The sequence below is a fragment of the Dendronephthya gigantea genome, unplaced genomic scaffold, assembly GCF_004324835.1.
Source record: "Dendronephthya gigantea isolate DGI-Jeju-01 unplaced genomic scaffold, DenGig_1.0 000000F, whole genome shotgun sequence".
Taxonomy (NCBI): domain Eukaryota; kingdom Metazoa; phylum Cnidaria; class Anthozoa; order Malacalcyonacea; family Nephtheidae; genus Dendronephthya; species Dendronephthya gigantea.
Window position 1 is genome coordinate 7,657,478 of NW_021163010.1, and position 141,522 is coordinate 7,798,999.

At 37.2% G+C, this 141,522-nt stretch overlaps 14 protein-coding genes and 1 non-coding gene across 15 annotated transcripts; 5 read left to right on the plus strand and 10 right to left on the minus strand.

Moving 5' to 3' along the window:
- Positions 1 to 7,023: 7,023 nt before the first annotated feature.
- Positions 7,024 to 15,334, minus strand: LOC114521721 (tetratricopeptide repeat protein 28-like). The gene is made up of 8 exons (XM_028542247.1): positions 15,035 to 15,334; positions 13,863 to 14,396; positions 12,810 to 12,875; positions 12,182 to 12,716; positions 11,886 to 11,951; positions 9,985 to 10,614; positions 9,361 to 9,426; positions 7,024 to 7,925 (listed from the first exon to the last, which is right to left on the minus strand). Exons 1-8 carry the CDS (start codon positions 15,332 to 15,334, stop codon positions 7,024 to 7,026), a joined length of 3,099 nt encoding a protein of 1,032 aa, XP_028398048.1.
- Positions 15,335 to 23,138: 7,804 nt separating this feature from the next.
- LOC114522043 lies at positions 23,139 to 23,892 on the plus strand. The gene is made up of 2 exons (XM_028542653.1): positions 23,139 to 23,162; positions 23,224 to 23,892. The coding sequence occupies exons 1-2, from the start codon at positions 23,139 to 23,141 to the stop codon at positions 23,770 to 23,772; spliced, it is 573 nt and encodes a 190-aa protein (XP_028398454.1). The 3' UTR covers positions 23,773 to 23,892.
- A 3,143-nt stretch (positions 23,893 to 27,035) lies between these two features.
- On the minus strand, positions 27,036 to 28,812 carry LOC114521737 (uncharacterized protein F54H12.2-like). The gene is made up of 2 exons (XM_028542270.1): positions 28,473 to 28,812; positions 27,036 to 28,351 (listed from the first exon to the last, which is right to left on the minus strand). Exons 1-2 carry the CDS (start codon positions 28,810 to 28,812, stop codon positions 27,036 to 27,038), a joined length of 1,656 nt encoding a protein of 551 aa, XP_028398071.1.
- A 10,511-nt stretch (positions 28,813 to 39,323) lies between these two features.
- LOC114522034 (protein FAM111A-like) lies at positions 39,324 to 41,025 on the minus strand. The gene is made up of 3 exons (XM_028542640.1): positions 40,987 to 41,025; positions 40,724 to 40,783; positions 39,324 to 40,643 (listed from the first exon to the last, which is right to left on the minus strand). The coding sequence occupies exon 3, from the start codon at positions 40,471 to 40,473 to the stop codon at positions 39,505 to 39,507; it is 969 nt and encodes a 322-aa protein (XP_028398441.1). The 5' UTR covers positions 40,474 to 40,643; positions 40,724 to 40,783; positions 40,987 to 41,025; the 3' UTR covers positions 39,324 to 39,504.
- A 1,059-nt stretch (positions 41,026 to 42,084) lies between these two features.
- On the minus strand, positions 42,085 to 49,176 carry LOC114522025 (tetratricopeptide repeat protein 28-like). The gene is made up of 4 exons (XM_028542631.1): positions 49,031 to 49,176; positions 43,619 to 47,188; positions 43,111 to 43,176; positions 42,085 to 42,313 (listed from the first exon to the last, which is right to left on the minus strand). Exons 2-4 carry the CDS (start codon positions 47,013 to 47,015, stop codon positions 42,168 to 42,170), a joined length of 3,609 nt encoding a protein of 1,202 aa, XP_028398432.1. The 5' UTR covers positions 47,016 to 47,188; positions 49,031 to 49,176; the 3' UTR covers positions 42,085 to 42,167.
- A 1,348-nt stretch (positions 49,177 to 50,524) lies between these two features.
- On the minus strand, positions 50,525 to 58,648 carry LOC114521746 (tetratricopeptide repeat protein 28-like). Its single transcript, XM_028542282.1, has 7 exons — positions 55,324 to 58,648; positions 54,718 to 54,798; positions 53,878 to 54,504; positions 53,698 to 53,769; positions 52,909 to 52,962; positions 52,385 to 52,429; positions 50,525 to 52,224 (listed from the first exon to the last, which is right to left on the minus strand). Exons 1-7 carry the CDS (start codon positions 58,325 to 58,327, stop codon positions 51,089 to 51,091), a joined length of 5,019 nt encoding a protein of 1,672 aa, XP_028398083.1. The 5' UTR covers positions 58,328 to 58,648; the 3' UTR covers positions 50,525 to 51,088.
- LOC114523357 lies at positions 53,733 to 53,804 on the minus strand. Its single transcript, XR_003687017.1, has one exon. It is a non-coding gene; the product is annotated as a small nucleolar RNA SNORD56 (small nucleolar RNA).
- A 47-nt stretch (positions 58,649 to 58,695) lies between the features above and the next one.
- On the minus strand, positions 58,696 to 62,413 carry LOC114521764 (tetratricopeptide repeat protein 28-like). Its single transcript, XM_028542306.1, has 2 exons — positions 58,827 to 62,413; positions 58,696 to 58,747 (listed from the first exon to the last, which is right to left on the minus strand). Exons 1-2 carry the CDS (start codon positions 62,411 to 62,413, stop codon positions 58,696 to 58,698), a joined length of 3,639 nt encoding a protein of 1,212 aa, XP_028398107.1.
- A 9,688-nt stretch (positions 62,414 to 72,101) lies between these two features.
- LOC114521784 lies at positions 72,102 to 84,635 on the minus strand. The gene is made up of 9 exons (XM_028542327.1): positions 84,498 to 84,635; positions 81,282 to 82,753; positions 80,300 to 80,687; positions 76,918 to 78,966; positions 76,622 to 76,687; positions 74,735 to 75,364; positions 74,073 to 74,138; positions 73,677 to 73,736; positions 72,102 to 73,544 (listed from the first exon to the last, which is right to left on the minus strand). Exons 2-9 carry the CDS (start codon positions 82,584 to 82,586, stop codon positions 72,325 to 72,327), a joined length of 5,784 nt encoding a protein of 1,927 aa, XP_028398128.1. The 5' UTR covers positions 82,587 to 82,753; positions 84,498 to 84,635; the 3' UTR covers positions 72,102 to 72,324.
- A 1,637-nt stretch (positions 84,636 to 86,272) lies between these two features.
- On the plus strand, positions 86,273 to 95,931 carry LOC114515605 (26S proteasome non-ATPase regulatory subunit 11A-like). The gene is made up of 17 exons (XM_028534897.1): positions 86,273 to 86,357; positions 87,242 to 87,343; positions 88,115 to 88,239; positions 88,804 to 88,875; positions 89,004 to 89,061; positions 89,200 to 89,311; positions 89,769 to 89,829; positions 90,533 to 90,554; positions 90,771 to 90,835; positions 91,391 to 91,467; positions 91,950 to 92,010; positions 92,301 to 92,363; positions 94,050 to 94,097; positions 94,453 to 94,530; positions 95,263 to 95,298; positions 95,388 to 95,439; positions 95,670 to 95,931. The coding sequence occupies exons 1-17, from the start codon at positions 86,279 to 86,281 to the stop codon at positions 95,810 to 95,812; spliced, it is 1,254 nt and encodes a 417-aa protein (XP_028390698.1). The 5' UTR covers positions 86,273 to 86,278; the 3' UTR covers positions 95,813 to 95,931.
- Positions 95,932 to 100,254: 4,323 nt separating this feature from the next.
- On the minus strand, positions 100,255 to 102,008 carry LOC114520064 (glutathione hydrolase 1 proenzyme-like). The gene is made up of 5 exons (XM_028540271.1): positions 101,931 to 102,008; positions 101,644 to 101,780; positions 101,359 to 101,546; positions 100,795 to 101,038; positions 100,255 to 100,695 (listed from the first exon to the last, which is right to left on the minus strand). Exons 1-5 carry the CDS (start codon positions 101,947 to 101,949, stop codon positions 100,426 to 100,428), a joined length of 858 nt encoding a protein of 285 aa, XP_028396072.1. The 5' UTR covers positions 101,950 to 102,008; the 3' UTR covers positions 100,255 to 100,425.
- Positions 102,009 to 109,176: 7,168 nt separating this feature from the next.
- Positions 109,177 to 113,163, plus strand: LOC114516304 (zinc finger protein 124-like). Its single transcript, XM_028535739.1, has 5 exons — positions 109,177 to 109,426; positions 109,541 to 109,816; positions 110,543 to 110,727; positions 111,336 to 111,582; positions 112,088 to 113,163. Exons 1-5 carry the CDS (start codon positions 109,357 to 109,359, stop codon positions 113,053 to 113,055), a joined length of 1,746 nt encoding a protein of 581 aa, XP_028391540.1. The 5' UTR covers positions 109,177 to 109,356; the 3' UTR covers positions 113,056 to 113,163.
- An 11,186-nt stretch (positions 113,164 to 124,349) lies between these two features.
- On the plus strand, positions 124,350 to 129,407 carry LOC114532015 (glycerol-3-phosphate dehydrogenase [NAD(+)], cytoplasmic-like). Its single transcript, XM_028553639.1, has 10 exons — positions 124,350 to 124,580; positions 125,094 to 125,274; positions 125,376 to 125,444; positions 125,837 to 125,908; positions 126,095 to 126,233; positions 126,444 to 126,556; positions 127,237 to 127,277; positions 127,832 to 128,021; positions 128,271 to 128,377; positions 128,849 to 129,407. Exons 1-10 carry the CDS (start codon positions 124,411 to 124,413, stop codon positions 128,934 to 128,936), a joined length of 1,170 nt encoding a protein of 389 aa, XP_028409440.1. The 5' UTR covers positions 124,350 to 124,410; the 3' UTR covers positions 128,937 to 129,407.
- Positions 129,408 to 129,698: 291 nt separating this feature from the next.
- On the minus strand, positions 129,699 to 131,334 carry LOC114532122 (acyl-CoA-binding protein-like). The gene is made up of 4 exons (XM_028553733.1): positions 131,140 to 131,334; positions 130,512 to 130,626; positions 130,268 to 130,330; positions 129,699 to 129,894 (listed from the first exon to the last, which is right to left on the minus strand). The coding sequence occupies exons 1-4, from the start codon at positions 131,155 to 131,157 to the stop codon at positions 129,818 to 129,820; spliced, it is 273 nt and encodes a 90-aa protein (XP_028409534.1). The 5' UTR covers positions 131,158 to 131,334; the 3' UTR covers positions 129,699 to 129,817.
- Positions 131,335 to 131,776: 442 nt separating this feature from the next.
- Positions 131,777 to 141,470, plus strand: LOC114531917 (cullin-2-like). Its single transcript, XM_028553547.1, has 17 exons — positions 131,777 to 132,541; positions 133,121 to 133,223; positions 134,022 to 134,113; positions 134,564 to 134,666; positions 136,549 to 136,631; positions 136,721 to 136,779; positions 136,985 to 137,022; positions 137,178 to 137,288; positions 137,525 to 137,687; positions 137,894 to 137,983; positions 138,527 to 138,561; positions 138,824 to 138,931; positions 139,163 to 139,225; positions 139,305 to 139,388; positions 139,880 to 139,924; positions 140,613 to 140,699; positions 141,154 to 141,470. The coding sequence occupies exons 1-17, from the start codon at positions 132,423 to 132,425 to the stop codon at positions 141,310 to 141,312; spliced, it is 1,542 nt and encodes a 513-aa protein (XP_028409348.1). The 5' UTR covers positions 131,777 to 132,422; the 3' UTR covers positions 141,313 to 141,470.
- The last annotated feature ends 52 nt before the right edge of the window (positions 141,471 to 141,522 follow it).

A 141,522-nucleotide genomic window follows, 5' to 3' on the forward strand; every position in this document is an offset into this window, starting at 1 on the left:
GTCAAAAACGTCACATGCTTAAGCTCACTATTGTGTGGTTATGCCCAACCTCGTTCCCAGGGCCGATTTCTGTGAGGTTGGGTTTCCCGAAGGCCCAGAAGTTACGCTTCTATTTTTTGAGTTTACACACGCTTTTTGCCGGGTTTTTTTGTACTGTTGCCTAAAATTCCAACATTTTAGTATTTGTTTTGATTCGATTTTACTAAATAAATCGCATTACAAATTGAAAAAAGCAAATTCGTATGTATAAAGGTCATCCTCAAAAAAAGGTTGGCACGTTCAGAATTATGTCGCCAATCTTTGGCAACCAGCTCGTAGACCAAACGCCTGTAACAAACGCTACTCTTCCATTTTTATCTCTAAGGCCAAATCTTTAAACTTAAACAATGACAACCCTGTGATACTCATTTTTCGTTGTCAAATTTCTTCACTCCATTTTGGAACGAGCCTGTTATATTGCCAACTAGTATAAAGCTCATTATCCAACATATTGAACCAAATTATATATGTCAGAAATGTCAACTACTGTTGTAAATAGCAGTGACACAAAAGATGGCCTGCAGCTGTTGATCTTTGTCGATCAAAATCAAACAACTCTTTGCAAACAATCATAAAATACGTACGTATAAGCAGGTTGAAGGACGCCGAGACGATACAAGGGCATGCATATCGGGAGGGGGGGGGCAGATTTTTGTCAAGGGCATAAAGAATCAAAAACATCGTTTTCTCAAAGTATTGTTCACGGTCAAGGGGTTGAAAGAAAATTGAGAATATCTTTTGCACAGACATGCCTCTTTGAAATTATGGCTTTGCTAATCCATGCAATGCAGAAGTAAGTGAATTCAAATAATATTTATATATATAGTAACTAGCTATAAGCTTGTTTACTGATGATGTGCTATTGTAAACTTGATTGTTAACTTCTGAGCTCTCGCGTGTTCAAATTGATCGATTATGGATATTCTCGGTTTTACTTCTTTTAAAGAATTCGTTGTATGATTTGTGCCGATTACTTTAAGTTATTTAACTCGCGCTATTTCATCTGTTTAGTAATAGCCATGCATGGAGGCACGCACGCTTTCGTAAGCAAAACCACCGTTAATGGCAAAACTGCAAACGATCTATTCACAGTGGCGTAGCCAGAATGATAATTGGGGGGGCCAATATTCATATATTCGTGATACGCAGGTTTAATTTCTTTTCAAATCAATTGTCTTTACAGACTGTTAACATGAATATATGAATATGGGCCCCCCCAATTATCGATGCTGGCTACGCCACTGTCTATTCATTATGGTTCAATGCGGTCTCATGGCTGGTTTTCATATGACATAATTCGTCGTAATTCACATCTCGGTATAATTCGTTGTAATTCGTTGTCATGCGAAATCCGACGCATGAAAACTGACTACAGCAAATTGCAACGAACTGATTTATACGACTTATGAATTATGACCAATTATATTGTAAACCATGTCTTATGAGGGCCACACACGAGAGCCATATGCTGAGCTAAAAATCATGCACTTGTGAACATTAGCGTAAGCAAGTTCCGCCAGTGTTCGGTGACTTTTCATATAAATTTTCGATAACCATCATACATATTTAAATTTACAACTCAATCACCATGCATGACCTTCAACATGTGCTTCTTTTCTAGAAAAGTTTAAATTTTGTAGGTCGACTTAGCATTTTATTAGTTGCGTTAATCCCCATGCAGGCCAATGGCATACAGTGGCGTAGCCAGGCTGACGATCTTGTCCCGCTATGTAAATTTCGAGTTAATATAATTATTCATGTCTTTAGAAATATTAGCACACACTTTAGAACACTAAAATATTAGCATAGCAGGACAAATCGACAGACTGGCTACGCTACTGATGGCATAAATTCGCAAACAGGTCATTCAAATTTTAACAAGAGGGTTGTTGGGACACCTTTATACAGGGTGAGTCAAAAAAAACTGACACCTTTGAAATTCAAATTAACACATAGCGGCTGTAATGTGACAGAAGTTGCCTAAAATATCTCATTGGTATACGAAGCATATCACATTAATTAACCTAAAACATAAAGTTTGTTCCCTTTGGGAGTTAAAATGCATTCTAAGCCCTGTAAATACAAAAGAACAGTTTTATCAAATCGTTTTTGTTAATTGTACATGGGAATTGTCATATTTCAGCCATAAGTTCGCAGCTAATTTGAATTTCAAAGGTGTCAGTTTTTTTTTACTCACCCTGTACAGCGTGCATGTCCCCAAAAAAGTGACACAAAAGAAATGATCCTATTGTAATAATTTGAATGCCTGAGCGCTATGCTAAACCCACTGCAGTTGCACGCGTAGACATCAGCTTCTTGAGCTTTAAACAATTTCTATTACCATAAAATTCGACTGACAAGGAAATCATGGATACGATTCAACTGAGTACAGAACAAAGAGTATTTGCTGTAACTCAATGTACCCTAATACCAAATGTAACCGCAGTGCAAAACGCATTTTCATAAAGACGAATTTTCATTCCGACTATTGCTCACCGGTAAAAATGACATATTCACGACAATTACGACTAAATGGAAACCAGGCTTAGAAGGTCCTCGTCTTAAAAGGGTCTGTAGAAATTTGGGTGACCGTTGGGACTTAAGCAAGACTAGGGTACGTCATCATAATCTCACTCCTTTCCAGTCCTCGAATACCCTTGAAACTATGCGATTGTCGCCGATTAACTCGAAATAAATCACACTGCATTTAATGGATCATGAAGTTGTACTGCACCCCGATGCACTTATTCCCACGATCTACTTATTTATTTTTCTGGCTGTTAAGCTCACCTCCCCATATAGCTTGGTCCCACATATTTGTCATACAATTATTAGTCGTACTGTTCGAAACGTACTAACATAGCCGCATTCTCGTAGTCAATTAAAATAGCAAAATGTATTTTGATAGCTTATGTATGAATGTATAATATTACTTTAATTATCGTGGGATATTTGCGCACAAATGCGACCTGACAATTAACATCACAAAATTGAACACCGCATGATTATTTGTTACGTGTCGTGGCATCATAATTATATGCCAGCGGTGGAATATGTTTGCTTGAAACTATATCCCAACTTTTGCTTTAAAGTTGATTGCATGCATATATACGCTATAACTTCGCGATTTCATAATGTACAACGTTTCCTTCTATAAACATTAAAATATCTGTTAGACATCCTTATAATGTTATACTCCTTATTTCTGTTAATTCCACACGTTACACAACCCCCTTTGAAAATCCGTATAATAACAAGAACCAATATTCATCGTGCTCCAATATTATATCCTCCATCAGTGAAGTTTTCGAAAGGCTACCCTAGCTTCGTTGCGTAAGATTGGATTTCTCCAAAAGAACACAATCGAATTTACCGAAAGAGAAGCGAGAGTGAAAGTCTTACTCCACTGTTCGATAAACATAGTTACAAAGATACTGGTTTCTAGGGAGCGTATTACACCGTAAGGGAGATAACATATTACCATACAGGCAACTACTATTACACAAGACTTAACCATCCGTATGTTTTGTGTTCTCTCCAAACGGCCTGCATTAGCAAGCACAGGATCATTTGCCGCCTTTCATATTGTCCGAAATATTGAGGTATAGATAAACACCGTAGTAACAATTCGGAAAGAAATTGCATAACTCGTTAGCGGCCGCGCAACTTGACCAAAAATCGGGTAGGCGATTGCTAATGCGAAAATTTCCAACGACATAATCGCTGCCAGACTAAATAGTCGGAGCTTTGTTATCTTTGTGCGATGAAACATGGGATAAACGATGCTCAAATATCGCTCGATGTTTAGACAATGTAAAGTTTCAAAAGACATACCACCTGCACAGAATGTTAATATTTCATGCAGAACATATATCGTGCAATTTGGTTTCCCCATTATTGCTAAAGCCATGCCTAGCACAAAGACGGAATAACCGAAGACTGCAGCAGAAAGGTCGATCCCAGATAACACCGTTATCAGAAAGTATGAGATCTTGTTTCTAAGTCGAGCTGATTTCCAGTAGGTGAGAATTGTCAGCGAATTGAGGGCAACTGCCACTATAATGAGGACGATATTACACGTTATGCACGCAATATAGTTGATCTGATAACTTCGGGATGGCAGACTCGTAACCATGATATATTCAGCGTTGTAAAGTAAGCAACTTTGCCATAACATCTCGTATGAATTGGTTTCATTCATATCTGTGGAACTTTTTAGAACAAATTGTTTCGCAAACACTCGCAAATTGTTTTGGTCAACTGTTTGACTGACGTTTTAGGGATTATGAACATAAAATTGATTTTCGACGAAATAATGAATAAATAAATACTAAAAAATAATATATTAAAAGTAATTTCCGAAGTATTGACAGCGAGCAAAAATTAAATCGTAAAAACTCTGTGTTGGCGGAATATTGATTTATCTAATAACTTCTTATTAACCGAACCGAGATCTTTTTTGCACAGACCGAGCCCGCAAAGAGGGAGGTTGGCAATGACTATAAGCAAGCGAGGCTAATAAATAGTTATATATAATAATTATAAAATAATTATAATAATCATATTGTAGAGGGCATAAGATAGTTGTCTACGAATCATGATGCCATCTAAGTTTAAAAAGTGTGTCAATTAAACAACTGATAAAGCAGTGTCACATGCAAGGGCCTTTTTCTAGACAATCGTTTTGTAAATACTCGCGGGCGGGTTTTTGCTCACTTCAGCTGACCGTCGTAAACAATTCGAAGTTGTCCGTGAGAAAACCTCTTGTCTGCTGTCACTGATAATTTAATCATATCAGTCCTGCAATAAATCAGGCTGATGATTGGGCAGGTGATTTAACGAACTAAAATCAACTGCTGGCTATCTATAATATATTCCAGATGAGCGGAGCTTCTGTAAGCTAGGGAATTGATTAAGTTTTCTTCGAAATGTCTATTTAACATTTACTGACGGGACCTACTAAAAAACACATTATTGTGATGTAGCTGGGGCTTCCTGATTAAAAATTGCTTCCCTGATTGATTGATTAAATATTATACAGTCTTTTCTTAACATAATCCAAAAAAACGTGTATTTATAAAGGTTTATTTAGAGTAAATTAGCAGCATGCATATTGCACAATACCACATTCTAATCTTTTCAGGAGTGCATGTACATTAGTTATATTAATCAAACTTCCTGAATTATTCGTCATGCATGCTATGGTTGGTTCAGATATACAGGGCGTCCCAAAAAAGTCCCCTCTATTGAGATCAAGCCTTTGTTAGAATCTGATTGCCTTAATATTATGATTATTGTGATATTGTACAATTGAAAGCAAGAAGCTTTATTTGAATACCTCAACCTAATATAACTGCACTTTACACCCAACTGCATGCTTCGATCATGCATGCATTCAAATTCCAACAAAAGCTTTATTTCAATATAGGGGGGGGAGGGTTTGGGACACCCTGTATAGTCTATAGGTATGCATCATAAAGATATTGAATGTCTCAATAATTAATAATTAACAATTCCAAGCAACACAAAACTCCCCACGTGCTAGGTTCAGGCATTATAACAGTCAAAATACTAATCACGCAATAATCGCTCTGCCTATTACTAATCCCTAACATGACCCCCAATAATCGCTCTGCGTTTTGTTGTCTTTATCTTCCCAACCGCTTTCGTACCATTAGTCTACGTCAATTGGATGGTCGCATATTGCCTGACTACCAGTGTCTGAATTGCAATTTGGAAATAGTTTTCCGACAATATTTCCACCATACTTTCGCTTAACGTCTTCACAAATCGCATTAAACTGCAAACCAAACTTCACCAGTGAACACCGTCTGCCCTCCATAGGTGGACGAACGTTTCCTTCAGATCAAAGACAGGAGAGTCACTGGCACCACAAAATAGAGTTGTATCAAAGGGATGCCACTCGTTAATTGTATCTCTCAGTTGCATCAAGAAGTTCATGTGTACGCCATGCAGTGTGAATTTTTTAAATCTTGCTTGGTTTCAAGTAACAAAATAGCCTTTACTGAGGTCAGAGAAGCTACAATACGCATTATTGTATTCTTTGTATGCGCATTATTGTATTCTTTTGTATTCTATTCTATTGTATTCTTTCTGAGTAAACCAGATTCGCTACAAAGCGAAATTATTATATTCTACGAGTACGAGATTAAAGAAATACATGTATTTGAGTATATTTGTCCAATCTAATGTAGGTCAGGGGTAAAATATTTCATGAAAATGCACAAAACGCATGCATATTTGTAATTTGACTTTCTCACGACGACGTTTTTGCGGTAATTTAAATTTTCAAAAAAAGTTAGAACCACATGAAAAGCAATTTTTTTAGAATGAACAGACCATTTGAAGAGTAAGTTCAGCCGAAAAATAAAGATAGTCGCCGTTACGAAGTCTTATCTTGGTTTCGAAAAAAAGTGCCCCAAAATTGGCGGCATATTCGTCATCGTGAGAAAGGCTAATTGCAAAGTATTTCCTTGTTCAATCCTAAAAATATTAGTACTATTTCAAACGTCGACTGTTTCTACATGATAATTTTAAATTATACGCAACTGGCGCTGCGAAAACCTTACTTAATTTTATGATAAGCGTTCGATTGAACCAAAAATTCCAGTCCTAATATATAGTACAGTTATTCTACATCCATTGGCTGATTCATGTTATAATTGGGGAAAAGCTCGTGGACATTAATATTGCTTTCATTTGCTTCATATTTTTGCTTTATATCTTTACATACCGCACTAAATTGCACACCAAACTCCATCAGCGAACAGCGCGTTTGTTCTGCCGTCCTCAGTGTGTATCCCTGCGTGTGCATCGCGACGATCTTTCCATCAAAATCGAAAACTGGGGAACCACTGGAACCCGAAAATAGGCTTGTGTCGTAAGGAAGACAATCCTCATATCGTTGAGTTGCTTCAAGCAGTTCTGTATTGGTCATGTGTACACCAGTTTGAACACCATGCCTTACATTAAGTTTTTCACGCCAAGAATGATTGCTAACAACGACGCATGCTTCTTCCTGCATTTCCTTACCGCCCGGATGACCAATGATGATAACTCGCCCTCTTGTAATGGGTAACTTCGGACAATGGGACCAAGAAAAAGACGATCACTGAGAACTTGGTTTTCTTTCAAACGAAAGAATTTATAATCTAAGTGCGGACTCTCAAGCATAGGATCTTGTTCTTCATCAACTTCCACCATAACACTCTGTTCTACTTGGTTAGGATAGAGGAAATCAAACAAAACGTTTATTGGTAATTTGCAATTCTGACAATCATCTATTTCCATGTCTTCCGTATCTTCTGTTTCCTTATTTTGCGTGTCTTCTGTTGCCATGCCTTGAGTGTTTTCTGTTTGTTTATTTTGAGCATCTTTTTGTTTCTTACTCAATTGAGAAATCACTCTTTGTGTATTGAATTGCATATAAACATGAAAGTTGGTAATAACAAGCCTGTTCGAAACAAGCCAACACGTTCCCACAGCATTTTCACAAGAAATGCGAGCGATGGATTTTATATAAGTTGCTAAAGAAGCGAGAAGTCTTGCGGGCATTTTAGTTGAAACATTTTTGTAGACATCATCTCTCGCAAAGTTTACAATTACTTGATTCTCATAGAAAAAGTTTCCGTCATTAGTGTGATTATCATGATTTAACAAATCATTGTAAGCTGCCGACTTGACATTCTCTGTCATTGATTTACGAATTTTCTCTGTTAGAGGTTCTTTTCTTGACGCCCGATGAGTATACACGTATTTAGCAGGAAATTCTTTGATGTATTTCTCCAGACAAACCAGGTCGTCACTCCGTAGTCTTTCTGTCCTGCTTGGGTTGCATATTTCCTCCGTTACCAAGTTCACCCATTCTAAAAATATTTTTGGAAAAAAACCAAAAACCTAGATATATTAATTTCATGTAATGTATCTAGATATATTAATTTCAAGAAAATAATTGATTCACCGCAATTACACCGAAAAAAATTTAATTAATTCAATTTCATACAGTTCCCAAACGTTCACCATCACGAATTGACAATTGTTGAGTAGCCAATCAGAATGTAAGATTTGTAATAGACAATAGTCTGGGGGTATACTAATTAACAATTGGACAACGAGTCCGATATGAGCGAATAGTCAACGAAGGCGGCGAAGTCTGAGTTGACTATTCACTTATAGACAACGAAGGCGAGTTGTCTAATTGTTTTAGTATACACCCTGTACTTAGATATATTAATTTCGAGAAAATAATCGATACACCGCAATTACACCGAAAAATAATTCAATTTTATAGGGTCGCGCGAGCGAAATTTTCCCAAGCGTGCACCATCACGAATAGACAATGGTTGAGTAGCCAATCAGAATATAGGATGTGTAATAGACAATAGTCGGGTGTATACTTAAACTGTATAGAAAGACAGGAAAAAATGTTTTCCATTTCTTCTATAATATAACTCAATAAAAAGATTTGGTACAAATATTATAATTCGATTCAATTACAAATTCTCATTACATTACTTCGCTTGTCAAGTTCGGCGAGAAAATTCCGTGTTTCTATACAGTTTTAGTATACACCCGACTATTGTCTATTATACAAATCCTACGTTCTGATTGGCTACTCAACCATTGTCTATTCGTGATGGTGAACGTTTGGAAAAAATTCGCTCGCGCGACCGTATAAAATTGAATTAATTAAATTATTTTTCGGTGTAATTGCGGTGTATCGATTATTTCTCGATTAATATATCTAGGTACAGGGTGTATACTAAAACAATTAGACAACTCGCCTTCGTTGTCTAATTGTTAAATAAAAACGCGCTTTTCGACCAATCGGCACGCGCGTACTAAAAATGTTAAAATATAAAAAAATAGAATACATCTAATGGTTCAAATTACCTGTAACTGGTTGTGCTTCCTACGGTGGCCCACAGCTGCCACGGCAAAAAAATGAGGAAACAAGGCGCAGAATTTTTTTATGGCGGCCCAGAAGGGCCACGGTAAAACTTTCAGGAAACATCACGCCATGTATTTTGGGAGAACACAAAAAAGTTTTTTAGTTAAAAGTTCGTCACAAACTTTTGTTTGAAAAACATTTTCCATGCGCATTGTTCCCAATCCATGGAACTTGAAAAAAGGCGGAAAGCAAGTGCATTATCCTTTTCATAGTTAATGTAAGCAAATATATTCATTTCAACGCATCGCTTCTTGCTTGACGCATAATCGGAACGCTAAATTACGTTGGATCAGTTTGCCTGCATGGCGGGCATTAAACTGAGAATGTATGGCTATATATATGTAAATTACCTGCAATAGGATTTGTTGCTTGCGATGGTTCGGCTTCCTTTGAAATCTCTTCTTTTGCGGGCGAGTCTATTTTAGAGAACGGCGAAAAAAATATGCATAAATAATTATGTTGAAATTTTATTATGAATTTAATATTCCTCCGTCATCATTATCCAATGTCTCCTACAGTTCTTTAAAGGACCACGACAGAAAAAACTTATGCATGCATCTATTGAATTCTCAAGAGAGTCTTTCATAATTCACTTTGCAAATATAGTTTTTTAGAAAAACCAAACAAACAAATTTAACTCCTGCAAATACTATGCGATTTCTGACCGGTCATGTAATTACTGTAAGCTGATACGTAAATCCAGCCAATCAGATTGCGATTCCGCCTGAAATGCAAAAGTGCGGGAAATTTTGTACTGAAAATTTATTTGGATATGGCTTCTGCTCGTTTAATTTAATATATTGAAAACATAACCCAACATTACATAATGTAATCCGAATATTTAAAACAATATTCAGCTATAGATTGTGCAAATATAGCCTATATTTGTCCTTCTGTTCCGCCGATTTTTTCCTCGATTTTGCTCAGTATAGTTTAGCTATTCACGGAAAAACAAAACATCGTAAAGTAATTACCTGCTTCCTCCTCTACGTGGTTTGCAAGTTCTCGAGCTTTTTCAATTAATTCCATCGCTTTTCTAGTGTTTCCAAGACTGAACCAAGAAACAGCTAAACCAGCAAGGGCTTTTTCTTGCAGGATGTGATCTTTATGTTCTGAATAAAAAATATGTCGTGCCCTTTCATAGAATTGAACTGCCTTCTCATCCTCACCAGCTTTACAACATGCACCCGCAAAGTTTAGACAAGATAGTCCTTCGCGATGTTTATCGTCAAGTTCTATAGCAACCTTGATCGCTTCGTTGTAATATTCCTTCGCATGATTATAATTCCCAGTTTTACATAAAATATGTCCAATGGCTTCGTTTGAACGATATTCTTGATTCTTTTCTCCGGCGCTTTTTGCGATTTCTTTTACCCGCTCGTAAAATATTTTTGCCTCTTTTTCAGAGCCTTCCACGAAACGGCAGCAATATCCACACCATTCATTTAAAATTCCCTCTAAAGCTTCCTCACCACGACCAGAAAAAACTTTTAGAGCCTTCCGAAAATACTCCAGGGCCTTTTCCAATCTTCCAAGATTAACATAACATTTTCCCAATCTTTTCAGACGTAAAGCTTGCTCGTATCCCTGGTCGTCAGAGTCATCTGTCAATTTCACAGAATAATTCGAGTCAAATTTAAAGTAGGAGTTAAAAGCCGTGAGAAGATCTGAGACAGAATTGTGGTATTCTTCGCGGAGATTTTTCAAGTAAATTTTTCTTAAAAGAGTGCATGCACTTATTAGAAAGGATATTCGATAATCCCGATTGGCACACATGCATGCAGGGAGTCCCGTGGCTAGAACCTTAATTGAAGAGAGAAAATATTTATGTATTTTTCGTATGCCTGACTGATTTCTTTATATACGAATATATATCCTTATATATGAAAGGCCGTAGCTAGAAGCTTAAATGGGGTGGGGGCGTTCAACCCTGAAAGGTTGAACGGAATACCGCTGTGCGCACAGCAGATATAAATGTGAAAAATGTTCATTCGTGAAAAAAATTGAGTTCTGATGGGCGTCAATCTCAGGATTTAATCATCCTCAATCTCGTTCCCCGAACCTGCCATTTCCATGGCGAGGAAACAAAGGCTCTGGGATAATCCAAATCGGAAGCCAGAATTCCTCATTTCCAGTTTTATTGGGTTTGAATTGTATTACAATATTCAAACGGTGTGAACGACCAAACAGAATCATCCCTGATTTCGATTATCCCCAGAGTCTTTGTTTTTCGCCCGAGGAAATCGCAAACTCAGGGAACAAAATTGATCATCCAAAGAAACGACCATATATGCACGGGACGAAGAGGTACATATTGAAAAATTGCGATCATATGTGGAGACACACACACATAATATTTCAGGAATGCCTGCATGTCATATATATACGATGGAAAATATGAAAAAAGGGAAAGCTGTAGGAAAAATAAAAAATTCAGGACAAATCATTTTTTTGCAGAGCTTATAGAATTGGGTCAATCTATAAGCCTAGAGATAAATCTGTAGCTATCTCCTGTAAACCATGCAGACATGTTCCATGCTATTAAATGTTATGGCCTAGTATACAGTACTTTTGTCCCTTTGAACTCTCATTTCAGCGTCAACTGATCAATTGCACTTTCACTTCTAGCCCCAGGATATGCGCGGGTTTTTACTCCCTCTATCTTCGTGGCAATTGCAATTTTTTAAAACATTTCATCCCTGACCCTGTTTAATAGTTTCATGAATAAACATCCTCAACTTATTTTGATTCAATGTCCTGTAAATAGCATAACTCAATTGACCTTTTCCATAATATAACTACCAACGTTTCATTTTGGCTTGAAAAAGTGAAAAAAATGTGGCCAACTCTGTCTCAGTGTGTTCTGCGAACATACCTGACGAAAGCTCAGTTTCCTGAGATGTTACAGCTCTCTTCAAATTCGATTCCTCTGTAAACGAATCTGTAAAGCAAAGAATTTAACGGACTTATCAATTTTAATTTTGCTATTTTAATATGATATTACACAAAATTCGATTCGATGACGGTCCCATCAATCTGATAAAAAAGTACTTTACTAAAAAAGTAAAGGTCCAGGCAAAATGAATTTTTTTCAGCACCCTTCATTGCAAAATATAGCTACTTTACTGAATTAAAGTCTGCAATTACCAAAATTTTGCATGCAAAAAGTACCTGCAAATGACAATTCTTGAGCTACGTTTTCCGCCAACTTATCACGATAGGCGCATCCTTTTTCAGTTGCAATTTTCTCATAACATTCAATCGCACGTTCAATCTGATTGTTTACAACATAAATATCCCCTAAACGAAAATAGGCACGTATAGCATAATCTCTATTTTCACGCTGCTTTGAAATTTCCAGTGATTTTTTATAGTACTCAATTGCCGTTGAAAACTGATTGCTCAATCTATAAACATCCCCCAGCCGAAGATATGCATATATCTCACTGTCTCTATCTTTTCGTCCCCGTGAAATTCCTAATAATTTCACATAGTGTTCAATTGCCGTTTTACACTGATTGTTCAAACTATACCCATCTCCAAACCCAAGATATGCTCCTGCTTCATTCTCTCTATCTTCTCGTTCCTGTGAAATTTTCAATGATTTTTCGTGGTACTCAATTGCCGTTTGAATCTGATTGTTCAATCCATAAGCATGTCCTAACCCAAGATATGCAACTGTTTCGCTCTCTCTATCTTCTCGTTCCTGTGCAATTTTCAATGATTTTTCAAAGTACTCAATTGCCGTTTGTATCTGATTGTTCAATCTATAAGCATGTCCTAACTCAAGATATGCAACTGTTTCGCTCTCTCTATCTTCTCGTTCCCGTGCAATTTTCAATGATTTTCCAAAGTACTCAATTGCCGTTTGAATCTGATTGTTCAATCTATAAGCATATCCTAACCTAAGATATGCACGTGTTTCATTCTCTCTATTTTCTCGCTCTTGTGCAATTTTCAATGATTTTTCAAAGTACTCAATTGCTGTTTGAATCTGATTGCTCAATCTATAAGCATGTCCCAACCCAAGATATGCAAGTGTTTCGCCCTCTGTATCTTCTCGTTCCTGTGCAATTTTCAATGATTTTTCGTAGTACTCAAATGCCGTTTGAATCTGATTGTTCAATCTATAAGCATGTCCTAACCCAAGATATGCACGTGTTTCATTCTCTCTATCTTCTCGTTCCTGTGCAATTTTCAATGATTCTTCGTAGTACTCAATTGCCGTTTGAATCTGATTGTTCAATCTATAAGCATGTCCTAACCCAAGATATGCACGTGTTTCATTCTCTCTATCTTCTCGTTCCTGTGCAATTTTCAATGCTTTTACGTAGTACTCAATTGCCGTTTGAATCTGATTCTTCATTCTATAAGCATCTCCTAACCCAAGATATGCAACTGTTTCATCCTTTCTGTCTCCTCGTTCCTGTGCAATTTTCAATGATTTTTCGTAGTACTCAATTGCCGTTTGAATCTGATTGTTCAATCTATAAGCTTGTCCTAACTCAAGATATGCACGTGTTTCATTCTCTTTATCTTCTCGTTCCTGTGCAATTTTCAATGATTTTCCAAAGTACTTAATTGCCGTTTGAATCTGATTGTTCAATCTATAAGCATATCCTAACCTAAGATATGCACGTGTTTCATTCTCTCTATTTTCTCGCTCCTCTGCAATTTTCAATGATTTTTCAAAGTACTCAATTGCTGTTTGAATCTGATTGCTCAATCTATAAGCATGTCCCAACCCAAGATATGCAAGTGTTTCGCCCTCTGTATCTTCTCGTTCCTGTGCAATTTTCAATGATTTTTCGTAGTACTCAAATGCCGTTTGAATCTGATTGTTCAATCTATAAGCATGTCCTAACCCAAGATATGCACGTGTTTCATTCTCTCTATCTTCTCGTTCCTGTGCAATTTTCAATGATTCTTCGTAGTACTCAATTGCCGTTTGAATCTGATTGTTCAATCTATAAGCATGTCCTAACCCAAGATATGCACGTGTTTCATTCTCTCTATCTTCTCGTTCCTGTGCAATTTTCAATGCTTTTACGTAGTACTCAATTGCCGTTTGAATCTGATTCTTCATTCTATAAGCATCTCCTAACCCAAGATATGCAACTGTTTCATCCTTTCTGTCTCCTCGTTCCTGTGCAATTTTCAATGATTTTTCGTAGTACTCAATTGCCGTTTGAATCTGATTGTTCAATCTATAAGCTTGTCCTAACTCAATATATGCACGTGTTTCATTCTCTTTATCTTCTCGTTCCTGTGCAATTTTCAATGATTTTTCGTAGTACTCAATTGCCGTTTGAATCTGATTGTTAAATATATTAGCATGTCCTAACTCAAGATATGCACCTGTTTCATTCTCTTTATCTTCTCGCTTCTGTGCAATTTTCAATGATTTTTCAAAGTACTCAATTGCCGTTTGAATCTGATTGTTCAATCTATAAGCATGTCCCAACCCAAGATATGCAATTGTTTCGCTTTCTCTATCTTCTCGTTCCTGTGAAATTTTCAATGATTTTTCAAAGTAATCAATTGCCGTTTGAATCTGATTTTTCAATCTATAAGCATCTCCTAACCCAAGATATGAAACTGTTTCGCCCACTGATCTTCTCGTTCCTGTGCAATTTTCAATGAATTTTCAAAGTACTCAATTGCCGTCTGAATCTGATTGTTCAATCTATAAGCATGTCCTAACCCAAGATATGCACGTGTTTCATTCTCTCTATCTTCTCGTTCCTGTGCAATTTTCAATGATTTTTCGTAGAACTCAATTGCCGTTTGAATCTGATTGTTCAATCTATAAGCATGTCCTAACCCAAGAAATGCACGTGTTTCATTCTCTCTATCTTCTCGTTTCTGCGCGATTCTCAATGATTTTTCGTAGTACTCAATTGCCGTTTGAATCTGATTGTTCAATCTATAAGCATTTCCTAAGTTAAGATATGCAAGTGTTTCATTCTCTCTATCTTCTCTTTTCTGTGCAATTTCCATTGATTTTTCGTAGTAATCAATTGCCGTTTGAATCTGATTGTTCAATCTATAAGCATGTCCTAACCCAAGATATGCAATTGTTTCATTCTCTCTATCTCCTCTTTTCTGTACAATTTTCAATGATTTTTCATAGTACTCAATTGCCTTTTGAAACTGATTGTTTAATCTATAAGCATCTCCTAACCCAAGATATGCAATTGTTTTGTTCCCTTTTTTCCCTATTTGTATTGGAAATTTTAATGATTTTTCATAGCATTTAATTGCCTTTCTAATCTGCATTTTTGACAAATAATCATCCCCTGATCTAATGTATGCCATAGCCATTTTGTATTTGGCATGAAGTATTTTTTAAATTTTCAATCGTTGCTGAAGAATATCGTCGTTGAACTAGCTAGCAGCTAGGTGTCTGGAAGGTGCTTCTGTGCATCGCTTTCCTCCGTTCACATTAGTTCAGAACTCTTTTGTAGTGCTGAATACTTTTAATTGCTGAATGGAAGGAAAATAAGACTTACGTCACGGGGAGGGCAGGCTGTGGCGAAGAAGTCAGGTGGAGGGAAGGGTACATGTTTTATTGATCAAGCTTTATTATGAGAATGTGCAACCTTTCCATGGGCGACTAGGACAACCTTTTAACAAAAATTTCAAAGCAACTTAATTTCTCCGCTCCATCTGCGGGTATTTTCGATTTTAATATATACACTGGTCAATAAACACTTTCCGAATTTGTTCTAGGGCAATGAAAATGACTCCACTCAACTCGTTTTCAAGCTACTGTTTTGTGTGCAGTCGAGCAACTTCGGAAAATGCGAAGTGCTCGCTTCTGCAATTTTTCAAAATCGTCAGATAAATACGAATAAGCGGGAATTATGGGATACTGGGCAAGCGTATTGTGTCAAAAGACGGACACAGGTTGAATAAAATAGTCGTAGCTCGTGAACTCAAAGACCTGCATACGTTCTAATTCTTTTAGCACGTATAGTCTAGATGACATAGTATAGTATTATTAGTACTCTAGTATTACTATGGAAAACAAACTTTCAAATTGTAATTTGGAAGCCGCTAGATTTATTTGGAAACAAATTAATTTTAGTAGCTGACTATATACCCCGCGGTTTTATCGGATTAGAAAATAAATTTATTTATGATATTTCTTTATAATATTCTGCTCTCAATTGTGATTGATTTTCGGTTGTTGTGTCTCTAAGTTTTCTCTCAAAGCAAGAAGGCCTCGACGGGATCGTATACAATATAGGGTTGGGTGTGTTCGGTACTAGTAATCAAACCACAAAGGTGGGATGAGCAAATATCGAAGCAATTTTAAGGTCTTGATATAAGCTGTTGTTTGTTTTGGTGATTGGGAACGTGATTAATGGAACTTTATGGACCGATTATGTTTAGGAACTACAAGCATTCGTTCCTTTACGTAAAAAAACTTCCATAAAAAAACAATAAGTTCCTAATGTATTAAGGAACGTTTACAATGAGAACATATAGATCGCTTTTGTAAAGGAACTGCAAAAATTTGTTCCTTATTTTTAGGAACTTCATTTTAGGAAGAATTTGTTCCCTTATATAATAAGGAACCATATAAATGAGAACTTATAGTTCGCTTTTAAGTGAAGAAACAACAGCAACCGTTACGTTTGTTCATTAATTTTCTTTACTCTATGATCGGAACTAATGCATGAATGGTTCCTTATGCATTAATTAAGGAACGTTTGAATACATCATTTACTTTATGGTCGCCTTTCTATGCAAACGTCTGAAAAGGATTAAATATTGCAATAAGGGACGCTATTCATGTCAGTGGCTCATGATGGTCCTGCATGGCAGTTCCTTCTTTACTCTTATATTGAACGCCCGAATAAGAAAGCATAAATGATAGGGGAAGCAAATTTAATCGTTGCAAAATGTTTGGGATCGGTTGAAAGAAAACAATATACACTTGTAGCTTAATCATTTATAATTATAATATAGCAGTTTATTTTAATAATAATAATATGAAGTCAATATTTTAAAGTAATTTTAGCCTTATTGCTCTCATTCTTAATGTATTTGGTATTGTGCATTCTTGAAATTTGTAGGGAGGGCACTTCAAAATGCAAGTCCAGCGCATGCCAAACTTTTCCAGTCCAACTTTTCTCAGATAAGAATTATCTTCCTCTTGCGTAAATCGAATTGCTCCCCTCGTATCTGTACTTGTTTTTTCTTTCGCACGAATTGGCGTTGCACTCGCAGGGTTCGGCAAGGTATATCATTGTGTTCAATAGCTGTTTCCATATCTTTGACTTAATGACAAGGAACGTTGGACTCGCTGTGTCTCAGTTGTTGAACGCACATGTCCATAACTTTTCCATTTGGACCGCGCAACTTTTCCATGCAGGATCGTCCTCTCTATAGTTGTCGCCGCAATAATCTCTCGTTTTTTCTGACGCTTCCGAAAGAGCTTATGCTGCTGTCGTATATCTTAGGTCCGTACATGCTAATGGTACTGTCGAAATCGAGATTATTGCGGCGACAACTAGAGTAGCACCGCTACATAAACAATCCATTCCGCGTTTGGAGCTATTGGGGGCATTAATCTTATCGCGATTCGTCAACTCAATATTACAAGCTCTGAAAACATTGAGAATCGACGCTGTTTTCTTATGGACGGATTCACTTACTACGCTATGTTGGATCCAAAACGACAAGAATTGGAAGAAATATATTCAGAATCGAGTCCAAGAAATACGTGAACTAACGGACAGAGATACTGAGATATATAGTTGGAGACATTGCCCTGGCAATTTAAATCCCGCCGACTTGCCCTCTCGCGGATGTTCTGGAAAAGATCTAGTTCACAACGAGAGTTGGTGGTCGGTCCTTATTTTCTTAAATTATTAAGTGATGAATGGCCGACAACACCGTCAAGGACACTCAATGATGAATTAGCCTATGACGAGGTTATCAAGCATCCTCCTAATCTGATTCACACTCTTACAAGCAACGCAAACACTACCGTTTTATCAGTACAAGTGGAGAAGATTTTTGATGTCACGCATTACAGTTCGAAGGACAGGTTGCTGCGTGTTACAGCAAGGGTGCTTCGCTTTGTTAAGAGATCTCAAAAGCATCGTTGTCCATGTACGAGAGAGTTGCAAGCCGAGGAATTACGCGAAGCCGAAAAACTTTGGTTTAGATCTGTTCAGAACGAATCATTTGTAGAACAACTTTTATGTCTGAAAGATGGTCGATTTAACAAGTTGGTTAAGCAACTGCGACTTTTCATCGACAAAGACCAAATTATACGATGCGAAGGGAGATTATCGAACTCAAAACTCTCAGATGATTCAAAAACACCAATACTTATGCCCACGAAACATCATTTCACTGAGTTACTTGTACGAGAGTGCCACGAAAGGGTCCGATACGATGGTATACGCGAAACATTGAGCTGCATTCGTGAGAGAATTTGGGTACTTCGTGGTCGAGAAACTGTAGCCCCGTTTACACTACACTCGATTTATTGGCACGGCACGGCTAAAATGGGTACCCGTGCCCATTTCATCCGTGCCCGGCCTTTGTTTTGGTAGCCTGAGCACTAGTAAAATTGGGCACAGGTACCCATTTTAGTCGTGCCGTGCCGATAAATTGACTGTAGTGTAAATGGGGAGTAGGTAACCCCCCCCCATATAGCGGCAAAATCACGCAACGCGTGATCTCCACGCGGGCCGTCGAAAACTGTCGGATTTTCCCGAAGTTATGCGTGGTCTCCACGCAGGGTGAGAGTGTGACGTTATTAAACCGTAATTAAGTACACAGTAAGGATTTGCGAGAAAAATATTTTATTTGTCAGGTAATACACATTTAGTATGTCAACATTTTAAAAGTATGTTTCTTTCCATAGCATTAGGACAGTTTATTTTATTACATGATATTATGAGAATGTTTCTTTCAATCCTACTAGGACTGTTCGTTCATTTTAAGAGTTCATTTCTTAAATAATCTGAAGGGAACAGGTTTTTTATTTTTGTTTGTGATTACATTTGTCTCTCTCCAGCCATGCATAACCCGTACGCTTCTACTTCAACTTTAGGACAATGTTGATATGCGTCGGCTGCCAAATGCTTCCCGCAGGTCTCCAGCCATACTAGATTTTTTATCAGTATTTGCGCTTTCGGGCATCCAAAACACTCCAAATTGATGGAGGGAATGTTCAGATTTGCGAGGAGATCCTTCTCGTATCAAACATATTGTTTACAAAAGGTAATTTGTGAGCGCTACGGTGTGCGCTACTCCCACGCGTGATGATGTGCGCACAAGCATTTGTTTACAAAAGGTCATTTGTGAGCGCTACGGTGTGCGCTACACCCACGCGTAATTATGCGTGCGCTACGGAAATAATTACCGTTACACAGAGTATTTGTTTTCATATGACTACCGTATTATGATGCAAGAGTAACGATATAAGGCAGAGCCACGAGTAATTTTTCGGTATTACCTGAGAGATCACGGTTTCGCTCTTGCTACTGTGACACATGTTATTTGTTAATATGAATATAATTGAAAAAATTGAGGAAGCCCGAACTGTGGCTGAGCTTACGGACTTGGAATGTCGCTATAATTTGACTGATATGGAAAGAGATCTTCTGTTTGAGAAGAAGATAGAAATTATGAGTCGTTTACTTCGATGGGAAATGGAGAATGAACGATATGGTATTGCTGCGAACCTGACAGATTCTTGGACCCCTGAACAACGCCAAAGTTTCATGAAGGACTGGCGAAATGATGAGTTATTCAACGATAAAGGGGAGCTTGCTTCGGAGCTTGCTTCGGGGCTTGCTGATACTTGGACGCCTGAGCAACGAAGAAATTTTTTAACCGATTGGAAAAATGACGGATTTATGTCACAGCTTGGTCATGGACAGAAAAGATCCGTCGACGAAGTGAACGAGGGTGCAAGCACATCCAACGAGGTTAGCGATAGTAATTATTTTACCATGAGAAATGTAAAGCAAGTTAAAGTTAAAAAGTTTAAAACTACCGGAGTGGATTACACTGTTCAATTTATGGACACGTTAGCCAATTTGGAACTCTATCAATTCCACAATCAACTGCATGAAATATTTGGGAGTTTGCTAAGGACAATAACTCATGATATTCCAGAGCGCGATCAGGTCCGTTTTGTGTTGCAATCGCCTCAGCTCGAGACTCCTATCTCTCTTCCATTCATGCCTCTTTCTCGTCTTACGACCGAGCGTGTTTTAGCCGAATTTGAGCGGGTCGTTCAATCTAATCGTGATTTTCGTTTGAATGATAGTGTTAATGTTAATTTAATTCATGTTGAAATGCCAAACGGGGGTACTGGGACAAAAAGGAGCGAAATCAACTTAGAAAAGCATTTAACTATGAAGAGGGCAATTGTTCGAATTCAAAACGCCGACGAAATTTGTTTAGCAAGAGCACTAGTTGTTTCTATCGCGAAAATCGAGAATGATGATCGCTATAAAAATATAGTTGATCATCGGAGACCAGTTCAAACACAATTGGCATACGAGTTACATGAAAAAGCTAGGGTTCCAATCGGTTTTTGTGGGTTAGACGAGGTTAAGCAATTTCAAACCCATTTGTCGGATTATCAAATCAATATCGTATCGAAAGAACATCAAAACACCATAATTTATTCCGGTCCCGAGAAAGACAAACGGATATATTTGTTTTTGCATGATAACCATTACGACGTTATCACAAGCATGCCGGCCTTTTTTGCTCGTAAAAAGTATTGTCACACCTGTAAAAAAGGATACGATAAAATGACTGATCATTCCTGCCCCGATTCGTGTAAATTATGCTATTTTTCAAATTTTCCAATTGTTTCATGGTTTCCTTGTGCCTGTTGCATGCGTGTTTTTAAAAGTAAAGAGTGTTTCGATCGCCATAAACAGTCTCTGGGCAATGCAAAATCCATCTGTAGTTCATTGATCAAATGTCTTCATTGCAATCTTGTTGTGAAACGGAGTAGACTGAGGCGTGATTTGCATCACTGCGGTGAAACTCGTTGCTCTACGTGCGATACCTATGTGCAAACTGAGAATCATCAATGCTATATGCAACCCGTAAGAGCGAGAAACACCAGAGACATAAACGAGGCAGCGAGCCTTCTCGATACAGAGGCAAGCGATGAAGACAACTCGCCTCAAAGCGGGTACAATGAACTTTTATTCTTTGACTTTGAGTGTCGACAAGAAAATGGAAACCACGAACCCAACTTATGCGTAGTACAAAACGAGGCGGGCGACGAATGCATATTTAAAGGGGATAATACAAGAAATGAGTTTTGCGAATGGTTATTTACCAAGGAACATGCAAACTGTATTGTGATGGCCCATAATTTTCAAGGTTACGATGGTTATTTCATTCAACAATTTCTACACGAGAACGGTGTGATTTTTGATATCATCATGCGTGGTGCCAAAATTCTTACATTAAGTGTCCCAATGTTCAAGATTAAATTTATCGACTCTTTGAGTTTCATACCCATGAGACTTGCTGATTTCCCGAAAACATTTGGTATCAATGAGCTTGCAAAAGGTTATTTTCCACATCTTTTCAACAAAAAGGAGAGTGAGAATTACGTTGGACCTATTCCACCAAGTCCATTTTACCATCCTGATGGAATGAGTCCTGATGAAAAAGAAAAGTTTCTGGAATGGCACAGCAATTTGAAAGAAAGCGATTATGTGTTCAATTTCCAACAAGAGATTCTGACGTACTGTCGTTCGGATGTTGATATTCTACGTCGTTGTTGCCTTGAATTTCGCGAACTGTTTCGTGATGTCACAGATATCGATCCGTTTGAGAAATGTCTTACCATTGCATCAGCCTGCAATTTGGTGTTTCGAAAGAATTTTTTGAAAGAGAACACCATTGCCATCATCCCTCCTCACGGTTATTGCCCGAAAGACAAGCAGTCAATTCTAGCTCTAAAATGGCTGACCTTTACTGCTGAAAAGAACGACATTTACATCCAACATGCCCGCAACGCTGGTGAGAGACGTGTTGGCAATTATTTGTTGGACGGTTATCACGAAAAGACGAACACAGCTTACGAAATCAATGGTTGCTTTTGGCATGGTAAGTTTTTAAACATTTCTCCTTTTTTTTTTTTTTTTTTTTTTTCAATGGTATTGTTTAATATTTGACTTTTTATTCCATTTTCCTAGGGTGCTTGAAATGCTATGCCAGAGATACGGTGAACAGTGTTTGTGGTAAAACTATGCATGACCTGCATCAAGCTACAATGGAGAAGACGTGTTACCTCAGAGATCAGGGGTTCAAAGTTGTCGAAGTGTGGGAGTGTGACATCAAGCGAGAATTAGAATGCAACGAAAATATGAGGAATTACTTTGAAAGTTACGACCTAGTTGATCCTTTGGAACCTCGTGATGCCTTCTTTGGCGGTCGAACCAACGCTGCAAAATTATTTCACAACTGCAAAGATGGTGAAAAGATAAGGTAAAGTGTCAATCTTAAAGTGAGGTACAGCATTATCATATAATTAATTATGATGTCATTTCTATTGTGACGTCATAGGTATGTAGATTTCACTAGCCTATATCCCTGGGCAAATAAGATGACGCGAACAGTTGTTGGCCACCCTCATATCATCACAGAAAATTTCGACGAAGACATCTTAAACTACTTTGGGTTGATCAAGTGTAAGGTTCTGCCACCTCGAGGGCTCTTCCACCCTGTCCTACCTTATCGTACACAGGGAAAGTTGATGTTTCCCTTATGTAAATCGTGTGCTGATACGTGTAACCAAACCCCATGTACCCATTCCGACTCCGAAAGAGCCATTCAAGGAACATGGTGCAGTGTAGAGCTGGAAAAAGCGTTGCAGAAAGGTTATGTAATCCAGAAGGTTCACGAAGTGTGGCATTTTCCACAACAATCTGATGAGTTGTTTAAAGATTACATCAATACGTTTCTGAAAATCAAACAGGAAACGAGTGGTTACCCAAAGAATTGCAGGACAGAGGAGCAGAAACTCGGCTACGTCGAGGAGTACTTCGAACGAGAAGGAATCCGTTTGGATCCAGGCAAAATCGAGCATAATCCAGGGCTGCGTGCATTGTCAAAATTGATGTTGAATTCATTTTGGGGTAAGTGTAGAGCTATAAACATGAAAGTTATTTTATTTTGACCCATTTTCATGTCTTTTCATGTCTTTTGCGCAACGTCCTAATATGACCAAAGTGGAATTGATCAAAGACCCACAAGTTTACTTTGACTACTTAACTTCAGATGAAATCAATGTTCTCAACGTTAATTTCGTGAGTGATGAAGTGATTGAAATTCACTATGAAAACAATGAGAATTTCACTGCGCAAAACTCTAAAACGAACGTGGTCATTGCTGCTTTCACCACAGCTTACGCTCGCCTCAAACTCTACGATGTTCTGGATCAACTTCAAGAAAGAGCGTTGTATTACGACACTGATTCGGTGATCTTCGTTAGTAAACCTGGTGATCCAGAGCCCCCTACAGGTCCGTACCTCGGCGAACTGACGGATGAGTTAAAGGGAGACTACATCACCACATTTATCTCGGGTGGACCAAAGAATTACTGTTACCGCACAAATTCGAACAAAGTTGAGACAAAGATACGAGGTATCACGTTGAATTGCACCGCTAGGCAAAACGTTAACTTTGAGGTGATTCGTGCTTTGGTATACCTTCATGCAAAATGTAATGTCGCAGGGCGGGTATATCCGTAGATATCCCATTCAAATTACTCGCAACACCAAAACAAAGGACATAGAAACCAAACGCATGAAAAAGGACTATCGTATTGTTTATGACAAACGTGTTATTATTGATGAATACAAAACACTTCCATACGGATTCTAAATGCATATACTCTATAGTTGTCTTTATGTATTATATGTTTATACGTTTCTTGTAAATATATGTTTTCATAATATGTTGTATGTTTCTCTTTGAAAAGCCCTTCACACATCCAGAGCTTTAGGGACTAAAAAAGTCCCGCGAGGGACAAACAGTCCCGCTATATGTTTCTCTTTGAAAAGCCCTTCATACATCCAGAGCTTTAGGGACTAAAAAAGTCCCGCGAGGGACAAACAGTCCCGCTATATGTTTCTCTCTGAAACGTCCTTCAAACATCCAGAGCTTTAGGGACTAAAAAAGTCCCGCGAGGGACAAACAGTCCCGCTATATGTTTCTCTTTGAAAACCCCTTCACACATCCAGAGCTTTAGGGACAAAACACGTCCAGGGAGGGACACTTTTATAAGCGAAGTAGTTCGAGACGTATTCAGTTGGCGCATCTCGGGAAGAACCCGATCCTAGCTTTTCCGGGACACCAGGGACAAAAAAAGTCCCTGAAGGGACACTTTTAATCTTCCAGGGACACCAGGGACAAAAAAAGTCCCTGAAGGGACACTTTTAATCTTCCAGGGACACCAGGGACAAAAAAAGTCCCTGAAGGGACACTTTTAATCTTCCAGGGACACCAGGGACAAAAAAAAGTCCCTGAAGGGACACTTATAAGCGAAGTAGTTCGAGACGTATTCAGTTGCCATCATGCCTCGAGCGCGTAAAGACTGTCCGATTTGTGGTAAGAAAAATTTATTGAAATTATCTAACCACTTAGCAGGTGTTCATAACCTTTCCTCTACGCAAAGGCAGCCTTATCTTATACGTGCAAAAAGCGCACCTTTGGACTTGGATTTAGTTTTAACGGAATTGCATAGAATCATTAGGAGAATGGTATAAATCGTCTGACACGTTGTTACAAGTCTCATTTTCATCATGTACTCCATACAGTTAACACACCCGTTTGGCCTCTTAGTTTCTGGAAGTACCAAGTCGGGAAAAACTACATTTGTGAAAAAACTTTTGAGCTATGTCAACGTCATGATAGATAAACCCCAGAAAATATTGTGTACTATTACGCTGAGTACCAAGATACGTTGGAGAAATACAAAATTTAATGCCTAGAATAAAATTCATACAAGGCCTGCCAGATGATATACTAGACAGTATTAATCCTGAAACACGTAATTTATATGTCATTGACGACATGATGGGTGAAAAGGACGGAGTTATTCAAAATATTTACGAAAAAATCACATCATGGTAACCTTAGTGTCATATACATTGTACAAAACCTATTTCATCACAGCAAAGATCACCGTACCATATCCTTAAATGCAAGTTATTTGTGTCTAACGAAAAACGTTCGCGACGCAAGTCAAATTATTCATCTAGCTAAACAGTTATATCCTAGTCACACGAAATTTTCCAACAAGCCTACCAGTTGGCAACGAAACAGCCTTATTCCTATTTGTTTGTGGACCTTACGCCAGCGTGTCCCGATGAAATTCGAGTTAGATCTTGTATCTTTCCAACAGATAAACATTACGTTTACCAACCAAGAGTATAAGTAAGGCATGACTTCTGCAAAACAATCATTTGACCATGTCTGCTTGCATGAAAAGGAACTCCGAACTTCTGAAAGTATTAGCCAAGTGTAAACCCGAACTGAGAAAAAAAAGCAACCGAAGACGATCTACTGGAAGCTATAAGACAGTGTCTTTTGAACGTCTGGTTTGATACAATTAAACTGAAACCAAAAACAGCGAAAAAGATTGCACCACACTCCAAACATATAAAGTTTGCAGCTGACAAACGAAATTGCAAAAAGAAGAGCACGTCTTGTCCAGAAAGGAGGGACCGCTTCTACTCACTTCAGTTTTGGGACAATTGGCTAACTTTCTATAAATGGAACACGTCAAAAGATTGGTCCTTGTACCCGAACATATGGCTGAACAACGAAAGAAACCTTTCGTACCACCTTTGACTGCACAAGTAGGTGAAATTGACTCCGAGATGCAAGGCTACTTCAACGCCAAGACATGCCCGTTGATGAGAGGGCGAAATGTACGACCAGTCCCTACAGCGATACTTAAATTTTTACGACAAACGTATGAGTAAACCTATTAGAGTGACTAACGTCGAACCTTCTGTGACTGAAGATAAAGAAGAAAAAATTCCAGAGATAAAGGATGATGACGAGATTGAATCAGACATACTGGATAGTGTTCCAGCTACAATGAAATCTAGAGCACGTCAGTTGGTGAAGAAACTTAAAGCAAAAAAGATGTCGTTGGATGGAATGAACAAGGTCAATGATGTTCAAAGGAAGATCAGTACCCGGAACAAATATCGTCGATTTGGTCAACGATTCATTGCGTCAGAGGAAAAACTTTAATCCACAAGGTTGGGAGTTATTTTCGAAGGCGTGGGACATTTAAACGTACCCGAAGGCGTTATCAGAAACGAAAATCGCTTAGGACTTGTTCGCGAATATAAAACTAAAGGACTTTCTGATAATGTCCCCAGCCCTCACCCGAACCACATCTTACCCGATGCAGCAAAAACGAAAAAAACAGCGTAAAGTCATAAACAGTAGTCCATATAAATGGTTAAAATAATTTATTTCTTTGTAAATATATGTTTTTTACAATAAATGTATTTTTAAACTAACATTATTTGTATTTATTCACACCACTTTTGTATAAAGTCACGTACAAGCATGTCGTTCCATTCTTTGCTCTCCGTAAACATGTTTGCAATGGTTGACATTGGAATATGCCTACAGCGATGCAAAGCAAAGAATAACGTATACTGTCCACACACGTCCGAGTTGGGTGCTTGCAAAACCCTCGTGTTCCAACTAAATGTACTGCAATGTTTCTCCAAAAACCGTGTAAAGTGTTGACTGTAGAATCCTGGCGCTTTCGCGTACGAGTCCCAAAACTCTCCTCTCCCATCTTCTGTGACAAACAGGGCACACCAGTGACTTCCGGGTTTGTTACTTGGATCAGTGTTGACTACAAAACCTTTTGGTCTTTTTCTTACTAGCCCAGGTAAACGATCTGATGGTAAAACGTCTGTAAATACAGTCTTTGTAAACGAGTCGCTTTTTAATATATTCAAAATCTGCAGCGTATTCATGTTCAGTTAGTGAAGTCACACAGCACGTTCCTGTTCGCGTCAATTTCGATAAGACTTTGAAATTCACCAAGCACCACAATATTTATAGCCGCCTCCAAGGCCGTTCCAAACTGGCATTCGATCGAGACATTTCCGTTTCTAATTGGTTGTGCATGATCACCAAGGCACAGGTCTGGAGTGAGATCGAACACAAACAGTGTAAAACCGTCTGCATATTCTTCACGAGTTATACCATTGCCCTGATTTTCAAACATTTTATGTGTCCCAGCGTACAGTGTTTGGAACGCTGAAATGTAGTTACTTCCTCTTGCACTCGCAAATTTTAGTTGAAATGGTTTTCCAGGTAGGTTTTCACCGTTTACATTCAGCCCAAAATTTGTGATGTCGTAGTTCTTGAAGTTGAACGGGTTCTTTGCATAATTACCATTGAACGCATCTGCATCGACCATACCAACAACGATACGATTTGGTAGAATACCTTGAAATATATTGGGTTGATTTCCCGACATGTTTCCTCGGGGGGCAGTGACAACTTTACATTCGACGCGATTGATCGGATATTTGGCCGTCGTATGTTGTAGGGCTTGGGAATGGTTTATTATTACACTTGGCGATACGTTGACGCGTCGCACGCGAAATACACATTCCTCAATAACTACTTTGAAACTTGGGTCCTCAGCAGATGAGACTAGACAAAAAGGGTTTCGTGATCTAACCAGTTTAATCTTTATTGGAACAGCCCCGAGAATATAGCGCTCTTGTGCGAATAGATCCGAATGTAGCCTGCCTTCCATAGCAACAGATCTACTCCCACGAGTATGTGTATGACGTTCTTTTAGACCTGTATTCACATCTGCTTGAAGAGCTAGCGGGTTTACATTGTCCATTTTTCCCGCACTATCTTTGTAAAATAAAGCAGAGGTGAGATGAGAATCCTTGGCATCCTTGCTAAAGTTCAGGATAGTTTCCATATAAGCTCGGTAAGGATAGGCCGTGCTGGATGGTGTTACCAATTTATTGTTTAGGAACACTTCTACTTGTGAGAACAGTGCATGCATCCATAGGTTCACAGGACCGACCTGGACATCTTGAGCAACGTTTGCACCATCTGGCATTGTAATCTTTGCTTTAACGTGTAGGTAACTGTTTGCTAAATCGATATAAACTCCGGAGTTTGCTGCGCAAAGGAATTCAATTGTGTCAGAGGCTGTTATGCTTGTGACAGGATCAATATCCTCCCAAAATCCTTTTTCCATTTCTACTTGCGTCGGTGGTACAGAAAATAGTTCAAGTTCAGATTTGGAACACATACACGAATCTTTATGAATTGTTTCAACGACTTGAGCCATGCCACTTTGGTTTATAGTTATCAAGAGATGTTTTCTGCTTCTTGGTTCGAGAAGAAATGGTGGGTTTATCTTGTGCTGATCTTTTTATACCTTTTTTCTGTCCACTACCAGTCATCAATTTCTTGACAGCTTTATCGGCGACATCAGTGACAGCTTGTTTCCCACGGGCTTTTATTGACTTCGAAATATTCTTTCCTTGAAGTACATCCTGACCTACTTCTGTCGCCGCTTGTAGTGCCCTTTTACCCACCGCTTTTGCTCCTTGCTTAAAAAGCGGAATAGCAAACCTCGCAATGCTCTTGAAAATTCCACCAATACCATAACCCCTCTGCATGCGTGCACCACGAAATCCCGCAATATTACCACCTCGTTGATTATTTAAATAATGTTCTTTTAGTAGTTTTTGATCAACAACTAGTCTTCCCCGCATCTTCAAATAAAGTACTGTGATCGCTTTTGTCTAAAGTGAAGTGTCACAATCGACTTTCCAAACTCAAATGAGACATATTCGTTGCGGTCGTTCTTTATATTGACTTCAATCGTTTCGAAAGAGTTCACTTTCACAGGAACGTATTGTAAATTCCGAAAACTGGCGTGAACGGTCTTTCCATAATCGCCTTCGATATTTACAATTCTTAAAAGTGGAACTTTAACATCGCCTGCAAACTGCGCATCTACAATGTCCGTATAGATATACATTGAAGAAAATCCGGCATTTATATCAGCTACAAAAGGGCTTGTCGTTTTCTTTTTGATCACGATGTCTGCGCCAAACCCTAACGTCGCAGCTATGTCACCAGTCATCCACACCCAAGCGCCGTGTTTAACATCAACGCTTACTTTGCGAGTGTTACGATTATAAGTGAATTTTATTTTTGTTTGACCTTCCTTAGTCATGGATGCATTCATCGCTTTAACAAGGTCTGCAACAGTTGCAAAATGGGTGTCTTTTAACAAACCAGTTTCATGCTTGTCCACATGATAAATAAATGACTGTTGCACTCCCTGTCTTAGTGTACTCCATGTGTGTGGGTAATGAAGTCCGACCAGCGCGACCTCCCACTGCCCGGGTAGAACGATCATTTCAGCTAATTTTACCCGAAAATTTGCAATGGTATTATTTGGAAAATACCTCATAGAACTATTACTCGGCAAGGTGAGATAAAACTGTGTTGTCATGATGAACACTTAGACACAAATGATGTTGAGTTCAATGATAATTTATTTATATATCTTTTACACTTTCTGCTGCCACCCATGAATTAAACTTCTCTGGGTATCCTAACCATTTTACATAATATTCTTTACGTTTATTACGTATGCGTGATCTAAGTATTTGTTCCACTCTATAAAAATCACTGTCTGTCTTGTTGACTTTCTGCAATTCTTGTTCGTAGAATGTTCCGTGTAACTCATCGTTATCGTAGTCAGCAATTCTGTAGACAGGTGGTCGTCGAGGTATGCGTTTCGTTACAGTAAATACTTCTTCAGTCCAATTTGGTAGGTAGCCTTTCTTGAATGTTCTTCTTGCCTTGCTGATCCGAACCTGATCGCCAACATCAAACTTAAAACGAATGGGTTTTTCGGGTTCTTCCCCGTAAAGTTTTTGCCATACAGCGCTTTCGTTAGTTTCGTTCACGTCTACTGGTCTCATGCCAATACTGCGATGCCTCGAGTGATTATAGGACTTAACCAATTTCTGGAGAACGTCCACGTACTTTAATGTGTTATTTGCTGTAAAGTATTTCCACATTTTCCCCTTAAGTGTACGGTTGAATCTCTCTACGATTGATGTTAGAGACGTGAAAATTAATGGTAGATTCAAGCGTGACTAATGATAATATGCAAATTTATAATGGCTGTATATAACCTTTTGATCAAAATATGTTTTAGTGTGTGTGTGAGTATGAGATAGGCGGGAACGCTATGCTTTAAGGTTTTGTAAACACTAGTAGGGAAAACAGTAAAGTTCCTTAGCGAACATAATGGTCCTTCGAACCGGATAGCAGTACTGAAACTCAAATAATCAAATGTCTACAACGGAAAGACTGGTCGAAGGTGACGAAAGTAAAAGGCGAACGGTGGTTCCACCAGAAAGAGATGCCGAAGAAATCATCGAGCAGAAAATCCAATCCACAAAGGCGTCCCGCGCAGGGAAACTTTCTGCCCTAACCAGAAAGATAAACGAAGTGAAAGAGCTCATGAAAGAAAAGAGCAACCAAATCGAAGTAAATATAATACGAAATGCAATAACCGAGCGTTTATTTCCGAATATTAGAACAATTAACGAAGCGTTGACAAACCTATTAGTACTGGAAACCGACAAACGAGAAGCAGAAGAATGGTTCGCAAACGCATGCGAAGCTAAAGAATTATGTCTAGAGGAAATCGAGAGCTATCTAACAAAACAGGAATCTGAAATAATCTCGCCATCAAACGTTAACATGAGTCAGTCAAAAATCGATACTTCGCGCGATGAAACGGAACATGCTTCATTACCGCCGTGTTCATTACCTATGACAAATAAACCCATTAAACCAAGCTCAAAGAGATCATCAACAAGCAAATCATTAGCATTATCAGACCTTGCTAAACAATTTGAGCGTAAAGCACGCATTGATGCGATGAAAGCAGCTCAAGCCCAAGAAACCGCAAAACGAGAGCTAAGCTTGGAGAAAGAAATTCTGAACAATAAGATGCGACAATTGCAGTTTGAAGCGGAGATAAAGGCTTCACGGACCAAAGAACAAGTAATCGCTGCGGCTAACCAAGCTGAATTGAGTCTACTGGAATCGCAATTGTTTCAACGTGATCTTGAAAGCATGCGTGACGCGCACCTTGAAGAAAGGCTAAAAGAGTTCGACGAAGTAGATTCAGAAGTGCCTTTTTTCCAACGTGATTCTGAATCGTCCAAATCAAGTCCTTCAAAAGTTGAAAGGCCACAACCTCCTGAAGACGCCTCCAATGAAATTCATTCTGTGAAAGTTACACAGAACAAACCACATCGTTCACAATCAACAAAACCTGAAGTGCCAGTTCAAGGGTCACCTCAGTTCCCAGTGGGATTTGATATCAAAAAATTTCAAAATGCCAATGGCACCAACGCGCCCCCATTAGTACAACATTCAGATCAGCAGTTACCCACATTATCGGATACACGTCAAAGAGCAACAATCCCTCATGCTGAACCAATGTCCCCAATCTCCACAGTTTCGTCTGAATCCTTCCAACCATTACCACGTTTGCGTCTCCCTACCCCAACTCCAACACCTAGTTTTCCGAGCCTTCATCCTCCAGTTCAAACGAATTTTCCAATAGCTTCTTCATCAACCAAAGTTGATAGCGTGACTGAACAGCATGAAAGTCTGGATAGCTGGATCGATAAACTAATCCCATACCAGGAAACGGTTATTCCATACGAGCGTCGACATGGTATGACATTAGAAGAATCCCTGTTACGTCTGGAGTATAATAGAGATGTCCCAAAGATTGAGCTTCTTCGGTTCAATGGTGAGCCAATTCAGTGGCCAAGATTTGTCGAGCGATTTTACGAACACGTTCATAACAAACCATACTCCACGGATACTCGCAGAATGACCCAACTTCAAATGCATTTAGATGGACAAGCCAAGTTGTTAGTCCAAGGTCTTGGTTGCGATGGAAAAGCGTATGCCGTAGCCTTAAAGTGGTTGAAGAAGCGTTTTGGTCATCCAGTGATAGTGGCTCGAGCAGTGATTGAAAAGTTTGCGATGCTTCTTAAGAACTTTCGCAAACGCGCTGACAAAATTTTCACCCGTCTTTGTTTTTATCGGTTCAACCCACGCATACTTGCTAAGTACATCTATCACGGTTAAAATGTACTTGTAGTTATTATTGTACTTTGCTAATGAGTCCATAATAACTAAATCTGCCTCCCACTCTTCGTCCATAGCTGCTACTATAACACGATTACGCTTGAAACGAAATCGAACTGGCTTGTGAAGAGTGTACGTATCTTGAGTTCTCAACCATGCTCGTATTTTATTCCGTGATATTTGATACTTGCCATCGTCTCTAACAGCACGATAAAGGGCGTCTACGCCACCAAAACTTGCTGGACTTTCTGGGCTGTAATATAGGTTGCTCAGATATTTTTCGGCCATCAACGTCAGAGGCCTGAATTACAATACTGCCCCCGCAACAGGCGGAAATGCAACGTATTTTGCGAAAGAAATTTCTGATTGAGATTTCAGGGAGCGCTTTACCACAGCAAGTCATCCTCTCGCTACAAAGGTTTCAGCGAAGTGAATGTCCTGAGGTTTGCAAACTGATATATAAAGCTAATAACGTACATGAAAATGTTAAAACAATCGCCCATTTTTTGCTTGGTTGTGCTTTTGGAACGCTTATATTTCCGAAAGACGGAATACAATACCTAACATTGCGTCGTATACACTTCTCGCTTTTACAGTTTAAGTATACGCAAGCTAAATAGGCACAAAGTCGACCAAAGTTTGAAACATTTATTTCTTTGTACAGCTGTTCGTAACCACGACAATCACTTTGCAATATACCCCCATGGTTTAAAAGCATGGTGTTTACATGAAACTTTAAAGTTTCTTTATCGATTTGAAAATGATTTTGCTGCAGCTCGTCAACAATCACGTCGAAGCCATTCATTGTGCACGACCAAGATCCAAATGAATACAGACAAGCAAGCAGCGTGATATTTACGCAATGCATTTATTGAACTCAAAAATTGTACAGACGGCTGCGAAATTAAGGAAAAACGTTTATCTATATACACACATAGTTTCACTCTACACTATGCATTATGTTATGCAATCTATTAAATGTTATGTTCAGGATTACTTAATAACAGTCTGTTTGTGCCTTCGTTGTCATCGGCAATTCCCCCATGTATTCAGCGTATGCGTCGTGAGGATTTTCCCGTGCGCTGGAAAAGGTAAGACCTGTTTCGGATACCATATACGTGTACAGGGCTGGATTACTTTGCAATAGGCCAACTCTCTGAATGTGCGGAAAGTGATCTTGGTTAAAAGGATTCTCTGGTACGATTTTCCATTCGAAAAAGCCACAAGATTTTTCTCGGTCGTTTGGGCATCGTTACTCTTGCATCATAATACGGTAGTCATATGAAAACAAATACTCTGTGTAACGGTAATTATTTCCGTAGCGCACGCATAATTACGCGTGGGTGTAGCGCACACCGTAGCGCTCACAAATGACCTTTTGTAAACAAATGCTTGTGCGCACATCATCACGCGTGGGAGTAGCGCACACCGTAGCGCTCACAAATTACCTTTTGTAAACAATATGTTTGATACGAGAAGGATCTCCTCGCAAATCTGAACATTCCCTCCATCAATTTGGAGTGTTTTGGATGCCCGAAAGCGCAAATACTGATAAAAAATCTAGTATGGCTGGAGACCTGCGGGAAGCATTTGGCAGCCGACGCATATCAACATTGTCCTAAAGTTGAAGTAGAAGCGTACGGGTTATGCATGGCTGGAGAGAGACAAATGTAATCACAAACAAAAATAAAAAACCTGTTCCCTTCAGATTATTTAAGAAATGAACTCTTAAAATGAACGAACAGTCCTAGTAGGATTGAAAGAAACATTCTCATAATATCATGTAATAAAATAAACTGTCCTAATGCTATGGAAAGAAATATACTTTTAAAATGTTGACATACTAAATGTGTATTACCTGACAAATAAAATATTTTCCTCGCAAATCCTTACTGTGTACTTAATTACGGTTTAATAACGTCACACTCTCACCCTGCGTGGACACCACGCACATCTTCGGGAAAATCCGACAGTTTTCGACGGCCCGCGTGGGGATCACGCGTTGCGTGATTTTGCCGCTATATGGGGGGGGGGTTACCTACTATGGGGCTTGTAAAGCGAATAATTAGAAGATGTGTAACATGCCAGAAGTTAGAAGGAAAACCGTTTGCAACACCAAAGGAACCGCAACTTCCGTATGGGCGAGTTAGTGAGGATCCCCCATTTACTAATTCAGGAATAGATTTTGCTGGTCCGCTCTATGTTAAAGATGCTAATACGACACAAAAGGCTTATATCTGCCTTCTTCACATGTCAGAGTACAAGGGCGGCTCATTTAGAACTCGTTAACAGCTTATTGACAGAGTCATTTCTACAAGCCTTTAGACGATTTGCGGCACGAAGAGGCCTGCCTGCATTTTTATTAACTGATAACGCGAAAACGTTCAAGGCTGCTTCAAAGGAAGTACAACAAATAGTAAGATCGTCTGAAGTACAAAGAGCTCTTGTTAGTAAAGGCGTATCATGGCAATACATTACAGAAAAAGCACCATGGCATGGTGGTTTTTGGGAGCGCCTGGTGAGAAACGTAAAACGGTGTTTGAAGAAAGTTTTAGGAAGAACATCGTTGAATTTTGAAGCTTTGAGAACAATCATAATTGAAGTTGAGACCACTATTAATAATCGACCCTTAACATACATCTATGACGATCACGAAGGAATTTCTTACCCCCTTACACCCTCAGATTTCATTTATGGACGAAGGATATCCGTGCTTCCGAATGAAAGACATTTCGAAGTTGTGAGCACTAGTAAGTCGCTGACGAAGAAAGCTAAGCATCATAGACTTTTTTTGAATCAATTCGTAAAAAGATGGAGAAATGAATATCTCGTTAGTCTTAGAGAAGTTTCATCAGCACTTCATGGTCCTTCACGAGAGATCATATCCGTTGGTGATATAGTTGTGATAAAAAATGAGAGCGTTCCACGGATTTTTTAAAAGTTGGGCAAGGTTGAAGAGTTAATAAAGAGTAATGATGGCGTAACACGTTCAGCGAAGCTGCGAAGGTCAGAGTCATGAATTCACAGCAAGGAAGAATAACTGTTCTGCGAAGCCGTATCCAACACCTCGTTCCTCTGGAACTTCATATGGGTCCAACATCGAACGCTGATAGTATTCCAGATCAGACTGACGTTATAGAGGAGAACGTCACAACCCGAATACGAACTCCAAGACGAAGAGCTGCACTTTAAGGCGAACAAAGACGAAAACAATGAAATGAGTCGAACTCATGACAGTCTCTATTATTAACTTCTTATTTTGTTATAGATTTGATCACATGCATGAGTGATCAACGCCGGGAGTGTAACGTACTGTGTAGCTTTTGCGTTAAGTTGATATCACGTGCGCCGCTCGTGAAGTAAAAGTACTTAATTGATTACACACGAGTTGTTGTTGTTAATCTTCGAAAAGACAAAATAAAAGAAACCTTTATGATTTAAACCGTTGTAAATCGAAATTAAGAATATCAGGAAAACGAACGAAATTAATCATATGTGTATCAGTATAATGAGAACGGCAGGAACATATACTGATACACACAATAAAATGTGAACTAATAATCAATGAAGAAGTATATAAACAACGATTATACGCCATGGCTGCATGTATACCTCAATTTTGTGGTGAATATTCACAAATTCGTTTATTACTGACAAAATATATACTAGTATTGTTCCAGAGGTATTGTTCCTAAAGTATGAAAACACAGATATATGAAAATTTAATCGGTAACTACAAAGCATATCATAACATTGTCAAAATTATAGCGGCTTTTGAAAGCTGAAAAAGTTCCTAAAAATAACGTTGCGTTCGCGTCCGCCGCTGTGTGTCGGCCTTTACAATAAAAACATTAAAAAATTATTGTAGTACGCGCAAAGCGCAGATAGCGTAAAGTTTCCGTAATGCTATGAATTAGGGATTATTATGCACGAATCTTCGAGCCCCCGCCATTTTTTTCGCGCCCTCCGTCTTTTTCTCTGCCCATCTCATTGCACTTTGTTTCTGAAAATTTCGCCATTCAACCCTCTTAGTAGAGCTGAGTAAAATCCGCCCTATCTAGATTCTAGTGTAACAGTCGGCATAATTATAACATTTCTTTCTAACCAAATTATGTTCAGTCGTCTGCTGGTTGGTAGGCTATACTCGAAAATTTGCCTGCTGGTTATGATTTTGGACATCGTATATAATAAGTGAGTATTAGGGAAGATTAAAATTATAGAATTACCCAAACACATTTTTGAATATTAACCAACAGACTGGGTATTATTGTAAATCTTATTGTAAACTTATTTGGATTGAAAGAACTCTTCGTAAAGCAGAGTTTGAAAGGGTCTACAGCGTCAGCGGGTTTTTTACTCGACCATACAAAGATAGCCAACCCTCTCGCTGTGTTTATAAATACATGGATTACACACGATTTAATCAAAGGTCTTGATCTATACTGCTCTTGCTAGTAAAACGATGTTTTTAATAATTTCTGTTCGCTTAACACATTATACATATATGTGGCACAAATGGTAAAAAATAAGCACTTGCCTGGAATTGCCCAAACTAACAAGAATCAAAATGCCACGTCATTAGATCCAAGCGTTAGACAGCTGCTATGTTTCTGCCGTTCTCATTTATACTCAGTCTGATACACACAATAAAATAGAACTAATATTCAATGAAGAAGTAAATAAACAACGATTAAAACTTTGCTCAATATAAATTTCAGTTAACACCAAACAATAGCAGACTTGCTGTGTTGATACGAATAATAAATATATTAATTAATGTATCCTGCACGGATGCATGGTTTGCTATTTCTAAAACTCAGTGGGACATGTTTGTCTCAGTCAAATATTTTCATCTTATCAACCTTAGGAAATTTGCTTCTGTAAGAAGCATTTCGGACTTCAATTAGATGTTAGCTTATACGCCAGGGCTGTATAGCTCATTTGGGGGTGAATATTCACAAATTCGTTTAACACTGACAGAATATATATATACTAGTATTGTTCCAGAGGTATTGTTCCTAAAGTATGAAAACACAGATATATGAAAATTTAATCGGTAACTACAAAGCATATCATAACATTGTCAAAATTATAGCGGCTTTTGAAAGCTGAAAAAGTTCCTAAAAATAACGTTGCGTTCGCGTCCGCCGCTGTGTGTCGGCCTTTACAATAAAAACATTAAAAAATTATTGTAGTACGCGCAAAGCGCAGATAGCGTAAAGTTTCCGTAATGCTATGAATTAGGGATTATTATGCACGAATCTTCGAGCCCCCGCCATTTTTTTCGCGCCCTCCGTCTTTTTCTCTGCCCATCTCATTGCACTTTGTTTCTGAAAATTTCGCCATTCAACCCTCTTAGTAGAGCTGAGTAAAATCCGCCCTATCTAGATTCTAGTGTAACAGTCGGCATAATTATAACATTTCTTTCTAACCAAATTATGTTCAGTCGTCTGCTGGTTGGTAGGCTATACTCGAAAATTTGCCTGCTGGTTATGATTTTGGACATCGTATATAATAAGTGAGTATTAGGGAAGATTAAAATTATAGAATTACCCAAACACATTTTTGAATATTAACCAACAGACTGGGTATTATTGTAAATCTTATTGTAAACTTATTTGGATTGAAAGAACTCTTCGTAAAGCAGAGTTTGAAAGGGTCTACAGCGTCAGCGGGTTTTTACTCGACCATACAAAGATAGCCAACCCTCTCGCTGTGTTTTAAATACATGGATTACACACGATTTAATCAAAGGTCTTGATCTATACTGCTCTTGCTAGTAAAACGATGTTTTAATAATTTCTGTTCGCTTAACACATTATACATATATGTGGCACAAATGGTAAAAATAAGCACTTGCCTGGAATTGCCCAAACTAACAAGAATCAAAATGCCACGTCATTAGATCCAAGCGTTAGACAGCTGCTATGTTTCTGCCGTTCTCATTTATACTCAGTCTGATACACACAAAAAATAGAACTAATATTCAATGAAGAAGTAAATAAACAACGATTAAAACTTTGCTCAATATAAATTTCAGTTAACACCAAACAATAGCAGACTTGCTGTGTTGATACGAATAATAAATATATTAATTAATGTATTCTGCACGGATGCATGGTTTGCTATTTCTAAAGCTCAGTGGGGCATGTTTGTCTCAGTCAAATATTTTCATCTTATCAACCTTAGGAAATTTGCTTCTGTAAGAAGCATTTCGGACTTCAATTAGATGTTAGCTTATACGCCAGGGCTGTATAGCTCAATTTGGGGGTGAATATTCACAAATTCGTTTAACACTGACAGAATATATATATACTAGTATTGTTCCAGAGGTATTGTTCCTAAAGTATGAAAAAAACACGAATATATGAAAATTTAATCGGTAACTACCAAGCATATCATAACATTGTAAAAATATTAGCGGCTTTTTCTCTGCCCATCTCATTGTACTTTGTTTCTGAAGAATTCGCCGTTTAATCAAATGGCAAACAATTGTTTAAACTAGACGGTAACGCTATCCCGTCGGAGATACCACTATGTCGACAATGTTGCCTTCGCCAAGGTGTAATCTTTGACACAATCACAAGTTTTTATACCATTTATTCAAATAACACAAAATCCCAATCAGGGCTGCTCATGGGGTGCTCACATCATGCACACTTCACTATCACACACTGCTTCATAACTCCCTACGCCCTCGTCTTAAATTTCAATTATGTTTCTGACGTCACGTGCGATTGAAACCCTATATACTCCTATATAATTACGTTATTAATAGCGCCAGTCTCCCACAGTACTTTGTTTCTGAAGATTTAGCCGTTTAATCAAATGCAAACAATTGTCTCCTGTTTTTCTAAGTTTACACACACAAACCAAAGTCAACGTTCAAAATCGTCGGGCTTACAGATTCAAATTAGTCGAAAGATGTTGACATTTTAAATCTCTTGTTTTGCATGATGTCAACTATATAGTTTTTTAATTCGCGTGAGATAAATTAAACGTCTTTGACAAATTAAATTATTAAAAATACGGTGATGAAAATTTTGTTTAATAAAAACATAGACAAAGATTATATCGAAGGTCTAATTATTTACACTAGAAAATTTCTACTGGAAAATTGAAGTCTAAAAACTCAGAGTGGTTTTTCTTCTGATTTAGCGTCAGAACAAGTACCCCAGCATAATCGTAGGCATCTGGTCGTTACTGAACAATTCACACCTATACTAACACATATATTCATCTTCATCTAAAAAACCGCTTTCGTATCATTAGTCTACTTCCATTGGATGGTCATACATTGTCTGGCCATCGGTGTCTAAATTGTAATTTGGAAATAATTCTTCGACAGCATTTTCACTGTACTTCCGTTTAATGTCTTTACAGATCGCATTAAACTGCAAACCAAACTCCATCAGTGAACACCGTCTTCCCTTCATAGTTGGTAACACGTATCCTTGAGCGTGCATTGCGACGATGTTACCGTTCATATCAGGAGAGCCAGGAGAGCCACTGGCACCACAAAATAGACTTGTATCGTAGGGCAGACATTCTTTGTATCCCTCAGTCGCGTTAAGAAGATCTGTGTTGGTCATGTGTACACCAGTGTGAGCACCATGCCTTGCATTAAGTTTTTCACGCCACGAATGATTGCTTACAACAACGCATGTTTCTTCATGCATTTCCTCACCGCCAGGGTGCCCAATGATTATAACTCGCCCTTCTTCTAATCGACGACCTCGAACAATTGAACCCAGAAGAGGGCGGCCGTTAAGACTTTCGTCTTCTTTCAGACATAAGAATTTATAATCCAATTGTAAATTCTCTAGGTCTGGATCTTGTTCTTCATCAACTTCAACTGTGACAACACCTTGCGTTGGGTCGTGATGCAAAAAATCAAATGAAACGTATATTGGCAAGTTGGGATTTTGAGTATCCTCTCTTTCCTTATTGATCATCATGTAAATGTGAAAGTTAGTTATCACGAGCCTTTTCGACACAAGCCAACACGTTCCTCGAATACTTCCGCATGAAATCTGTGCAATAGATTTAACATAAGACGCCAAAGGCCCGTAAAGTCTTGTAGGCCTCTGAGTTGAAATATTTTTATGAACGTCGTCTCTTGCAAAGTTGAGAATTTGTTGATCTGCATCGACAAATTGCCCATCGTTGCTGCCAAATACTTTATTATTTTGATCTAACAAATTATTGTAAGCTGCCGACTTGACATTTTCGGTCATCGATTTACGAATTTTCTCTGTTAGAGTTTCCTTTCTCGACGCCCGATGAGTATACACGTATGTAGCAGAAAATTCTTTGATGTATTTCTCAAGACAAACCAGGTGATCAATCTGCAGTCTTTCTGTTCTGCTCAAGTTGCATATTTACTCCGTTATCAAGTTTACACATTCTAAAAATATTTATTTTTTATAAAAAATACGTAGTTTTCTTTCCGCTTTAATATATCTAATCACTAGTGTTTCAAATTACCTGTAACTGGTTGTGTTTTCTGAAATCGGACCACATTTTTTGAATTTGTTCTTGCTAAATCTGGTTAAAAGTTAAAAAAGTGCATTATCCTTTTTATAACTTATGTAAGCAAAATATTTATTTCAACGGCAACGCATTGCATATTAATTTTGCATTTTGCCACACGCATAAAAGGTACGCTAAATCAATTTTGATCAGTGTTCCTTGGGCTTGAAAGAATAGTTACATGCATACCTATGTAAATCAGGATATTATAAAATTACCTGCTTTTATATTGCCTGCAATAGGAATTGCTGCTTGAAATGGTTCGGCTTCTTTTCACATCGTTTCTTTTGCAGGCGAATCTATTTTTGAGAACGGCAAAAAATAAGAATTATGCATAAATAATTAGTCCAATTTGTATTATGATGTATCCGATGTTGTAATTTTATTAAAGTTATATTCCTCGATTACCAATATCCGAAACCACGCAAACCTGCTACAGTTTTTTAAAAGACAACGGTAGCAAAAAAATTAATGCATGTATCATTCGAAATAGCGTTTTAATTGAATTATCAGGAGAGTCTTCCATAATTTACTTTGTTCTTGCAATATTTTTACTAAAAACAACGAGAAATTAAAGTTTGCGCAAAAGTTTTTTTAGAAAAAAAACACAGAAAAACGGTCGCATAAATATACGCGATTTCTGACCGTGGTCATGCAATTATTGTAAGCTGCTGCGTACATCCAGCCAATCAGATTGAGATTCCGCCAGTTCTGATTTGTAAAAAAAAAACAAGGAGAATTATCATGAAATTCAAAAGAGCGGATAATGTTGGAAATCTTGTTTTGCTTTAATATATTGAAAACATAACCCAACATTGATATCATTTAATTCGAAAATTAAAAACAATATTCAGTTATATACAGATTTGTTATAGCTTAGCGATTCGCAGAAAAACAAAACATCGTAAATAATCACCTGCTTCCTCTTCTACGCGGTTTGCAAGTTTTCGAGCTTTTTCAATTGACTTCATCGCTTTTCTTGTGTTTCCAAGATTGAACCAAGAAACAGCCAAACCAACAAGGGCTTTTTCTTGCTGGATGTGATCTTTATGTTCTGAATCAAAAATATGTCCCGCCTTCTCATGGAATTTAACTGCTGTCTCATCCTCACCAGCTTTACAACATACACCTGCAAAGTTTAGACAAGACAGTCCTTCGCGACGTTTATCGTCTAGTTCTGTAGCAACCTTGACCGTTTCGTTGTAATATTCCTTCGCTTGATTATAGTTCCCAGTTTTGCTTAATATATGTCCAATGGCTCCGTTTGAACGATATTCTTGATTCTTTTCTCCTGCGCTTTTTGCGATTTCTTTTACCCGCTCGTAAAACATTTTTGCCTCTTTTTCACAGCCTTCTATGAAACGGCAGCAATATCCACACCATTCATTTATAATTCCCTCTAAAACTTCCTCACACGACCAGAAACAACTTTTAGAGCTTTCTGAAAACACTCCAGGCCCTCTTCCAATCTTCCAAGATTAACATAACATTTTCCTAACCTTTTCAGACATAAAGCTTGCTCGTATTCCTCATTGTCAGAGTTATCTGTCAATTTCACAGAATAATTCGAGTCAACTTAAAGTAGAAGTTAAAAGCTGTCAGATCTTAGACAGAATTGTGGTATTCTTCGCGGAGATTTTTCAACTAAATTTTATTCAAAAGAGCGCACTCATTAAAAAAGGATATTCGATAGGCCTGGAACCTTACTTGGGGAGGGAGCAAATATTCATGTGTTTGTCGTATGCCTGACTGATTTTTTTATATATGAATATTTGCCCCCACCCCAATTAAGCTTCTAGGTACGGCCCTGAAGTATTGAACGGAAGACCACTGTACGGCACAGCAGATGCAATGTGAAAAATGTTCAATCGTGAAAAAAATTTAGTCCCGATGGAATCTCAAGATTTGATCATCCTCAATCTCGTTCTTCGAACCTGCGATTTCCATGGCGAGGAAAGAAAGGCTCTGGGATAATCGAAATCGGAAGACAGAATTCCTGATTTCCAGCTTGTATTGGGTTTGTATTGTATTACAACATTTAAACGGCGTGAACGACCCTGATTTCGTTAATTCGATTATCTCCAAAGCCTTTGTTCCTCGCCCGAGGAAATCGCAGGCTCAGGGAACAAAATTGGATCATCCGAAGAAACGAACATGTATGCACGGGACGAAGACTCGAAAAGGTACATAAAAACCATTGAAAAATTGCGATGATATATGGAGACATAATATAGCTACCAACTTTTCATTTAGGCTTGAAAAAGTGAAAAAGCTATAGATAAGATTTTGAAAACTAAAACGCAATGTGGCCAACTCTGTCTCAGTGTGTTCTGCGAACATACCTGACAAAAGCTCAGTCTCCTGAGATGTTACAACTTTTTTCGAATTCCATTCCTCTGTAAACGAATCTATCAATCAAAATATTTTAAGGGCACTTAACACTTTTAATTTTGCTAGAACTTTCAGTCTATTACCTTAGTGGTAATGATCTGATATTACATAAAACTCGATTAGCTGACGGTCTCATAGATCTGAATAAAAACTGTACTTCGCTTACGAAAAATCCAGATGATTTCACATGTGTGAAATTTCACATGTGGATTTGGAACTTGTAAAATTTCACTTGCTGATTTAGAACATCTGAAACTTCAGAAGTTTCATATATTCCTTATCCACATGTGAAATTTCACATGTGACATATGTCAAACAATGAAAATTTAATATATGACTTCGACATTTGACAGTGAAGGTCCAGGCAAAATGAATTTCCCTCGGCGCCCTTCATCCCAATATATAATTACTTTACTGTGTAAAGGTTGCAATTACCAAAATTTTATATGCAAAAAGTACCTGCAAATGACAATTCTTGAGCTACGTTTTCCGCCAACTTATCATGATACGTGTGTCCTTTTTCAGCTGCAATTTTCTCATAGCATTCAATCGCACCTTCAATTTGATTGTTTACAACATAAATATCCCCTAAACCAAAATAGGCACGTATAGCATAATCTCTATCTTCACGCTGCTTTGAATTTTCCAGTGATTTTTTATAGTACTCAATTGCAGTTAAAAACTGATTGCTCAATCTATAAACATCTCCTAACCGAAGATATGCATATGTTTCATTGTCTCTATCTCCTCTTTCCTGTGCAATTTTCAATGATTTCTCGTAGCACTCAATTGCCGCTTGAATCTGATTGTTCAATCTATAAGCATGTCCTAACCCAAGGTATGCAAGTGTTTCATCATCTCTATCTTCTCGTTCCTGTGCAATTTTCAATGATTTCTCGTAGTACTCAATTGCCGTTTGAATCTGATTTTTCAAACTATAAGCATCTCCAAACCCACGATATGCTCCTGTTTCATCCTCTCTATCTTCTCGTTCCTGTGCAATTTTCAATGATTTCTCGTAGTACTCAATTGCCGTTTGAATCTGATTTTTCAAACTATAAGCATCTTCAAAACCACGATATGCTCTTGTTTCATCCTCTCTATCTTCTCGTTCCTGTGCAATTTTCAATGATTTCTCGTAGTACTCAATTGCCGTTTGAATCTGATTTTTCAAACTATAAGCATCTCCAAACCCACGATATGCTACTGTTTCATTCTCTCTATCTTTTCGTTCCTGTGCAATTTTCAATGATTTTTCGTAGTACTCAATTGCCGTTTGAATTTGATTATTAAATCTGTAAGCATATCCTAACCCAAGATATGCCAGTGTTTCATTCCCTTTATCTTCTCTTTCCTGTGCAATTTTCAATGATTTTCCATAGTACTCAATTGCCGTTTGAAACTGATTGTTAGATATATAAGCATCTCCTAACTTAATATATGCACTTGTTTTATTTTGTCTATCTTCTCTTTCCTGTGCGATTCTCAGTGATTTTTCAAAGTACTCAATTGCCGTTTGAATCTGATTCTTCAAACTATAAGCATCTCCTAACCCAAGATATGCAAGTGTTTGATACTTTCTATCGTCTAGTTCCTGTGCGATTCTTAATGCTTTTTCGTAGTGCTCAATTGCCGTGTGAAACTCATTGTTGAATCTAAAACCATCTCCTAACCCAAGATATGCTCCTGTTTCATTCTCTTTATCTTCTCGTTCCTGTACACTTCTCAAAAATTTTCCGTAGTACTCAATGGCCGTTTGAAACTGATTGTTAGATATATAAGTATGTCCTAACCCAATATATGCAACTGTTTCATTCTCTCTATCTCCTCGTTCCTGTGCAATTTTCAATGATTTATCGTAGTACTCAATTGCCGTTTGAATCTGATTGTTCAAGCTAAAAACATCTCTTAACCCAAGATATGCATTTGTTTCATTCTCTCTATCTTCTCGTTCCTGTGCAATTCTCAATGAATTTTCGTAGTTCTCCATTGCCGTTTGAATCTGATTATTAGATTTATAAGCATGTCCTAACCCAAGATATGCATTTGTTTCATTCTCTCTATCTTCTCGTTCCTGCGCAATTCTCAATGCATTTTCATAGTACTCAATTGTCGTTTGAATCTGATTGTTGGATCTATAAGCATGTCCTAATCCAAGATATGCACTTGTTTCATTCTCTCTATCTTCTCGTTCCTGTGCAATTCTCAATGATTTTTCACAGTACTCAATTGCCGTTTGAATCTGATGGTTAAATCTATAAGCATGTCCTAACCCAAGATATGCGAGTGTTTCGCTCTGTCTGTCTTTTCTTTCCAGCGCAATTTTCAATGATTTTTCATAGTACTCAATTGCCATTTGAGTCTGATTGTTGTTCAATCTATACGCCATTCCTAACCCAAGATAGGCAAGTGTTTCACTCTGTCTGTTTTTTCTTTCTTGTGCAATTCTCAATGATTTTTCATAGTGTTCAATTGCCGTTTGAATCTGATTGTTCAATCTATACGCATGTCCTAACCCAAGATATACACGTGTTTCATAGTCTCTATCTGCTCTTTCCTGTGTAATTTTTAATGATTTTTCGTAGTACTCAATTGCCGTTTGAATCTGATTGTTCAATCTATAAGCATGACCTAACCCAAGATATGCCAGTGTTTTATTCTCTCTATCTTCTCGTTCCTGTGCAGTTTTCAACGATTTTTCATAGTATTCAATTGCCGTTTGAATCTGATTGTTCCATCTATAAGCATGTCCTAACCCAAGATATGCAAGTGTTTCATTCTCTCTATCTTCTCTTTCCTCTGCAATTTTCAACGATTTTTCGTAGTATTCAATTGCCGTTTGAATCTGATTGTTCAATCTATAAGCATGACCTAACCCAAGATATGCAAGTGTTTCATTCTCTCTATCTTCTCTTTCCTGTGCAATTTTTAATGATTTTTCGAAGTACTCAATTGCCGCTTGAATCTCCTTATTAGATGTATAAGCATGTTCTAAGCCGAGATATGCAACTGTCTCATTCTCTCTATCTTCTCGTCCCTGCGCGATTCTCAGTGATTTCTCATAGTACTCAATTGCCATTTGAATCTGATTGTTCAACCTATAAGCATGTCCTAACCCAAGATATGCAAATGTTTCACTCTCCCTATCTTCTCGTTCCTGTGCAATTTTCAATGCTTTTACGTAGTACACAATTGCCGTTTGAATCTGATTCTTCATTCTATAAGCATCTCCTAACCCAAGATATGCAACTGTTTCATCCTTTCTGTCTCCTCGTTCCTGTGCAATTTTCAATGATTTCTCGTAGTACTCAATTGCCGTTTGAATCTGATTGTTCAATCTATAAGCATGTCCTAACTCAAGATATGCACGTGTTTCATTCTCTTTATCTTCTCGTTCCTGTGCAATTCTCAATGATTTTTCATAGTACTCAATTGCCGTTTGAATCTGATTGTTAAGTCTATAAGCCCGTCCTAACCCAAGATATGAAATTGTTTCATTCTCTCTGTTTTTTTGTTCCTGTGCAATTCTCAATGATTTTTCATAGTATTCAATTGCCGTTTGAATCTGATTGTTCATTCTATAAGCATGTCCTAACCCAAGATATGAACTTGTTTCATCCTCTCTGTCTTCTCGTTCCTGTGCAATTTTCAACGATTTTTCATAGTACTCAATTGCTCTTTGAAACTGCTTGTTTAATCTATGGGCATACCCTAACCCAAGATATGCACGTGTTTTGTTTCTTTTCTTTCCTATTTGCACTGGAATTTCTAATGATTTTTCATAGCATTCAATTGCCTCCCTAATTTTCTCTTTTGACAAATAATAATCTCCTCTAGCAATGTTTATCCCAGCCATTTCCTATTTGGCATACAGTAATTTTTCTGAAATTTGCAATTCTAGTCAATCGTTGCAATTGCTGAAGAAGATTGTCGTTGAACAAGCTAGGCGTCTCTAATGTGCTTTTCTATAGGGCTTTTCTCTGTTCACAATACGTTAGAAATCTTTTGTAGTGCTGTGTGCTTTAATTGCTGGAGGAAAAGAAAAAAACACTTATGTCATGGGGTGGGCAGGTTTTGGCGAACGAGTCAGGTGGGGGAGGGGGATCTCGTGTGATATTGACCAACTTTTCTAATGAGTGTGCGATTTTTCCATCCGCGACGAGGGCAACCTTTTGTGAGAAATTTCAGTGCACCTTTATTGCACCCCCTCCAGCACCTCCGGGGTATTCTCGATTTTCATTCATTTACACTGGTACTTTTTTCATAATAATTTAGTTACATTCTTCCGGCCGTAATACAAAATTCGTCAATTATATTTTCCGTAATTTACAACAATTTGCAGGTAATCTTGGCAGTTTCACTAATTTTAGTGTGCTCCTTCAGAAAATTTCTTTTTTATCGCCGAGTTAAGAAATTAAGCGCAAGTGCACTCGTGAATAGGTAACTAGCAACCAATGCAAAGTCGCGCATGGTATCTCTAACGATAAGGTCTATTCTTCAGCAGAAGTTTCATTATCCGTGAAAGTGATAGAGGTGCGCGACTTTTCGCACTTCCTCCTTCCTAACGGCTGCTTAGAATGCATGGCACAGAGACCACGGTTCGTCATTCATCTTTCAAAACCAAAATGTTTATAGGCCTGGCAACGGACTGAGCTGTTTCGGTTTGGTATAAATTTACCCTCAATTGTGGCAATAAAACTTCAGAGACCTAAATCAGCCTACAAACGGGTTGCTAAAAGTTAGGTGCAGACACAGACAGACGTCCCCCCAGTCTCAGAAAATTAAACTAATCTTAGAAGTTTATAGCCCTCTTTCGAAACCAGATAAGTTTTGGGTTATTTATAGTTCAGGTAATGCAATATATTTTCGACAGGCTATGGTAGCTAAATCTTCTATGTAGACCCCCAACCCCGAGCAGTTTTTTCCGGCCCCAACCAAACTGTCTGTGTAATGTTGGTTGGTGTAATCGCACTCTTGTTCATAGCTAATGAAAATCACTACAGTATTACCATTTTGGATACAAAATATAGTTAATAATGAGGAATTTTAATAATTCTAAATTGTAGCTATTATTTACCAAGTACAGTGTATTGTGTGATAAAAACTTGTGTAATATCTATAATGAAGTTCAATGAATCCAGTTGCAATAAATCCAGTTGCAATTAACATACCCGCATTTTGTAACCACTTGTATGATTTTGGCATTAATTGCACTCCTATTGGTTCTATTAAAATGATTATGAGCAATAGCTCGACAGGAGGATATCATGATCTCTAAAGCATCGATCATGAAGATTTTCCTACAAGTTTGTTTCGGAATGTATCAAATGTTTGACACACGCACAGTTATTTTTTTAGCCTGGAATTCTGGTTGCAATTTGGATTATCCGAGAGCCTCCGTTTTCAAGAGATTGTGGGCTTACGACCTGTACGTACACGTACCTTTTTTTTCACTGTCACGGAAGTTCAACTTGTGTTTATATTAGTGAACTATCAATTTAGCAGGCCTTATCCTTAGCCAATGACTTTCGAAAAATAATGCGGGTTACAGGCAAGAGTGTTCGTCATTCTATTTCCTGATATCATATATAGGTATAATATGGCATTTAGGTATAATATGGCAATATCGAACACTAAATATTTCCGTATGATTATCAAACGTAATCGTATGTGGAGTTTGGACAGTCTTTTATTATAGCTCAGTGATGAAAACCCATTAAGGTGTTTACACCTTACCGTTTACCTCCTTAATTTCGAATATTTCCATACGAAAAGTAAAGCATACGCTTGGATTTGACTTTAATATGCATTAATTTTACTGTATTACACATAGAATAACATGGATTAATTTACTTTGAGTCTTCGACATACCTGTCCACAAATGGCTCAGATTTCCGTATTAAAATAATATGACATTATTCTACATATCGAGACGTTGGTATGAACACATAAAATGTGGGCCGTCTCATCCTCGTACGTTTCCAGATTTTCTGCCTATACAGCGTGAGCTAACGTCATCTAAGTTCTAACCATCTGAAGCCGGTTTTCCACAAGCGATATTTTTCGCGCAAAGCGACATTTTACTTTTGTTCCAGAGCTCTCAACTGCAACCATCTGGAACAAATTGTTCAAATACAAAGCAATAAAGTCGCTTCACGCGAAAAATATCGCTACCAGGCTTTAACGAATGAATCAAAGGCCGACAGGCCGAACTCACAAAATTTCTTAATTGGCGCTGGTTGTACTGATAAAAAGGCAGTTTACTTTAGACTATGGTTCAGTGGAAGAATTGGCAAATTAGAATCTTGTATTTTCGAAAAAGTAGGAAAAGTGAGCCAAATGCAGTCAAAGTGCTTCGATCGACTTATGTGCATGTCCATGACCATGTAAATTATATATGTCAATATCCTAGCATTTTCAAAATACTGTTCACGGTCAAGAGGTTGAAAGAAAATTGGAAATATCTTTTGCACAGACATGCCTCTTTGCTAAACCATGCAATGCAGAAGTGAGTGAATTCAAATAATATTTATATAGTATAACTATAGCTATAAGTTTACTGATGATGTGCTATTGTAAACTTAATTGTTAATATCTGAGTGTGAGATTTCGCGTGTTCAAATTGATCGATTATGGATATTCTCGGTTTTACTTCTTTTAAATAATTCGTTGTATGATTTGTGCCGATTACTTTTTTTATTTAAGTTCAAGTTATTTAACTCGCGTTATTTCATCTGTTTCCTATAGCCATGCATGAAGGCACGCACGTTTTCGTAAGCAAAAGCACAGTTAATAGCAAAACTGCAAACGATCTAAAAACGATATTAAATGCGGTTTCAAGGTGGCTTTCATGAATTGCGGTGCCCGCGCCAAGTTTGGCACCGCATTATATTCTGCCTGTGAGTTTGTTTGTTCGCATCAATACGTTTCCTTAATCGCCTAGTAAAAATTCCTTGCACATGCTTGGAATGCTTGGAATTTTTTCCTAATTATTACTATAAATCTTGTTGTACGTTTGCCAAATTCCTTTTTTAAAGGAACGTTCTTTTTTCAATTTCAATCTCAAACTCTGATAATTGCGTGTATCTCTGCTTTTATGCACCCAAGAAGGACAAAAATACCACCATTCGATATTTCGATTCAGCGTTAGAAATTATACTTACGGGTCTTAAATATATTACTAAACAAGAGTATTCGCAGCGATTTATGACGTTTGAAAGACAAACGAAATTGAATTGTTGACAAATCGCTCAAAATTACTATGCTATACTTTACTAGTAATAGTAAAATAATAGTAATATAAACGTGAAATAATAGGTTATACAAATGAATTTAAATATATAAATTTGAAACCAGGGACACTGGAGAAAGAAGAACTGAGGAGAAGCTGTTTCCTTTGCCTATTGCCAGCAAAGACCTTGGGAGTAAAAATGTTCTCCATTTTAAAGGATTGCATTCATTTTATATCTCAAGAAGTGCAACCAACCAGCTTCAAAAATACCACAATCGTCTGATGAAATACCAGAAAAAATAAAACACGATGAAGCGAAGTCCAAACGGACAATGTTTTGAAAACATTCTCTAGGGTGAGCCACTACAGAAGTGCCCTTTCACGAAAAACCGCCCCTCCCCCCTTTTGCCCTCGTATCGTTCCTGCGTCCCTGTCAGAAACACTGATTAATGAAATCAACTCAAAGGTATATACTATAGGCATGCATCATAAGAGTATTGAATGGGGATTATACATCATTAAGTCTAAATAATTAATTCCAAGACATATACAAAAACTGCTCACGAGCTAGATTCAGGCATTATAAAAGTCAAAATACTAATCACAAAAGTTTCAATTCGAATATATGAACATTCAACTCCTCCCCCCCCCCCACAATAATCGCTCTGCGTTTTGTTGTCTTCATCTTTCAAACCGCTTTAGTCTACGTCCATTGGATGGTCGCATATTGCCTGACCATTAGTGTCTAAATTGTATTTTGGAAATAGTTCTTCAACAATATTTTCACCATACGTCCGCTTAATATCTTCACAAATCGCTTTAAACTGCAAACCAAACTCCATCAGTGAACACCGTCTTCCCTCCATAGTTGGTAACACGTATCCCTGAGCGTGCATTGCGACGATGTTTCCATTCAGATCGAAGACAGGAGAGCCACTGGCTCCACAAAATAGACTTGTATCGTACGGCAGACATTCTTTGTATCTTTCTGTTGCATCAAGAAGTTCTGTGTTCGTCATGTGTACACCAGTGTAAACACCATGCCTTGCATTAAGTTTTTCACGCCACGAATGATTGCTGACAACGACGGATGTTTCTTCCTGCATTTCTTTTCCGCCAGGGTGCCCAGTGATGATAACAAGCCCTGCTTCCAATGCACGATTTCGAACAATTGAACCGAGAGGAAGGCGACCGTTAAGACTTTCGTCTTCTTTCAGACGTAAGAATTTATAATCCAATTGTGAATTCTCTATGTCTGGATCTTGTTCTTCATCAACTTCAACTGTGACAACACCTTGCGTTTGGTTGTGATGCATAAAATCAAATGAAACATATATTGGCAAGTTAGGATTTTGAGTATCCTCTCTTTCCTTATTGATCATCATGTAAATGTGAAAGTTAGTTATCACGAGCCTTTTCGACACAAGCCAACACGTTCCCCGAATACTTCCGCATGAAATCTGAGCAATGGATTTGTAATGGATTGCTAATATCTCGTTAAGCCTCGCTGGCTTTTTGGTTGACGCATTTTTGTGCACGTCATCTCTTGCAAAATTGAGAATTTGCTGATCTCCATCGACAAATTCTCCGTCTGTGTTGCCAAATAGTTTACTGTTTTGATCCAACAAATTATTGTAAGCTGCTGACTTGACATTTTCGGTCATCGACTTACGAATTTTCTCTGTCAGAGGTTCCTTTCTGGTCACTCGATGAGTGTACACGCTGGTGGCCGAAAATTCCTTGATGTATTTCTCAAAATAAACCGGATCAGTTGTCGGTAAACTTTCTGTTCTGCTTGGATTGTATGTTTCTTTAGTCACAAAATTTACCCACTCTAAAATTGTTGAATTTGAATTGACTTTGGTTTTAAGTCTTATGATATTGATGTTATTTATAGAGAAATTATATGTGGGTGCATGAATGTTTATTATTGTTGCGAGACGCGAATTTTGTGTTGGGTAGCGCAAAATTTTGTTACCTATAATTTGCGTTACCTGTAATTGTCTTTGCTTCCTGGAAAACGCAGAAATCCGTTCTCTCTGTCCAAAAAAAAGTTTTGGATACATCTTTTAGTCTGAGGGCCTGTTCATATGATCAAAAGTTTCCGGCAAACCAAATTAATTGTTTTTTTCTGTTCATATGACGAAACTTTATCCCGCATCTCCCCACATATACCGGGTAAAGTTTTCAGCTGGGTAAATTACATTCATATAAAAAATTTATTCTCGCTTAATAAAAGACGAGATCTCAGCAAGCGGGAGAACATTTTGCGTCATATGAACGCAAGGAAGTTTATGTTATTATACTACTTCAAGGTCAGAGGGTGTAGTTTGCTGGAACACTACAAGAGCGATATCTGCAAAGACAAAATTCTCCTTGGAAACGCTTTGGCTTTGAAAACTAAAAAATCACGTGGTGTTGCCTAATCGTATCTTGCTTGGCATGGGCGTTAAAAAATTGCTGTGAATTTCAGCAAAAACCAATACAGCATGTTTGCATGCGAAATAAAATCAGTTACCTGCAACATGTTGTTCTTCCTGCAATGTTTCGTGTTTCTTTGAATTCGTTTTCCCTTAACACGAATGGAAAAGTATATTTCAAAGGCAAAAATTAAAATTTTGTGTGGATAGTGTGTACTAATATTGCAGTCTTTTTTCAGTCAGACGCACTTATTACACGCGAACGTTTCATTCGTAGCAAATTAGCCGCAAGTGTGCGTGGAAGAATTGTGGTGTCATTCGTGACACATTTGTCTGAATCAAACATTTTTGGTATTTTATGTAACAAAATTTCCTAGTGTGCGGTGAATGAACGACAAGTTATTCTGAAAGCATGTAAAAAACGCAGCTAATTTGCTACGAATAACAGTTTGCATGCGTGTAACTTTCTCTCAAGTGCGCCGGGCTTTAGGGTCATAAATTCACAGAGATTACGTTTAACATTATCATGGAGCCTAAGATGGCACTTTCATAAATTAATGATAATAGTTTAAGGATCTTAGTTCATATAATTAGCTTATACAGCTTAATTAAATTGGGAATTTCACGTCCTTTATGATCAGCCATGCGGCCCACACCATATCTTTACATTCAAAGGCGTATATTTCACCAGAATTTCTTATGTAGCGTTATGGGAGTGACTTAAAACTTATCAAGCTTATATGCAGGTGCATGTTTCAAACTTTAAATTATTTCTGCATTTAAAACCCTATGGAATAACTATAGAGAAGCGAGGAGGTTGGAGTTCAGTTTTCGGGCAAATTAATCATTTTAATACAGCTTAGAATGACTAAATTAAACTTAATTACCCGTTACTTCTGACAAAGATGTTTTCTCTCCCGAATTGTCCTGATCAGTAATATCAACACTATCTAGGTGAGCTGCGAATAAAAAAAAATATTTCTTTTTAATATAGGTTTATTCTTTTTAACCCTACCGATTATCATCATATAACCTACGATCACTAAAATAATGTATTAATTACTTACCTATATCTCCTTCTTCCTTTGCCAATTCACGTGCATTTTCAATTGATGCTAACGCTTTTCGAGTGTTACCAAGATTGAACCAGGAAACAGCCAAACCAGTAAGGGCTTTCTCCTGCAGGATGTGACTATTTGACTCGGAATCAAAGATACCGATTGCCTTTTCGTACCATTCAACTGCTGTCTCATCATCATCAGCCTCGCTACATGTAGCTGCAAAATTTGAACACGATATTCCTTCGCGATGTTGATCGCCAAGTTCTGCAGCGACTCGCATTGCTTCCTCGAAATATTCCTTTGCACGATTATAGCTCCTAGTCTTTCTTAGTATTGAACCAATAGCTTCGTTTGCACGATATTCTTGATACTTATTTCCAATGAGTTGGGCAAATTTTTTAACCTTCTCGTAAATTAATATTGCTTCCTGATCACAATCCTCCAAAAAGCGGCAGCAACAGCCGCTCCACTCATGAAGAATTCCCTCTAAAGCTACCTCACAACGATCGGAAACCATTTCTAGAGCTTTCTGAAAGCACTTCAGGCCTTTTTCGTATCTTCCCAGGTTGACATAACATTTTCCCAATCTTTTCTGAAGTAGAGCTTGCTTGTAATTGCTCTCGTCAGAGTGATCTGTAAGACGATATGACGACACACGAATGAAATTTGACTTACGTAAAGTCGTAAGGCACAAGTGTGAAGTGTACTTTTGCACCGACGAGATACATTGCACTTTTTTGGTGTAACGTTAGGGTTATGTAGGGTTAGGATATACTGATTTACACCAAAATTGTGTGCATTTACACTTATTCGGTGTTTTCTGGACACTTCGAATGCGCTAGTTACCTGTGTCAGGTTGAGTTCCATGAATATTTTCATCTTCTTTTGAATCCGTGTACTCTGTGCGCTTTTTGTTTTCTTCTGAATCTATCAAATGACACTTACGTGTTATATCGATGTATACGTGAAACATCGTTAAATTCTGCAATATAATCACTACGTACTAAAGAGAAACTGAGTAAAGGCAGAATAGTAAACCAAATACTGCCAAAGAAATGAAATAATGGATAAAAGTTCGCCAAGATCTTGACAAGAAAGTATCATACATTGCATGGATTAAAAATTGCGTCCTAATTGACCCCGAGGAATGGTTTAAACAGTTTTTTTTTAAGATCTTAATGTGGTTTTAACGTTTATATTCCTCGCTTAAACGGCTCATCCAATTTTTGCAAATTTTTCAAACATCGCTCGTACAATTAACCCCAAATTGTACTCGCCATCGCATGATTTCCTATACTTAATTGGGTAAATCGCATTGCAGTATCTTGTTCACATAGAAGTTATAAATGCAAATAAGTTCTAATACATGACAAACGGTGATCTGCAATTCTGCATGTCTTTAAGATAAATCATATTCACCTGGGCTGATCGACCCGAAATTGAGTAACTCACCTGCAATTGACAATTCTTCAAACGCAATTCTTGACGACTTCTGTAGGAGGAAGGAATGGCCTGTTTCCTTTGCGATTTTAAATGATGCCTCAAAATATTCAATGGCCGTTCCAATCTCGTTCTTCAAAACATAAGCGTCTCCTAACAAAAGATATGCACGTATTTCATGATTTCCATGTTCGCTTTCTTGTGCAATTACCAAACTTCTTTCAAAATATTCGATTGCAGTTTGAATCTGATTTTTCAATCTGTAAGCTACTCCAAGCCCAAAATATACTTGTGTTTCATTTTCTCGATCTTTTCGTTCCCACGCAATTTTCAATGATTTTCCATAATACTCAATTGCTGTTTCAATCTGATTGTTGCAGGTATAAGCTTCTCCCAAGCCAAGATATGCACGTGTTTTAAACTCACTATCTTCCCGTTTCCGAGCAATTTCTAATGGTACATTATAGTATTCAATTTCCTTATTCATCTGATTGTTCAATGTATTTCCCAACGCGCGATTTTCACGTGTTTCAATCTCTTTATCTTCTCGTTCCTGCGCAATTCGCAATGATTCCTCATAATATTCAATTGCCTTTTCAACCTGATTGCTTGATCTATGCGCTTCTCCTAACCCAAGACATGCTCGCGTTTCATTCTCTCTATCTTCTCGTTCTTGTGCAGTTCCTAGTGATTTTTCATAGTAGTCAATTGCCTTTGGTATCTGATTGTTCAGCCTATAAACTTCTCCTAACACAAGATATACACGTGTTTCATTCCCTCTATCTTTTTGTTTCAGAGCAATTTCCAATGATTTTTTGTAATATTCAATTGCTGTGTGAATTTGATTGTTTGATTTATAGCAATCTCCTAGCCCAAGATATGCACGTGTTTCATTATCTCTATCTTCTTCTTCCTGTGCCATCCTCAATGAGTCTTCATAGTATTCAGTTGCTTTTTGTGTATCATTATTAGATCGATGAGCTTCTCCCAACAGAAGATATGCACGTGTTACATTCCCTCTATCTTTTCGTTCTTGAGCCATTCTCAATGATTTTTCATAGCAATCAATTGCCTTTTGAATCTGATTGTTCATCTTGTAGGCATCTCCTAAACCAAAATATGCGTGTCTTTCAAACTCACTATCTCCTCGTTCTTGTGCAACTTTGAATAATAATTTTCCATGGCATTCAATTGTCTTGTCGGTTTCATTGTTTAGTCTATACACATCTATTAATTCAATATATGCACGTATTTCATTCTTTCTATCTCCTCGTTCTTGTGCGAGTCTCAATGATTTTTCATAGTATTCAATTGCCCTTTGAATCTGATTATCAACTTTGTAGGCATTTCCTAATCCAAAATTTGCTTGTGTTTCATACTCTCTGTCCTCACGTTCCCTTCCAAATCTTAACGACTTTTCATAGCATTCAATTGCCTTTTCTATCTCATTGATATTTCTGTAAGCTTCTCCCAACCCTAAATATGCACATGTTTCATGTTCTCTGTCTTCTAGTTTTTGGGCAATTTTTAATGATTTTTCATAGTATTGAATTGCGGTTTGAATTTGATTGTTAAGTCTATATGATTCTCCCAAACCGAGGCATGCGCGGGTTTCGAACTTACTATCTCCTCGTTCCTGTGCAATTTTCAATAATTTTTCATGGCATGCAATTGTCTCTTGAATCTGATTGTTCAATTTATAAACATCCACTAAGTCGATATATGCACGTGTTTCATTCTCTATATCTTCTCGTTCCTGTGCGATTCTCAATGATTTTTCATAGTATTCAATTGCTTTTTTGATATGATAATCCACTTTGTAAACATACCCTAAGCCAAAATTTGCGCGTGTTTCAATCTCTCTGTTTTCTTGTTCCTGCGCAATTCGCAATGATTTTTCATAGTACTCAGTTGCCTTTTGGGTCTGATCGCTATCTTTGTAAGCATCCCCTAACCCCAGATTTGCAAGTGTTTCGCTCTCTCTATCCCCTCGTTCCTTGGCGATTCTTAACGATTTTCCAAAGTATTTAATCGCTGTTTCAATCTGATTGCTCAATTTATATGCTTCTCCCAAGCCAAGACATGCACGTGTTTCAAACTCCCTATCTTCTCGTTCTTGTGCAATATTCAATAATTTTTCAAGGCATTCAATTGACTTTTGAATCTTATTGTTCACACTATAAGCATCTACTAACTCAGTGTATGCACGTATTTCATTATCTCTGTCTTCTCGCTCCTGTGTAATTTCCAATGATTTTTCATAATACTCAATTGCCTTCGAAATCTGATTGTTTACTTTATAAGCATTGCCTAGGCCAAGATTTGCACGTGTTTCACTCTCTCTGTCCTTCCGTTCCTGTGCAATTCTCAATGATTTGCCATAGTATTCAATCGCCATTTCAATCTGATTGTTCAATTTGTAAGCTTCTCCCAAGCCAAGACATGCACGTGTTTCAAACTCACTATCTTCACGTTCCCGAGCAATTTTCAATAATTTTTGATGACATTCAATTGTCTCTTGAATCTGATTGTTCAATTTATAAACATCCACTAAGTCGATATATGCACGTATTTCATTCTCTCTATCTTCTCGTTCCTGTGCAATTTCTAATGATTTTTCATAGTATTCTATTGCCTTTTGAATCTGATTGTTGATTTTGTAAGCATTTCCTAACCCGAAATTTGCACGTGTTTCGTTCTCTCTGTCTCCTCGTTCCTGTGTAATTTTCAGTGATTTTTCATAGTACTCAATTGCCTTCAAAATCTGATTTTTCACTGTGTAAGCATACCCTAGCCCAAGATTTGCATGGATTTCATTCTCTCTATCTTCGCGCGCCTGGGCGATTCTCAATGATTTGACAAAGTATTCAATCGCTAGTTCAACCTGGTTGTTCAATTTGTAGGCTTCTCCCAAGCCAAGACATGCACGTGTTTCAAAATCACTATCTTCTCGTTCTTGAGCAATTTTCAATAATTTTTGATGACATTCAATTGTCTTTTGAATCTGATTGTTCATTCTATATGCATCGACTAACTCAACATATGCACGTGTTTCATTCTCTCCATCTCCTCGTTCCTGTGCAATTCCTAATGATTTTTCGAAGAATTCAATTGCCTTTTGTACCTGATTGTTCGCTTTGTAAACATTCCCCAAACCAAGGCTTGCACGTGTTTCACTTTCACTATCTCCTCGTTCCTGAGCAATTTTCAATAATTTTCCATAGTATTCAATTGCTTTTTGGGCCTGATTGCTTAGTCGATAAGTATCTCCTAATGCTAAATATCCAAATGTTTCACTCTCTCTATCTTCTCGTTCCTGGGCAATTGTTAATGATTTTTCATAATATTCAATTGCTGTTTGAATCTGATTATTCAATTTATAAGCTAATCCCAACCCAAGGTATGCACGTGTTTCATTCCGTTTGTCCTCTCGTTCCTGAGCTTTTTTTAATGATTTTTCATAGTATTTTATTGCCATTTGAACTTCATTTTGTAATCTGTAGGTATCTCCCAACCCGAGATATGCAAGTGTTTCATTCTCATTATCCTCTTGTTCCTGTGCTATTCGCAATGATTTTTCATAATATGCAATCGCCTCTTCAAACTGATGGTTTGATCGATGAGCATCTCCTAACAGAAGATATGAACGCGTTTCATTCTCTCTGTCCTCTTGTTCCTGTGCAATTCCCAACGATTTTTCATAGTATCCAATGGCTATTTGTATCTGATTGTTGATTCTATAAGCTTCCCCTAATCCAAAATATGCACGTGATTCATTCTGTCTAGCTTCTTGTTTTTTTGCGAGTTTCAGTAATACTGCATGAAATTCAAGTGCCTTTTCAATCTGGTTGCTCGATGTATCAGCTCCTCCGAAACCAGGATATGAATTTGCTTCATCAGTATTTTCTCGTTCCTGGGCAATATTTAGTAATAATTTCCCATGGTATTCAAATTTCTTTTGAATCTGATTGTTCAATCTATAAGCATCTTCCAAATCAACATATGCACATATTTCCTTTTTTCTATCTTCGTGTTCTTGTACAATTTCCAATGATTTTTCATAGTATTCAATTGCCTTTTGAATCTGATTGTTTGCTTTGTAAGCATCTCCTAACCCAAGATTTGCATGGTTTTCGTTTTGTCTATCGTTTTGTTCCTGGGCAATTGTTAATGATTTTTCAAAATATTCAATGGCCTTTTCAATCTGATTGGTCGATCTACAAACTTCTCCCAACCCAAGATAAGCCCGTGTTTCATTCTCTTTGTCATGTCGTTCCTGTGCAATTTTCAATAATTTTTCACAGCATTCAATTGCCTTTTGTAACTGATTGTTAAGTCTATAAGCATCTGCTAGTGCAAGGTATCCACTCATTTCGTGCTCTCCATTTTCGCGCTCTTGGGCAATTTTTAATGATTTTTCATAATATTCAATTGCTATTTGAATTTGATTGTTTAGTTTATAAGCTTCGCCTAAGCTAAGGCATGCACGTATTTCAAAGTCTCTGTCCCCTCGTTCCTGTGCAATTTTCAATAATAATTTTCCATGGTATTCAATTGTTTTCGCCATCTGATTGTCCAATCTATAGGCATCTCCTAACTCAATATATGCACGTATTTCATTCTCTCTTTCTTCTCTTTCTTGTGCAATTCTCAACGATATTTCATAGTGTTCAATTGCGTTTCGAAACTGATTGTTTGCTTTGTAAGCATCTCCTAAACCAAGATTTGCACGTGTTTGATTCCCTTTGTCATCTTGTTCCTGTACATTTTGCAACGATTTTTCATAGCAGTGAATAGCTTTCTCAATTTGATTATTCAACCTGTGCGCTTCTCCTAACTCAAGATAAGCACGTGTTTCATTCTCTCTATCTTCTCGTTCTTTTGCTATTTTCAATAATTTGCCATAACATTCAATTGCCGTTTGTAACTGATTATTCATTTTATAAGCATCGCCTAAAGCAAGATATGCACATGTTTGATGCTCTTTATCATCCCGTTCTTGGGCGAGTGCTAAGGATTTTTCGTAGTACTCAATTGCCGTCTTAATCTGATTGCCCGATCTATAAGCTTCTTCTAACCCAATACAGGCACGTGTTTTAAACTCGCTATCTTCTTCATCCTGTGTAATTTTCGATAATAATTTTCCATGGTATTTAAAAGTCCTTTGAAACTGATTGTTCAATCTATGAGCATCTAATAACTCGATGTAAGCACGTGTTTCGTTTTCTCTATCTTCTCGTTTTTGTGCAATTCTCATTGACTTTTCGTAGTGTTCAATTGCCTTCTGAATCTGACTGCCCGCTTTGTAAGCATCTCCTAAGCCAAGATTGGCACGTGCTTCATACTCATTGTCTTTTCCTTCCTGTACACTCTCTAGTGATTTTTCATAGTATTCAATTGCTTGTTCAATGTTATTGTTTAATCTGTGCGCTTCTCCTAATGCAAAATACACAAATGTTTCACGCTCTCTATCTTCTCGTCCTAAGGCATGTGATTTTTCATAACATTCAATTGCCATTTGCATCTGATCGTTAAACGAATAAGCTACTCCTAATCCAAGATATGCACGTGTTTGATTCTCAGTATCTTCTCGTTCCTGTGAAATTTTCAATGATTTTCTAAAGTATTCGATTGCCTTTTCATTCTGATTTTTCGATGTATAAGCTACTCCTAAGCCAAGATATGCACGCATTTCAGTCACTCTATCTTCTCGTGCCTGTGCAATTGTAAATGATATTTCATAGTACTCAATTGCCTTGTCAATCTGATTATTCACTTTGTAAGCATCTCCTAACCCAAGATATGCACGTGTTTCACTCTCTCTATCTTCTCGTTCCTGTGCAATTCTAAATGATATTTCATAGTACTCAATTGCCTTGTCAATCTGATTGTTTACTTTGTAAGCATCTGCTAATCCAAGATTTGCATGCGTTTCATACAGTCTATTTTCTCCTCCGTGTAGATTTCCCAACGTTTTTTTATAGTACTCAATTGCCTTATCAATCTCATTGTTCGATCTATAAGCATCTCCCAACTGAAAATATGTACGTGTTTCATTCTCTTTGTCTTCTCGTTCCTGTGCAATTTTCAAAGATTTTCCATAGTATTCAATTGCCTTTTGTGACTGATTGTTCAGTCTGTAGGCTTCGCCTAATAGAAAATATCCGTATGTTATACGCTCTTTATCTTCTTGTTCCTGGGCAATTTTGATTAATTTTTCATAATACTCAATTGCCGTTTGAATTTGATCGTTCGATCTATAAGCTAATCCCAACCCAAGATATGCCCGCATTTCATGCTCTCCATCGCCTTGCTCTAGCGCAATTTTTAATGATTTCTCATAATACTCAACTGCTTTTTTATTCTGATGATTCAATGTATAAGCTTCCCCTAACCCAAGATATGCACGTGTTTCATACTCGCTGTCGTCTCGTTCCTGTGCAATCTTCCATAATTTTTCATAATATTCAATTGCCGTTAGAATCTGATTGTTCAATCTATAAGTTACTCCCAACCCAAGATATGCATGTGCTTGACGCTCTTTATCTTCACGTTTCAGTGCAATTTTTAATGATTTTTCATAATATTCAATTGCGGTCTGATTTTGATTGTTCAATCGATAAGCTTCTCCTAGGCGGAGATATGTAAGTGTTGCAAACTCGCTGTTTTCTTCTTTTGTAATTTCCAATGCTTTTTCATAGTAATCAATTGCAGTTTGAATATTGTTGTTTATTCTATAGCTTTCCGCTAATGCAAAATATGCACGTGTTTCAAATTCTCTATCTCCCTGTTCCTGTGCGGACCTTAGTGACTTTTCAAAATATTCTATTGCTGCTGGAATTTGATTGTTCAGTTTATAAGTATCTCCTAATACAAGGTAAGCGCGAGTTTCGTTCACCCTGTCTCCCCTTTCCTGTGCAATTTTCAACGATTTTTCATGGTATCGAATTGAAGTTTGAAGCTGATTGTTAGATTTGTAGGCATCGCCTAATCCAAAATATGCGCGCATTTCATCCTCTTTATCTTCCTGTTCCTGTGCAAGTTTCAATAAATTTTCAAAGTACACAATCGCATCTCCTAATTCAAAGATTTTCTCCGCCATTTCGTTTTAATGTGAATGCCGGATTATTTTGAGATGTATTTACTATAAAAAAGATCGCCTCAAATTGAGTACATGTCCGACATGTGGTACTTTGTACGAACGGTGCGTGCTATACGTAAATCATTCTAGTCTTGCTGTTTGCAATTGGCAACTGCAAAAAAAGAAAATAATTTATATGCATATTTTATAATTGTGCTGTTTCATTTACTTCGTTAAGTAGTTGTAGCTCAGATTTTATCAGTTATGCTATTACACTGAGTAATAACATATAGGCAGTTTTTAAAATGCTTACTCGCGCATGTGTACGTGCATATAAGAACCCGAATAAATATTTGAAATAATAAAACCCCAGTGCGCTGTGACTTCAGTGACGTCATAATGATCGCGAAGCATAAGCTACACTTTAGTTTATGCTTCAATTGCGGCATGAACTTTGTTTAGAAATAGAGGATGATAATTCGTAACTATTAAGATTACGCCCTGGCATAAATATGGTTCCAGTTAAATTATGGGAAAGGTTGCATGTATAAATGGAACTTGTGTGATTAAATTAGTGATTGAAACTGCTAAACAGTTCGTAATATGTGGTCCTATATTATCGTGTTAAATTTTCATATAAATTTGGTTTGTTTTAGATTAGATTAAACCTTTTATATGAAGGCTACCGAAAAGGTGTTCAATAACTTGTGTTTAAATATCAACGGGATACTTCGAACGAAATTGATCATCAGCTCGCGTGGGGTTTTGCTTTCTCGTAATTGTGCAACGTCAAATTCACCGCACTCGGAGAAACTACGATAAGAGTGATATAGTAGACTACTGGACTAAAAAAATCTCACGCTTTAATAGCATCACAACTTTTCTGATTGAATATGCAGCGATAATTTGGGTGACAGTTTTTAAAATACTTCAACCGTCAACTCATTAAAACTGGCAAATCAAAACATGCACATTTTTTTATTCAAACACCCTAATAGCGAAAGTCTGCAGTGAATCTTATAAATGTAAGAATATACAGCATCTTACGTTGATAATCACCCGTAAATCGTTGCGTTGCGTGTTGAATAGCCCAACGTTGGTGAACGTAACGTTGAGTAGAGGTTAAAATAACGTTGACTGCTAATAAACAACGATAAAAATTCGGCTCGTGGCGCGTTTGATTGCAAATAGCAGTATGGGCGGCACAACATTGTTCAATCCTCTCCCAGTCACCCTTTCAATATGTCAGCATATCGACCTTTAATAATTTAGTTTCGAATAAGTCTTTCGTAACCTCAAACAAAAGAGTGTTATTCCTTTCCAATTATTAAGGACTTTAAGCATGTAGGGCGGGAACACGACGACGGCAGCTATCAATACATTCTTCATTGAAAAGAAATAAATTATTAAATACCTATCTGCGTTCTATTTACAACGGCAAAACGTCATATATTACGTCCTATGTAGAACGTCTGCATTTCAGGACCCAGAGGAGCGCTACAACGAATTAGGCTCTATAAAATTGTCCCGAAACGCAAACACAATGTTTTCAACGTCTTATCACTATCAACGTCACTATCTCATTAAATTAGCACAGTTAATATAACTAGAAGTAATCAAATATTAGCAAGTGCGTTCGGTGATCGGATTTCTCATCGTTAAAACACTGCAAGATAGATTCCTGATGCTTTGATAAGAATCTTCACTGATATTTCAAACACTTCAAAATCAAAATAATCTTTACAATTCCTACATGCAAATTCTTAATCAAACAGGCGAATACAAAAGCCCAAAACTCCTAAACTCCTAACTTCTAACTCCTATAAACAATAACAAAATACGGAAAGCACGCGAGAAATTAGGACGCGACAAGAAATTCGGCAGGCGAAGCAAACGCAAAAACACGAAAGCGAGGCAAATGCCACACAAAAATCTCAAAACGACATAGCATTCAGCCGTGACGTCACGATTAGGAAGTTCTCCTTCGTCGAACGCAATTATACAACAACGTTTCACCATAACATTAATTTAAAGAAGTAGTATTCCAACCATGTCGTCGTCGTGTGCCGTCCTACATGCTTAAGGTCCCTATTATCAATATTTGATAACTTTGTAAATAAATGTATCGACGATTGTATAGATAAAATAATAAAGTATAGATAAACTAATAAATTACTTGTGGTTATAATATATTAAAATAGGTACGCGAAGCGTACATGTTGCATGCCAAGTTGTGAAAATTTGTGACGTGCCAGTGCTTATTATATTGGTGACTTATGAAGACGATATATTTGAAGATGAGAGGATATATTATATGAAACAAATATTTAATTTATTACAAAATTTAAATAATTCAATATAAAAACTATAAAACTGATACCGGTAAGATAAAACTGATTGCGAAATCTATAGCATATAAGATTTGTAGTTTGGTAAGCTATTAATTAATAGGCTTACCTGATAATCAGTACAGTAACAATATTATAAAAAGCCAATTTTATATTTAAAATGCTAAGGTAAGAGTCAATCATACTTTCTACATTCTAATAATGCAGTAAATTTGGGCACAGAATCTGCATTTTCTTAACACATTGATTCATTTAACAATTACTGTAGTGCACCGATAATTTTCATTTTTCCGAATTTCATTGACTCATTCGTGTTTATTTTAGAATCCGCATGAAATCCAACTGATTTTTTAACTAGAGGAAACGTCTAAGAATTTCTTAACTTTTTGTATGCCAGAAATTGTTACGATCTTTTATGGAGATAAATTGAACTTTTCTAAACTCGAATGCTTTTATCAACATTTTATTTGCAGAAAATACAATTTTAGCCAAGTCATATTTGATTAGCATTGTTCATATTTTAGCATTCCTGAGCATGGATGCAACTTGATACAGTGTAATACCTGTGATATTGTCCATTATGACATGTTTGGTACATATTGAGAATTGTATTTCAGAAATAATAGCTGCTATATGTCACCAACCTGGTATAGCTTTTCTGACTCTTTTCTTTTACTGCAGTAACAGTGATTTTATGTTTCAAAGAAACTTTCACAATGCCAGAGGGCTTATTCACTCTCAATTATCCTGAATTATCCCGATTGTCTTGCCCTCTTGGGGAAATGGTTTAGGAAATTAAGAAAGGTTGTTGAGACAATGCTTAGTCAATGTTTGTATTCATTTATTTGAATAACTACTGAACGGTGATGAAAATATGTTAAAATCAAGTCAATATTGCATAATTTACAATCAACGAGCGGTTCATGTGTATAATACATTGCACTTTGCTCCAGGGGTGGACCCAGCACTAGTCCACCAATTTGCATTACAAAACAAAGTGGTTATTTTTGGCAGTATTCTTGCGTCATGCAAATTAGCCCTGGACCACTAAAATGAATAAACTGCCTCCTGATTAACATGCCCAAACTTTTAGAAGCAATATTTACCACCAGAAACAAATGTTTTTTTCCCTAGAATGTGCACCGCGGGACGCATCCTCGCTAAACCGCTCTCGTGAGGCCGCTCTTGTAAACAATAGTCGTGTGTGTTCAACGTGTTTTCAAATTTCAAAGTATACATCAAACCCCGACTAGTAAAATTGTGAGGAAAGGTATGGGAAAATTTTGCTGCATTATTTATAGTAGCTAGATCGTAAGTATAATCGTGACCGTATCATGGTGTAACGTGCACAAAGCACAAAATATCGATCCCTTAACACAGACGGAAGTGTACATGTCAAGAAAGGTCTATTTAATGTTTATAAACTAAACGAAGCATTATAGGCTCTGCATTATAGGTGCATGCGATCAACCGGAAATATGAAAGTTAATTTCTATGATATTTCGCAATATATGTTAATTTCTTAACACTAAACACAAAACAAATATCCATTAAATGAAATATCAAGTCCGAACCCTTATTCAATGAATGTTAATTAACTGCTTTTGTCTTTCACTAATGAGCGTGCACTAAAATGATCAGGACTGAAACACTTACGTGCCTTACGTTGAGAATCCACGGCTACGTCTGACTGAATGGCGCAATAATTACTAAACATCAGCTATTCCGATAAATTCGTTGAATTGTGTAGGCTGGTTATCAAGAGCGCCACTCAGCTGTAATACACTCGACATAAACAGAACATACACAGTGGTCGAAGGACTTAATTTCACTCAAAGATAAAATTTACTCGACGGTCACAACCAGAACATGCACGTACATGCAGGTTGGTGCGTGTATGGTGCGTTTAATGGAAGTAAACTGTGTTCTGAAACGTCAAAGGTCAGGCACACGAGCTCTCGCCCAATAGGACTACTCTGTTGCTTGCAACTGCAGAACAATTTGCCCAATGTTGAAAACATTCAGGATTACGTATACTAAGCAGACAATTTTAAGAAAGTAAAAAGAGATGCAAAAAGACAAAAAAATTAAAACAAGAGTTTAAGGATAATGGGTTTTTTTTCGGTTACTTCCGAAAGCATCGTCAGATCATTACGAGAAAGCGGTGATCTATCGAACACCCGCGCTGTAATTGTAAAATATATAACGTTGCATTTAGCGTTAAGCTTCGTCAGTGAACTTAATCACATAATAATAAACTATATTCATAATTTATTTATATATAATTCTTTATACTTAATTTCTTTACTTTATTTCCCTGAGCTGCGCCTGGGTACGAGGCTGTGGATCTATAGGTCTGGCTATTTACACACATAGCGCGCGTGATATCTACCCTGGAAGGTGTTATATTGCAAGTTATAGGGCTGTTCTTATGTGTTTAGACAAAGACGGTTTTTGTTTACCATTATTGAGGCGTATTACTTTCAACGATAGCGTTCTAAGATAAAAGGAGTTAATCAGTTAAAATTGTTATCATGGAGCAATAACAAAAATTATGGAAATTAAATTAGATTGCGAGGGTTACAGAACAGTTTAGTAAAGTCTTCTTCAGAATAAATGCCTGGAAATAAAAAAGAGGAGCGTGAATTTCGCGTGAGAGCATTGTTTCAATCTATTTGGTTGGATTCGTTTTATTAATCAACAATCGAATCAACCCCTATCTTAGAAACGCTATTGTTCAAAAGTAAAAATGCCACAACTCAACAGTGGACCACAAGTCTGGAAAAAACTGTCATTAGTCCATCGCAAACATCTAAATAGCTAAACTTATATCTATCCTATCACTGTTATTACGCAAGTTACGCAACATGTGTATTTTCAGAATTTTGATAAGCCGGAAGTATGAGAAGACATATGTTCAAATCTGTCTGAGCCTGTGCAATGTAACCAACTTGAGCCAAGAGGAAGCTGCTCGTCAAAATTTGGTTGTAATGATTAGAATGAAATTAGAATATTCTGTTGTGGGCAAGGGAAAATTATTCCTGCTACAATAACTCGACACATGTCTAGAGTGAAATTATGCCACCATTTTTCATGGTCGCTATATCTTGCCAACTAGTATAAGCCTAACCATGTCATGCTGCGGTACAAGCAATTACTTATCCTGTGCTACAAACAGAAGTGTTAATGAAATCTATAATTTATGCTGTAAATTTAGCATTCTAAGCGATACCCTGCACATGGATATACAAGTGCAAGTGTGCGTATATAAACGTACGTACAAATATAAATGAGAACACAAATTTCATTGCCGACGCCGCTAAATATACAAACATCTGCATTTCTCTGTTCGGCCTCGTATACATTATAATGCAAGTATAACACAATATCCTCTCGATTTGACACGGCCATTTCAATGCAGATCATTTTGAGGTTAATATACGTATCAAAAGGCGAGGTTCAAGAATAGATGCATATTCTCTATGTTCTTTAACAATATCAAAATGAAATGTCAAATAACACCACATTTGGATTTAGATCTATGATTCATTCCATTGATAATGTAATAAAAAACGGAGAGAAACACTTACGTGTCGTATGCAAAGTTATTTAGCCTTTAGGCAATATGGAAAGCTAATGCCAGTTTGACTGGTTGTCGCATTATATACTCTCCAGCAGTTATGCCAATAAAAATGATGAATTGTGAAGTTGAACCGTGATTTTGCAACAAGCGTATAGCTAGAACTTCACTGAAACGTATAGCTAAGACGATCACAACAAAAACATACATGCACATGCAGGGGCGTAACTTGACCCTAAGCGTTGGGGGGGGGGTGTGAAGCAAATTTGCCCTACCAAAGGGCGTGACCTGCAACAAATACGCGGAAAAGGGCGTGGCAACCAAATGCAATTATAGCTCTTTTTGATAGGCTGTGAGACAGTTATATATTTATTACGCAAACCCGGCTTCATAAAACTGAAAGCGAGATTTTGATATATATTTCGGAAATTATTGAAATCTACCAGGCGCCACCATGGTTGGCGCCGAGAGAAAGATTTTCGAAAATTCGGTCCTCTAGATCGTCGGAAACGGCCTTCTCAGACTGGCAACTTTCTCTCGAATTGTAAGTCGCACCCACGCCTAATTTTCAAGACTTCCCGCACCCGAACTGATTTTCAAGAAGCGATATCTCCTGCAAACTGCGCATTTGCAGTCTCTCTAACCAGCGAACCCCTATTTGGATCGATTTTACTAACTTACAATTCTTATAGCTGCATGTAAATTTAAAGTTTCGTTAGTTTGTTTAGTATTCATATGGTTTTTTTTATCAATTTGGGCAAAAATTGTCCAGCCTGAACCCAGCGGTCTGCTCTGCAAATTCCCAACAAATTGCCCAACCAAAACACTGTTTTTAACAATTGGGGGGGTGTCACACCCCCCCCCCCCCACACCCCCCAAACAGTTACGCCCCTGTGCACATGGCGTTTTTGATGCATGAGTGGAATTAAAAGGTGTTCCAAGTTTTGTTTATCCGAAGTTCTCGACGGAATTTGATGACCGACAGCCAGCTATTGACTAATGAGATCGGGCGCGATTCGGTAACGGGACGCGTTTCATGTTTCAGAAATTCTAATCCAAAAGGAAAACGCAGGATGAGAAACACGAGTCACTTCATCGAATTTTATTTACTACAGAACTGTTTCGTATGACAACCGTTAAGCTTGTCAGACTCATCAGGTTTTCTCATCCCTGTTCCAGCATTCTAAATCAGTCGACTGTCCTGGAAGTGCGAGCAAACGAAGACGTGCAAAAGACATTAATAACGTCACATTTTTTCACATTGTAAATTTTATGCGTTGATTTTGAATCGGAGTCACGAATCTTCTTGACATGTTCTTTAAAAGTAAGTAGGGGTGAAATTTCTGGGCGGTTTACATATCCTCTACATAACCACAGGCAGGACAAGGGGCAGTTAGAACAAGAACTTGATGAGAAAGAGGAACAGGCACAATTAAGATGCTGAAATTCTTGCTAAGGCTTTAGAGGAAGAAGTGAACTTGGAAATAACTTAAGAAGTTTACAAATTAGTGAAGATCATCTAACGATCTCATTCTAACTAAAGAACCCTGTCGTACGTCTATAATAAAAGGGCATGATACAATTTGACCGGGCAAATTTGCTCCACACTGCCCGCAGTTAAGAAGAGGTAGTCTAGAGAAAGTGGACAAAGTTGACATGCTTGAGGTAAAGAAAGAGCATAGGTGAAAATACTATGAAAATTAATATCAATACCCAACAAGATATTTCATATTTATCAGATCTAATCTACAAGAGCAGACTGGTGACGTGTCCGCAGCTTTTCTCATTGATCTTCGTCTTGACTGAGATCATCATGTTCTATACTACATTCCAGTCAAGTTCGCGGATAGTTTTCTTCATGCGCAGTTTGAGATGCCTCTCCATTTCAGCTTCCCAACCACCTTCACAGACCAAATCCGGCCAGAAGACATAATTGTTATCTGAGTGGTATTGTTTCAAACGATTAAGAATGCATTCCTGACGATGAATATTTCCGTTTTGAAGGAACAAAGAATGGTTCACTGTGTCCTTCTTCACTGATTCCAACCACATCAGAAGTTTTGGTTCAAACTTTTTTTTTCATAGTATGGAATATGAGAATAGCTAAATGTGAAATATGACTCATCATCAATAACAACTTTCGCACTCGAGGAGGGTCTCAGGACAGTTCTAACCAATTTTCTACAGCACTTTTCTGCCTTTTTTCTCAGAGCATTCTGGTACTTTCTTGTGAAACACAAGTTTTATCTGTTGCAGCCGTCACCAACTTCTTCCTCTTCTGGGGCGACAACTTTTCTGCTTTTCGCCCATCTCCAACTTTCCTCTTTGTTGTATTCCTTTCTTGAAAGTCTTTAATAATTTTATATAAATTGCTTCGGGCTATCCCCTGCTGATTGAAAAGTCTAACAGTGTATGCAACACCTCTAATGACATGAGCTGCATAAAAATTCACAACAAGTTCTTGTCTATGTTTTAAACTCAAACTACTATCACCAATGTGATGTGCTCCTGATATTTACACCGTTGTTTTGTTTACTAAGATAACCAAGCCTTCGTTCCCACGCTTCTAATCCAAAATTCATCACCTTTATTTATGCAGAAATGCCATGTGACCTTGTCCACTTTTTTGTCCCCACCCGTTAGTAGCGTTAAAATTTCACGAAAAGATGTAAAACTAAACTCAAATCAAATTTTAAAAATTCAGAGTGGGTAAATTTTGTGACTGAAGATAAATACAACCCAAGCAGAACAGAAAGTTTACCGATCATTCACCATTAACCCAGTGTATCTTGAGAAATATATCAAAGAGTTTTCGGCGACCAACGTGTGCACGTATCGTGCATCCAAGACCAAAAAGGCGCCTCAATAACAAAGAAAATTCGCATATTGATGATAGAAAGTGTCAAGTCAACTGTTTACAATAATTTGTTGAAACCAAATAATAAGTTATTTGGCAACAATGATAGAAAATTTGTCCATTGGGATCCACCACTGAACTATAGTGGGATCAACAAATTCTTAATTTTGCTAGAAATGACGTCTATAAAAATACGTCAAGCAAAAAGCCTGGAAGACTTACAAATTCGTATTAGCTAGCTGATACGCATTTGATAAAAACAAAAACAAAATATTGAGTTATTTAGTTTACCTAAACTGTCTGGAGACTTCTTATTAATTTCAAAATCAATTAAATTTTCTCTTGAGCATTTATTTTTGCCTTTTTCATTCAGAATTTCTCTATTTTTCATCTCGTAATCGGTATCGCTAGTAACGCCGGTTCATTACGGGAAAGTTTCGATCCATTACGGGAAGTAATGGACCACTGAAAATTCTTCTCAGCCAATCACTGAGCTCCATTTCACCGGAAGTGATGCTTGCCATATAATAAAAAAGCGCAATTTGCCAAAAATGTTGCCTTATGCGTAAAATTAAATTTGCATGTGAACAGCCGAAAATATGAGAACACAAATTTCAGTCCCGACGACGTCTACAATGTAGACATGCATCTCGACTAATCTGTGCGGCTTCATACAATATTGAAGAAATTCCGCGATTAAACATGCAGCAATTACAAGACTTCATTCGAAAATAAACTTTATGCATGCAGCAAAACACGGACTTGCACAACCAAAACACGTATATTTATATAGGTGCTTATGCCTGTTAATAGAATTTTTCCAACCTAACAGTTTTACCGGAAAACGCGCTACAAAGCGATTATTATATTCTACGAGATTAGAGAGATACATTTATTTGAGTATATTTTTCTAATAAGGTCAGCGGTAATATATTTCATAAAAATGCATAACATGTGTAAATATATTCTTAATTGCAAAGTATTTCCTTGTTCAAACCTAAATATTAGTATCAAACGACTTTTCTACAATGTAAATTATTTAAAATTATACGCTATTGGCGCTGGTAAAATATTGCTTTAGTGACAAGCGTTCGATTATTTTGCCCTAAAGAGCAGACTGAACCAAATTCCGGTCCTAATAGTACAATTATTCTACATCCATCGGCTGATTCATGTTATAATTTGGGAACAGTTCTTCGACATTAATATTGATTCTTTTTGCTTCATATTTTCGCTTTATGTCTTGACATACCGCATTAAACTGCACACCAAACTCCATCAGCGAACAGCGCGTTTGTCCTGCCGTTTCCAGTGTGTATCCCTGCGTGTGCATCGCGACGATCTTTCCATCAAAATCGAAAACTGGGGAACCACTGGCACCCGAAAATAGGCTTGTGTCGTACGGAAGGCAATCTACGTATCGTTTAGTTGCTTTAAGCAGTTCTGTGTTGGTCATGTGTACACCAGTTTGAACACCATGCCGTACATTAAGTTTTTCACGCCAAGAATGATTGCTTACAACGACGCATGTTTCTTCCTGCATTTCCTTACCGCCCGGATGACCAATGATGATAACTCGCCCCTCATGTAATGGGTAACTTCGGACAATGGGACCAAGAAGAAGACGATCACTAAGAACTTGGTTTTCTTTCAAACGCAAGAATTTATAATCCAAGTGCGGGTTCTCGAGCATAGGATCTTGTTCTTCATCAACTTTCACCATCACACTATTTTGTTCTTGGTTAGGATAGAAGAAATCAAATAAAACGTTTATTGGCAATTGGCCATTCTGTGAATCTTCTATTTCCATACCTTCGGTTTGAGTGTCCTCTGTTGCCATGCCTTGAGTGTTTTCTGTTACTTTATTTTGAGCATCTTCTTGTTCCTTACTCAGTTGAGAAATCAATCTTTCAGTATTGAATTGCATATAAACATGAAAGTTAGTTATAACAAGCCTGTCCGAAACAAGCCAACACGTTCCCACAGCATTTCCGCAAGAAATGCGAGCGATGGATTTAACATAAGTTGCCAAAGAAGCGAGAAGTCTTGCAGGCATTTTAGTTGAAGCATTCTTGTAGACATCATTCTTGGCAAAGTTTACAATTTCTTCATTCGCATCGACAATTTTTCCATCATTAGTGCGATTATTTTGATCTAACAAATTATTGTAAGCTGCCGACTTGACATTTTCTGTCATTGACTTACGAATTTTCTTTGTTAGAGGTTTCTTTCTCGACGCCTGATGAGTATACACGTATGTAGCAGAAAATTCTTTGATGTATTTCTCAAGACAAACCAGGTCGTCACTCCGTAGTCTTTCTGTTCTGCTTAGGTTGCATATTTCCTCCATTACCAGGTTTACCCATTCTAAAAATATTTTTTGGAAAAAAACAATACGTAGTTTTCTTTCAGCTTTAAGAGCAGATGTTGAAATTACCGGTTGATGTCTATCAGAAGTTCTTTCATAAAAAATAAAATACATCTGGTGGTTCAAATTACCTGTAACTGGTTGTGCTTCCTGAAATCTAAGCACATTTTTTGAATTTGGTCTTGCTAAATCTGGTTAAAAGTGAAAAAACATTATACATTGTTTCGTATAATTATTAAAGAGTGATCATATTGAGTTCGGTTGAAAAAAGGTTAGGGTTAGGGTTAGGGTTAGGGTTACGTTAGGAAACAAACATTTTCCATGCGCATTGTTCCCAATGCACGGAACTTGAAAACAGGCGCAAAGCAAGCTCATTATCTTTTTCCGATAACTTATGTAAGCAAATATATTCATTTCAACGCATCGCTTTTTGCTAGAGGCATAATCGGAACGCTAAATCACGTTGGATCAGTGCGTCTGCATGACGGGCATTAAAAAATGGCTACATGCATATATATGTAAATTACCTGCAATAGCATTTGCTGCTTGAAATGGTTCGGCTTCCTTTGAAATCGTTTCTTTTGCAGGCGAATCTATTTTGGAGAACGGCGGAAAAAAATATGAACAAATAATTAGTCCATTTGTATTATGTGATATCCGATATTGACATTTAATTAGGAATTTGATATTCCTCCGTTACCATTATCCAATAATACGCAAATCTCCTACTTTTCTTTAAAGGACAACAGCAGAAAAAATCTCATGCATGCATCTATATTGAATTAGCAAAGAGAGTCTTTCATATAATTGACTTTGCACATATAGTTTTTTTTAGAAAAACAAAACAGACAAAATTTCGCTTAAATATACGATTTCTTATAGTTTTCATGCAATTAATTACTGTAAGCTGATAGCTACATAAATCCAGCCAAAAAGATTCGGGAATTCTTCCCGCTGCTGATTTGCAAAAAAAGAATAGGAAGAATTATCATGAAATGCAAACAAGCGGAAAATTTTGGGTATTTTGAAAACATAACCCAACATTACATAATTTATTTCGATTATTCAAAACAATATTCAGCTATAGATCGTGCAAATATAGCCTATACTTGTCCTTCTGTTCCGCTAATTATTTCCTCGATTTTGCTAGTTTAGCGATTCGCGGAAAACAAACATCGCAAATAATCACCTGCTTCCTCCTCTACGCGATTTGCAAGTTCTCGAGCTTTTTCAATTGATTCCATCGCTTTTCTAGTGTTTCCAAGATTGAACCAAGAAACAGCCAAACCAACAAGGGCTTTTTCTTGCTGGATGTGATCTTTATGTTCTGAATCAAAAATATGTCCCGCCTTCTCATAGAATTGAACTGCCGTCTCATCATCACCAGCTTTACAACATACACCCGCAAAGTTAAGACAAGACAGTCCTTCGCGATGTTTATCGTCAAGTTCTGTAGCAACCTTGACCGCTTCGTTGTAATATTCCTTCGCTTGATTATAGTTCCCAGTTTTGTATAATATATGTCCAATGGCTTCGTTTGAACGATATTCTTGATTCTTTTCTCTTGCGCTTTTTGCGATTTCTTTTACCCGCTCGTAAAACATTTTTGCCTCTTTTTCACAGCCTCCCAGGAAACGACAGCAAAATCCACACCATTCATTTAGAATTCCCTCAAATGCATCCTCACGACGACCAGAAACAACTTTTAGAGCCTTCTGAAAACACTCCAGGGCCTCTTCCAATCTTCCAAGATTAACATAACATTTTCCCAATCTTTTCAGACGTAAAGCTTGCTCGTATCCCTCGTCGTCAGAGTCATCTGTCCATATATCACAGAATAATTCGAGTCAAATTTAAAGTAGGAGTTAAAAGCCGTGAGAAGATCTGAGAGAGAATTGGGGTATTCTTCGCGGAGATTTTTCAAGTAAATTTTTCTTAAAAGAGTGCATGCACTTATTAGAAAGGATATTCGATAGTCCCGATTGGCACACATGCATGCAGGGAGTCCTGTGGCTAGAACCTTAATTGAAGGGAGAAAATATTCATGTATTTTTCGTATGCCTGACTGATTTCTTTATATATGAATATATATCGTACCGTAGCTAGAAGCTTAATTGAAGTGGGGGCGTTCAACCCTGAAAGGTTGAACGGAATACCGCTGTGCGCACAGCAGATGCAATGTGAAAAATGTTCATTCGTGAAAAAAATTGAGTGCTGATGGGCCTTAATCTCAGGATTTAATCATCCTCAATCTCGTTCCCCGAACCTGCAATTTCCATGGCGAGGAAACAAAGGTTCCGGGATAATCCAAATCGGAAGCCAGAATTCCTCATTTCCAGTTTTATTGGGTTTGTATTGTGTTACAAGATTTAAATGGCGTGAACGACCAAACAGAATCATCCCTGATTTCGATTATCCCCAGAGCCTTTGTTTTTCGCCCGAGGAAATCGCAAACTCAGGGAACAAAATTGGATCATCCAAAGAAACGACCATATCTGCACGGGACGAAGAGGTACATATTGAAAAATTGCGATCATATGTGGAGACATACACACATAATATTTCAGGATATGCCTGCATGTCATATATATACGATGGAAAATATGAAAAAAGGGAAAGCTGTAGAAAAAATAAGAAATTCAGGACAAATCAATTTTTTGCAGAGCTTATAGAATTGGGTCAATCTATAAGCCTAGAGATAAATCTGTAGCTATCTCCTGTAAACCATGCAGACATGTTCCATGCTATTAATTGTTATGGCCTGTATACAGTACTTTTGTCCCTTTAAACTCTCATTTCAGCGTCAACTGATCAATTGCACTTTCACTTCTAGCCCCAGGATATGCGCGGGTTTTTATTCCCTCCTTTTTCGTGGCAATTAATTTTTTAAAACATTTCATCCCTGACCCTGGCTCATAGTTTCATGAATAAACATCCTCAATTTATTTTGATTCAATGTTCTGTAAATAGCATAACTCAATCGACCTTTTCCATATAACTACCAACGTTTCATTTAGGCTTGAAAAAGTGAAAAAAAATGTGGCCAACTCTGTCTCAGTGTGTTCTGCGAACATACCTGACAAAAGCTCAGTTTCCTGAGATGTTACAGCTCTCTTCGAATTCGATTCCCCTGTAAACGAATCTGTAAAGCAAAGAAATTTAACGGCACTTAACAATTTTAATTTTGCTATTTTAATATGATATTACACAAAATTCGATTCGCTGACGGTCCCATAAATCTGAATAAAAAAGTACTTTACTAAAAAGAAGGTCCAGGCAAAATGAATTTTTCTCAGCACCCTTCATTGCCATATATAACTACTTTATTGAGTTAAAGTTTGCAATTACCAAAATTTAGCATGCAAAAAGTACCTGCAAATGACAATTCTTGAGCTACGTTTTCCGCAAACTTATCATGATACGTGCGTCCATTTTCAGTTGCAATTTTCTCATAGCATTCAATCGCACGTTCAATCTGATTGTTTACAACATAAATATCCCCTAAACCAAAATAGGCACGTATAGCATAATCTCTATCTTCACGCTGCTCTGAATTTTCCAGTGATTTTTCATAGTACTCAATTGCCGTTGAAAACTGATTGCTCAATCTATAAACATCTCCTAACCGAAGATATGCATATGTTTCATTGTCTCTATCTTTTCGTCGCCATGCAATTCCTAATAATTTTTCATAGTGTTCAATTGCCGCTTGAAACTGATTGTTCAAACTATACGCATCTCCTAACCCAAGATATGCTCCTTTTTCATACTCTCTATCTTCTCGTTCCTGTGCAATTTTCAATGATTTTTCAAAGTACTCAATTGTCGTTTGAATCTGATTGTTTAATCTATAAGCATGTCCTAACCCAAGATACGCAAGTGTTTCGCCCTCTGTATCTTGTCGTTCCTGTGCAATTTTCAATGATTTTTCGTAGTACTCAATTGCCGTTTGAATTTGATTATTAAATCTGTAAGCATATCCTAACCAAAGATATCCAACTGTTTCGCTCTCTCTATCTTCTCGTTCCTGTGAAATTTTCAATGATTTTTCAAAGTAACCAATTGCCGTTTGAATCTGATTGTTCCATCTATAAGCCTGTCCTAACCCAAGATATGCACGTGTTTCATACTCTCTATCTTCTCTTTCTTGTGCAATTTTCAATGATTTTTCGTAGAACTCAATTGCCGTTTGAATCTGATTGTTCCATCTATAAGCATGTCCTAACCCAAGATATGCACGTGTTTCATACTCTCTATTTTTTCGCTCCTGTGCAATTTTCAATGATTTTTCAAAGTACTCAATTGCCGTTTGAATCTGATTGTTCAATCTATAAGCATGTCCTAACCCAAGATATGCACGTGTTTCATTCTCTCTATCTTCTTTTTCCTTCGCAATTTTCAATGATTTTTCGTAGTACTCAATTGCCGTTCGAATCTGATTGTTCCATCTATAAGCATGCCCTAACCCAAGATATGCAAGTGTTTCATTATCTCTATCTTCTCGTTCCTGTGCAATTTTCAATGATTTTTCGTAGTACTCAATTGCGGTTCGAATCTGATTGTTCAATCTATAAGCATGTCCTAACCCAAGATATGCACGTGTTTCATTCTCTCTATCTTCTCTTTCCTGTGCAATTTTCAATGATTTTTCGTAGTACTCAATTGCCGTTCGAATCTGATTGTTAAATCTGTAAGCATGTCCTAACCCAAGATATGCACGTGTTTCATTCTCTCTATCTTCTTTTTCCTTCGCAATTTTCAGTGATTTTTCGTAGTACTCAATTGCCGTTTGAATCTGATTGTTCAATCTATAAGCATGTCCTAAGCCAAGATATGCAAGTGTTTCATTCTCTCTATCTTCTCGTTCCTGTGCAATTTTCAATGATTTTTCGTAGTACTCAATTGCCGTTCGAATCTGATTGTTCAATCTATAAGCATGTCCTAACCCAAGATATGCACGTGTTTCATTCTCTCTATCTTCTCTTTCCTGTGCAATTTTCAATGATTTTTCGTAGTACTCAATTGCCGTTTGAATTTGATTATTAAATCTGTAAGCATATCCTAACCAAAGATATCCAACTGTTTCGCTCTCTCTATCTTCTCGTTCCTGTGAAATTTTCAATGATTTTTCAAAGTAACCAATTGCCGTTTGAATCTGATTGTTCCATCTATAAGCCTGTCCTAACCCAAGATATGCACGTGTTTCATACTCTCTATCTTCTCTTTCTTGTGCAATTTTCAATGATTTTTCGTAGAACTCAATTGCCGTTTGAATCTGATTGTTCCATCTATAAGCATGTCCTAACCCAAGATATGCACGTGTTTCATTCTCTCTATCTTCTCTTTCCTGTGCAATTTTCAATGATTTTTCGTAGTACTCAATTGCCGTTCGAATCTGATTGTTAAATCTGTAAGCATGTCCTAACCAAGATATGCACGTGTTTCATTCTCTCTATCTTCTTTTCCTTCGCAATTTTCAGTGATTTTTCGTAGTACTCAATTGCCGTTTGAATCTGATTGTTCAATCTATAAGCATGTCCTAAGCCAAGATATGCAAGTGTTTCATTCTCTCTATCTTCTCGTTCCTGTGCAATTTTCAATGATTTTTCGTAGTACTCAATTGCCGTTCGAATCTGATTGTTCAATCTATAAGCATGTCCTAACCCAAGATATGCACGTGTTTCATTCTCTCTATCTTCTCTTTCCTGTGCAATTTTCAATGATTTTTCGTAGTACTCAATTGCCGTTTGAATTGATTATTAATCTGTAAGCATATCCTAACCAAGATATCCAACTGTTTCGCTCTCTCTATCTTCTCGTTCCTGTGAAATTTTCAATGATTTTTCAAAGTAACCAATTGCCGTTTGAATCTGATTTTTCCATCTATAAGCCTGTCCTAACCCAAGATATGCACGTGTTTCATACTCTCTATCTTCTCTTTCTTGTGCAATTTTCAATGATTTTTCGTAGAACTCAATTGCCGTTTGAATCTGATTATTCCATCTATAAGCATGTCCTAACCCAAGATATGCACGTGTTTCATACTCTCTATTTTTTCGCTCCTGTGCAATTTTCAATGATTTTTCAAAGTACTCAATTGCCGTTTGAATCTGATTGTTCAATCTATAAGCATGTCCTAACCCAAGATATGCACGTGTTTCATTCTCTCTATCTTCTTTTTCCTTCGCAATTTTCAATGATTTTTCGTAGTACTCAATTGCCGTTCGAATCTGATTGTTCCATCTATAAGCATGCCCTAACCCAAGATATGCAAGTGTTTCATTATCTCTATCTTCTCGTTCCTGTGCAATTTTCAATGATTTTTCGTAGTACTCAATTGCCGTTTGAATTTGATTATTAAATCTGTAAGCATATCCTAACCAAAGATATCCAACTGTTTCGCTCTCTCTATCTTCTCGTTCCTGTGAAATTTTCAATGATTTTTCAAAGTAACCAATTGCCGTTTGAATCTGATTGTTCCATCTATAAGCCTGTCCTAACCCAAGATATGCACGTGTTTCATACTCTCTATCTTCTCTTTCTTGTGCAATTTTCAATGATTTTTCGTAGAACTCAATTGCCGTTTGAATCTGATTGTTCCATCTATAAGCATGTCCTAACCCAAGATATGCACGTGTTTCATACTCTCTATTTTTTCGCTCCTGTGCAATTTTCAATGATTTTTCAAAGTACTCAATTGCCGTTTGAATCTGATTGTTCAATCTATAAGCATGTCCTAACCCAAGATATGCACGTGTTTCATTCTCTCTATCTTCTTTTTCCTTCGCAATTTTCAATGATTTTTCGTAGTACTCAATTGCCGTTCGAATCTGATTGTTCCATCTATAAGCATGCCCTAACCCAAGATATGCACGTGTTTCATTCTCTCTATCTTCTCTTTCCTGTGCAATTTTCAATGATTTTTCGTAGTACTCAATTGCCGTTCGAATCTGATTGTTAAATCTGTAAGCATGTCCTAACCCAAGATATGCACGTGTTTCATTCTCTCTATCTTCTTTTTCCTTCGCAATTTTCAGTGATTTTTCGTAGTACTTAATTGCCGTTTGAATCTGATTGTTCAATCTATAAGCATGTCCTAAGCCAAGATATGCAAGTGTTTCATTCTCTCTATCTTCTCGTTCCTGTGCAATTTTCAATGATTTTTCGTAGTACTCAATTGCCGTTCGAATCTGATTGTTCAATCTATAAGCATGTCCTAACCCAAGATATGCACGTGTTTCATTCTCTCTATCTTCTCTTTCCTGTGCAATTTTCAATGATTTTTCGTAGTACTCAATTGCCGTTTGAATCTGATTGTTCAATCTATAAGCATATGCTAAGCCAAGATATGCAAGTGTTTCATTCTCTCTATCTTTTCGTTCCTGTGCAATTTTCAATGATTTTTCGTAGAACTCAATTGCCGTTTGAATCTGATTGTTCCATCTATAAGCATGTCCTAACCCAAGATATGCACGTGTTTCATACTCTCTATTTTTTCGCTCCTGTGCAATTTTCAATGATTTTTCAAAGTACTCAATTGCCGTTTGAATCTGATTGTTCAATCTATAAGCATGTCCTAAGCCAAGATATGCAAGTGTTTCATTCTCTCTATCTTCTCGTTCCTGTGCAATTTTCAATGATTTTTCGTAGTACTCAATTGCCGTTCGAATCTGATTGTTCAATCTATAAGCATGTCCTAACCCAAGATATGCACGTGTTTCATTCTCTCTATCTTCTCTTTCCTGTGCAATTTTCAATGATTTTTCGTAGTACTCAATTGCCGTTTGAATCTGATTGTTCAATCTATAAGCATATGCTAAGCCAAGATATGCAAGTGTTTCATTCTCTCTATCTTTTCGTTCCTGTGCAATTTTCAATGATTTTTCGTAGAACTCAATTGCCGTTTGAATCTGATTGTTCAATATATAAGCATCTCCTAACCCAAGATATGCACGTGTTTCATACTCTCTATTTTTTCGCTCCTGTGCAATTTTCAATGATTTTTCAAAGTACTCAATTGCCGTTTGAATCTGATTGTTCAATCTATAAGCATGTCCTAACCCAAGATATGCACGTGTTTCATTCTCTCTATCTTCTTTTTCCTTCGCAATTTTCAATGATTTTTCGTAGTACTCAATTGCCGTTTGAATCTGATTGTTCAATCTATAAGCATGTCCTAACCCAAGATATGCAACTGTTTCATTCATTCTATCTCCTCTTTCCTCTGCAATTGACAATGATTTTTCGTAGTACTCAATTGTCCTTTGAATATGATTTTTTAATCTAAAAGCATGTCCTAACTCAAGATATGCAAGTGTTTCGCCCTCTGTATCTTCTCTTTCCTGTGCAATTTTCAATGATTTTTCGTAGTACTCAATTGCGGTTTGAATTTGATTATTAAATATGTAAGCATGTCCTAACCCAAGATATGCAAGTGTTTCGTTCTCTGTATTTTCTCTTTCCTGTGCAATTTTCAATGATTTTTCGTAGTACTCAATTGCCGTTTGAATCTGATTGTTCCATCTATAAGCATATCCTAACCCAAGATATGCACGTGTTTCATTCTCTCTATCTTCTCTTTCCTGTGCAATTTTCAATGATTTTTCGTAGTACTCAATTGCCGTTTGAATCTGATTGTTCAATCTATAAGCTTGTCCTAAGCCAAGATATACAAGTTTTTCATTGTGTCTATCTTCTCGCTCCTGTGCAATTTTCAATGATATTTCGAAGTACTCAATTGCCGTTTGAAATTGATTGTTCAATCCATGAGCATATCCTAACCCAAGATATGCAATTGTTTCATTCTCCCTGTCTTTTCGTTCCTGTGCAATTCTCAATAATTTTTCATAGTACTCAATTGCCCTTTGAAACTGCTTGTTTAATCTATAAGCCTCTCCTAACCCAAAGTATGCACGTGTTTTGTTTCTTTTCTTTCCTATTTGGAATGGAATTTCTAAAGATTTTTCATAGTATTCAATTGCCTCCCTAAGTTTCTTCTTTGACAAATAATAATCTCCTAATACAATGTTTATCCCAGCCATTTCCTATTTGGCATACAGTAATTTTTCTGAAATTTGCAATTCTAGTCAATCGTTGCTGAAGAAGATTGTCGTTGAACAAGCTAGGCGTCTCTAATGTGCTTTTCTATAGGGCTTTTCTTTGTTCACAATACGTTAGAAATCCTTTGTAGTGCTGTGTGCTTTAATTGCTGGAGGAAAAGAAAAAAACTCTTATGTCATGGGGTGGGCAGGTTTTGGCGAACGAGTCAGGTGGGGGAGGGGGATCTCGTGTGATATTGACCAACTTTTGCAATGATTGTGTAATTCATTTACACTGGTACTTTTTTTCATAATAATTTAGTTACATTCTTCCGGCCGTAGTACAAAATTCGTCAATTATTTTTTCCGTAATTTACAACAATTTGCAGGTATTCTTGGCAGTTTTACTAATGTTAGTGTGTTCCTTCAGAAAATTTCTTTTTTATCGCCGAGTTAAGAAATCAAGCGCAAGTGCACTCGTGAATGGGTAACTAAAAACCAATGCAAAGTCGCGCATGGTATCTCTATAACTATAAGGTCTATTCCCCAGCACAAGTTTCGTCATCCGTGAATGTGATAGAGGTACGCGACTTTTCGCACTCCCCCTTCGTAACGGCAGTTTAGAATGCATGGCACAGAGACCACGGTTCGTCATTCGTCTTTGAAAACCAAAATGTTTATAGGCCTGGCAACGGACTGAGTCGTTTCGGTTTGGTATAAATTTACCCTCAATTGTGGCAATAAAATTTGAGAGACCCAAATCAGTATGATTATTACAAACGGGTTGCTAAAAGTTAGGTGCAGACAAAGACAGATCCCCCCCAGTCCCAGAAAATTAAACTAATCTTAGAAGTCTATAGCCCTCTTTCAAAACAAGATAAATTTTACGTTATTAATAGTTCAGGTAATGCGATATATTTTCAAAAGGCTATGGTAACTCTTCTCTGTAGACCCCCCCACCCCCAAGCAGTTTTCCCCAGCCCCCACCAAATTCTCTGTGTAACCTTGGTTGTTGTAATTGCACTCTTGTTCATAACTAATAAAAATCACCACAGTGTTATCATTTAGGATACAAAATATAGTTAATAATGACGAATTTTAATAATTCTAATAATAATTTCTAATAATAATAATTCTTTTAATAATTATTTACCAAGTTTAGTGGGATAAAAACTTAATAATTATAATGAAGTTCAATAAATCGTGCAATTGCATACCTGCATTTTGTAACCTCGTATTAATTGGCATTAATTGCACTCCTATTCGTTCTATTACAATGATTTATGAGCAATAGCTCGACAGGACGATATCCTGCTCTGTTAAGCGTCAATCATGACGATTTTCGTACAAGTTTGTTTCCGAATGTATCAAATGTTTGACACACGCACAGTTATTTTTAACCAGGAATTCTGGTTGCCAATTTGGATTATCCGAGAGCCTCTGTTTGCAAGGGATTGTGGGCTTACGACCTGTACGCACCACGTACCTCTTTTTTCACTGTCACGGAAGTTCAACGTATACAGAAAAGCGCATAAAATGCACGTGACGTCCATAATGGCGTACAGCGTACTTGTGTTATCAATTTAGCAGGCTGCCTTAGCCAATGACTTTCGAAAAATAATGCGGGTTACAGGCAAGAGTGCTCGTCATTCTATTTCTTGATATCATATATAGATATAATATGCTATTGATTTAGTGAATCGCACACTAAAATTTCCGTATAATTATCAATTTTTGTATTTGAAGTTTGGACGGTCTTTTAAATATAGATGAAAACCCATATAAGGTGTTTACCTCCTTAATTTCGAATATTTCCATACGAAAGGTAAAGCATACGCTTGGATTTGACTCTAATATGCATTAATTTTACTGTATTATACATAGAATAACATAGTTTAATTTACTTCGACATACCTGTCCACAAATGGCTCAAACTTCCGTATTGAAATAATATGACATTATTCCACATATCGAGACGTTTGTGTGAAAAGCATTTATATATATAAAATGCGCATCAACTCAACAAGCATATTTTAACCACAGATATTTCTTCGTCTTGGATGTTCCGACTTCCGAAATAAAATGCATGTCTCTTACGTCATCATCCTCGTTTCCAGGTTTTCTGCGTACTGCGTGGGCTACAGCCTACAGCCTAACATCATCTAACGAATGAATCAAAGGCCGACAGGCCGGACCCACAAAGTTTCTTCATTGGCGCCGGTTGTATAAAAAGGCAGTTAACTTTAAACTATGGTTAGTGGCAGAATTGGTCAATCAGATCTTATTTGATCAGAATCAGTATTTTCGAAAAAGTGAGAAAAGTAAAATACTTGAATAATGGGATAATTGCTGATCAGTAACAAAATCTGAACTGACCTTGCTTGCTTTGAAATCTCTTTTTAACATTATTTTCTTTTTACGAGAATATAATCCAAAAATCCAAACATAATCCACATTGACGTTTTTGATTATATTTTCTTTTTTTAAGTGGTATTTATCAAGGCTTTGTGAATTATTTGTCATGCTGTGGTTAGTTCAGTTAACCAGCTGAATTAGAAGTGATAAAATTAATTAACAGGTCAGGTTACACAAACACTAAATTAATCGTAGGGTCTAATGATAAGCTACAGTATACATATTATTTAGATCACCGTGCAAATGGTAGGAAACCAAGGACGCTGGAATGGCGAGCAGCTGCTTCCCTAGCTTTTACCAGGAGAGGGAAATGCCCTTTCATTTTATTAAAGGATTTCGTTCCCTATCTCAGTAGAGGTGCGACTGGCGAGCAAAGTCTGAGCACAATCGTCTGGTGAAAAACCCCCAAACACCGAAATATTTTAGAAAGAGAAACACAATGAAACGAAGTTCAACAGACGATGTTTGGCAAACAGTTTCTAGGATGTGCCGCTACAGTTTGAGGTGCCTTTCAAAAAAATTCCCCTCCGCTTTGAAAGGGTAGTGAATGGGGGTTGTACTGGTACATGAGTATATTAAGTCTCATAACTATTATTACACTTATTATCAAAACTAATAATTCAAAGCAACACAAACGCTCTCCGCGTCCTTTTTCTACCATTCGTTATATTCAGTTATAAACGTGCAAAATACTAATCTCTCTAGATTCCATTCTAGTTACAAGTTGTAATCTTTTCACGGTTTTTCAAATTTCAAGCTCAAGTCCTAGTCTGCTTGCCATAAAAACAACTTGTGAAAGAGAAATAAAGGCAAATTTAGTGATTAACGTCTTCTTTTATTGGGACCTCATCAGTAGCCAAGTTATGATCTGGAAATAATTTTTCGACAACAGTTCCGCCGTACTTTCGCTTGATGTCTTCACAAATCGCATTAAACTGCAAACCAAGCTCCATCAGTGAATACCGTTTTTTCTCCATGCCCATGGCTAGTTGGTGCACTGAGCGTGCATTGCGACGATGTTTCCGTTCATATAAAAAACAGGAGAGTCACTGGCTCCTCAAAAGAGACTTATCGTAGGGCAGACAAAGGCAGACATTCTCTGTCAGTTGCATCATGGATAATAAAATCATAGGTCTTTTAACTATCCATGGTTGCATCGAGCAGTTCGTTGACTTCGTTGTTGGTCATGTGTGCACCAGTGTGAACCACTGTGTGTGAGCTGTGAACACTTCGACCTAATGAGCATGCGCGGTGTGCAGTGTACGTTCGACAAATTCAAGATGGAGGACGAATTAAAGAAAGCCGAGCATGTTTCGCACAAAGATCCTGAGAGGGCCATGGAACTTTTGTCCGCTATAGGTGCGTATTTTGTTTCATATCAAGAGGAATACTGTTAATTCTGTCAAACACATTATTTGTATGGTATAATTAGTCGCATAAGAGTATTTTGTCATTAAAAGGCAGAATCCACAGAGGATAAAATTTGGCATTTTAATCATTATGCTTTTATATAAGACTAATAGAACAAAAACCAAAGTCCTATTGATGATCTTATTCAATGTCTGAACCATCGATAAAATCCAACCCCATGTATGATGTTTGGAAATATAATACTTAATAGTCAATGTTTTTTTAATAATCTGATGCTGTTGATTGACCCAATATGCCGAGACAGTAAGATGTATAATGCTAAATAATAAGAGAAAACCATGCCAAAGATCATGTGGATTTACTCTATTGAATGCCAAAACCCTTGCTTCATTTTTATTAATACCGGTACTAAAATTAACTTATAATGGTTATTACTTTAACAAGTGTGTTAAATAAGAATATATATTCATGGCAATTTTTTGAACATTCTAGTAATTGTGTACCCTTGCCCACTTTCCTCCAAATTTTGATCTGAAGCATTTTTTGTTCTAAAACTGTTCTAAAAATGCTTTACAAGCAATAAAACTGTAGATATCAATTGACCTAACATTTAATCGAGGGAAAAGCTTCTAACGAATGCTGAGTTTTATCAGACTCGTCCTAAAACATTTATCCTGTGTATATAGCTATTGAGTTATAGTACAATATTAATGTTATAGTTTGTTAGCTGGCTTGACTTAAAGGACGTCAAGATCTTGACAATGTGCAATCTTGATCCCACTTTCACTCTTTAAGTGCCATTGATCAACTGTTTTATGATTCACTCGAAATCCACTAGGCACGTAGTAACCAACTTTATTGTTTTAATGTAGTTAAAAGAGATGTAGATGTTACAAATGAAGATGACTTGAGAGTAAAGGAACAAGCTATTTTAGATCTAGGTTCATTGTTGGCAAAGAATGGACGTGCAGCAGGTACCATGATTAATATCAATATAGAAGTATTGAGTTAATATTGTATTTTTATAACTTCACTGTAACCCAGTTCATTTTTATAAGCATTAAACATTAACTAATCATAAAAATCTAAAAGCATTTCTAAAGGTAGAAATTTCTTTGCAAATTTTTTATGCAGATTGAAAACGTTTGGTTTTTCATTATTTAGCTGTGCAATTTATATTTTAGGCATTTTTTGCCTTTGTTTGAGAAAATGATTACTGTATTATTAATCCTTAGAAACTGAGGATGTATGAGCTAGTGATAAAATCAAAGTCACAGAACATATACTAGTGATACTGCATTTTAAGTTGTGTATACTGTTTTAAACAGCAGCACCCCTTTAATGAACACTAACTATTGTTTTGAAAAAATAACTAAAAATATTCTTCTAATTTTACGTATTAAAATATAAGTAAATTGGTTTATAACAATAATAAGAATTATTATTAAAATAAGTAATTGCACTTGGGTATTATAATTAGTAATTGCGTTGATGAAGGCCTGGGTTAACAGACTGAAAGCTTTGCAATATTAAATACTTACATGGTATACCTACAAACTAATTTACTTAAATAACTAGTTTTTATCTTCAAAACTATAGTTTATACTTTAGATGCATGGTGAAAATGGATGTAGACATACTTCTATTTAGATTCTCTATGCTTAGATCAATAGCTAGATAAAAGGCTATATATAGAGGTATTGCATCAGAATTTTGTTCATTTGAAACACTTTTCCAATATGCAGAACTTGAAGGACTGGTGAAGTTTATTCAACCCTTTATGCTGCTTATTTCCAAAGCTAAAGCTGCTAAAATGGTCCGGGAATTACTTGATCTTTTTCTCGATATGGAGGTATCCACTGGTACAGAGGTGAGTTCTCAACAGATTTTAAATCGTTCCCCAGCACTGATTGGTTGAAAATCATGTTTGGATTCAGGATTCCTGCCAAAATTTATTTGGCCAAACTTATTTAAAACTTTCGAATGCATGAACTTATCTAGATGTTTTTAAAGCTTATTGACATTACAGTAACGTTATTAAAATTCGCCTGCTGCTCGTATTTCGTAGGCATCGTCCACTGTCGCTTCCTGTGTGTTTCTATTATGTTATTCAAGCATGGAAAACAAAATAAAATATCCAGTTACGTGGCTCTGGTGGTTTACATATGTTCATGCACTACTTGGGTCGTTTTCATAACGGAAAAGTTATTAAAACGTCAGTAAATAGTGGTGTTCTAGTATTCTTGTCAAAGTTAGTGCAGGGTTTAGCTATTTATGATCAAAGTTCTCAGTTCTTTGACATCTCGAAAATAATAAGAAAATTTAGACGTTAGGATGAAGAACCTTCGGATTTAGAATTTTATGTGCGTAGAAAAAATAGCGAAAAGCAGCCTCTACTACATATATTATAATGTATATGTATCGCATTTAACAGGTTGATTTGTGTCTTGAATGCATCCAGTGGGCAAAGAGTGAAAAAAGAGTGTTTTTACGACAAGCTTTAGAGGTCAGTATATGCGTAATGAGTACACTGTATGTTATTGTATACTGTATGATACACATACCGTATTTAGTGTAAAATACTTTCGTTCAGCTGCGTGACTTTAAAACGGATATACACCCTTTTAAATTTAGTCGAGATTGGTTGGCTTATATTATGGTGTAAGAGAGTACACAAAAGCTCTGTCACTGGGTATGTAAAATGTCATTTCATTTTCTAAAGCTGTGAAAATAATGTACCTATGCGTTCTTATTATACCTACAGACCTGCATGGAATTTGATGGGATATACATGCAGGTTGCGTCATGTAAATTATGTGAAACTCTCTAGGTTCGAAATTATTGAAAGAGCTGAAAAAACTGGACGATAAGATGTTATTGGTCGAAGTACAGTTATTGGAAAGTAAAATATATCACTCGTTAAAGAACATTCCCAAATCAAGGTACATTTGAACTTTATAACGCGTGCTTGCCTTAGCGACAGTAAAAGAGTCTCCCTCTGCATGACGACTGTGAGTGCATGGAGATGGCTCAAATGCATATGGCCATCAAAAAGCTGCTTTAACCAATCTGAAAGAGTTTTCGCAATTCAGCAAGTGTACTTAGAGTAGTCGCCCTAAGACCATTTTTAATATTGCTATATAGAGGGACGAGGGCTTCAGTTTGAACATGACAAAAATAGCGCTTATGGCAAAAAAAAATGGAGATTACCTTTCGTATTGTATTCTGTGGGACTCTGCCCGAATGCCAACGAGGCCGTTACGGTAATGGTTAACCAAGCAACAGGCGTGCAAAGATATGTTTTTGCCCAACAACCATGATAACGTTCATCATCTGTGCGATTTTAAGCGCTGATTACATTACACAATTAAAATTACAGTACTTTTTCATTTTCCGTAGGGCTGCTCTTACGTCGGCACGGACGACTGCCAATGCGATTTACTGTCCACCGAAATTGCAGGTAGGTGTGCAGTTGAAATTTGACTATATACGCACATCAAAGGACAATTAAATTTCACTCGCTTCTACATCGAATGACATCATTAAGGACTGGTTGTACGAGGTACATGTACGCTGTAGTTAATTTTACTATTGACTTGAGTATTTTGTTGTTAGCTACCCAAAATTAGGCTCATCCTCTGGGGCCGGTTGTTCAAAACCCGGTTAGCTTAACCCTGGGTTAAAGCAAATCTTTACATCAATTTTTTAATCGCATGTTCACAAAGTTGAACTTCTTTTTCCATAAATATTTTCTGGACCGACAAAAGGCATATTTCGTGAGGGTTTTAAAACAAACAGCGGTTTAGAGGCACTTAACCAAAACAGTGGATTAAAATTTAACCCAGGGTTAGCGCTAACCCAGCTTTGAACAACCGGCCCCAGGCATCTATTATGTATTAATTAGTTATAACCCATGTCTAATGTAATTTAATACATAAGAAATGCCTGCGGAGGAGGCTAACCCAAAATGAGGTTCGACAATTTTACAGGTCAACGATTTTGCGTCTATATAGCTAATTTCTTCTGATAAAGACTAAAGTGCCAAACTATGATAACAGAGTGGATTACTCGCCTGATTCACAAGCTATCGTTTGTTTTCACAGAAATACTTTTATCAATTATCCCGTCTTTAACATCTTTTGCATTTTAACCTTTGTTTTTAGGCCGCCTTGGATATGCAGTCAGGTTTGTCTATCACATTGTATTTTCGATATGTCACTATGCGCTCTTACTGTAGCCCGGATAGTCCTTGAATAACTGAAATAAGGGATATTCAGTGCAGGATGTAGCGTCACACCTAGTCCATGTTGAGCAACATCCCAGCTTATTATACGCGGTACAAATTTTTAAAATGTAAATAGACGATAGTTGTTTGATCATGGTTTTAATTCCTATTTTCAGGTATTCTCCACGCCGAGGAAAAAGACTTCAAAACGGCTTACTCTTACTTTTATGAAGCCTTCGAGGTACAGTAAATGTGTTAGATGCATGGACTACAGTAGCTATATGCGAGGCGTAAAGGAAATCGTTCCTTGAGAAAGCCCTGTACTATATTTGCTGGAATAAACAGTATACGAACAAATTAACATACGAAGAGCCTGGCTTGCGAGGTTGTTGCAAGCATAGATTTGTTAAATTTGCTATCAAGCTTTCCCCCCGTTATTTAACTTCTGAAATGTAGAAGTGACCAATGAATTCATGGTTTAAAACATTGCGCTTTTTATTGTTGAGCTCTTGAGTTCTTTCCGAATTTATGTTCGCTGGAATTTTGAGATGCTTCATATTTTTATAACAATATTAATATAGCTGTATAACAAATATGCGAGACATAGCTACAAGCAGTAATAATAGATTTAAATACAGTACCTTGCTTGCAAACGCTCCTTTAAAAATCGTAATGATGATGAAATGAAGGTGATGATGATATAAATAAAAAAATAATTAAGAACTTTCCCTGCACTACAATATCCCTCATTGGTCCTCGCTTTCCCGCGATTGTTTACGCCTGCTTTGTTCTGTAGGGTTATGACTCTCTAGAGAATCCTAAAGCACCGGCGGCATTAAAGTACATGTTGCTTTGTAAGATTATGCTGAGCAGGTATGTATAAAAAGAGATGTCATTGCGTTACAGCAGTATTACAGTGGTGTTACAGAGGTTGTTAGGGCAACATATTTCAGTGACGGTTCTTTGTTTGACATCTTTTTGATGAAAAATGATACGAAATATCGCGCTGATGCATGTTTCCACATGCATAAACGAAAGGCGGAAATATGTAACATTGGCACAGACTCCATCATCGCTATTCTGAGACCACATATTATATCAATTGACAATCCATCCTGTAACAGCAGACTACTGTGCACCATCTTCATCCGAAATATCTGGATGTTTTTGCGCCAATGTCCATGCTTTAATGTTATTTCTGTAAGCTTTCCACTGTTTTCTTCTTTCGACGTCCTAAATTTAACATTAAAATTTACCATTGCAACCGACTGTCATTTTTCCACAGTACTTTTCTACATGTACATCATGTACAGACTGTAATTCCAGAACACGGTTGATATTTTCCCTCCTTATAGTCCCGAAGATGTGCAGTCAATCATCAGCGGCAAACTTGGCCTCAAATACTCTGGACCCTCGGTAAGTCAACCCGGGCGGATATTTTGAACCAGTGCCTGTACAAATATCCTTAGTGCATCTTTTTCAAAATGATCTACATATTTCCCAATTTTTATGTAGAGTTTTTACCGAATGTCATGCATGCGTAAAGTTTGACGTCACTTTTTAGTCAAAAAACTTAAAACATAAAAAAGAAAAATAACAAAATTTTAGAAATCGCGGGAGTAACTTACTAACTTACTTCCTACTCTCTAATTGGCGCTCTAAGTAGTTTGTGTTCATTTTCCCTTGCAATATGATTTCTTTTTTAGCTACAAGCGATGAAAAAGATTGCTGATGCCAGCCATCAGCGCTCACTTCTTGAGTTTAAAAAGGTAACTCTATACGCATTCACGCAAAAAGTCATACAGTGAATCAGGACCAAAAGCTATATATATATATATATATATATATTTATATATATATATATATATATATATATATATATATATATATATATATATATATATTATATATATATATATATATACAGGGTGTATCAAAAAAAATGTCCCAAATGTAAAAATTCCGTTTTTCAGGATATTTTGCAGAATTTGGCAAATTTTTGTGTTCCTAGGCCAAGTTTGGTTTTTCAGTAACAAAATTATGTTACCGGGGGGGTGGTTCCTTTCCACTGATATTTAGAGGGCTTGCGCGCAAAAATGTGAAGCTGAAATTGAGATATTATTTAGCTGTCTAAAAGTAGGAAAGCTTTTTAATAAACTGTCAAAGTTTCAGGAAAAATAATGCATACTGGGAGCAACGCGCGACCCTAAAGGTGACAAATATTTCATTGCGCGCAGTGGATTAAATGCATGGTTGATTTTAGCGTGACCGATCTCATACAAGGTGGGCAAATGAATAAATTAAAGCGAGAAACTGAACACAAAAACAAAGCGATTTATTCGTGATGTTAATCCTCAGCATGTCCACCATTTCATTCTAAGCAAACTGCGGCTTGCCTTAGCATACTAAACACTGAACAGCGAATCATTTGTCTGTCCATTCGCCTAGATTTGCCGGTGGTAGCGTAGGCGATTTGCAAGAAAGAATTTCGAACGAAATGGATAATTTAAGGCAGGACAGACAAATGTGGTTCGCCGTTCAGTGTTTACCATGCTGAGACGAGCCGCAGTTTGCTTAGAAAGAAATGGTAGAAATGTTGAGGATTAACATCAAGAATAAAACTCTTGTTATTAAATCGCTTCGTCTTCTTGTTCAGTTTCTCGCTTTAATTTATTCATTTGCACAGCCTTGCATGAGATTGGTCACGCTAAAATCAACCATGCATTTAATCCACTGCGCGCAATGAAATATTTGTCACTTTTAGGGGTCGCGCGTTGCTCCCAGTTTGCATTATTTTTCCTGAAACTTTGACAGTTTATTAAAAAGCTTTCCTACTTTTAGACAGCTAAATAATATCTCAATTTCAGCTTCACATTTTCGCGCGCAAGCCCTCTCAATATCAGTGGAAAGGAATTACCCCCCCGGTAACATAATTTTGTTAATGAAAAACCAAACTTGGCCTAGGTATACCAGATAAGTCTTAACTATCTCTAGGAACACAAAAAATTGCCAAATTCTGCAAAATATCCTGAAAAGCGGAAATTTTACATTTGGGACATTTTTTTTGATACACCCTGTATATATATATATATATATATATATATATATATATATATATATATATGTATATAAAGTATAAACGTATAAAAGTCTTTTCGTCTTTTCTTTACATTGCCGTTGGAACATTTTGTTTTGCTGGTACGGTCCAAAAAAATAGTTGAGACCAAGTACCAAGCACATGCACACTAAGAAATAATCATTCCTGAATTTAGTTTCTACTTTTCGCATGCTGTGCCTAATCATGATGCAGTTTAAAAGAATTGCATTTTTGTGTGCATGGCTGTCATTTATGATTCCCCGTCATTGAATTTCGTACTGTATTCTTTATATTTTACTATTGCTTTTTTATGCCTGGGTACACAGAAATTTATCTACATTAATGTTTGATTGCTTAGATACTTGCAACATACAATGAGGAATTACAAGGGGACCCAATAATCCAAGTAAGTCAACAATTAAACCAGAGAGCAACTGGCATGTATGCATACATGTAGCATCTTCAAACAACTTCGCATCAAAAGCGGTATAACAACTGCCTAAACTTAACAAAAACACTATTTGACGTTTCCACCTTCATCGAGCAAGTTAGTTAAGAGTTATACTAACTCCCCTTACAAAAGTCCTTAGCTTTTGGTCGAATCGTCGGGAATCTTTTTTATTTTAGGCACTTGTTATGCTATGCACATTTGATGATAAGTCAACAATAAGTCTCAACATGCAGACTTTATATATCACAATTCAATTAACGCGAATTTTAAGACGTTCCATCTGCTTTTTTAATTGTTTTCTTTTTTTCAGAATCATCTCGACACCTTATACGACAACCTTCTGGAACAAAACCTGTGCCGTATTGTGGAACCTTTCTCTAGAGTTGAGGTGATTAATACATATACACCTATTCGGTTAGCTGTAGATAAAATTACAGTTAATCTTTCCTTGCTTCGCGATGATAAAAACGGTGCTGCATGACATCGCTCCATCGTATATGTTCTTGAATCTGCGTGATTAAAGCTCAGCAACCGTCTCCAGCTCAGTCGGTTTTATTTCTGTTCATGCAGTTCTTTGAGCCAGTCGGCCTAAATTTTCTTTCCTGTCCCTGCTTCAGGTTAGGTCTATAAATTGTATTAGGAAATTTCTCCCTTTGTGTTCAAAAAAGGATTCATGTACTGTAGCCAATAACTTACTGCAGCAAATTCGGAAACACAAGTTGATTAATGTTATACATAGATTTACCCGAAGGAACAACTGTATAGTTCTCTAAAATCTATTAGGCTATCATGCAATCTTCTTTCTCTTATGCATAATCTGGACAACGTGACTATACTGCATCATGGATAGTAAGTTAAGCGGCCGGAAGACTGTGCGTCCCGACAACATCTCTTGCGATTTGTTTAGGAATGTTATTTGTTGGGCAATTTTTGTATCAGTTTGATATAGTAATCAGTCTGCATCGTTAGCATCATCCTGCATGTATCATATAATACGATCGGATTCTTTAGGGATTCTAAAGATATTCTGTGTCACAATACAAGAAATTTTATAATTTAACTGCAAATTAAGTATATATGAACTTCAGGTTGCTTTATAATGTGTTTATGGATTTTTTAGGTTGATCATGTTTCCCATTTAATTAAATTGGATAAGGTAAGTATTCGTTAGTAGAAGTACTTAGGAAGTACATGTATGTGTTTCCGTACGATCGTCCGTAAGATGTCTGTCTTGATTCCTTTCAGAACATCGTTGAAAAGAAGTTGTCCCAAATGATATTAGATACGAAACTACACGGTGAGTTAACTCTTTGAGCTCTGAAAGTGACCCATGCCCCATTAACCCAAAAAGGATTATGGCTATTTTACAAATATTTCCCTTTTATATTTTTCCCCGCACTGGGGAATGCATAAAATCTCAGTCACCAATAGACTTGCCCATCACCCGGGCATCAACATTTTCCGGCTCATGGGAGAAATTAACACTATTTGAAACGTAAATATGCATGAAATGTTTTCAACTTACAGGTATTCTTGACCAAGGTGCTGGGGTTCTGATAATCTTCGACCACTCCCCAGTGGATAAAACGTACGAAAATAGCTTGGAGATAATTCATAGCATGAGTAAAGTGATGGATGCTTTGTATCATAAGAGTAAAAAGTTATCATAGACACCTACTCAATGAAACCTTATTCATATACTATTTAGTTTTCATCTTGTGCCATTTTTTCAGTTCAAAATATAATAATTCATTTTGTCTTGGTAATTTAACCACAGTATACAAGATGTATGAAACGGAAGGCCTTTATAGAAATTGGTTTCTTGTTTTTTTTTCCTGTGTAACAGTATATCATGTTCTTTGCGAACGAATTACCACGTGCACAACCATTGAATTAAGCGAGTGACAAAAATAAACAAGATGGACGGCGGCGCTCTACTCGATAAAAGCAAAACACATTTTCGCCAAGGCTAATCCGCTACACCATCTTACAGGTGCAGGCGTTGAATTTACAGCTTTACTACAACTTGCAGGGCATCAGATCCCAGAACAGTGGAAAATGATATATGACGTCATATGACGATATATGACGTCACATAATGGTGTGTGACTCTTAAAAGCAGGCTGGCATTTTGAAGCAGTTGCGATTTTTTTGGGATTATTGTAAAAGGAAAATCTCTGAATTTTTAAAACAAGACAAGTTTGTGGGGACACCGGAACGATGCGAGGGCAAAGAACGCAGATTTGTGTGAAGGAGAGCTTCTGTAGCGGCGCATAATAAAAAAAGTTTCCAAAACATCGTCTGTTGAACTTCGTTTCGTCGTGTTTTCTCTTCCCAAAATAATTTCGGTGTCTGGGAGCTAGAAATTATCATCAGACGATTGTGTGCTATTCTTGATGCTCGTTGGTGGCACTTTTTAATCTTGTATTTTCAAACAAATCAATCATTGCTTTTTATTAATGATCATATGGAAATTACAAATGTCGATTACGATGAAATGTTAGATGTAAGGCATTCTATTTTGTTGCTACGCCAGTGTTCGAGATATAATGACTGATAATAGAAATGTACAATTAATCATAATAACAAAGTAACTTCAGTAAATCATAAATTAAATGTTGATGGTGGTTTGGGGAAACGAAAGTAGAAACATACGATTACGAATGTTCCACACGTTTGAAAAAAAAAAAGCTCGGCCTCAGGTCCTCCAGCAGGAATCGAAGCTACGGCTGTGCGATTCCGGCCAGAGCTGTTCTCTTTCCATGCACCATCAACATTTAATTCATGTTCAATTGAAAACAAGTGCAAATTAAATGAAATGCAATAACCAATCAATAAGCCGCGATATAGTCGTGTTATATGTTCTTAAAATCCGTTAATCTGATCACTTCGTTTAGTCTAAGAGGGTATAAGAGATACGTGTTGAAAGATGAGCCTCATCTCGGCAACACCGCGAGTAGCACTCGGACCTTTCCCCGCTCTTGCCTCCGCGCCGACTAGCCTGAAATCTGAGTCAGCCCTAAACTCCTGATCTAGCGCCATTCCCCATCCTCCTTTGTTTCCGTAGATCGGGCTTGACGTTCCATCGCTGAAATGAAACTGGATTTTTGCCAAAAGGCCTTCGGCATAGCCCAAGCTTCCCCCAATCACATGCCTTCCCTCGAGGATGATCTCGTTCTTCAAAGGGGCCTTGTCGTCCGAAGAATCATCGCCATACTTCGTTCCCATGCCACGGTCTTCGTAGGAGAACTGGATCCTATCAACGGTGTTCCACGCGTAGACGCAAATCGACTTAATGATTCCACACTTATCAGACTGCAGGGAGCCGTCTATATTTAATCGATCGCTGTCAGGATGAAGTCCTCCTTTCAAAGCAATGGAATAGGGGCCGTAGCTTACGCTACCAACTTTCGAATCCGCTTTAGGATCGTCCTTGTGATGGCCTGGAAGGAAGTTGTCGAGAGAAAACGCTCTTATGTAGGCTTCCATCATCATCTTAGCATCGGCTTCGTGAAACATTCTTTCCTTAGCGCGATATTGAACCGGCTTGAAGTAATTCTCTATCGCGTTCCAATCGTCTTTGTAAGTCACGTCTTCTCCAGTGACTGCATCTTTAGTGTTGCCATTCGCGATAGAATAGAAGAACGGCGGCACGGGGGTGCCACTCTTCGTTGTATTGCAAGTAACTTTGACCTCCCCGTTTCGCCACTCTCGCCATTTTGGATAGATATCAAGGAGGAATTCTTTGTAATCGTCTACCTTGGCGGTCAGTTCCTTTTGCCACTGATCCTTGTTCTTTGCATCTTCGTACATCTCCAACCCGTGCTCAAAACGCTCCGTCAACATGGTCAGGTGAAGGTAAGCGTGTGATAGAGTGATCGGAATCAAGTGGATCGCGTTTTTGGAGCTTGTTAATTCCTGATACAGGTTATTACAGGAGACAAGAATGGCGGAGAGAAGGCTCGCTTTCTCGTCAACGGAGGCCTGGGTGTACATGTTCAAACTATCTCGCAGTCCGTTCAAGGCCGCCGTTCGTTCTTGCAGCTCGAAATCGAGAATTTTTTTATCCACGAGTTGCTCGACCTGTTCTTTGATCGCAGACCAGATGCTCTCTTTCGTGTCGGGCCAAAAAAGGTTTATGAGCAGCTTTACTACCTTGCCCACCTCTGGAATTGCAGCAGCCAGGCCTTCGGCAATGGACTTCAGGCGGTTGTTCCAAGAGTTTGGTACTTTGATCGACATATTTTCAGTTTAGCTTGGCTTCGTACGTTCATCCAGCACTTCGTGATTTTGACCAAGGCAAGCCATCGCAAAACCATCTAATATGTGAAAAGTAGGCAATTAACACACATAATTCCCCCACAATGACGTCACACAAGTTGTTAGAGGAAATCCTGAATGCATGCTCGAACGCACCTATAATCACCACGTAATTCACCTGTAATCACCACGTAATTCAGTCCTATGTAACTGCAATGTGTGTGAATTATTAAACTATATATCTATCTATCTATAATCTAGGCCCACATCCACTGGACGCGATTCGCCAACGCACCCTAGGCATGTCAAAAGTGCTATTCTTCAGTAATTGTCAAGAATCGTAAAAAGGTAAAACATAGTTGCTTTTCAGAACTGAAAAATCGAGTCGCATTGCCGGATCGCTTCTGGTGTGTGTCGGCAATTCACTCGGTTTACATCCCCTGCTAAAATTAGCCGCCTCACAAAGAGCTTCGGCAATTTGCATATAGGTTGGGTCAATGCTAATGAAAATGAGAGTCGTTAAGGAATCTTTATTGCCTAGAAAACGCCTTCCACTGGTGATTAGGGAGTTTACGATTCACGATGCGGCCAGCTCGACAACGCGCTTGCAAAACAAAGAAACTCCACACGCGAGACAATAGCTATGCATAACTTGTGGTCCCATGACAGGGTTGTCATTCTTACGACGCCTACAAATGAAGCATTTTCACGGCCTCTCGGTGACATGAAAGCAGCGGCAACGTGATAGCTTAAATGAAACTGCAATATCAGATAGATATTGGAGGTTATTTGCACAATTAAAACGTTTGTATGATTATTTCAGAGTCCTAGCAGTTTAATCAATTTTCTGTAGCTCATTTGAAGCAAAATAATTGACTAGCGACGTCGAGCTAACCGCGTCGTAGATCGTAAACTCCCTATTGTCAACTGCTGGAAACGTCAGTTTGACATTTTAAATCTCTAAGTCATAGCAGTTTTACGTCCGGTTTTATTTACAATGTCAAGTTTTCTGTGATCACAGTTGGAACTTTGTTTCCCCGTGCAGTGTCGGTGTCTCGGTGACCCGGCTTTCTGATCAATTTTTCTTCCGAATTTTTTAGCACAAGCCCCAGCTACATATTTCTTCCCTTTACCAGCCGGGATTTTTCATAGCACTTATACAGGTCTCTCTGATACTGTTTTTACTACCAAACCCCACTTGTAAAGGGAATACGAGGTGTAAAGAGAATATGTTTCATTAAAGTGAGGTTGATTTGTAAGGATAATAACCGGTAAAGGAAAGCCTGCATAAATGCTATTGAGGAATATGATTCAAAATTTCCACTTAATGACACCTAGCTATAGTAGGCTGGAACATGTAATCAGATAAAATTGCCAAAAAGCTATACCCCCGAAAGATCATAGCCTGCGAATAACAGAAAGTTTCCCCCCACCGTGGAGTAAGCGTATAAATAGATTCTGTTATTCGCAGGCTAGAAAGATCACTGTGACCAACTGTTTCCAACTGCCAACATGTTATTTGGTCCTGGAAACTATATTCACGCAGATTTGTCGCCGTCTTGATAACCGAAGTTTGCTAGAAAAGTTCAACGGTTTCATACTAGTACAAACATGGAAAAAGAAATATCTTCACAGGAGAAATTAACACAGAGCTAAGCGGAAATAAATTAAAATTAAGACTAAAGACTAGCGTACACTGGTGCATATTGCACGCACACATGTCACTGCAAGTTCATGCCAGCCAATTCATATAAACTGTACAGAGGTTATCGTGTACAGACAGACGCTTTGCACAAAAAACTACATCCTTTCACACGCGTATTTCAATCGCTAACTATGGCGTTTTTATATACAAATAGTGTCATAGTTTACTCACAGAATTCTGTGATCGTGGGAGAGAAAATAGGCTTCGCATTATTGATTGTTTCGATTCAATGATTGAATCAGTTTTATCCATGATGTAATTATAAGTTATCAAAGTTTTTCGCCTATAGAATGTAGGATATTTTAGTATGACATTATCTTAGAATCCAAAACTGGACCCGCCTTTTCTTGGATCAGACTTGGCGAAGATTTTTCCATCTAACTCCTTGGAAATTGCTTGCACAACACAGTGGAAAGATTTGGTTTCGATGGTGTGTCCATAGCCTTTCAGTTCTTTGATGATATATGGTGACAGGTTGCGAGGTGGTTGTTCTATAGCTGTGTAATTAGGAAGAAGTTGGTTGTGGAATCGAGGCATGGTAACGGCTTCACTTGTGTTACGACCAAACCATATTTTGTTCATCGTTACCTAGATTTAGTTTAAATATTAGCAATTAACATATTAATAGTTTGGTGTGGCAAGTGTGGTGTAACATGGTATGCGTATGGTATGGCTAAACATCCTTACCAATGTAGTACCCGTGGTGATCCTCGTACCCCCAGATGCCCCTGCAATAAACACGACATCCCCACTTGTTCTGTTTGTTAAAATGATAGGACTCATGGACGACATTGGTCGTTTGCCAGGCGCGATGAAATTACTAGGAGACGGTTCAACTCCGTATGCATTGGTCAATCCGGGTGTTGAGAAATCGTCCATCTCATTATTGTACGTTATCCCTGTCACTGTCGAACGCACTTTCGAACCAAAACTGACATGAAAAAAATATTAAATGGTATTAAATTAGAATTAATTATTTGTTGGAATTTGATATTTTAGTAACTTAAATGTAGATAGTTTGTAGTTTAGATATCCTGTATCTTGCCAATTTTTGTAAATAATTGCGGAAAAGCATAGACCACCCCAATGCGGGGATACTATTCTCTGAACCCCCTAGTGGCCGGAGTACTTAATCCTCCATTACTTGTGTTCCATGTAGCAAACATGTTGTCTTTTGGTACTCTGGTCTTAGTTGCATCTGGAGTGATCTGAAGTGTCCACGTGGGTTAAATTTGATAAATATTTACTTACTAAGTGTTGATGGTACTGGTAACTGACACTGCGTCTCCATTCGGCGCTAGAACTGACAAGTGAGATGTCCCCGGGGGGTCGTAATTTGCATAATATCCGCCATAGTGCCTAGCGTCGGGATATGTTTGATTGGTAATGTTCATACGAATTCGTTTCGCGTAATCTTCATCTAAAAGGTCCTTTATGATCTGAAATAGACGTAAAAACCATGGCATTCTTCACTTGCAACTTTAGGAAGCATTTTGACTTTGTATAGCTGACATGTGTTACATTCTCCATACTAACCTGTGTATCATTTAGAAAGTTTTTGTCGCCTAGCAACGCACGCCTTGCGTAGGCATATTTGAAAGTTTCAATAATCTTGTGATAAACATTCGCTGTTTTTGAATTGCTTGATACGCTTTCGGTAGTGAAATTGTAGCCTAAATGTGAGAAAGTAAATATGTTTAGAGTTATTCAGTATAAATAGAGTTAGTTTAGCTTAGGTTTCCTCTTGTAGTAACACTAAAGAGATGATCCTTACTGGACTTCTACAACTATTTGACAAAATCCTATTTTGTACATTTACAAACCTTTGAGTATATTGAGCATGAACGCAATCAAGATACCGCTGGACGGTAGACCAGATGTATGCAGCTGATAATCTCCAACACTGGCATTGAGTGCTGGCTCAACTTCAACATGATAATCGTTCAAATCTTTTGCAGTGATGATACCACGATTTGAATCAATATCGTTAACGATATCTTCTGCAAGGGATCCTTCGTAAAACGATAAAGGATCGTAACTTATTCGTTCTAATGTTACAGCGAGCTTTCTGTTGACCAATCTGTCGCCCAGTCTCTTTAAACAACCATCTTCCTTCACCAGAAGCTCTCTGAGAGTGGAAAGAAAAGGCCCAGGAAGTTTGCACACGGAAATTCCACATGCACCTGTTTTTAGCTCCTCTGTCAAGACTTACAAACTTACTTTAACCCTTCACGTTTTCTGATTTCTTCCTCTTCGCTTCTAATAGCGTTGTCCAGTGCTTTGCTGATAATAAAACCTTCTCTTGCTAGGTTCATCGCAGGTTTAACGAGTTCTTTCCAGTCCAGTTTTCCATATTTCTTTTGAGCTTCGTACATTCCTTTCACCTCACTCGGCACAGCAATTGCCAAACCACCTATAAGAGTTTACTGTTTTAACAATTATTTAGCTGTGGATCAAATTTCATGTTTGTTGTTTTCTTTCCGTTTGCTTCTCAGTTGTAGTTGTAGTTGTAGTTTATTTGTTTATTTGTAGGTAGCAAGAAGACAACATGTCACCTGTCTTAGACGCAGAGGTCGTATCATTCACGAACATGCTCTCGTTTGCCAATCCAGGTGCCTTTTCTCTAAAGTTAAAATACTCGGCAGTTCTTTTTTCCTTGATATAAACAACCATTACGGCGCCACCTCCAATGCCAGCTGAATGCATATTAACCACACCGATACAGAATAAAGCAGCAATGGCTGCGTCTACCGCCGAGCCGTTTCTTTTGAGAATTTCAACTCCAATCTTTGAACATCTCACGTCATCAGCAGACACCGCGGATTCATTGTACGGCCCCTGTTGTTAATTATTATAATTTATACTGAGCAAACGGCTGCTTGGTATCCAAGCAGTCGTGTGTTTGAAACACACATTGTTTTAACAAATTCAATTTAAGTGCGATCATAATTAACATGAATATCTGAAAATTTCAGAACTAGAATGGTGACCTAGATTCCTGCTTCTAGTCGTTCAGAGGTTGTACATACATGCATCTAACTTCGCTGAACCGAGTACGTTTCTCAGGCCAGCGATAAATAACAATAAACCCGATAGTTGTGTGGTTCAAAACGCCTAAAATGACTGAAAGATTTGGCGGTTTCGCTAGTATTAAGGCTATGCAGATTGAATGTTGAAACGAAAAGCTTCATCTTGCATAAATCGTTTGAAATAATAATCAAAATGTGCGCTTGCAACCTTCACTGTGAATTTCGTTTCATATGCACGCGTCATGTAGAAAAAGTAATGCAACTTCAGCAGGCTACTGTACGTATAATTACTTGACTAACGAGCGTAACTTTCTTTTCAAGATTCATCAGGATTTTTTGAGGACTTGGATGTCTGTGCTATATTGTACACAGGACTTGGATGTCTGTGCAAAATGGGCCGCCACGAATATCTTGGCGAGGATAAAAACTGATAAATCAACAGGTAAAAGTCTCATTTATTTTCATTTTCGCCAAACATGCACAACATAAGGCTGCGTTTCCTCTTGGAAAACCAGCGAAATATTTGCATATTTTCTTTTGAATTGAGATTCAGTATTTATGCTGTTGAAATTCAAAAGAAAAGAATGGAACCATTTCTCTCATTCAAATGATCGTCTCCGTGGAGAATATTCTGGCATTTTTCAATTGTTCCAACTTACCTCCGGATTGCCCGATGGTCCTGGGGGAGGGGAGTCTGTGGGTGTTTGTGAGCAGTTGACACTCGTGGAGGTGGTTTGTTTTGTTAGGGAGAGGGTGGTAATCCTTGGGGGCGTGGATTTGTATGTCGTGGGGGTTGGTCTCCCACTTGGTGACGCAGTACTTGTTGGACTATCAGTACCATTATTTTTCCCTGTTTGACCGCTGAACTCATTTGAATCTGAATCCTTATTTGCGTAGAGGACAGCCAATGCGATGACAGCAGCAAGCAAGATTACGATGACGACAAACGAAATGAGAAGATGCTTCTTGCTATTTGATCTGTAACCACTAAATGAATATTGAATAAGAAGGGAATGTTCATGTTTGAAGGTAAGCCTTTTTTAAGAACATGCATCGAAAGTCCAGCGAACTCAAGAAGCTGCTATTAGGAGATTCGCATAAATAATCGGATTTCATGGTCAAAATTGGCCTAGTTAGCAAAATTGGCTTGAATTTTTTCCACCTCACCTTTCCACATTACTCCCGCCTCCCAAAGACAAAGCTGTATTTGACATCGCAAAGCCTTCGTTCTTCATGTTTTCTTTTCAACTTTCCTATAAATGAATCGCTATGGTTTGCTAATGTGTTTACATAATATTTACTAATAGTGTAAAACGTTAGAAAAGTTTTTTTTCCGTGGTGCAATAATGCCATTAGTGTCATAATAGACTTTAGAGTGCCCATCTTTCCAAGTAGGTATCTTAGAAATTATCCTGGCCACTGATCTATAAATGTCACTGACTGAATGTGACAGATTCAGGGGTCAATAGGAAAATAAGCATGATATTGTGGGGTAGAATAGGATAGGATACGATAAAGTAGAGCAGAGTATATGGTGAAAGTATTTACATGTAAAAAAAGGGAAAAAAAGGTGGTTAACTTTTAACTACAATTAGTGGCGGAACAAACCAATCAAAATATCTGTGTATTTCGGTGCTAACTACGATTAATTGACTACATGTTTCATACAACTGACACCTGGCAAGATATGAGCTCAAACATCATGTATGGAATATAATGTACATCGATGAAACGTTACTCAATCGGCCGTTTCCTCGAAGCCACAAGGGTCACTTAATAGCTAATATAAACCATGAAACAAACGTCGTACCATTTCACTTCACCTAACACAACAAAACGGTTCAAATAACGTTTATCAATTGTATGACCAATATTGCGGACTATGGAATGAAACTTTGACACAATTTGCCAGCGCTCGTTAAGCCGATTAAGGATAAACATTCATTGTTTACAGTCACCTGCCGGTATACGATATTTCACTACCATATTAATACTCAGATCAATTTATTATTTAAGCATAAATAATATAATACAAATTATTGGCAAATGTTAATTCCTCTTTTACCTGTCTTTTAGATCGCTGAAAAAAGTCACACCACTGTTCAGCCGCTTTCCGCGCCTTGTAAACGAATGGCCGAAGGCAAACAAGCCAAGTATCATTTGTTGTATCGCCTCAAAGTTGTGTCTTTCATGTGCATTATTACCATTTGCGTTCAAGCTTGCGTAGTGCGGTTTTAAAACTTACGTTTGAGGTTCAAAACGTACGTTTTGTCACGCCCCCTCTCATGATTGTAACGAAGTTCAAACGAACTTGGCTAATATCCAAAAAAGTTTTTATTTGTGTAACGACAGATGTAACGTTTGCGGAAAAGTGTTCGTTCGTCCGTTCCACTGTGGCTGTCTGCAATGTGAATCGGTCACTTTCTCACTTTCGCTTTTACACTTGGTGAAGAGCCTCGAATATTCTCAATCTCGGGCGATGAATATCCGTCCCTGGACTGATACATTTTAGTATAGGTAATAGCATGGTTTCGAGTGCAATTTGGATATAACATGCACGATTGGGTTTTTCAAAGACCTCAAAGATCTTTGAAAAACTCACGAGTGCATGTTATATCCAAATTTAACAAGAAACCATGCTATTAATAACTTAATAATAATGTATATAATTTGATTCGTTCACAGTGATTACAAAAAATTGCACTTTAGTTACAAAAAATTGCACTGTGATTACAGAAATATTGCATTGTGGTTACAGAAAATTGCATTGTGATTACAGAAAATTGCATTGTGATTACAGAAATTGCACAGTGATTATAGAAAATTGCACTGTGATTACAGATGTTTACACTGTAATTACAGATTTTTGCGTTTTTTGCACTGTTGTTTAGGATTAACTGCACTGAAATCAATCACAGTCAAGTGTACTTTTATATAATATTATATTACTCATGTTATTGCGATTGTATGACCTTGGCGAGGCCGTGAAAAAATACGTCGTGTTTCTTCAATCTGAACTTGCACTTGTATTTGGTCCACAGTCATGGATTTCATCGTTCAAATTGCTGTATTTATTTTTAAACCGTATGTACAAAGAAACGTCGTTATAAAAAGACAAGGGTCTGTGCCAAATGATGGCTTTGTCTCATTCGAAAAAAGGAGTACGTCATTCGTGTTAGTAAATGCGTCTCCCTGTCTTGCAAACCAGTTTATTTTACTAGTATTTCCCAATTACGTACAGGACAGGAGTATGCACGTAGGTAAACCTCAGCAGAGGAAACTGACATACGATTACCGTTTCAGATCGACTAAATCTGCCAATGGAGGAGACAATACTTGCTTTGATCCGCCGCGAAACATTTCTTCATTAGCCTCTGGGGAACGCATAGTTAAGGAATATATATGGTAGTATGAAAGAGTTCTTTTCAAATTAAAGCACAGTTGGTGCTTTTGAAAATTCAGAAGTAAGTAGCAATATGCAGGAATTGATGTTCCAAACATATAGACTTACAGACAGGGATCGGACCTAATTTCCCAACTGAATAAAGTCATCTTCAGGTCGTGCATATGATATTCGTGCCATAATTTGGCCATTCAATAGTAATGGCGATATGGAAACTGAGATAACTGCGCTTATCATAGACAGCCAATATTTCGTTTACAATTTTGTCGCCGACAAGTTAACGTACAATTTTAAAAATATAGAATAGCAATGACATAATCGCCGACAAATTCTACCCGCATCATTTGTCAGCCTATGTGTACATTTCAGTCCTTTAGCCGGACTTATTTCGGTAATAATTCAATGTTTAATATGCCTTATTTAATCCTTTAGATTAGGTTAGGATTGTGGTCAGGATTGGGCCTTAGGTTTATAGTTCATCAGGGTTAACCCTAATCCTAAATCTAACCGTAATCCTTAGTCTAAAAAGTTTAAATTAGTGAATTTAGGATTTGCTCATTATTGATCCTTGTGTGCATGCATGGAAAATTTTTCATACTGTAAAATCTTCCGTTCTCTGATGACTCCAGTGAATATAACAAGATCCTTAGTCATATAAATTGAAGTGATATGAACCGATGATGCATCTAGCTTAGTCGTTTTGATTCCCGTGAGAACGAGGTAATGCTGATGCATGCCTTGTGACAATGTGACTTGTATATTGGTCCAATATACGACACATACTTACTTATATAAGAAATCTAAATCAAACAGAATCTATCGGTATATTGATAGACTTTTAAAAGGAAGTACAAACGATCACTTTGTGATCTCTTGATTTTCACAAATGATTTATGCATGGACGTCAGGCACTGGGTACTATACTGCGCATAATCTGTGCTATAATAATCTTCAATTAGACCAGCAAAAGATTGTTGGGAAACTGGCAATTATATTATTGACTAGAATCAATGATTTTATTTTGAAAAATGATGAAGTATGAAGGCAGAGGTTGGAAAACCAACCAATACGTAGGTTCAGAGCTGAAAAACGTTTGGTGTGGAGATGGCTGGATCCAAGGCTGAAATTAAGCATAGGCTATTTTGGCCAAGAAAATCAACAAACCATAAGATTATTAGCTTTGAAGTAGTTTGTAAAGATAATTAACGCAGTAGACATGGATTTCTAGATCTCCTTTGATAGGTTTATATTCATTGACGTAGCTACACTGGATTGGCAGGTTTTGGTCTCCGGCCGGGCGGGGGACTTATTGTGATGACAGATACGTTATTGAGGTCTTCTCGACTCTCCTGTTTGTACTTCGTGTCATCCTCGGCGCCTGACGGATTATCCACTCAAATTGTCTCGTCATAAAATAGGAAATTAAATCGGGGCAAAAAAAACTTGTCAGTGTTTGTCGGCGAACGGAATTGCGTTGAGGAAAACCGTAGCTGAGCAAGTACCATTGTATGTAAAGATTCATTGTATAACAGCGTTTTTTAAGCCTTGAGTTAGGCCGTTAAGATAGGAAGTAATTTGGTGTAATGGCACTGAGAATATGTTGTGTTTTGAGATTAATTGAAGGCCCACTTCAAGCATTCAACGGGATGAACTGCAGGAATACCCTGCACTACAGCACTTTATCACCAAGAAAACTCTTCGGGAAACAAAGGCTCTTAGTATTGAGATGGTTATATTGAGATCAGCATGCATGTCAAGTATCAGTATATGGGTAAATGCTCATGCGAATGCTGCATTTAGCCCCAAAAGGGGAAATGTTTTTCGATTTCTGACAGATGCTCTTGAATAACCGATAAGATGCATTAAAGTTTTATTGAATATTCCGACTTCACGTGAGAAGTCACATGCCTTGCGCAAAGATGGCCTGCACACTATGCACCCGCCCGCCCGGGTAGAGCGGGAAGTTAGTCATAAATAGCGGAAACTTTAACCCAGCATGCGGGCGCTCATTTGCACACACTCGACTGTCTCGACGAATTTTACGCGCCGTTTATTTTCTTTCTTCTCTTCGCCCAGCGGGAATCTACGTGATCATAGAGTTATAGTTCTCTTTATTATTAGCACTGAAAAAGTGAAAAGATAACTTACTGAACTTGTTTGTCCAGTGTAGGTAGTATTCTACAATTAGCTGTCGTGGTTTGTGTCTGAACTACCTGAGAAAGACATCTCAAACGTGGTGGTCCAGTGTAGGTAGTATTCTGCCATAAGCTGTTGTGGGACACAATTGTGTCTGAACTACCTGAAAAAGATATCTCAGTCAAAAGTGGTGGTCCAGTGTAGACAGTATTCTACAATAAGTTGTCGAGGTTTGTGTATGAACTACCTGAGAAAGATAATAACTAACCGGCACCAAGGACCAGTCACCAATTGCAGGCTACGATTGCTAGCGGGGCAAGTAAAGCAATTAAGTAAAGCACAGGACCATATACAGTCACAAAAATATGAATTTAGAAAGAGACGAGGTTCGAAAATGTATATACTACATAGTCTACATTGCATATGTTAGCATGGCTTGATGATTCCTTGTTTCCTTTCTATCGATTATACTGGTCTAGATGTGACGTCATCGTAAACGAAGTGTATCAAATTAATATGTTAATATATGTACAATTTCCAATACTGATCACGTGTCCATTGAGGCAAGCACGAGGTGCACGTTCCAAACAGCATTTCTCGAGCAGCTGAAAGTACATTTATGATACGGAAGGCGAGAGATTGTGGTCGTAATAATAGGCTAAATAGTGAGCAATTTCGCAGATGAAAGGCATGGAGAACTCCGCAGTCGAAGTCGGTATAGATCGTATACAATCGACCTTTGCTGAGCGAGGTAAGCCATATACTCGGAGATACTGAAGAGTGAAGTCTGTGACACTTGTGTAAGTTGTGTTGCAATTTTAAATAATGTATCAAATGTATCTATACTTATACTCCAACCTATTAGAACCCGAAGGAATCCGAGATCGTGGCACATGGATTTCCACCTCTGAAGTCGGAATACAAGCAGACTTCTCCGAGGAAAGTGATTTGGAATGCTACTTGAGCGAGGGCGACCTTCTTACTACAGCCGAGGACAAAAAGAGGCTAAATGCAAGCTCTATTCCTGCCCATTCCCAGTCTGCCAGTGGCCCATTGGCTGTGGGAATCAGGACGGCGAGAAAGGCAATTGAATTGAAGTATATTTATGGCGATGATCTCTCAAAGAATGACATTGAAAGACGTATGTGAAAATACGTGTCGTATGCAAAATGATTAGCTATATCTATGGGGGGTTAGAGATCAGTGCAGTCTCCATGAAATTTATGAATTCCCTAAATTTCCCACAAAACATATTTCTTCACTTTTGGTTGCCTAATTTCCGTAAAGTTTATTAAACAGACCACAAATATGAACGTGTTTGTAGCACTTGTTACCTTGCCAGAACCTGTCTACCAATCAGTACTAAGGTGCCCTTTGTACCTTTGTGCAGGCCAACCTACCCATTAGGGCAAAGGACAATGAATATCAAAATTCTAAAATTTTGTACTCTTTAGTTTTCTTTTTGTATGATGACATATTCCAACTCAGTGCAATCAGCTCATAAAACTGATAAAAGTGTGCATCTCATACAATGAAACATTAAGCTGAAAGGTCTTGCTGCATAGTTTCTTAATGGGTTTTGACCGGTTTTCATTTTGAGGTAATAGTTAACCTACCTTAAATGCCTCTGGGTTTTCCCCAATCATTTTGAGCAATTCACAGGGAGAATAGTGGAAAGGTGACTCAGGGTTTATCATTATAGACAAAAAATATGGCAACTGAGCTATATTTATTACACCGTACTGTGCCAATTAATGTTTATTCTCAAATATTTATTCTCAAGTACATAATTTCAGTCAAAGATTAGGTGCATGTAGAAATTATATACAATGTATTGTAATCATGATTCCTGCATTTCTTTCACTAGTTAGCAAAGCTGATGTTCTTGTCCCACCAGGATTGCTCATTAAAAACTCCACTATACCTAATGCTGGTCATGGTGTGTTTGCTAATTGTGAAATACCAAAACATGAATTCTTTGGTCCATATCTTGGCAAAATCATTGATGCGAAGGATGCAAAAAACTATAAACAGTCACATTACGTATGGGAGGTGAGCTTTTCATTCTAAACAAGGCATATTAATAACTTACTTAGCAATATTGTATAAAAACATCACATGGAAATAATTGCAAAATTAAATTTTATCATAGTGGCTGGTCTTTAATTCCTAAGGAAATTGATATAGTGTGGGGGTATTTTTACCACCTTCAATACCATCCTATCTGACATCTTATGTCTGTTCAATAGGTAATCCAAAAACTCTGTATCTGGCATGTGAGCAACCTTAGTGGGTTTACACTCATTCCCTATCATGTATTTGTTTATAACTCCCCTGATTTTTAATTGTTAATTGTTACACATACCCCTCACCTCAGTCTCAATATTTAAGGAACCTCATAGGTTCTTTGTTTTGAGGAGGTTAAGAGGATGGAGCCTTAAGAGAGAGGGTGGATGAGACCGAAAGGAACATATTTTGCATTCTCAAATTTGTATAGCCCTAGGACTTCGCCTGTGCCTGGAAATATGATTTTATAACTTCATGTTTGAATTGCACAACGTTTTTTTAATTTTATGCCAGGGATATTTCTAAAGTGGTTTCTCTATGTAGAGCCATGTTCAAAGAGATTGCAGAAACCCTAGAATTGCATCCTCTTTCAGGTAAAGGATGACTTTGGCAAATTAGTCCATCTAGTTGATGGAAGTGATGCTTCTCAATCGAATTGGTTACGATTTGTAAATTTTGGGAGAAAAGTTAATGAACAAAACGTTCGACCGGTACAATATGAAAACAATATATACTACATGGTGACACGAGATATCTTTCCCAATGAAGAGCTGCTTTTGCATCATTGGCAGAAACAAGCGAAGAACCAAGGAACGGGTATTCAGAAAAGAGATGCAGATAGTAAGTTCCATGGCATTAATGCATTGCAAGTTTCAAGAACGATAAATTCATAGGAAATATCTTTAAAAAAATGTTTGTAAACCTCATCATGCACACTCTTTCTCTTAACTTATTGCCGTATTTTTTTTGGATAAATAGCTATCACCTAGAGTCAGTTGTTCAAGGTTAGCGCTAACCCTGGGTTTCCCTAGTTTCCGTGCATGTGCACCGCCGCTTGTGTTAAAACTTTACAAAATATGATTTCTATTGAACCAGAAAATACTGATGGAAAAAATATTCAACTTTTGTAAACAAGCGATGAAAAAAATTAATGAAAAAATTTGCGTTAACCCTGGGTAAAGTTAACCGGCTTTTGAATAACCGACCCTGAAGTGAAGATGATTTAGCCTTTGCGTCAAAATTTAGAGAGAAAATATTTCTGCGGTGAATCGATATGGATCCGCTGGTTTGTGTTCTGCGCAATTGTCAGCTAACGGAAATATCTCATTTGTTCTCATCAATATAGAATCAGAAACATTCCAGTGTCGAAATTGCAACAAGACGTACTCTGAAGCATCGAGTCTGATCGGCCATTTGAAGTACAAATGCAACAACGGAAAGCAGCGAAGCATCTTCGTTCCACAGCCGACGGACCACGAGGACCCGTTCAAAGTCGACATCCCGGACGAGGTGGTGGTTCGCGAGAACGAGAAGATGAAGAAATTCCAGTGTTCAACGTGCGGCAAACGATTCATTCGTAACTACACTCTCCAGTGCCACATGTTGATACATACCGGAAAGAAAGATCACGTGTGCGAGACGTGCGGCAAGGCGTTCTCGCTGGCCAAGCACCTTCAGCGTCACAGCCTCGTCCACTCCGGCCTCAAGCCATACAAATGTCACCTGTGTGGAAAATCGTTTTCGCAGCAAGGCAGCCTGCAGGCGCACAGCCGTACGCACACGGGCATCAAGCCGTACAAGTGCGATGTATGCGGCCGAGCGTTTTCCCTGCAGTCTCCATTGCTGTCCCACTTGAAGACGCACAATGCTGAAAAGGCGTACAAATGTTCCACGTGTAACAAGGAATTCACGCATCGGAACACCCTTCTTCGCCACGAGCTCATTCATTCGGGGACCCGCCCTTACACCTGTACGGTGTGCGGCAAAGCCTTCACCCAAACCAACGACCTGAAGCGCCACAGCCGCATACACAGCGGTATACGACCGTATCAATGTCACATTTGCGGGAAAGCGTTCACCGTGGAGTTCACGTTGGTCTGTCACGTTAGAACTCACACCGGTGTCCGGCCGTACTCCTGTGATTATTGCAGTAAGACATTCACTCAGCCGGGCGCGAGATTGAAACATATAAGGAAGGCTCATCCCGATAAGCCGTTGCCACCATCAGCAAAAGGAAGAAAGATTCGCGGTAAAAGAGAAGACGCTGTAAACAAACAAGGAGATGTAAAAACGGGAGATGATTTTGTACGGTGATCGTGCGCACACTCTCACAGTTGAACCAGATCCAAGATTATGATTACGGACACCTCTGAATACAATTAATGATTAATTTAATAATGAAAAATAATTTTTTTTGCATTTATTTCAATTGTTTATCTCTAATATGTGATTTTACCTGCATTTCACATTGAAGGGTTGCTGTTACTTCCCATTTACCAAAACTGAGGGCTGTTGTCTTACTTAGATCTTAGATTGAAGCCTGGGTTAACGCGATACCGAATATTGCTGTCGGAACAGCCATAGAACAGCCAACAGCAACGGCGCATTTCCTGCTAACCGTTGCTTTAGCCTTAGATGTTGCGACGGCCAAATCTGGCACCTGGTAAACGAAGCCGTAACCTTCGGCTGGTTGTGGGGAGTCAGACCTTGTAAAATCCCAGACTGATTTTCCTTCAACGAAGGATCCAATACACTTCTCTTTACTAGGAACGGAACGGATTCGCCTAAGAAGTCTTCGAGGAGCGTGTTTTGAGGCAAAAATTTGCGAAGCCGTTGGGAGTTACAACGAACGCTACAGTACAGAACGGAAGTTACACTTAATTTAGTTCTTTTCCAACATTTAAATTTTTGAAGGTTGGTTTCTTTAAAAGTTGTTTCTCTTCGGGTGGTGGTAAATAAACGTCTATAGTTTATAGTGCGAATGACATGACGTATTGCGGTGTGTGCATGTGCAAGTGCATGTCTTGCCAACCTCCAGGGTCTTTACTCTACTCGTGGGGAGAAAAGACCACTGAGCTATATAATAATTCCTGGAGGACCGGTTCGTCATTTTTCGGTAACTTCGCCGCCATCTTTTTGCACAAAAAAACATGGCGGATTTTGCCTTCTGCGCACTGCGCAGAAGTTTTGCTGACGCCATATGGTCCCCTTTGCCCAGGGTAATTACCACTGACCAGGCTCAAATCTGAGCCCGCTACGAGAGATGCTCCCCCCTGGTTTATCTAAACAACAGTATTTCCCCCCTGGTTTTTTATGAATATTTTTTTTGCCGTGAAACATGAATTGGAAACCTTGCTGTTTTGTATTTTTCGATTTATTTTTGTGCTACAAAGCGTTGCAATAAGGCGTTTATTTCAGTTCTATACAATCGTGGACGCTGTTTTGCGAATGCCAGAGAAAATATTAATATTAAAACGTAAAAAAAAATTGTGGACGAAGGATTTTTATATACGATTAGCTGACAGGTTATTTTATTTATTTATTTATTTTCATTATTCATACATTTCTGTATAAAATTTTTGAAAATACTTGAATATTTTTCGAGTCTTGTCAGAAATTTGGATTATCTTTCGGATATCAATCGCCGACTAAAGGTTACCGGCAGAAAATATGTTGTTATGTGATGTTTTCCTTAGAACATCATGCTTATGCATATCAGCCCATAACTCAAGGAAAAAAAGGCCAAACCTCATGCAAGATGCTGGGCAGCTGATTATATAGTAATAGTACTTCAAGTCATTTGCATAGGATATTTTCATTCAGGTCATTATAGCTAGCCTAAGTTACCCCTATCTTACTGTATCCCAAGTAATGCATTTTCCAATCATAATCATATTCCAGATAATGCAAGGAAAGGCTATGGTAAATAACAAAAATTTTATTATAGTACCAACTACCAAGAAGAATATGGTACTAGTTGTGCTATTCAACAAATGTCTCATGAATTCATGAAAATGCAACTGAGCCTATTCATTCCTCCATTAGTCTATAATCTATTAACCTTCAATTCCTGATTAGCCCCATGATAATATTCCTTTGAATGGTGGGGAGGGTAAAACTGTCCAGAAGTTGCTGCAAATTGAAAACAAACTGCTCAGTCAATGCATGTCTGTATAAATTTATTTTCCATTTAAATAACTATCTTAACTATGACTAACAAAGTCAACATGGTAAAATTAACAGTTTAATGTTCCAGTAATTTGCAAAAAAGCCATCCCCAAATTCAATAGCATCTTCATCCTAAAAAAGAGAGATCAGACCAAGTTTAACTGTACTCAATAAAGTACACCCAGAGGACAGAGCCAGAGGGGAATAAAAACCATTGCAAACTGATTAACAATCAAGCTTGTAGCTTGATCAACAAGGTGCAAGATGCCAAGAAGTCTATTAAGCCATGATTATTGACTTTGCATTTGACAAGGCAAACAAGATAACATACTAGACTTTTAACAACCACTGTTGAAATCTGACAGTAAAATATTTTGTATCAGCACTCACACAGTCATCATGTTTAATGTTTTAAATTCATCTAAAGGATCAATAGAGAGACTAATAGATTCACTGGGAGGATTGAATATTGATTCATCTTAATTGTTTGGCTGAAAATACTCATGAGTTGGCATTAAATATGAGTGAAAGCTCCAGTGCAAATGCCATAAGAGTTCTATTCAAAAGCCAAAACTGGCAAGACATAGCCAAAACTCAAAAGATCAGTTATTGATCCTTTTTCATAAAGTATAGTTTTTCATAGCGTAACTAAGTCATGTACCATTGATCAAAAAGGCTGCACTCTGCAGCATATTTGCCGTTTTTAACATTAATTTCAAAAGAAATAAACTGCAACAGACGCTTTGGTAGTTGTCTATACCAAAGGCGAAAAACGAAAATGTTGTGAAAACCGGCTTACCTGAGGTAAAAATTGATATCCCGATAGGTGAATTAGGCCATTCACAGCATCATATGTAGAGCGAAAAATCACTTCTCCATTTAACTTGTTGAACAGGGAAAAAGAGTCTTTTTAGATGAAACGCGGAGAAAATATATGCCGAAAACAATACCGAAAACCAAAAATATTTTCATAAAAATCGGGAGGGTGATGGACACGTTTTTGACTTTGTATCGCGGTATGTCAGTGGTAATTACCATGGGCAAAGGGGACCATGTGGCGTCAGCAAAGCTGAAAATCCGCCATCTTTTTCGTTACACTTTTTGGTGGCGAGCCGGTCCTCCAGGAATTATTATATAGCTCAGTGGAAAAGACCCTGGTTGGGGCTGGTCACGTGAGCAATTAAAATTCTATCGCCAGAGGGGGTGTGGCCACTGAGCTATATAATAATTCCTGGAGGACCGGTTCTTGACCAGTGAACTCAAATAAAACTGGAACGCTCACTCTATGACTTTCCCTCATTGATGAGTGAAGCCAAGATGGCGGATCATGATGCCTTTCTTGTAGGTATGATCCAGGCCTCTGGCGCGGAAACTTCAAAGGAAAAATCAGAATTCCCGACAAAATTTCCGCGTGGAGGCCTGGATCATACCTACAAGAAAGGCATCATGATCCGCCATCTTGGCTTCAAACTTCCGGCAGAGTGAGCGTTCCAGTTTTATTTCAGTTCACTGTTCTTGACCAGAAAGTGAAGCAAAAAACATGGCGGATTTCGGCGTTTGGTGACGCCACTTGGTTCCTTTTGCTCATGGTAGTTACCACTGACATACCGCGATACAAAGTGAGAAATTGAGTCCGTCTCCCTCCTGGATTTTATGAAAATATTTTCAGCTTTCCGTATGTATTTTTTGTTTTTCATATAAAATGGATAAAAGTATTTCTCTTTTTCCCTGTTCAACAAATGGAAAGGACACGTAGCTTCGTGCTCTGCGTCTGACGTTGTGAATGGCTTAATTCACTTATCGGTAGAGCGAATTTTCTCATTTTGCTCTTATTTTATAACATCCAGGTAAGCCGTTTTTCAACTTTTTTTACTATAAACAATTTCGTTTTTGGCCTTTCGAGTTGGACTATTAGTATAAACTGATTACCAAAGCCTCTGAGACAATAAATCCATCAAAACGTGTGGTACAAACAGTCAATGCAATGTTATATACCCAAATTTTATCATTTTTTCTTAACTTGTGTGGGAAAAAAATTATATTCCTGGCAGTGTCAATCTTTTGAGTTTGGTCTATGTTGTTTTCATGATAGCAAACATCAATGCTAATAGGTAAACCATTCCCCCAGTGAGTCTACTATAGTCACTTTCTATTGTCCCACCCAGCATCAATTAACATGATCTGAGGGTGCTAATACAAAATAATAAGATGCTGTAAACAGTGTAAAATTCCAACCTCTGATAGTGAGCCCTGTTAAAGCCTAGTTAATACATTATCTTGTTTACCTTGTCAAATCCAAAGTGAAATGATCAATTATCACAGCTTTTAATTTATTTTTTAGCTTCTTGCACCTTGGGAATAAATCTTGATCATATCTCCATTTTTATTTTTCAGGATGAAGTTCATGCATTTTATGACTGTGCATTGTTATTCTTCATTTCCATGTTATCTGATTTTGTTGTTGGCTGGTGTTTTTATACCATTTGTGATATTTATTAATTAATGAAATAAATATAAACATGCATTGAGCAGTGTGTCTTCAATCTGCAGCAACTTTTGTAATTTTCTGTTTATGGTATCAAACTCCGAAGGGGTTATATTCATTAGGCTAATCAGTGGAGCCTATGGAGGGATATTAAAATGTTATTCTTTACTATGACCAGAGGTCCAGGGATGCAATTTGAGAATGCTGAAAACAGGTTTATTAAGGTACAAGTTGATGACTTTAATGAAAAGTATATTATGCAAATATGATTCTTGGTTGAAACTATATTCCTGCACTTAGTATTCGTCAGCTGCCCAGCATTTTGCCTGAGCTATGGCCTCTGTTTCTTTGGATTTTGGATTGTGCATAGATATAAAGTCTTGAAGACAGCATCACATACTGAATACTGTATTACATACTTCCTGCGCAATTCATCAGTTCAGGGTTTAGAAAAGTCAAATTGTTGCCCATAAATTCCTAGTTGTCTTCAAAATATGCGAGGATAGTGCCAAAACATTCAAACATTTGTAAACGTTCATATTGAAATGTATAAATAACAAAAATATTATTACGAAAATAAAATAATAAACCTGTCAGTTCGTGTCAGTATTAAAATCTTTAGTTTGTCCACATTTTTCGATATTTTAATATATATTTGTTCCCGCATTGGCAAAAACAGCGTGTATGACTTGTATTCATCTTAAAATAAAACTTTATTGTATGTCAGTGCGAAAAATATCAAAAAAACAACCAAAAAACATTTCAAAACAAAAAAGATTTGACGGTAAAAAAAATATAAAAACCAGGGGGGAGAATTGTTATTTACAAAAACCAGGGGGGAGAATACTGCTGTAGCGGGCTCATAATTGAGCCTGGTCAGTGGTAACTACCATTGCCAAAAGGAACCAAGTGGCGTCAGCAGAGCTTCTGCGGTTGCGCAGAAGGGCGAAGTCCGCCATGTTTTTTGCTTCACTTTTTGAGAAAAAAACATTAGGAGCACTGAGCTATATAATAATTCCTGGAGGACCGGCTCGTCATTTTTCGGTAACTTCGCCGCCATCTTTTTGAAGCCACCAATATGGCGGATTTCGCCTTCTGCGCAGTGCGCAGAAGCTCTGCTGACGCCACTTGGTTCCTTTTGACCATGGTATTTACCACTGACCAGGCTCAATTATGAGCCCGCTACAGCAGTATTCTCCCCCCTGGTTTTTTTAAATACCAGTTCTCCCCCCTGGTTTTTATAATTTTTTTTGCCGTAAAATGTTTTTTTTTTTGAAATGTTTTTTGGTTGTTTTTTGATATTTTTCGCACTGACATACAATAAAGTTTTATTTTAAGATGAATACAAGTCATACACGCTGTTTTTGCCAGTGCAGGAACAAATATATATTAAAATATCGAAAAATGTGGACAAACTAAAGATTTTAATACTGACACGAACTGACAGGTTTATTATTTTATTTTCGTAATAATATTTTTGTTATTTATACATTCCAATATGAAAGTTTACAAATGTTTGAATGTTTTGGCACTATCCTCGCATATTTTGAAGACAACTAGGAATTTATGGGCAACAGTTTGACTTTTCTAAACCCTGAACTGATGAATTGCAGGAAGTATGTAATCAGTATTCAGTATGTGATGTTGTCTTCAAGACTTTATATCTATGCACAATACAAAATCCAAAGAAACAGAGGCCAAAGCTCAGGCAAAATGCTGGGCAGCTGACTAATACTAAGTGCAGCAATATAGTTTCAACCAAGAATCATATTTGCATAATATACTTTTCATTCAAGTCATCAACTTGTACCTTAATAAACATTAATAGGCTTTAAAAGTTTTCAGCATTCTCTAATTGCATCCCTGGACCCTTGGTCATAGTAAATAATAACATTTATCCCTCCATAGGCTCCACTGATTAGCCTAATGAATATAACCCCTTTGGAGGTTGATACCATAAACAGAAAATTACAAAAGTTGCTGCAGATTGAAGACACACTGCTCAGTCAATGCATGTTTATATTTATTTCATTAATTAATAAATATGACAAATGGTATAAAAACACCAGCCAACAACAAAATCAGATAACATGAAAATGAAGAATAACAATGCACAGTCATAAAATGCATGAACTTCATCCTGAAAAATAAAAATGGAGATATGATCAAGATTTATTCACAAGGTGCAAAAATAAATTAAGAGCTGTGATAATTGATCATTTCACTTTGGATTTGACAAGGTAGAAAAGATAATATATTAACTAGGCTTTAACAGGGCTCACTATCAGAGGTTGGAATTTTACACTGTTTACAGCAACTTATTATTTTGTATCAGCACCCTCAGATCATGTTAATTGATGTTGGGTGGGATCAATAGAAGAGTGACTATAGTAGACTCACTGGGGGAATAGTTTACCTATTAACATTGATGTTTGCTATCATGAAAACAACATAGACCAAACTCAAAAGATTGACACTGCCAGGAATTTAATTTTTTCCCCACACAAGTTAAGAAAAAATGATAAAATTTAGGTATATAACATTGCATTGACAGCACTGTAATGCACCAAAAGGCGAAAATAGTATCTTTGCTGTTTGTACCACACGTTTTGATGGATTTATTGTCTCAGAGGCTTTGGTAATCGGTTTATACTATAGTCCAAACTCGAAGGCCAAAAACGAAATTGTTTATAGTAAAAAAAGTTGAAAAACGGCTTACCTGGACGTTATAAAATAAGGGCAAAATGAGAAAATTCACTCTACCGATAAGTGAATTAAGCCATTCACAACGTCAGACGCAGAGCACGAAGCTACGTGTCCTTTCCATTTGTTGAACAGGGAAAAAGAGAAACGCTTTTATCCATTTTATATGAAAAACAAAAAAATATATACGGAAAGCTGAAAATATTTTCGTAAAAATCGGGAGGGTGATGGACACAGTTTTTCACCTTGTATCGCGGTATGTCAGTGGTAACTACCATGAGCAAAAGGAACCAAGTGGCGTCAGCAAAGCTCAAAATCCGCCATCTTAGTGGCTTCACTTTTTTGACAGGAGCCGGTCCTCCAGGAATTATTATATAGCTCAGTGATTAGGAGCCGGTCCTCCAGGAATTATTATATAGCTCAGTGGGGTGTGGCTGAGTGTCGGATTCAGTGAGCTCCACATATATCTGGAGTAAGAACTTAAGACTTCCGTGAGGCCAAAAAGTGAAGCCAAAGATGGCGGATATTGAGGCGCTATAGTACGTCAGTTTCAGTCTTCCTATGTGTGCGCGGTCAACTAAATTCGTATTTTTTATCTTTATTTTTTCATATTTTTGAGTAAAAAATGAGGGGAATTTCAATGAAAAGTATAATATTAATGCTTTGTATTGAGATACTTTTATATTTCAATTAAATTAAGTTAATTAACAAATAAATAAGCGATATCTTACAAAGAAAGCTAAGGAGTGGCAGCGGATTGTTGATGTTTTCGGCTTTTCGCAAATCACAACATTTTCCCATAGAATATGCTTCCCAAAAAAACATAAATAAAACTTTTCTCAGTTTAATTCATCTATATGAGGCTTTCATTCATGTAAAAAAAAAATAGGAACTGAAAACTATGCTGAAAAACGTACGAGTTTGAAATAATATTAATATATGATTATGAAATTTATAAACAAGACTCATAATGCACGTATAAAAGAACCTTAAAAAGAGCCCTATGCTAGGAAAGCTGGCCAAAAAATAAAGGAAAACTAGTGTTAAAGCGTTTCGAAACAAACAACGAAACAAGAAACTCAAAACATAAGTTGGAAATACATGAAAATAACTCAAAATTAAACAAATCTGAAATGCGTAGTTGAATTTATGGCGAAAAATGCATATTTACTCACACGTACAGTCGGAAAATGCGGCACCCACATCGGGTAGATGCAGAGAAACAGATTGTCAGTAAAATGAGTCAATTTTTTCCATTCTTGTGGTCTCAAAATGATGAAAAACACGAAAATCTGAGGGTTTCGGGAACGTCACTCCCGGTCAAAAACAATGAGAAATATTTGGCCGCGCGAGTTAGGAGACTGAAACTGACGTACTATAGCGCTTCAATTTCCGCCATCTTTGGCTTCACTTTTTGCACCCAAAGTTCTTACTCCAGATATATGTGGAGCTCACTGGTCGGATTACATGCTTCCACTTGTAGCGTTCTTTCATTCGAAATCGCTATTATGTTCTTGCTTCGACCATATCGCTTTTTTGTTAACAAACGAGTTATTCTCAATCCAAAGCATGCTTTTTTGTCTGGAAAGTGCCTATTTAGAGAAGAATGTAATGTCTGCATTGAGAAGGGAAATGCAAAGTCCGTAAATTTTCATCTACTGCCCATATTGGTGTTCGCGAAATACAAGTTGCGCGACAAATAATATGCTAATGCTTTCTGGAGAGAAGTATTAAAATTGCCCTGTAACATCATTTCTATTGTCGTTTCGCCCTTAAATTAGACTATTTAATGAAAGACCAATATCTGGCCTAAACATGAGCAGAATCCAAGCGTGTGATAGTTGAAGAGAAATTGCATAGTTTACTGGTATATTACCGTATATAAAACTGTGCATTTTATATTAAATATAACCCTGTTGCACCCAAGTTTACTTTTACAGTTTATTAATGCCATAAAATTTTTAATTTTTATGCTAAATAATTGCAGTTTGCTTTTAATAAATAAAAAATAATCATCAGTAAACTAGTTAAGATTATAGTCCAACTATACTATGGCTAGCTGGACTTCCACACCACCACTAGTTAAATGCTTGTGTGTTAAAAGCAGACAAAAAATTAGAATGCTGTTCAACAAACTTAAAAATTTCCACTTGATACACTGACACATTAACAAATGAACTTTATTTTCATTTTAATATTGTGGAGCATTTTAATTTGATTTTCTAGTTCACAATTAAGGTAGTTTTGCAGTAAAGACACAAACTGTGTACCATTTTATACAGATTTAAACTTGAGTAAATATACTATTCTAAACAGGAAAAGCATTAGAAGTTAGAACCAAAACATTAAACATGACAAAAGAAAATATATTTATGCTAAACAATCAATTTTGACACCAGGCTATTTGTAGTGCACAATTCCATGTCCCACAAACCTCTTAGATGAAGCAAGAAATCCTAATGCAACTTTGTTCATGTGAAAATAAATGTAAATGTTTACAGGAGACATTGTAGAGTTTGCTGTAGAACAAGGGTGTTGATAGTTTGAGACAGAAAACAATGCAGTGTTAAGATTGATATAAAGGCTTCAAACTTCCAAGGGCATGCAGAAAGTTATGTGCTTTTAACAATATATCTTAATTTCTTTATTTAAGCTAATTATGTTTGCACATCACATATACATTGTGTTTTAAAAGAAGGGACCTTATTGGCTATTAGATTAAACATAGTTGTGATAAACTCTTGTGCTTGACAACATTTTATTAGTTTGGAAACATCTTGTTTTCTTTATACACCCTTGGGCATTCAAATTCTAACAAATAAATCCTCTTCAATAACTTGCAGTTTTTTTTTGTTCACTATGTTTTCTAGAATGTTCAAACGTTTCCATCTTATGTGCATATGTAGGAATAGTTCTATCTACATAAATAAACTTATTTTATCTACACTATTTTTAATAAGCAATAAATGAACAGTCCTCAAGAAAATTATCCTAATATTAGTGAGGTTGCCTGCGTTGAAAATGTTTTTCCATGCAATGTTATATTTTATATTTCTGAATCTTCGTCAGCTAATTCACCTGCTAAGGTATAGTGTATAAGAATGTTTTCTTGTGTCAGTTGATCCATCTGGTGGCCAACTCTTCCAACACCTCTGACATCCATCATATGTCCTTGTGTTGTCCCCTAAACAGATGGCTCAGTTCTTCTGGCAACCTCAAGTTCTTTGTTTGCCATATCCAATACTTGTGCAGTCTATAAAAAAGTAATATATCATTCATACTATTTAGACAAATCACAGTTTTTATGATTATGTATCAATTTTTGAAACACTGCAATATCCTGAACCAAACCATGGTTCATATTTATATTATGAAACATGAATCTGATTAAAATGCATCATTTATTTAAGTCTATCATAACTCATTATCAACGCAGAATATTCTGTAAGAAACAACATAAATAAATTTTAATAAATTTACTTACGTGCAATTCCGATTTCGAACTAGGCGACTGATCGCCGGCAGTGGCAATATTGAAATCTTTGCTTCGCTCGAGCCTTGGCTGACGGTTTTGCCACAGAAGGTGAAATTTCGACACAACGTTTAATACGTGTATCTTCTTGTAATGATCGCCGTGTTTCGGTAAAATATTCTTGAACTGAATAAAGTTTAATCTCCTATTAAACACACGAGGCGCAAACCAAATGTGGAAGGTTGTTTATGTCTTGTCGCAACTCGTTGCCATAAACGACCTCCGCGTTTCGTAAAATTGTCTAATTCCTTTCACGAAAGAGATTTTTACTTTGCCCTGGATCAGCGACACAGTTACAACGTCTACAACGAGAAATAGCTGTCGATTCCCAGTCACTCCCTTCGTTTTGTGTAGAGTTTCTTCGGCGGTCGAGACCCGAGATCGATTGAGTGAAATTTGACCGGATTCACCGGAATTTTTTACTTGTGTAATTTAATATTACTACATGTGTGATGCGTTTGACAACAGGATGTATTTAATTTCAATCCAAGATTTATATAAGTTCATATTAGCGAAAAAGAAATCCAAACTTTTGCGAATTCTGTATAATCAAAACAAAATGATGGCCAATCTAAATTTCAATTTTCAATACAACTCCTCTGTCACCCCTCCCAGATAAGAATTTAAATTTACCACGCGAAATCCGCGTGACACGTGACCAGCCCCAACCAGGGTCTTTTCTCCCCACGAGTAGAGTAAAGACCCTGGGTACGAGGTTGATGTCTTGCAACCTTGTAATGAGAAACATGAAAATAAACGAAAGTCAGAAGTACTGTGTGTGATGATCGGTTGGTCGTTCCGGTTCACATGTCGCGGTTTTTCGTACACTTGTCAACGTAGTAGTTTCTTAAGAAGATCGTGGCTAATTGCTCAAAAGGTTTCATACCATTCGAGGCTTTCGATCATGAGCGATCAGCCGAAGAGTATATGCCTTGTTGGCTCGGGCAACTGGTAAGTTTGACAGCTGGGTTGAAGGACATGAGTGCGGGTATCGAAACTGAAGCCTATGGATTATAATTTTCATTGAATTACTTGTAGTAAGAAGTGAAAGTAATGCTGTAATTCAGAGTACGATTAGCCGGAAGCTCAGCTTGTTTATTAAATTTTTTAATACATCATGATGGGGTATCCACCAGTCTATCTATTACTCTATTAGTCTATTAATTCTATATTAAAACACACACACAAGTTATATAACGTTTGTGTGTGTATAAAAATTTAGAGTATAAGTTAGTTAATCAGATGTATTAGCCTTATGGCCAATTAAGGCTAAGCCTAAGCCCAAGCCCAATTAAGGCTAAGCCTAAGCTCAATTAAGGCTAAGCCTAAGCCCAATTAAGGCTAAGTTTTAATGTTATAGTGAGGTTTGCACCGATATATATGCATGCCTAAGGACTATACGTACTCTACTAGCATGCCTCTTTGCAGTCCTTTATTTTGTATGAATTTGTGTGTTATATTTAGGGGTTCTGCCATAGCCAAAGTCGCTGGAGAGAATGTTGCACAAAAACCGGAAAAATTCAAGCCTCCTGTGACAATGTATGTTTATGAAGAGGTGGTTGATGATCGCAAGTTGTCCGAAATCATAAATACAGATCATGAGAATCCAAAGTATATGCCTGGCATAAAATTGCCAGATAATGTGGTATGTTAATTGCCATCAAGTGGTATTCACCCAAGCATGAACACATGTAGTATTTAATTCTTTTAGGATGCTTAACGTTCATTGGTAAATTTTTGTTTTAGGTTGCGATTCCAGATCTGGTAGAAGCAGCTAAAGAGGCAGATATATTAATCTTTGTGCTGCCACACAATGTGAGTTTCATGAGTGAATTAAAGGTCTCTCACTAGGAATTGACAATGTTTTTAACTTCTAAATTCAGCTGTATTTTATGACAAATTAGTAGAAATTTTAACTGAACAGCATGATTATATGATTACAAAACTGTAAATGTTTTACAACACTCCAATCAAGAACATCAATGTCTGCATGCAACTACCACTAACAAATTAAATTCACGATCAATCTGTAAACAAAACTTTGTAATGATCGACTACCAGCAACAACTTGAAGCATAATTTTTCCCATAATTTTTCACATAATTTTCCCACCTTTTTCCAAATTTAGAAGCTTGCATGCAAAGCCCTTAATTTGTATAGATCATGATCAAAAAGAAAATGTGATTAAGTTTCTTCATTCCATTTAGTTTATTCGGGGTATTTGCCAGTCTCTGAAAGGCAAAATTAAGAATGATGCTATAGGCATCTCCTTAATCAAGGTACGGTATGACAACTTGATTTCCACTTGTGGAATTGAAAAGGAAAGAAATTCAAGATCGCTAAATTCTTGATCAATGATTGCAAATTCTAACCAAAAAAAACAAGGGTTTGTTTTTTTTGCCACTTTGCTTTGGGAAATTCCACTTTTGCAACATGTTAACTAGGTTCATATTGATTAATTTTAGGGACTCGATTCAGCAATTGAAGGCATTTCATTGATATCCAAAGTGATTGAAGATGAGCTTTCCATTCCATGCCATGTTCTAATGGGAGCAAACCTCGCAGGGGAAGTCGCTCAGGAAATGTTCGTAGAAGCAACCATAGGTAATGTTTACACAGGGCCTCATTGGGGGGGGGGGGCATGGTGTGTGCAAGTTCAAATATTCTTCTTAAACCCATCTGATTTCTTTTGAAAGCCATTATCCCTGGCTACAGCTTGACCCCTTCACCTAAGTCTGCCCCTTTACCCCACCTACGTCTGCCCCTTCCCACGTTAGGCGAGCGTTCCACAATTATATAAGGTTCTTTTTTTAGGTTGCAAAGTACCAGAACATGGTCCAATTCTCAAAGATGTTTTCCATTGCAGATACTTTAAGATAAATACTGTCACAGATTCAGCCACTGTCGAGCTTTGTGGGGCATTAAAGGTAGCTGCCGTTAGAGACATCATTCCAATTTATTTTTGAATTACTCCACGTTGTGTTTACCCGACCCGATCATAATATTCTTGGCGTACTTTTGGACTGAACAAGAATCGGAACTAATCGAAAGTCTCCATGAGTGGTGAAAAGTTTCAAGAGTTTTGAAATTAGAACTGTCGGAAAACTTCACGCACTGTTTTTTAATTAACGTATTCTGGAATATTCGACCTTCACTTACTTCTTTCATTAGCAAGGTCGAGTATACCGTATACCGGTATTAAATCTCCAAGATCTAGTTTACCATATCCTGGCATATTCGGCCTTCACAATATTTTATTACCACGCAAGGTCGAGTATACCATATTCCGGTATATCCGACCTTTATAAATGTCTTATTGCCATGGTCGAGTGTACCATATTCTGGTATATTCGACCTTCGATATTTTTAATTACCAAGGTCGAGCATAGCATATTCCGATATATTCGACCATCACAATTTTATTATTACCAAGTTCGAGTATACCATATTCTGGTATGTTTGATCTTCGCTATTATTTATTACCAATGAGTTTATGCAAACTAATTGGATATTTCTGATTGTGCAAGTACGCAGGGACTTGTCGCAGTTATCTTGGGTCGTTCCGTTATCAGTGTCGTTTTTATACTAAAATAAGAATATTTTTTAGAATGCTGTTGCAATTGGGGCTGGAATGGTTGACGCTTTAGAGTAAGCGCTGCATTTTATTGTTCCTTTTTTCTCATGCATTGTTCCTTTTGTCTATTTAATCCTTGTTGACAATAAGTTAAATTAAATTAACCGCTCTCACTATTCTGTGCATGTGTGTATAAAAACATGAACCAGCCATGATTATCATATGTGTGTTTGTAATTTCAAATTTACCTCAACAAATTCGAGAAAAAACATTTATGTTTTTCAAAGTTGAGAAAATAGACGAAGAGAGAGCTTATAAACCTCAAAGCATCCAGGATTCAAAGAAATAGGGAAACAGTGTTTTACATGAGTCAGATCATTTCAGTGTAGGCCTTGAGAACTTGCACTAGTTTGCAAGGATGTTGTTTGCGCTCATATTTTATAGCGAATCATCGCTAAGAAGGGTTATTTTCGAAGTAGAAATCCATTCTGCAGTATTTATAATCCATTATATATATTTTGTTATTTTTATGAAACCCATGATGAATTTTATTTGACGAATTCTCTTAGTCCTTCCAGCCATTTCAGATCACCTGGATACTGAATGACTAAACTTTCTTTATATATAGCTGTGGGGCGAATACCAAAGCAGCAGTTATTCGACTTGGAATGGTCGAAATACTGTCATTTGTTGAGAAATTTTATGGCGATGTGAAAAAAGAAACGTTCTTCGAGTCTTGTGGTGTTGCCGATCTTATTGCCACGTGCTACGGGGGTCGAAACAGAAAATGTGCAGAACTCTTTGTAAGAACCGGAAAGGTAAATAAAGTAGATGTTATTTGTTCACATCAAGCCTACTTTCAACGCCAGTATAAGTAACCCTGGCTTATCCATGCAAACGTCATAAAATTTTCTAACTGCATGCTTGTGAATGATACATGTTTTCACATATGATATTTGCTCTATTTAAATGCAATTCTAAAAAATTCAATGTCACCCTTATGAATATTTGGTTCAATAGTTATTGCAATAGTGATAACATATCAATTTCTGTGTGCGTTTGTGTAGAGTTTTGAAGTTATTGAGAAGGAAATCTTAAATGGTCAGAAACTTCAAGGACCCCACACACTACACGAACTATATAGAATAATAAAAGATAACGGGTGGACAGAAAGGTATTGTATTAAGAATTTTGTTTTTTAAAGCATTTTAATCATCATCATTTTCGTATACATGCACAAAAACGCACACGTTGACATTGTAACAAGTCTGCAAAAAAGCTATGTACTAGTCTGTTCACAAGCTTGTAACTAGATTTTTCGCAATGCTCGCTCCAATTAAATTGTTGCAGCAAGTCGATGGCATCATACAGTACTTGTTCCAAGATATAAACACAACAAGCTTGGGAGCACAAGATTGTAGCAATATTAGGTCATGTTTGTACCAGACCTTGTAACAATTAAATTCAACAAGTTTGTTACAACTTGGTAACAAGTTGTCCCATATTTGTCGACAGCTCGGGACAAGCAGTGCGAACACAAGGGTAATGTTATATATGCATGCATTGTGAAGCTGTATGTCTAGTCACACGTCATGCTCGGCAAACAACAAATTTATTCTAAAACTCTATGTTTTGCTTGTTTCAGCTTTCCGTTATTTACAGCAATATCTAAAGTTGTATACGAGGGCTACCCGCCGCCATCACTAATTGAAATGCTAAAGGATCATTTTTAATGTCTGCTGCGGCAGAATAATCTAGTTGTAACCATGTTTTACAATGAATATGTTAAAAATATTTTTCTATTTAATGTTATAAAACCGAGCAATCAGATGCTCTTAGAGCATTTATCATTATTAACCACGTTTTGCCTGTTATGTACCGATGCATGTTTTAAATCCGAACAAATAAAATCGGACTCTTAAACTTTTTCGAAAAAGATACATAGCATCAAATTGGATGAATTGACGAAACAAGAATATACTTAGAGGGGTAGTGGAGTTCAAGAAAGTACAGTAGGAGTGCCAAAGAGATAAAATAAAGCTTTAAATTTAAAAGGTTTCAGCAAAAAGGATATTGCAATATTGAGCCATTTAGATCCTCTGACCTCCAGCAAGTTTTTAGTAAGTGTCCGTTCTTGCTGTTTTGGAGAGGGGTGGAAACAGTGTTCCGCTAGAAAACGTACTTTTGCCAAACTCGCCCCTAGATCTTTTCAAGCCCTATTTATCTACAGAGAACACCCTGGCCTGGGTACGAGCTTGGACAAAGACAGTTTTCCACTAATAATCAAGGTCAGTGGGAATTTTGTGTAAATACAATGTGATTATAAATTTAAAAAGTAAGAATTGGACTAATGAGCCTGGGCAATTCTTTACTGCTTAATTATAAAAAGGGTGTAATTAGGTATTTGCTTGACGTTATGACGCCACGCTAACGACGCAATGCACGAAACCAGGCCCATTTCAATACGATTCAGTATAGAGGCACACAACACAAAATTTAAAGTTTGTAAGATTATATTTTCGAAAAAACATTTGACGGACATGATGCAAAAGTGTGAAAACGCGATGTCATTAGCAAGAAAATGTTCACGAAGTTTGATGTGTTAAAACACTCCCTATTTTGTTCCATATTTTCCTTTAAGTTCTTCGACTTTTGCTATGTACGTCTTCTCTGCATCATCTGGGTTTGTTCCTGTCACAAAAACGAGTGCACTTCAATGAATATGAAAAACTAGGGACAGTGTAAAATTGTGCGCACTTTGCTCAAAGAAAGCCGTTGTGAAAAATAGGTACGCATTGTGTACTGACGAACACTTGACGACTTTTTTCGGATTCATTTTGGGAAAAATGACTTGAGTTTAAGTGTAAAAATTATGCATGCATATTACACAATATGCTTGAACAATACACAATATTTTTTTCTATTTTGATTCTCTCTCAAGAGCTTGTAAGTACATATATAATCAATGTTCAGCACCTTAAACTCGTCACATGTACAGTATTTATACATTACACAAATTAACATCAAATCCAACTTGGCAAAAATTTCAAACAAAAATGCTGACCTTTTAATGCATTCCATGCATCCCATTTTGCTTTTCCAGTAAAATCAAGGAACCCAGGTCTTTCTAGAAAGCAAAATATACCAGTTTGTGTTATACCAGTTGCCAGATTTATTAATAATAGAAGTAGAGGGTAATATTACAATGATCATTGCCATTGTTGAAATGAAGTCACTTGGGCTGGGAGTCATATCCAAAGAGTTGGGATTCACAAATCATGACATACATACAAGTAACATTCACATACCAGTGTTACAATCTCCTACTGTCACTTGCTTATAATTAGCATACATATCTAGCATTTCTTGATCTGTAGGTTTTTGGACTAAAGTTTTTGCTTCACTGGCAGCTTTCTGAAATGCCTGAAATAGAATATCTATTTGATAAGCATTAATCAATTGTATTATCTGGCCTCATATTTTTAATACATGTTGATGTACATATTGTCAACCTTCATGACATAAATTTTATTTTCTGCAGGCCGAGTTTTATACTTAAGATCTAAATGTTATACAACTAGCATACTGTTTTTTTAGCAAAGATATATAGTGATATGCTAATGTTCAAGAAATTAAGAGCACAAATTAAGGGACACATCCAAGGGGGTAAGACATCTGATGAGCAAGATTCATCTTGGTTTGGACTTTGTACATAAGTAATGGAATAGAAGATGAATATGGCTATATCATTTGCCAGAAAATTTTGATCGCAGTAACAGATCCCAAGCTATAGCTTGCCTTAACTAACACCACAGCATGCAGCAAAATTGTGACAATCCACTGATTATAATAATGATTGTGTGCGTTCTTTTTTTACAGTGATTGCACAATGAATACTTTATATAAACGATGTTCTGCATTTATGCAATACATTACCTCTGATCCCTGTGACATTATGCTTACTCCTATGTATCCTTGTGAAACTAAATTTAAATATTTGAGTACTTCTACCCCAAGGACCAGGAGAGCTTTTTCACTTATAAATTTTGGCCAATTTACTAAACAAAATGCCCTGGGAACGAAGTTGTCCAATATAATGTGACCGCGGTGAGCGTGACCACGAGGTGTGACGAGTGTGTAAGATTTGCAAATTGCGCAATCAGTTCCACTGACCTACAAGTGGGTGTAACTGGTGTAACCCACTAAAGTGTGACAAGATTTTAGCAATAAGCCAATTACAAAAAATTACAATGAGAGTTAAAAAATTACCACTAAGAATTTTGCTGACCGACCTCGTGCGGCTCCTAGTGCCTAGTACCCGACCAAGTGCAACCTCGCAAGCCAGGCTCTTTTACCTACGCTCCACGGCCCACGCTGCGGCAAAGATTTAAAAAGTAAAAATTGGACTAACGCTGTCTTTGCCGCAGCGTGGCCGTGGAACGTAGGTAAAAGAGCCTGGCTTGCGAGGTTGGACTAAGCGAGGCTAGTGAGCCTAAATTAAAAATTTCCTGATGTTTTATAGAGCGCGACCGTGCACTTTAACATAGAACCAGTTAGACGAAATACGATTTGTTATAGCCTGGAAAATGTCTAGGATTTTATTCTAGACGAAAGACCTAGTATTTGCGCCTAAAATGCAGGAAACCCATCTTCAAAATAGGCAATAGGATACATTTGTGAAAATTTTCAAATCCAGGCTAACAGCTATTAAAGAAATAATGGCGCTTTGTCAATTCGTCTGGTAGAGTATCAAATACCTGGTCATTATTCGAGTCATCAGTATTGTCGGATCACTGTGTCGGATTCATGAGTGTAATGAATGGATGTAATGATGCTGGATGTAATAAAGAATGCGGAATTTATGCGGTTGCGGAAAGTTAGGTAATCAAGTGGAAACAGATAGTTAGAGAATTGAGAGTGACTGAGAGGTTACAAAGTGTATTATAGTTTATAAATATTAGAATATTTATATTAGAATATTTAGAGTTTCATGTTCTTCCGTTCTTGTATATTCTTTGGTCATGGTTTGAATGACTTAAACTCCCTGGGAACCTTGCAATGTGAATAAGCTTTTCATGGGTAAACGTTTTTTAATGAGAATCAAAAGTAGTTGTGCTGTTGTAGCAATGAGGTGGTCGGAAGTTTACGTTGGTTGTGCATTTCAATGGTGAAAGTCTAAAAGATAATTATTATTGGGTAGCTGGCAAACACGATCGGGTATGGCATTGATACAGAGAAGGGTGAATTTTGATGAAACGTGGCAAAAAATATCTGATACCGTTGATGCAGTTATCTGCTTGAAGAAGGTCACAACAAAAGATTGGAATGAAAGATTCACATATCCTTTTAAAATTGTTTGTTTATTATATGAGATTTCAATATCTTCGCACTAAAAAGTCAAGGGAAATGCCATATAATATTTTAACTAATGTCATGTAATATTTTTAACTATAATGCATGGTGTTAAGATTGTTTATAATATTTCCTGTGTATATACATGTATATTAATTAATTTTAAAATAATAACAAGGGGAATCAAAATAAGGATATAGGCATGGCATGATATAGGATTGTTGCAGAAAACAAAATTAATTGGCTGTACATATTTGATAAATGAATCTACCATGGGGAATTCAGAAAATGTAGCTGCTATGTTAATAATGCAAGCCTATTTAAAATAATATTGCAACAAGACTAGTTTGAAGTTTATATATAAATTGGGTCCAGGAAATGATAAATATATAATTTCATTATTTTTAAACTAGAACTAAATTTCGTCTGGAGAAGATACAGTATGATATATTCTCTTGATTTCATGCATTGACATTCGGAATGCACCTAATAATTAACTGTGTAATAATAATGCATTGTTATTTTGAAATTATCATTTTAATTTTATTCCTTTACTGAATCTTAAAGATGTGTATTCCATGTGTGTTGCTTACCCTGAACCTCTTGTGGAAAGGTTGTATGAGGAAGTTAAGAAGCTACTCACTTCCCATGTAGATAAAATTTATAAAGTAAGTCCATAAAATATAGCCATGTGTAATGGATAAAAGCACATAGGTAGAGGCATGTCCTATCCTTTCTTTTTTTACTTATTCTTATGTTCGGCACCTTAAGGAAAACTCTTTGGAAAGACGTAGCTTTTACTGTTACCTTTCATTTTTTGTTCATGCTGGTTATACTGGTCATGCTGTACCAATTATTTGGTTTATTTAACACTAAAAACTGACAGAACTGTAAATGATTGAAATATTTAGACCAATACAATTGAATTTATAGTGATGTACTACATTACCTATGTATATTTCTATATTGAAACACTTAATTAGTACTGCATATGATTTTTCAATTGGAGATGACATTTTATTAATCCTATACTAAAAGAATCCTATTTAATGAAATCATATCATTCACACCTGATTTTCATGGAATTTTCCAGGTGACTTTCCATATTAATATCCTGAAATTGTGTCAGAGGATTAGCACTAGGATTAAGGATTAGTGTTTGGATTAGGGTTCAGCTTAGGATTAGGGCTGTGAACTCTATGTGAAGCCGTAGTCAAATCTAAAGCTTCCTACTACAGCAGTGTACTATGAATAGTTATGGCAAAGTTTTAAAGATGTTGGTTGTCATAGTGCAAAAGATTGTTGGCTACATAATGTTCATAATTTGCATATTGTTAAAGATTTATCTCTATAGAGAGTTGGTGGACTAGCTGGTTGTACTGCTCTTGAAATATTGTGTCTTTTGTTTTATTGACTGGGGAATGATTATTCTACTTTCTCATGTTAAAAAATGCCTTGTTTTTTAGGAGATATCTTCTGAAACATACTACCTTCAATTGTATCATAAACATTGGTCGCAATATTACGGCGGATGCCGCTTTTTAAATCTGCTATTTCGGTAATTAATTACGAATTTTTTTGTGTAATTAAACAAATAACGGTGCAAGGAGTTGGCAAAACAAAACGAATTAATTATATATAGAGACATATCTATGATCATTAGGCAGGGGCGTTGAGTCAATGTTGCTAACAGATCGCAGAAACCTTTTTGATAGGGTAAATCAGTTTTTTCTCGTGTAAATTAAATTAAACGTTCTTGATTGAGAGAACTAACGCATTTCGTCTATGTGCTCATTGTGTTATACATTGGTTGGATTAAGTTGTTTTAACAAGTAAGGAATGTGTCCAATAAGTAAAATTGACTTAATATTTAACAGTACACAATTCAAATGCATTAATGGTGGGCATGATAGATGGAAAAACAACATATAAGTAAATGCGACCGATCAAAATGATCGGCAAAAGAAAAGCCCTTATTTTAGAAGTAATTTTGCTTGTATTATTTTAGCCATTTAAATCAACATATTAAGAAGGAGAGACAAGATGGTGGAGATATTTCACCGTTCGTCGTCGCCGGTTCCGAGGTTGAAAATATGCTTGAAGTTGGTGAGGTAACAGTGTACTTTATTCATTTTGACTTGTTGCGTTTTATGGTTACGGGTCCCTTGAGCGCCAGTCGTCGCATAGGGCAGCTACAAATTCCACTGTTTCTCCACCCGGTCGCCCGCCATATGTGCAGCCTCGCGCCAGGTCGCCCACTCAAACGATTGTCTCTTTTGTCCACCATTCGTCGCCATGTCTTCTTGGGTCGGCCAACGTTTCGTCTCCACGCCAGTGTCCATCTCAGAACCACTCCACAGTCATTTATCGGTCTCGTTCTCAAGACATGCCCTATCCATCCATCAGAATATCTGATATCGGTCCAATTCCGTTTGCTTATAAGGTTCGCGTTAGATATTGTTCGTGGCCAAAAAATTTCCATGACTTTGCTCTTGTTGATGTTAATGTACAGTCCGGTTTGTCGAGCATAGCGTTCCAGTTCGTTCGTTTTTCGTTGCAAACTCGTTCGTGACATTGATAGTAGAGTTAAATCGTCGGCAAAGTCCAAGTCTTTTTGTGTGTCCAAAACCCACCTCAGTCCTCTCTTTACTCTCGTGGTGTTCCTCATTATCCAGTCGATGACTAATAAGAAGAGCAGTCCTGACATCACGCATCCTTATCTCACACCTGATGGCACATCAAACCACTCTGACAACTCTGCCTCGTGGTCGACTGCACATCTAAATGCACTGTAGAACATTCTCACTAGATTGACGAGTTTCTCCAATATTTCATAATTCGCATTTTTCCACAAGTTCTCACGGTGTATACGGTGTGTCAAACGCTTTACGGAAGTCGACAAAGTTAGCTAATAAACGATGGACCGTTCCATCCCGCGCACTGCTCGATGATACTTCGTAACAGGAAAATCTGCTTCACGGAGGCCCGCTAGCTCTTTCCTCATGCAACGTATGCTCTCACTCGTCTCTAATTCTGTTGATGACGACTCTATACTCAGCACTTTCCCAGGGACAGACAGCCTTTATTATCACCCCTTTTTGCTAGTCTTCAGGGGTCTCCTCATTGTTCCACATCAACGCGAACAGCTTTTCCAACGCTACGGCCGTTGTTCTTGTGTCTACCTTCATTAGCTCCGCTTTGATGTTTTCTATTCCTGGCGATTTACCGTTCTTCAATAGCTTTAATACTTTTCTCAATCTCCTCCAGTGTCGGAGAATTTGTATTGATGTCAATCTCAACTTACTCTGTGGAGTCAATCTCTACCGGTTTTGCTTTTCAGCATTTAGTACTTTCTTTAAATGTTCTTTCCACCTTCTCATCTGTTCGGCCTCACTCTTGTTTCAGCTTGTTTCGTGCGATAACGACCTCATGGTCACTTCCCATATCGGCGCCTTTCTTCACACACACCGCTCAGTGATCGTCGGAACTTTAGGTTTATGATATGGTCCGCCTGTCCACTGTCATTTTGATTCATTTTTATCATTTTGTAGAAAAGTCGGAATGTTTGTGTCTGTTTCTGTAAAAACGTTCTTTTACGGGGGTGAGTTTTTGGCCCACCGCCCAACCCCCAACCTGGGGGACCAGTTGGTTGTATTCAGTCTGGAATCTTCCCCTCGAGCTGTCCGACATGGGTAAACCTGCAGGCAGACATGGCGTTCATTTTGAAATTTGAATCGCTCCAGTGACTTGACGCTCGGTAGAGTGCCGTGCATGTTTTCTCAGTTTTGATTAAAACGTTTTTTTTATGTCATAGTGTTTTTAAGGAAAATGCTCTGAACACTGGTTAGAATATACTTACACGAGTTAGTCAAGGGGCTGCTTAAGCGAGTATGACCGGTCTTTAGACATCGTAGTTTTGACTATTTTAGGCCAGTCATAGTTAATTTTCGCTTTCCACCCTTTTGGCTATAAAAATCCTCTACTTCTTTGTAGCTTGCATTGGAAATTTGGAGAGAAGCCGTAATAGAACCCATGAAGGAAAAGTTAGTTGCAGAAATCTTGGTCGAGATAGGAAGGTTGGTATAAACATTACCGGTGGTAGTTATATATGATGTTAATAAACTTTTAGATGGATTGTTAAACTCTATCAATCGTTTCTATATAGAGATCGAAATGGTGAGAACACCCAGCACAGCGTAATCAAGGCAGCCATTGAATCATTTGGTAATTCACAGGAAATTGGGATATACCACAGCATGATTCACATGAGTTCTAACTGTAAAACAATTACTATTTATTTTTCTTTGGTAAATTGGTGTAGCTGTGAAAAAGTTAGCTGCTATTTTTTTCAATCAAACTCAAAATAATATCCGGGTTTTTCCTAACAACCGATTAATTGCTATTTAACTGCCATTCAATTTATTCGCAGTTGTCGTTCAAGAGTATTATATTCGAGGGAAACTACAGGTAAAATTTAGTTATAAATATAAACGTGAGCAAAGACTGCCAGAAAATTCGTTATAGTGCAATGTAACCGACTCATTGTCTCTATATTGAAGTAATAAGTATAGAGATGCCCGAGGCTCAAAAATCTTATACCCGACATATTTCTTTCTCGGTAGCTTTACGAATCTGAGTTCGAACGAAAACTGCTGGAAGAAACACGAGAATTTTACCGAACGGTGTCTGCGCGACTTGTATCTGAATTCACATGTTCCGTTTACTTAGTCAAGGTACTGTATGTATATAAATAGCGCATATGTCGAAATCATGCATGGATGTGTTTATATGTAATTAAATGCAACTTAACTAGTGTAAAATTGATTCATATACTCCAAAAGGCGTACCGAAAATATAAAGCGAGTTATTAAAGGAACGATGTAACAGTTCTCAATTACTGTAATTCACATTATCTTAAATGCAGTATGTTTGAATGTTTGAATTTACAATCTCATTGCTATAATTCCAGGCAGATAATTTGATTCGGGAAGAAAAGATCCGAGCTTCACGACTTTTTCACAATTCTTCCACAAACAAAGTGAACAAAGAATGTGAGGGACAGTTGGTTGAAAGTCATGTAAATTTACTGCAATCTGAATGCAAACAAATGATAAGAGATGAAAATCTTGAAGGTGAGGAAGATTAGGATCTAATCTAGTTTTCCCTTTATGGTAAAAAAGCAAATTTAAAGCTTGTTGGAAGCTGTCGATTTCATTGTGGATAAAAAAGCAAGCAAGAATGCTCTCCGGCCCGTACTAATAAAAGTTTAACACTACTGTTGCATATTATGAGACACTAAATTCATTGTTGTATCACTTGCATGTATTCTCATGTTCAGATCTTGGAAGAATGTATTCCTTGATGAAATCTAGTGTGACTGGTTTACGGTCGATGGTTCAACTTTTGGAGGACAACATAAAAGAGAAAGGTACCGTATGCATGTATTTGTAGGAAGAATACTATTTGACATTTAACATTTCTGTGGTACTTTTTACTGACATGTGAAAAATACTTTAAAGAAATTGATAGCTATGGCCAACAGTTCCATAAATTGCTATCATCCTGCCGAAAAAGTTCATGAAAACTCAGCCTTGCACAGTTAAGATTGTTCAAAATATATCTTATACATTAATTACAGCAAAAAATTACTACAAAAACAAAATATTTTACCCTATTTGATTAAGATGTAGATATTAGTGTAGGTATAATCATGCGATGGCGAGTACAATTTGGAATTAATAGTACGAGTGATGTTTGAAAATTTTGCCAAAATTGGACGAGCCGCCGGGGCAATAAAACCTTCAAACATGACGAGTCAAAAATGTTAAATCAACTTAGGCTATGCCAGATTGTTAGTTAGAAAAATCTTTGTAAGTAAAAATTCAAACATTTTTTACGGAATTATGACTTTTGCGTGACGTTATCTGGTATTTTTATTATCCTTTGCTTTAACACTGTTTCTCTTGTGTAGGATTGGAAACCGTACGTTGTATTGACGCTGAAAAGGTAAACGAACTCCCTTATCGTATTAATGTTGGTCATGCACGTATAAGATCTCTTTATATTATACTGCATGTCAAATTTAACCTAATATTTTAAAAGAGGGATATATATTGAGGATTTAAGTACAACTTGTTAAATGAATTGGTCTTTTTTGCTGATTGATATTTTCCTGTTTATATTTTTGTGTGTATATCTGTTTATTCATCTTTTTTTCTGTGATTTTAATTGTATTAGAATGCCATGCAGTGAATTTGTCTTTTTTTAGACTCCGCATAATTATGTCGATGCTTTACTACGAATACACAGAAAGTATTTCAACCTAATCAACAACACATTCAATGGCGATAAAGCATTTTTTAAGGCTCTGGATCAGGTAGGTCGACGTATTGGCCTTTGTAGAATTTGTTCTTTTTATTCCTGAAATATTATCTTTTGTCCATTTTTCTATTTAAATGCCAAATGATATCTTTTGAGAATTATTGGGTTCATTTTGTCATAATATGTAAAGGCAGTTGCGGTGCCCGTAATTTGTTTTGGGCCAAGTTACATGTGGTCGGTGTTATGTTTTGGGTATTTGTGTATAGAATATTCTTTTGGCATTTAGGCATGTTACGTTATTGTCAATACCGAAAAGTCCTCAAAGAAGAGCTCTCAGTCTGCAGAATTGGTAAGCATCGCGACGTTGTTAGCGCTTTGTACTCGCAAAAGCATTCGTATTATTTGACACTTAATTGCATCCCTTACAGTTGGCGCGCTATGCAGATTCGATTTTAAAGAAAAGCCAAAGAAATTTAAACGAAAGCGAACAAGAGGAGAAAATGGCTGATATAGTGAGTTTCCCATGATAACGAGGAAATTATTATACATTCACCATATGCTAGACCCGGATGGATTGGTGTCGATTAGTAATCATTGACAAGTGATGCCACCTATTTCTATGCGTTTGATTTTTTTAAAAAAAATTAGAAACATTCAAAGTACTGACACAAATGCATTTCAATTTCTCATCCGAATGGATAAGATGATCCAGAATTAGCACTATAGCCTAGTTGAGGAAATACTAAAACTGCAACACATCGAAAAATAGTACACTGTACACATACATATCTTTTGTGGGTGAAGCATGAAAAAATGTCTGAAAATATTATCACCGTTCGAATGAGCCGATTTGAATCTTTTACTTTTTACGTTCATGCTGACGTGTTATATTTACTTTCATGAATCACTACCGTGTATTGTCGAGGCCTTTTGCAGCGACAGTTATTGTAACTGTAAGCAACCTACAACCGTAATGATTTAACGAAATAATTTTTATTTATAGATCATAGTATTTAAGTATCTTGACAATAAAGATGTCTTTCAAATGGTAGGTATTTTCACTATTTTGATAGCTTGTTTGATAGAAATTGATTACTTTTACAGTCAGTGAATGCAGGGCAATTGTATCGCCACCCCGAATTTGCATCTGTTTACAGCTGTGAAGCTCGGTATAAAAAGATTGCAAAAAATATCTTACATATTTTAACACATTTTTTGTCAACTCAATTACCTCACAAATTTTGTTCTATTATTTGGTCGTATTAAGTATGTGTCGTGGAATTGGAATAAATACTATATTTTATCCTGTTTGGCATCATGTATATTTCACATTAGATACGTTATCTTAGATGACGAAACACATGCATATTTATTCGTAAATATTTTGATACGTAAAGAGGCAAATGAGAACCTGTATAAGATTACTATAACAGTGTAACGTTCTTTCATTAATCAGGAGGCAAATACAGTGGCGTAAGGGACACGATAATTGGGGGGGGGGAACATATTCATATATTCCTGTTGTGCAAGATTACAGGTCTGTTAACATGAATATATGAATATGTGCAACACTTCCCAATTATCGTCTCCCGTACGCCACTGCAAATATAATTCCCATTCCTTCGATTTCTAAAGATGATGTAAATGAATTCATCACAAACTATATAAGCAGGTTTCCAAAAGTTGCTCCTCCACCGCTCCTCCATCTGTAATAATATCTCTGATTAATCGTTTAGTTTTTTGCGAAGATGTTGGCAAAACGTCTAATTCATAATCTGTCAGTTTCCATGGATGCAGAAGAAAATATGATCAACCGCCTGAAGGTAAAAATTCCAGGAACTTTGTAGTAATTTAAATTATACGCAATGATTAATATTACGGGGCAAACATGTCAATGGAACATTGGAACTTAATCATGATATCAAAAGGTTTCTTCAAAACAAATATTGTGGGCTATGAACGTTGGACTTGGGACTTACCAAGAAGTAGCTACTACAGAAATGACAAGTCTGTTTTAGGCGTGTACGAAAAAGGCAACTCTGCTTAATTTCTTTTTCGGTTGCCTATAGCTGCTGAAAAATAATATAATTTTAAGAACGTTTCAGTATGCAATTTTTTCAAAATATTGCAATCATGTCATGATATAAGTTTAGATTTCGCTAGGTCAGGAAATTGGTTGTTTGGATTAAATTGGCAAGGGGTTATTGCATGCATGTATTTCTAGTTTATAATATTTTGTAATTTATAACTGTTTTCTTGTTCCTTTGTTTCTTACAGCATACTTGTGGCTATGAATATACGAACAATCTTCATCGAATGTTCACCGACATGAGCTTGAGTGGAGATCTAAACAAAAATTTTATTGATGGGTTGAAGGACACTGATCGCAGACTCGAAATCAGCACGTCGTTTCTTATACTGCAGGTTTCGTATTAAGGCCGTGCACCTTGTGACTTAGGGTACTACCGTACTACGGCATACCGAAAAGAAGTCGTAAACGTAAACCCGCATGCATGCAGCATTTCCATCACAATTTTCATTTTAAGAGTTTTTGCTATTTTAAGAAACCAGCTCTTGATAATTTTCATCTAAGAACAATCATGGACTTAGTTCCTCTGCCCTTTAATCCAGCATGTGAGAGATAAA

Excerpts from the sequence above, each read along its gene's own strand:
- LOC114521737 (XM_028542270.1), bottom strand. The coding sequence starts at position 28,812 with ATGCGGGGAAGACTAGTTGTTGATCAAAAACTACTAAAAGAACATTAT. Across the intron at positions 28,352-28,472 it reads TGGTAGTGGACAGAAAAAAG|ATTCGTGTATGTGTTCCAAA; the intron begins GTATAAAAAGAT and ends CAATTCATAAAG.
- LOC114531917 (XM_028553547.1), top strand. The coding sequence starts at position 132,423 with ATGGCATTGATACAGAGAAGGGTGAATTTTGATGAAACGTGGCAAAAA. Across the intron at positions 136,780-136,984 it reads GGCAGCCATTGAATCATTTG|TTGTCGTTCAAGAGTATTAT; the intron begins GTAATTCACAGG and ends ATTTATTCGCAG. Across the intron at positions 139,925-140,612 it reads ATAAAGATGTCTTTCAAATG|TTTTTTGCGAAGATGTTGGC; the intron begins GTAGGTATTTTC and ends TTAATCGTTTAG.
- LOC114516304 (XM_028535739.1), top strand. The coding sequence starts at position 109,357 with ATGAAAGGCATGGAGAACTCCGCAGTCGAAGTCGGTATAGATCGTATA. Across the intron at positions 109,817-110,542 it reads AAAGAATGACATTGAAAGAC|TTAGCAAAGCTGATGTTCTT; the intron begins GTATGTGAAAAT and ends TTCTTTCACTAG. Across the intron at positions 110,728-111,335 it reads AGTCACATTACGTATGGGAG|GTAAAGGATGACTTTGGCAA; the intron begins GTGAGCTTTTCA and ends ATCCTCTTTCAG.
- LOC114521721 (XM_028542247.1), bottom strand. The coding sequence starts at position 15,334 with ATGGCTATGGCATACATTAGATCAGGGGATGATTATTTGTCAAAAATG. Across the intron at positions 12,876-13,862 it reads ATCTTGGGTTAGGACATGCT|GCAATTGAGTACTTTGGAAA; the intron begins TATAGATTGAAC and ends CAGATTCAAACG. Across the intron at positions 10,615-11,885 it reads GGAAACTGAGCTTTCGTCAG|ATGACTCTGACGACCAGGGA; the intron begins GTATGTTCGCAG and ends TGAAATTGACAG.
- LOC114515605 (XM_028534897.1), top strand. The coding sequence starts at position 86,279 with ATGGAGGACGAATTAAAGAAAGCCGAGCATGTTTCGCACAAAGATCCT. Across the intron at positions 89,830-90,532 it reads ACTGTCCACCGAAATTGCAG|GCCGCCTTGGATATGCAGTC; the intron begins GTAGGTGTGCAG and ends CTTTGTTTTTAG. Across the intron at positions 92,011-92,300 it reads TCAAATACTCTGGACCCTCG|CTACAAGCGATGAAAAAGAT; the intron begins GTAAGTCAACCC and ends TTTCTTTTTTAG.
- LOC114521764 (XM_028542306.1), bottom strand. The coding sequence starts at position 62,413 with ATGGCGGAGAAAATCTTTGAATTAGGAGATGCGATTGTGTACTTTGAA. Across the intron at positions 58,748-58,826 it reads GAAACACTTGCATATCTCGG|GAACGAGAGGACAAACGGAA; the intron begins GTTGGGAGATAC and ends AAAAAAGCTCAG.
- LOC114522034 (XM_028542640.1), bottom strand. The coding sequence starts at position 40,473 with ATGACCGAAAATGTCAAGTCGGCAGCTTACAATAATTTGTTAGATCAA.
- LOC114532015 (XM_028553639.1), top strand. The coding sequence starts at position 124,411 with ATGATCGGTTGGTCGTTCCGGTTCACATGTCGCGGTTTTTCGTACACT. Across the intron at positions 125,445-125,836 it reads TCTTTGTGCTGCCACACAAT|TTTATTCGGGGTATTTGCCA; the intron begins GTGAGTTTCATG and ends CATTCCATTTAG. Across the intron at positions 125,909-126,094 it reads TAGGCATCTCCTTAATCAAG|GGACTCGATTCAGCAATTGA; the intron begins GTACGGTATGAC and ends GATTAATTTTAG.
- LOC114520064 (XM_028540271.1), bottom strand. Across the intron at positions 101,547-101,643 it reads ACTTTCTAAATGATACACAG|ATCATAAAGGACCTTTTAGA; the intron begins GTTAGTATGGAG and ends CGTCTATTTCAG. Across the intron at positions 101,039-101,358 it reads ACCAGTACCATCAACACTTA|TTTTGGTTCGAAAGTGCGTT; the intron begins GTAAGTAAATAT and ends TTTTCATGTCAG.
- LOC114521784 (XM_028542327.1), bottom strand. The coding sequence starts at position 82,586 with ATGGCTGGGATAAACATTGTATTAGGAGATTATTATTTGTCAAAGAAG. Across the intron at positions 80,688-81,281 it reads TGAAAATTGCACAGGAAAGA|GAACGAGAAGATAGAGAGAA; the intron begins GAAGATAGAGAG and ends AAAATTGCACAG. Across the intron at positions 78,967-80,299 it reads AGATAGAGAGAATGAAACAC|GACATGCTTACAGATTTAAC; the intron begins GTGCATATCTTG and ends TATCTTGGTTAG.
- LOC114521746 (XM_028542282.1), bottom strand. The coding sequence starts at position 58,327 with ATGAACAATCAGATTCAAAAGACAATTGAATGTCATCAAAAATTATTG. Across the intron at positions 54,799-55,323 it reads TGAAGAATTGTCAATTGCAG|ATTCAGAAGAAAACAAAAAG; the intron begins GTGAGTTACTCA and ends GTCATTTGATAG. Across the intron at positions 52,225-52,384 it reads GGAAGCAAAGACAATTACAG|AGTGGGTAAATTTTGTGACT; the intron begins GTAACGCAAATT and ends CAACAATTTTAG.
- LOC114522043 (XM_028542653.1), top strand. The coding sequence starts at position 23,139 with ATGTTGAATTCATTTTGGGGTAAG. Across the intron at positions 23,163-23,223 it reads TGAATTCATTTTGGGGTAAG|TTTGCGCAACGTCCTAATAT; the intron begins TGTAGAGCTATA and ends CTTTTCATGTCT.
- LOC114522025 (XM_028542631.1), bottom strand. The coding sequence starts at position 47,015 with ATGGCTGGGATAAACATTGCTAGAGGAGATTATTATTTGTCAAAAGAG. Across the intron at positions 43,177-43,618 it reads TCAAGAATTGTCATTTGCAG|ATTCGTTTACAGAGGAATGG; the intron begins GTACTTTTTGCA and ends TTTGATTGATAG. Across the intron at positions 42,314-43,110 it reads GGAGACTGAGCTTTTGTCAG|ATAACTCTGACAATGAGGAA; the intron begins GTATGTTCGCAG and ends TGAAATTGACAG.
- LOC114532122 (XM_028553733.1), bottom strand. Across the intron at positions 130,331-130,511 it reads AGTAGGAGATTGTAACACTG|AAAGACCTGGGTTCCTTGAT; the intron begins GTATGTGAATGT and ends TTTGCTTTCTAG. Across the intron at positions 129,895-130,267 it reads TGCATGGAATGCATTAAAAG|GAACAAACCCAGATGATGCA; the intron begins GTCAGCATTTTT and ends TTTTTGTGACAG.